At 40.8% G+C, this 115,843-nt stretch overlaps 1 protein-coding gene across 4 annotated transcripts; it reads left to right on the top strand.

Annotated features, from left to right (window-relative positions):
* Positions 1–40,612: 40,612 nt before the first annotated feature.
* On the top strand, positions 40,613–96,116 carry TUBGCP5 (tubulin gamma complex component 5). 4 transcript variants are annotated; one of them, XM_060302607.1, is made up of 23 exons: positions 40,613–40,792; positions 43,193–43,246; positions 43,365–43,473; positions 62,505–62,601; positions 63,054–63,133; positions 63,534–63,669; positions 67,316–67,430; positions 72,844–72,933; positions 73,696–73,789; positions 74,288–74,534; positions 76,263–76,465; positions 77,526–77,641; positions 79,140–79,408; positions 80,383–80,581; positions 82,066–82,254; positions 83,066–83,248; positions 88,879–88,963; positions 89,196–89,316; positions 89,792–89,880; positions 91,051–91,176; positions 92,173–92,261; positions 93,911–94,011; positions 95,568–96,116. In XM_060302607.1, exons 1-23 carry the CDS (start codon positions 40,647–40,649, stop codon positions 95,621–95,623), a joined length of 2,994 nt encoding a protein of 997 aa, XP_060158590.1. In that variant the 5' UTR covers positions 40,613–40,646; the 3' UTR covers positions 95,624–96,116. The 4 variants fall into 4 exon arrangements, 3 of the variants coding, with proteins under 3 accessions (XP_060158590.1, XP_030696304.1, XP_030696309.1); XM_030840444.2 differs by having other exon boundaries at positions 89,792–89,967; XM_030840449.2 differs by having other exon boundaries at positions 40,659–40,792; positions 43,210–43,246; positions 89,792–89,967.
* The last annotated feature ends 19,727 nt before the right edge of the window (positions 96,117–115,843 follow it).

Below are 115,843 nucleotides of genomic sequence, written 5' to 3'. Positions count from 1 at the left end.
TGGGCCCGTGAGCCATGGCCGCTGGGCCTGCGCATCCAGAGCCTGCGCTCCGCAACGGGAGAGGCCGCAGCGGTGAGAGGCCCGCGTACCGCAAAAAAAAAAAAAAAAAAAAAAAAAATTTACTGAAATATAGTTGATTTTAAATGTTGTGTTAATTTCTGGTGTACAGCAAAGTGATTCAGTTATACATATATAAAATATTTTTAAATATTTATATTTTATTTGGCCGTGTGAGGTTTTAGTTGTGGCATGCGGGATCTTCGTTGTGGCGTGCAGGATCTTTAGCTGCGGCATGCTAACTCGTAGTTGCGGCAGGTGGGATCTAGTTCCCTGATTAGGGATTGAACCTGGGCCCCCTGCATTGGGAGTGCAGAGTCTTAGACATTGGACCACCAGGGAAGTCCCTAGTTATACATATATATATTATAATAGTTTGCATCTGCTAATCCCAAACTCCCAATCCATCCCTCCCCCACCCCCCTTCTGCTTGGCAAACATAAGTCTGTTCTGAGTCTATTTCTGTTTTGTAGACAAGTTCATTTATGTCATATTTTAGATTCCATATATAAGTGATATCACATGGTATTTGTCTTTCTCTTTCTGACTTACCTCACTTAGTATGATAATCTCTGGGTCCATCCATGTTGCTGCAAATGGCCTTATTTCATTCTTTTTTATGGCTGAGTAGTATTCCATTGTGTGTGTGTGTGTGTGTGTGTGTGTGTGTGTGTGTGTGTATGCCACATCTTCTTTATCCATTCATCTGTCAATGAACGGTTAGGTTGTTTCCATGTCTTGGCTATTGTAAATAGTGCTGCTATGAACATAGGGGTGCATGTATCTTTTCAAATTAGAGTTTGGACTTGTCCAGATATATGCCCAAGAGTGGGATTGCTGGATCACATGGTAACTCTATTTTTAGTTTTTTGAGGAACCTCCATACTGTTTTCCATAGGGGCTGCACCAGTTTACATTCCCACCAACAGTGCAGGAGGGTTCACTTTTCTCCAACACCCTCTCCAGCATTTGTTATTTGTAGACTTTTTAATGATGGCCATGCTGACCAGTGTGAGGTGGTACCTCATGGTAGTTTTGATTTGCATGTCTCTAATAATTAGCGATGTTGAGCATCTTTTCATGTGCCTGTTGGCCATCTGTATGTCTTCTTTGGAGAAATGTCTAGTTAGGTCTTCTGCCCATTTTTTGATTGAGTTGTTTGGTTTTATGTTATTGAGTTGTATGAGCTGTTTGTATATTTTGGAAATTAAGCCCTTGTCAGTCACATTGTTTGCAAATATTTTTCTCCCAATCTGTAGGTTGTCTTTTCATTTTGTTTATGGTTTCCTTTGCTGTGCAAAAACTTATAAGTTTGATTAGGTCCCATTTGTTTATTTCTGCTTTTATTTCTACTGCCTTCATAGACTGACCTAAGAAAACATTGGTATGATTTATGTCAAAGAGTGTTTTGCCTGTGTTCAGTTCCCTCAGCTTGGGTCTTTGCTTGAGTGGCAAGGACAGATGCCAGGACCCTAATGATCTTTCTAGCCCTAACAGCCTGTAATTCCAGTTAAATAAAAAGGAAGGAAATAATTTTGGCCCCCCTCTCAATGTTAATTTTTTTTAATAATGAGCAGGAAATCTTCAGGACCAGTCCCCAGAACTGGTGGGCTTGTCTTCTGTGGAGGTTTGGCGCTGTTCTGGGTGGGCCAGAACTTTCAGCCCATCCTATGCTCCTAGAGAATGTATGCCGGGCTCAAGAGAATGAGATTAAGTGGGCAGTGAAGTTAGCTGGATCCTCTATAGAGGCATAGCAAACTCCTGGAGGGTGGCCCTTGGCACCTCAAAATCCTTACCAGACCTTGGTCCAGCATCTGGAAACTCTTGTTTCCAATTTTTTTCAAAATTCAAAACTTTTTCTCCCTGTTTTCTACTAGCCTCTGAAATTTCTAAAGTAGAATTTGGACCCAGCTGGGGGGAAAATTTTTTTTTTAAGGTACATCTACATCTTGCTTACCCAGAAATAACTTTTCACTTTCATTTCTACTCATCAGAAATATGGTTAAAAAAGAAAGTTCTGAATATGTTTGGAGAGGAGTGAGAAGTTTGGGGTGGAGGCATATTTTGGGTCAGCATGACCCAGGGGTCCCTGCATCTGAGAGTCCTACTTCATTACTGGAGAGACCAGCCAAATACTCATAGAACAATTAGAGAATGACCAAGTGCTAAACAGGCTTCCAGAGCAAGAGAAAGGCCTGGACTGGACAGAGTTCACAGAGCTCCTTAGGTTTCAATAAGCCTCAAAGGGGAGTGAGAGTTCAGGCAGAGAAGGTTCTTGAAGAACAGCCTCTCAGAACACTGTGCAAGGACAGGTCGACAAGATAACCCAGGTTATGTAAGGTCTGGGGTTGCTCATTCCTTCATCATTCAGTTCTGCCTGTTCTGGTGGAAAGAGAAGAAGGGAATGAAAAAGAAAAGTGGGGAAGGGCCCTAGAGCTGGGCAGTGCCCTCTGCGCCCTGCTGGCTCCAGGTGGGTTGGGGCAAGTGGCGCCCTGCAGTAGAGGCTGTCAGGGCTCTGGCTGGGCTGCATGATGGCCCGGCGGATGCTCATACGACCAAGGGCCCAAGGCCCTGAAGTCCCTACCCCCTCAGCCCCAGCAGCTGGACCTCGTGAGCTCTCGGAACCCAGCAGGGCTGGATCTGGAGTATCCCATGATGGGAGGGCACGGAGAACACCAGGACCTCGAAATGCTTGAGGCCCTGGTCTCAGGCACACAGCAGGCTGGCCTGCCTGCTAGTTTCCAGACGCAGCTAGTAGGAGGCATGGGCAGCAGAAGCGAGGCCTAGCGCCTGGGCCGGCTGGTGGTGCGCCCAGACCTGGCAAGCAGGGACCTCGCTGTGCCTGGTCCAGAGCCACGTGGGGAGCCAGAGTGGCCAGAGCAGGCCATGGGCTTCTGGGGCCCTGGCGTCAGAACATATCACCTGGAACCTGCCCAATCTCCCCTGACCTCAGGAGCAGGGTTACTGACCTGGTTATTACTTGGTTTGCAGACCTCCTGGGGACACCAGCTGCTGAAGGCTTTAGCCTTCCACCCCCTCCCTCTCCCGCAGCTCTTTCCAAAGACCCCCCCCCCGTCCGTCCTCCCTCCCCGCCCTCCAGCCACTGCCCTCCCCATCCTAAAATCCCACCTGCCCGCTACATCCCAGTGGCCTTCGGTGGCCCCCTACGGCAACACTGGCAGGAGGCAGCATTCCAGCCCCTCAACCTCACAGCCCCACCCAGACTCAGGGCAATGGGGTGGGCGGGGGCACTGACTGAGGGGACCCCTAACGTGCGGGCAGCAGGCTCCCTACGTCCTTGAGTTCTTCCTATACTGGGAGCTCCAAGAAATTCACAAGGCAGGGGCTGCAGGCCACAGCCGACTCCAACACAGTCATTCCCTTTCCCAAGGGAAAGACATTCCCTTGGCAAGACAGGGACAAGCCAAGAGAACGAATGTCCTTTTGCACCTGGACCCCATAGTACAAACTTTGTGTGCCCTTAGGTCCCAAGGACATAAGACCTATCTGAGGCCTCAGGCCCCGCTGGCGTGCTCATGGATATCGCTCTTACAGAGCAGCGGGTGGGGCTGGCAGGCACCCTGTGAGGGGCAGCCACAACACTTCCTGGCCCAGCTAGAGCAGACAGCCCTCCCTCGGGGAGCTGCCCTCTCCCCCACAGCCTGCCCTCTCTCCCTCTCTCTCTCTCCCCTCCTCTCTCCTCTTTTGGCCACCTGTGGGCAGGGTTCTGGTCTGGGTGGGTTGCATGGTGGGTTTGCAGGAAAGGCTGGGCTACTGCCCTCTGGACTTCCTGGCTGGCTTCCATTGGGTGGAGCAAGTCTGAGCTGAACTGGAACACAGTACTCAATGCTAGCAAACTGTATGCTCAAAATGAACCAATGGCTGACGTGAAATTTGGAATACTTCTTACAACTACCATTAAATATGTAGTTTCCATGTGCTGAAGGTGACCTCCATCCCACATCTTCAAATTAAGGGGAATAAAATGGTTCATATGTGACTCATATAATTGCAGTGATAAGTGCAGGCAATTTAGTCATGAAGGAGAATGACCCTGTGTGATTCTCTTTGTTTCAGTTCCATGAGTCTCTGAGGACTTTGTGAAGTGTCACACTTTAAGTATCATTACTGCAGTTCAAGAGATCATTTGAACTGCAATTTATAGATAAGTAAATGAAAGTGTGAGAGATGAGTCCAAGGTCAACAGATCCAGAATAAGAAACCAGCTAGTTATGGTTTTTTCAAAGGCATGCATCAGCCACTTGGATACTTGATATGCTAACACTGTCCACCTAGACTTTAAATCCAACCTCACTGACCCATATATGAGGTGGTCGAGAAACATTCGGGTGCTTACTTGAATTCTTATTTAAAAAGTACCCTAGGGCTTTCCAGGGATTCCCTGGTGGCGCAGTGGTTGAGAGTCCGCTTGCCGATGCAGGGGACACGGGTTCGTGCCCCGGTCGGGGAACATTCCGCGGCCTGCGTGCCGCGGAGCGGCTGGGCCCATGGGCCATGGCCGCTGGGCCTGCGCGTCCGGAGCCTGTGCTCTGCAGCGGGAGAGGCCGCGACATTGAGAGGCCTGCGTACCACAAAAAGTACCCTTTACTGCTGCAACAGTGAAGTACAGTTCCTTAGTACATAACACTCCTTTTTTTTCTGGTCTACATTCTGGTTCCTTGTCACTATCCTGGGTTCCAAGTGAATATGAAAACACAAGGGGAAATAGTTTCCTTAAAATCACTAGTTCAACTGGTTTAACCTATTTACAAAAACAGGAAGGTCTGTCAGAATGAGAAAGTTCTTAGAGACCAAGGAGTTGGTACATGGGCACTCCAGCAGGTGACCACTACACCAACCATTCTTTTTTCAGATCATTATTCCTAGGGGTTTATTGATTTTATAAATCAAGTTTGGGCTTTGTTAATTTTCTCTATGGTTATTCATTTTCTATTTAACTAATTTCTGCTCTTTTTATTTACTTCACTTACTTGGGTTTGATTTGCTCTTTTTTTTTTCTAGCTTCTTAAGAGGAAACTTGGATAACTGGTTTTAAACTGACCTTTTTTCTTTTTCTAATGTAAGTATTTAAAGCCACACATTTCCCTCTAAGCACCACTGTAGCTACATCTTACCAAATTTGATATGTTACCTTTTTATTATCATTATTTGAAATATTATATAATTTCTTTGTTATTTCTTCTCTAAAGCATGGAGTTTTATGAAGTGTATTGTTCAATTTCCAAACATTTAGGGCTTTTCTAGACATCTTATTATTACTGTTTTCTAATTTAATTCCAGTGTGGTCAGAGAACATAATTTGTAATATTTTAATATATTGGTATACATTGACCCAGAATATCTCAGTGAATTTTCCATGTTTACTATGAAAAAATGTTATTTTTTTCTACAGTAGTTAGGTGGAATAGCCGATAAAAGTCAATTGTGTCAAGATTAATAGTGTCATTCAGAAACCTTCTATGTACATATTGATTTTTTGTGTAGATGTTCTATCAGCAAACTTTAATTATATATTTTATTCTTCCAACTTCTTTTCCAATATACACTTTTATATTCCATGTTAGTAGTTCACTAAAATTATATAACTCATCTTTGGAATTTCATAAACAATTTTAAACTGTAAACAATACTTATTAAAATTCAATAAATACATATAGGTGGTAGCCAAACCAACTTAATTATTAATTAACTAATTCATAGTGATCATTAAATAGGTAATGTTTTAACATTACAATTCCCTTCTAAGTGTTTTTATTTCCAGGTAACCCAAGTCTTTATAATAAGTTTATGAAATTTCAGTTTCTCATTTGGTCAGTCAGTGTTTCTAACAGGGCATTTTTAATTACTATTAAGAAATAACAATAATAAAGTAATGAAGTTGCAAAGAAAAGAAATAACATAGCATAAATTGTTCACCAACTACTGTTTTACATCCAAAATATTGACCTTCCTTCAATCCAAAATATTGATAGCCTTTACTTTGTTTTTTCCCCTTTGCTTACTGATATATCTGAAAATTAGATTGAAGGATAGCTGAGTCCCTTACATTTGATCTCTTTTAGAACACTAAAGATAAAGCTTAAAAAGTGAACACTTAGGGCTTCCCTGGTGGCGCAGTGGTTGAGAGTCCACCTGCCGATGCAGTCGACACGGGTTCGTACCCCGGTCCAGGAAGACCCCACACGCCGCGGAGCAGCCGGGCCCGTGAGTCATGGCCACGGAGCCTGTGCTCCGCAACGGGAGAGGCCACAACAGTGAGAGGCCCGCGTACCGCAAAAAAAAAAAAAAGAAAAAAAAGAAAATCAACACTCACATTTTCACTGAGTTCAGGTTTTCCTCTATGTCTATAGGGACTAATTTTCCAACAGAATGTCCATGTCTTTTATCCATTCAACTAACATCAGTCGAGCACCTAAACTGTGTCAGGCACTGAGGTGGAGGGAGGACCTGCACAGCTACCAGCTAAAAGGTCAGAGGCCATCCTGACTTCTCCATTTAAATTAGCCTCCTTTCCACATAAGGGGTGTGTAGAAGTTCTCTTTGAGGGAATGATAACACCTGCGGGATGTGCAGGTGATGAGCAGGAAAAAGAGTATTCTAAGCAGAGAGGATAGTACCAGAGATAGGAAAGAACTTGGTGTGTTCAAGAAGCTGCAAGAAAGTTGGCATGATCAGAGGATAGTGAACAATGGAGAGAGGGTCAAAAGGTGAGATGCAGAGACAGGATACAAATCAGGCAGGGTATTGATCAAGGATTTGTGGATAATGCATTCTCTTATCCCATGATATTCTTCTCATGCATTGGTTTGAAAAGAGACATTTATTTTCTACTGCTGAAAGACAGAGAGAAAACATAAACAGGGAAGAGAATATATATCTGTATGTATGCAAGAGAGATCATAGCATCTCTGTGCCTGAAACTAAGGGATGTGTTAAGAGTGAACCAGAAAATGAGAACATATCTCTGCCATCCCATCACAGAGAAAAAACAACTAGCAAGACCCTGCAAATAGACAGTTCAATAATTCAGTGCAACAAATATTTATGATTTCGTCTGGGCAGGTCCCTTTGTTAGACACTGTGTGAAATCCTGAAAAGAGTGGCCACAGACCCTGTGCTCTGGTAAACATTTGTGAGGGGGATTCAGTGGGAAAAGTCTAACAAGAGATGGATGGGAGAGACAAGAGAGGAAAACCCATTAGAATCTAGCATTGCTGATTGGAATACAGCCATTCAAATATAATGAAGTCTAGAGGAAGGATTCTTGGTGAGGATAGGAGAGGTTTGTGTCTGTGTGTTTATGTTTTGGAGACAGAAGGGACAAAGTAGAGATAACAAACATAGTTTTAAAAGTTGAGATCAGCTACACTTTTCTTATCCTCTCGCTCCGAGTTTAGTGGTTCTCATCCCTGTCTTCCCATTAGAATCACCCAGGGGAAACTAACAAAAACAGACAAACAAACAAATAAAGCTTAATATAAGACTCCATCCCATCCCATCCCATCACATCCCATCAAATCACATCACATCACATTACAATTAGAGCAGTCTCCAGCAGTGTGGCTGGATAGCAGCATATTTAAATATTTACCCTGAGTATTTTAAATTGCAGCCAGAGTAGAGAACCACGAGCCTAGCCTCTACTTTGGAAGAAAGTCTAAAACGATGAAAGCCTCAATATTTGAATTACTTTCTGGATATTTTTTATTGTTTCTGGAATTTCAATAAATGGTCTCAAAATACACGATGTGACCAACTGAATGATTGCCTTAGAGACTAAAAGGCTTTCAATGCATATACACTTTACTAATGCTTTTCCGTTAATTTACAAAACTACTTTCTAATGGAAATAAAATCAATGTAGTTCAGATTAAAATAGACACAAATCTTTCAGTTATGGTATGTATAAAAGTTTTTTACAGTTAAAAAACCCTCCGGATTTTTTTTAAAAAACAGGATACTACAGAAGGAAATAAATTGCATAACACAACTTCATCAATTCTTTTCTTTTTCTCCCCTAAGAACTGGACAGTAATGGTAATAATCTGAAACCAGAAAGGGAAAGATAATTTACTTCTCTTAGACCTCTCAGAGCAAAACTCCATCCCATTAAGGTAATAAAACCAATTGAGATAATCACTAAAATAGTAATGATTATGATAATAGTTATGGATTGAACACTTTGGGCCTCAAATTTACTTTTTTAAGTTAGTTTATCCCTTCACAAAACTATTAGTAACCTCCAATGTACATGAGTGTATGTGTATGAGTTGGAAGGGGGCAGGATCAGAGCTGGAGGATGAATAATGTATGCACAACCACAGGGAGCCTTTTCACACATGTAGATCTAAACATTGGATTACCCAGGTTGGGTGGGGAGTGGGGTCTTCTGCACTTTAAAAAGTTAGCTTATTAATTCTGGTACATTTTCCTTCTGTACGGTTGAAAACTACCATTTAAAACTACGAGCCATTCAAGATGAATAAAAATCAAATAACATAAAAATATTTTAAAGTTTTCATTTTAATAGTAAAACTGGGAAAGTCCCAAGCAAAGTGGAATGATCAGTCACTCTAGTATAATCATCTATGGTACATTTTAACCCATATGCACCTTGAGAAATTTCTACTGTGGAGTGATGTCAGCATCATGGCAGAATAAAATGTCTCATTTTTGTGCCCCTCTCAACAAGAATTATTTGGCATCTGTCCATGGATGCAAGTGCCTTTGAGGGAGCTGTGGAATTCAGCACCATATATCAAGAGACCTGGGAAGAATCTCACCCACCCATGAATCGGGTAATAGGCATACAGACCTCGGTCCTAGCTGTGGTCCTAGCCCATGGATCAGCTCTAACCGCTCTTGGCCATGGTCCAGTACCCTCTGGAAAACAATATTTTAGACAATGACCCAAGAATGAGAGAGCTTTTGTGGAAATCCAGGTTTCCAGAAGAGAAGTTCCAGCACACCACTGGAACAAAAACAAAAACATATGAGTTTGGGTGCAATGGAGAGGAGTACTGAGTCATGAGCTGCAAGAATGGACGGTGGGAAAAGACTAGGAGAGTGGCAGATGGCACTCTCTGAGAGAATTAAAGGGCCACCGATCCTACTAACTGCATCACAAGTTCTATCAAGAAGCCTGCCCACAAGCTTCTGGGAGCACCTTACCTGAAGATACTCTGAATGGCCCACAGGCATCCCAGCACTCAGTATGCCTCACTTTTCCTCTACCTTCACCCCTCCGCCCCTGGGGCTAGCTCCCAACACAGGCACACTCCAGACAGCAGCAGCAAGAGTGAGATTTGGCAGACAGCTGGTGGGCATGCACAGATAATGGAACCAGATCAGGCCAGGAAGAGACCACAAACTTGAGTTTTAGTGCCACCTTATGGAAAACAAAGACTGTCAAAATCCAGGCTGGTGCATTGCAGGATTGAGGGCAGGCATACAATCTTAAGAATTTTACACTCCCTCTACCACCAAGAGGGAACAAGAGGGGTGGTGAAGATGTAACCACAAAAGGCTGGAGAAAGCCTCAGAATCACTAGCAGCACTGATAGAAGGTATTTCTCTCCTGAAGGCAGTAAAGACTGAAGGAGGTGACTGCTATTTCAAATGCAAAGACAGCAATGAAAAACTTCAAGGAACATGAAAAATCAAAGAAACATGACACCAGGACTTCCCTGGTGGCGCAGTGTTTAAGAATCCACCTGCCGCTGCAGGGGACACGGGTCAAGCCCTGGTCTGGGAAGATCCCACATGCCACAGAGCAACTAAGCCCATGTGCCACAACTACTGAGCCTGCACTCTAGAGCCTGCAAGCCACAATTACTGAGCCCATGTGCCACAACTACTGAAGACCGCGCGCGTAGAACCTGTGCACCACAACAAGAGAAACCACCACAATGAGAAGCCTGAGCACCACAACAAAGAGTAGCTCCTGCTCACCACAACTAGAGAAAGACTGCGTGCAGCAGCAAAGACCCAATGCAGCCATAAATAAATAAATAAATTTATTTTAAAAAACAAAGAAACATGACACCACCAAAGGAACACGATAATCTTCCAGTAACCAGCACCAAAGACATGGAGATCTGCAATTTACCAAATACAATTTCAAAATAGTTATTTTAAGGAAATTCAGTGAGCTACAAGAAAACACAGAAGACAATTCAACAAAAGAGGGAAAATAATACATTAACAAAATGAGAAGTTTAACAAAGAGATAGAAATCATAAAAAAACACAAATTCTGGACCTGAAGAATAAAATGAATGACATGAAAAATGCCATAGAGAACATTAACATCAGAATGGATCAAGCAGAAGATAGAATCTGTGAGATAGAAGACTAGAACTTTGGAATTATCCAGTCAGAGGAGAAATAAGAAAAAAAGACTGAAAACGAGTGAGGAAAGCCTATTTAATCTACGGAATGACATCAATAGAGCCAATTTGCAAATTATCAGAGTTCCAAGGGGAGAGGAGAGGGAAAAGGAGACAGAAAGTTTATTTAAAGAAATAATAGCTGAGAATGTCCCAAATCTGGGGAGAGATTTGGATAACCAAGCTTATGAAGCTCACAGGTCACCAAACAAAATCAACTTAAAGAGTTCCTCTCAGTGACACATTATAATATAACTCAAAAAACAAAGACAAAGAGAGAATCTTAAAGCAGCAAGACCAAAGAAATTGTAATTTATCAGAGATGAAGAGAACTTAAAGAGATGAAAAAAAGATATTCCATGCAAATGGTAAACAAAAGAGAGAAGCAGCAGCTACATGTAGACAAAAATAGATCTTAAACTAAAAACAGTAACAAGAGAAAGACAAATTCTTGATGAATTGACCTCTTTATCATTATATATATAAAACATTCGTAAATATATGTGCACCCAACATCAGAGCACCCAAATACATTAAACAAATACTAACAGAGCTGAAGGGAGAAATAGACAACAGTAGGGGATTTCAATTCCTCACTTTTAACAATGGATAGGTCATCCAGGCAGAAAATCAATAAGTAAACATTGAATGTGATCTATACTTTATACCAAATGGACCTAACAGACATGTACAGAACATTCCATCCAACAGCACCAGAATACACATTCTTCTTAATGCACATGGAGCCTTCTTTATGATAGGTCATGTGATAGGTCACAAAAGAAGTCTCAGAAAATTTAAGAAGATTGAAATCATACAATGTATCTTTTCCAACCACAATGGCATAAAACTAGAAATCAATAACAGAACAAAAGCTGGAAAGTTCTGAAATACTTGGAAATTAAACAACACACCCCTGAATGGGTCAAAGAACAAAACCAAGGGAAAAGTCAAATATCGTGAAAAAATGAAAAATAGAAACAAAAAATATCACAACCTATAGAATGCCACAAAAGCAGTTCTAAGAGGGAAGTTTAAAGTGATTAATACCTACATTAATGAAGCAACTGACAAAGATTAATCTCTAAAATTTACAACCAGCTCATGCAGCTCAATGTCAAAAAGCAAATAACCCAATCCAAAAATGGGCAGAAGGCCTAAATAGACATTTCTCCAAAGACGATATACAGATTGCCAACAAATACATGAAAGGGTCAACATCACTAATCATTAGAGAAATGCAAATCAAAACTACAATGCGGTATCACCTCACACCAGTCAGAATGGCCATCATCAAAAAATCTACAAACAATAAATGCTGGAGGGACTTCCCTGGTGGTGCAGTGGTTAAGAATCCACCTGCCAATGCAGGGGACACAGGTTCAAACCCTGGTTTGAGAAGATCCCACATGCCGTGGAGCAACTAAGCCCGTGTGCCACAACTACTGAGCTCATGTGCCACAACTACTGAAGCCCATGCACCTGGAGCCTGTGCTCCACAACAAGAGAAGCCACTGCAATGAGAAGCCCGTGCACCACAACAAAGAGTAGCCCCCGCTCGCCACAACTGGAGAAAGCCCGCGCGCGGCAACAAAGACCCAAATGCAGCCAAAAATAAATGAAATAAAATAATTTTAAAAAAATAAAAATAAAAAAATAAATGCTGGAGAGGGTGTGGAGAAAAGGGAACCGTCTTGCACTGTAGGTGGGAATGTAAATTGATACAGCCACTATGAAGAACAGTATGGAGGTTCCTTAAAAAACTAAAAATAGAACTACCATACAACGCAGCAATCCCACTATTGGGCATATACCCTGAAAAAACCATAATTCAAAAAGAGTCATGTACCACAATGTTCACTGCAGCACTATTTACAGTAGCTAGGACATGGAAGCAACCTAAGTGTCCATCGACAGATGAATGGATAAAGAAGATGTGGCACATATATACAATGAACTATTGCTCAGCCATAAAAAGAAATGAAATTGAGTTATTTGTAGTGAGGTAGATGGACCTAGAGTCTGTCATACAGAGTGAAGTAAGTCAGAAAGAGAAAAACAGATACCGGATGCTAACACATACATATGGAATTTAAAAATGGTTCTGACAAACCTAGGGGCAGGACAGGAATAAAGATGCAGATGTTGAGAATGGACTTGAGGGCACGGGGAGGGGGAAGGGTAAGCTGGGATGAAGTGAGAGAGTGGCATAGACATCTATACACTACCAAATGTAAAATAGCTAGTGGGAAGCAGCTGCATGCATCACACAGGGAGATCAGCTCGGTGCTTTGTGACCACATAGAGGGGTGGGATAGGGAGGGTGGGAGGGAGATGCAAAAGGGAGGAGATATGGGGATATATGTATATGTATAGCTGTTTCACTTTGTTATACAGCAAAAACTAACACACCATTGTAAAGCAATTATACTCCAATAAAGATGTTAAAAAAATAATGCTAGAGAAACAGAGGCCTGTTGCTCAGTGAAAAGGCTTGCTCTTATCTTGAAAGCTGGGGATTGTCACTGAAAGCTTTTAGCATGGGAGTGACATGATCTGTGTTGTAGAAAAATCACTTTTTCTAAATGTAAGACTGACTTGACAAGAGGAAGACTGGTTAGGAGATGGTTGCATCCAGGTGAGGATGGGAGTTAATGAAGTAAGTCAGGGCAGAGGTTTGAACAGGAGCTAATATGAGAGCCACTCAAATCTTCAGGTTCTGGCATTGGGTTGGGCAAAAGTGGTGAGAGGGAGGCACTGAGGACGACCCTGAGGTTTCTGGCATGGGCAAATGAGTAGTGTAGGATGGTGGGTGAGACCTCTAGCCTGGGAGTCAGAGACACTTGGTTCTGGATACAAAAATTAAAAAAAAAAAAAAGGATCCCTGTCCTGGTGGGGGATACAGACTAAAAAATACTCACTTTCAATACCAAGTAGTAACAGCAAAGATAAAGATAAGCACAGGACCCAGCCTGGGAGGGGGAGGCGTGGCAGGAGAGTGGTTTAAGGCATGCTTGCTAGAATTATACGGCATTGGAGTAAAGAAGGTGAGAAAGGTGCTCAGGATGGAGGGGGCTACATGCCTAAGACACAAAGGAACAAACAGGATGGTGGCCTGGGAGATGTCCCTGACTCTCTGGCTTGGGTTCCACTCACCTGCTAACAGCACCCAGATCCACATTTCAGGCAGACTGCTGCCTCTGTCCACTGGCCACCGCCACATCAAAGTTCCACCTCAAAGCAGTGCATCCGTGAGTCTTCCCTGCACATGCAGCGCCCCCTCCTGAAGTGCCCACTCAATCTGCTCCTCACCCGCCTGGCCCAATGCCACTCCCATCCACACAGGCTACCACTTCTGGGATCCTGAGAACCAGCCTCCACTCCTGTCTCTCCTGCCCCATACCCAACCTGTCACCACATTCTATTCCACTGTTCCAAAAGTTCTAGGACCTGCTCCATCACCATTACTACCTTTATTCCAGTTTCCAGCAGCCGTAGGAGCACCTCTCTCTTTTCACATTATTTTAATTGAAATATAGTCTACATACCACAATATATCCTTTTAAAGTGGCCGATTCAGTGGTTTTTTAGTATTTTCACCATGTTGTGCAACCATCACTCTTATCTAATTCCAGAGCGTTTTCATCACCGCAAAAGAGAAGCTCTGTACCCATCAGCAGTCCCCATTCCCCCCTCCCCCTTCCCTCTATCAACCACTAATCTACTTAATGGCTCTATAAAGTCCCCTGTTATGGACATTTCACAAAACGGAAATCATACAATATGTAGTCTTTTGTGTGTTTGCTCAAGAATCCATCTCAGGAATTCCTCGGATTTCTTCACTATTAACGGCAGTGATTTCAAAGCCTGCTTCACTGTGAATTTCATATCAAAATGAATTAAGCATAATGTTTTTAAGTTTCATCTATGTTGTAGCATGTATTAAACATGTTTTTTATTTTCTGTTTTCTGATGCTTTGACATCTGGGGCCTTGCTGACTCTGGAGGGATGGCCTCCTCTCTCAGGGCTTGCTAATTCCTAGAGATAGTAAATGACTTCTCTGCAAAGTGTAACTTTCATTTGCAAACCAACCAACTCACCACTGCCCATCTACTTTATCTGGGTCAATACCAATATCCACCTGTTCTAATCACCCCAGGTCCAGGTACCAGACAACTAGGGACAGCCTCTATGCCCCAGAGCCCACTGAAATTATTCAAAGTAGTCAATCTTAACCCTGCTTCCCCTGCCTTGCCCATTACTTGCCATGGAAACCACAATAAGTGTTTTCTCCTCACTCCCCCTGCCTCTTGAAGCTGGTGCTTCCCCGTGTGACTCCCTGTGGCAGGGTGTGCCCCCTCCTTTTGGGAACTGTGAGTAACAAGTATCTTTTCAATGCTAATTGTCTCCTGATCTGTTGCCCTTACTAAAACCCTCAAATTTTCTACTAATACACTGTATTTTTTAACAGTTGGAAAACCACTTATCTTTATTATCAGTGTCAGGGGTCCATCTTCAAGAAGGTGAGGCTCACCTGCATCACATCAGGATCCCCAAGTGCACCTAGGTACCTAGATCTGACCTTCATTTGTTGAACTTGTTCCAGGAAAATCCTGTGGTTTCTTCTTTTGCTTCCTCAGCCCTGATTAACCTGGACAAGAGCGAGATTTTAGCCACTCTGGCTTGTGATGGAATCCAAGATTGATTCAACATTCTTTGTTCTCACCTCTCCTGCACTGACTGACCCAATCAGTCACAATTTGTTTATTTTGTCTTCCAAGCTGGGCTCTAGCACCATCCTGGTGGAGGAAGCACCTTAGCAGACTGTCCAATCTGAGTACAAACATGGAGTAGTCTTTCCGTACTGTTGACACACAGCTTTCAATCCAGTATATAAATGCTGCTACTTTGCAGCCCACTTTACCCTCTCTCCAGGGCAGCCAGGGAAGTGAGGGGTTCCAAAGCAGAGGTCCTAGGGACACTAAGTCGGTACACAGTTTTCAGGCTGACCTCCATCCACTCACACAGAAACACATTTCTCTCCTTCAACAATCATCATCCTTGTACCATTTCAATGGTGTGATCGAATCATGACTCAGCATGCTGTTTGTCTATTGTTATGTAACAAACCACCTCCAAATTTGGTGGCTTGAATTGAAAATAGAGTGTCAAATACATATTTCTGTACCCATATTCATAGCTGCATGATTCACAATAGCCAAAAATTAGAAGCAACCCAAGTGTCCATCGGCAGATGGATGGATAAACAAAATGTGGTATATCCATAAAATGGAGCCTTTACAAGGAAGGAAATTCTACACATGCTACAACATGGATGAACCTTGAGGACATTATGCTAAGTGAAATAAGCCAGTCACAAAAGAACAAATACAGGGCTTCCCTGGTGGCACAGCGGTTGAGAGTCCGCCTGCCGATGCAGGGGACACGGGTTCGTGCCCCCGTCCGGGAGGATCCCATGTGCCGCGGAGCGGCTGGGCCCGTGAGCCACAGCCGCTGAGCCTGCGCGTCCAGAGCCTGTGCCCCGCAGCGGGAGAGGTCACAGCGGTGAGAGGCCCGCGTACCGCAAAAAAAAAAAGAAAAAAAAGGACAAATACAGTGATTCCAGAAGACCTAGAAGAGTCAAATTCATAGAAACAGAAAGGAGAACAGTGATTGCCAGAGCCTTGCGGGAGGGAGGATGGGAAATTATTGCTGAATGGGTCTAAAGTTTCAGTTTTGCAAGCTGAAAGAGTTCGGAGATGGATGGGTGATGGCTGCACAACATTATGAATGTACTTAATGCCACTGAACTGTACACTTTAAAATGGTTAGGATAGTACATTTTATGTTATGCATATTTTACCACAATTTTAAATTTTTACTGGCTTAAAATTATACTCTGTTATTATTTCTCAGAGTTGTGTGGACTGACCGGGCAGGGAGACATATTTGGAGACTAGCTACCACAATCCATCTCAGGGATTTCTCAAGTTTATTCTCTTTTTTTTTGGCTGCATCAGATCTTATTTGCATCACGCGGGCTCTTCCTTGTGGTGTGCGGGCTTCTCTCTAGTGTGGCGTGCAGGTTTTCTCTCTCTAGTTGTGGTGCACAGGCTCCAGGGTGCATGGGCTCTGTAGTTTGCGGCAGTCAGGCTCTCTAGTTGAGGCACAAGCTCAGTAGTTGTGGTGCATGGGCTTAGTTGCCCCGCGGCATGTGGAAACTTAGTTCCCTGACCAGGGATCGAACCCGTGTCCCCTGCATCGGAAGGTGGATTCTTTACCAATGTACCAATGGACCACCAGGGAAGTTCTTCAAGTTTATTCAGTATTACAGCAGTGACTTCAAAGCCTGCTTCATTGTGAATTTCATAGCAACAACCAAGTTCCCAGAGAGCTTGTTTCAACTTATAAAGCACTGGAAAAGTTGTGAGCTCTTCTTGTCATATCTGCTACCAACCTCCTTTCCCATTCTAGAAAAAAAAATCTTAATATCTTATGAAACTATGTGTCCTTTGAGATTAGGTTAGAAGTCAACTTCTAATCGGTAATTCATGAGGGCATATTTTAGATAGGGTAACCACTCATATTTCAGAGTATACTTTGTGTTTCTATTATCAATGCCTAGCCCTTTCTCAGTTAGCATCGAATTTCCTGCATCCCAGGAAACCCATCAGCCTTAGGCAAAGCAGGATGGGTGATCACTCTACTTTTAGACCTTCTCAATTTTATGAACTCACCTAATGTTACATAAGGCTCATATTCTCAAACCATGTATATGTCTTAAAATTGTGATTCCAATCTTGAGATCTGTACAAAATTCCTTTGTCTTTCTGGTGGTTGTCCCAATCCATGATGCTTTGTGTCTGGTGCACTTGACTCCAGAGCTCTATAAATCCAACAATCTGGCAATAAAGATGCATTTTTAGATTGGGCCTATGGTGATTATTTTAATCCAAGATACACTTGGACACCATATCTTAGATCCACATTCTCATATGATAAGCCAGTGTTAAAATGCAACACATATAAACCAGGGAGTTCACACAACCCAGACTTGATGGGGTTGTCATAGTCAAAGAACCAGCAGTTTGGCAGGAAAATATAACAAAAAGCAATTCAAATTTTATTTGGCTTGTGAATACTAATAAACTACTAGTTTTCTCCTTGTTATAATAGCATCAAACATCACAAAGTAGAAAGATTTCTGAGTAGACTAGAATCCTGCTGAGCGGCTCTGTGCCCTGGGTGCGGACAGTGAGGAAGGATACCCAGCTCTGCTCCCTGAGGTCCTCATTAGAATTAGAAGACCCCTCAGAAATCAGTCAGCGTCAGTCCCTTTAAGTAGTTTTCTACGATGTCTCTGTTCAATGAATTCTGGGTGATAATGTTCTTGGATAAATTTAATCTCTTAGCCTCAATGCCTAACATATTTCATATTTTGGTAAAGTTATGAGCATCTATATTCTAAGATTTAAAAAATATAGATAATATATTAAAATTTTAATGACAAATAATGATGATCCTATGGAAACTTTTCCATATGATCACTCTTTTTCATGACTACATAGGCTTCAGCAATATTATGTTTGGAGATAGGCTCTACTTTGACTCTTTGTGTTTCCATTATCAGTACATTGTCTTATCCATAACTGACCCCTACGTCGCCTCATCATTTTTGACTCAAGGAGGCAGACAGCAGCCCACAGGAGGGTAGGTAGAGCTGAATAGTATGAACCTCAAAGGAGGGAGGCTATTGCTTAATGCAAGGTAAATGATGGCTTGAAAGTAAAAAGTGGGAAGGAAAGAAAGACAACAGCCCTGCTGGGCTCACGGAACTTGGGAATACGCAGAAAAATTATCAGGACTTGTTCCAGAGGGCTTCAAGGGAACAATACCCTCAGGGAAAACCAGGAGGTAGAGCAGGACTTTAGGAAATTGGGAAGGAAGTTGAGGACGAGGAGAATTTCAATTGCAGGGAAAGAAAGATTTAAGAGGGCTCATTGGAGCATTGGGAAGAAGAGCATAGAGAGGTGGTGGTGATCCCACAGGCCTGATGTTCCCCAGGACTACAGGCTTTCTCCTCCCCCCATGGTCCAAGGATAGCTGCATCACTGGAGAAGCTGCTTCCTTCTCTTCAGAGACAACCTGAAGCTCCCACCAACCCCATGCTGAGACTGAGGCACTGCCAAGTGAAGACCCAGCCCCCAGGACCTTGAGCTTCCCACCTAGGTAGGCCATTGAATATGATGTGCTGTTCCAAGTCCTCTTTGCATCCTTCCACCCTCACAAAAACAGCCCCTGGCCACAGAGAACAGTAACTGAGATCAGAGGCTTTAGAATTAGTAAGACCTGACACATAGCAGCCACAGAACCTACAACAGGTGAGTTATTGGCCATTCTAACCCTCAGTTTCCTCATCTGAACCATAGGGATAATCATAACTCCTTATAATAGTACTGGCCTCTTTCACTGAGAACTTACTTTGGTTTGGGCAGTGACGCTCTTGTAGAAGGTTGAGGTTTGGGCCTTCTAGCACAGGTATGCAAACTCTGCATTCACAGCCCTGCACCCTCAGGAGCCTCTTCTCCTACCCATTCTTGCTGTCCATCATGCCTGCCCACTTCAGTTCTGAAGAGGCGAGCACTCGTTTTGGGACTTACTCCTGTTGGCTGCTTCCATTTTACTAATGCCTTTTTTTTTTCTCTTTCAGTCATTTCTTTTTTTTTGCGGTACGCGGGCCTCTCACTGTTGTGGCCTCTCCCGTTGCGGAGCACAGGCTCCGGACGCGCAGGCTCAGCAGCCATGGCTCACGGGCCCAGCCGCTCCGCGGCGTGTGGGATCTTCCCAGGCCAGGGCACGAACCCGTGTCCCCTGCATTGGCAGGCGGACTCTCAACCACTGCACCACCAGAGAAGCCTTCTTTCAGTCATTTCTAATGGAGAAACATATGCTACAGCTGCTGCCACTTGATGTTACAGAGCCAAAGGAACTGAAAACCACATTATGATTATGTGTGATATGAAGACAGGCAAGATATTTCTACTTATTTTGGTGCTTCCATAGTACTCACTGGTAGATATAAAATAGTTAAGCAGTAATCCTCTTGGAGCCCTTGCAGAGGACGGCGGGTGGGGATTTTTTAAATGGTACTAAACAGAAAATGTTGTGATGTCCTTCTTTTTGACGGGTTTTCACGTTCAGCTCCTACCCCGAATTGGGAAATTCTTTTTCCTACCAAAGAGTGAACCAGATAAATCCTTTCCTTCACCACAGTACAATAAGAGTTTCACAAAAAGCAGGAATGGCTGGCTATAGGGTCAAACCTCTGACTTCAGCCTCAGGGTCAACAATACAGGGGAGGTGGTGGACACAGAGAGATAGAGGAGGAGAGAGAGGAGGAGACATAGGAGAGAGAGAGAGACAGAGACAGAAAGCGACAGAGACAGAAAGAGAAAAAGAGAGGCCACTCCCTGGAGAATAAGTAGCAATAAACCTTTGAAAGAACTAGTAGAAGCAGATTTCTCTGTAACACCACAGGTTAGGACTCTGTTCTTAAATTTTGAGCAAACATATAAGCAGAGGCACAATACAGAAACATTCATTAGGAAATTGGAATTGAAACCAGAATCTCTGGGAAAATTGTTTATAGTATGTCTAATATCGTTTCCAAGTTAACTGTACGGACAGTTGCATGTAGCTCCTGTTCTGTTTGAAGACTCTCAGCCACTTTCAACTAATCCTTTTGTTGTCTCCATAAAATCCCAAGTTAAGTCCCCACTCCCTGAATATGCCTTAAGCAGACTAAATGTGGCCTCATTATCCCACCACAAATTCTGATAATAATCTCTGTGCTCTACTGACTTGTCACTAACAGAAAATTATTAAAGTGGCTATTCACATACGGCATGTATTCTGTTTTCTAGTCTAGTTAACTTCTTACCTTAACCCAGGAACTAAAGCCAGGATGGCTCTGACCTCACAGCTGTGGTTGGTCATCACTGAATCCCAGACTGAGTGTCTCTGCAGGAGAGAGGGAGGTGGTGGGAAAGGAGGGAAAATAATCAGTATTTACCACGTGACTGCCTTGTGCCTGGCCCTGTGCTACCATGGATGTTCTGATTAATTGTCCCAACCACTTTATATCTGCCTTCCAGATGGGGAAACAGGCTTAAAACGTTTGAGTAATTTGCTCAAGATCCCAGGTTAAGGACAGAGGAAAGCCAGAATTCCAACAGAACTCTGTCCTATTCCAGTGCCTATGGTCTCTTCACGGGAGGTTTGTGCAAATATCACCTAATCTCGAGCCTTTACTCTCAGTCTCAAATCACACAGAGCATTTCCAAATACACTTCTGATAATAGCATTATTCTAAGGCATGCTAAGGAGTCATGGGAATGATGTTTCATTATGGGAAGAGACATAGAGATGGAAAAAGAGTAGACAAAGGCAGACAAGAACTGAAGCGGTTTTACCGGGATAAAGCCAGTGTACCTAAGATTGCCTCAGACCTGTGTATCCTGTACTGCCTGGCCATCCCTCAAGCTTTGGCTCAAAGGCTGCCTGACCCCTGTGCTGTCCCCACTGCAAACTCCCCATCCCTGAATCCCTTTGGCTCAATTAAAAGGCATTCATGTACCTGACTGCCATCCCAGGGTGAATCTATTCCACCATGCCTTCCTTCGCCCCACCCCACAATGCCCCAGGCAGAAATAGCTTCTAAGTGGGTAGAAAGGATCCTGAGCTACTAGGCCTCTGTCCCCATGCCAAAATGAACTCAGAGGTTCAGCCTGTGGCTTCAGTTCAAGGGAGCAGGAAGGACAGGACCAAAGGGGACCTACTAAAATGTAACTTTGAAACAGGCAAAAACCGTGCGCATCTTGCCGGATAAACCTATCAGTGTTACTCCCAGACTGGTGGTTCTTAAACTCTTTGAACCTCTAGTAGTAATAGTAGTGGTAGTAAATACTCCAAAGAGGTTTATGTGAGTACAAGAGTTTAGCCAACTCTGAAATTAGAGGGAACACAGTACACAAGATTTCCCTTACTTCTGTCAACAACTGCAAGTTTAGGGGTCCCTAAGATCACCCTTGGGTGTGATATTTCCCTAGAAAGACTCACAGAATTCACTGAAAGCAGTTATACTCATGATTATAGCTTATTACAAGAATACAGATTGAAATCATCTTACTGAAGAGTGCAAAGAGCAGAGTCCAGGAAAAATACCACACCTGGAGCTTCTACAGTCTTCTCGCCATGGGGTCAGGATGCCTCACCCTCCTGGCATGTGTGACAGCATGCACAGAGTGCTACCTACCAGGTGGGCTCACTCAGGTGTCAGTGTTCAGCGTCTTTACTGGGGCTGTATTAAATAGGCATGGGTGATCTTAGGCTCCAGCCCCGCCGAGGGTGACACAAAGAAAGACCCCACTCACACATTGATAGTCTTTCTGGTGTAGCCAGCGCCCGGTCTAAATCATATTGTTAGACTATCCAGTGGGACCCAAGGTTTGCAAGCAAACAAAGGTTATCTCCCGGAAGCTAAGGGCAAAGGGCAGAACTCTCTTTGGGCAAAGTTAAATTTTTGACTATGCAGTGGGATATATCTATGGATGTTTACTAAATTAGAAATTAAAACAAAAGTTTTAAAATATTTACTGATTTGTGTAAAAATTATATATACCAATTACATGTTAACAAAAAATAGTAATTTAATGAAAAGCTATTTTCCCAAAACAAAAAAGAAATCAGTAAGAAGAGTTGCAATGTTTTAAATTTTTGCATATCTCTTTAATGATTGGCTTACTTTAACTTATCTTTTCAGGTAACTGTGGATACTCTTCTTTGATATGACACTAAAACAAAACTAGCTGTAGTTTCTTAAAGGTTAATTACAGTGTGGAATCTGAAGCCTTAACAATGAACTTTGTGGATTCTGTTATATTACGGTTTGGCTTATCTTGCACTTTAGATGGATTTTTTACCCATAAATGATTGTAAAACATCACTGTGATGGTTAATTTGGCCCAACTTGACTGGGCCACAGGGTGCCCAGATATAAGGTTAAACATTACTCTGGGTATGTCTGGATGAAACTAACATTTGAAGCAGTAGACTGAGTAAAGCAGATTGTCCTTACAATGTGGGCAGGCCTCATCCAATTCACTGAAGGTCTGAATAGAACAAAAATTTGAGCAACAGAGAATTGCTCTCTCTGCCTATAGTCTTTGAGCTGGGACAGTTCCTCTGGTCAGACTCGGACTCAGACTAGAATTTACACCATCCACTCTCCTGGTTTTCAGGTCTTTAGACTTAGACTAGAATGATACATAACTCTCCTGGGTCTCTCTAGCCTGCAGATTTTGGGACTTCTCAGCCTCCATAATCATGTGAGCCAATTTCTTCATAAACATTCTGTTTCTCTGGGGAACCCCAACTAATATAACCATGCATTGATCATTTGAAAAATATGGGTTCACTGAGTTATGCAGCTATTCCAAGTATTAATATACTTCCTTATCCAATATCAAAAATTACATTTGCTTCACTGTTGAATAGAAAAGCCTTTAAGGACTGGGAAGCCGTCAAGCTCATGGTGAATACAAGTATTTCAAAATTATAATTTTTCCTTCCAAGCCCAGATTTTAACACTGGCAACACATTCTTTCAGTTGTTTTCCTTGAAGTCAGAGACTCACTTTGATTATTTTTAAAAAATAACTACCAAACACCCAAGTTTGAATATTCATAGTGTTACTGAGTCTAAGCTTGTACTACTCACCGCACGACAGGCCAATAATCAAGAGACGAGTTTTTGGGACAAGGAATAAGACTTTATTTGGAAAGCCAGCAAACCGAGAAGATGGTGGGCCCGTGCCCCAAAGAACCATCTTGCCTGAGTTAGAATTGAGGCTCCTTTTATACTAGAAGGGGAGGAAATAAAGTGAAATACTTCTGGGGCTTCCCTGGTGGCGCAGTGGTTGGGAGTCCGCCTGCCGATGCCGCGGACGCGGGTTCGTGCCGCCATCCGGGAAGATCCCACATGCCGCGGAGCGGCTGGGCCCGTGAGCCATGGCCGCTGTGCCTGCGCGTCCGGAGCCTGTTCTCAGCAACGGGAGAGGACACAACAGTGAGAGGCCCGCGTACCGCAAAAAAAAAAAAAAAAAAGTCTAACACTTCCTGGTTCCCATCAGCCTCCAGAGGGAGAGTTTAATTTCTTCCTCTCTGCAGTCATTCACAGGTTGGCCTGGTCAGGATGTTTCCTGTAAGCTAAACAAAGGTATTTGAGCTTAATGCTCATTACATGGGAAGATTCCCAGAGATGGACCATTATGTATTATTTAAGCTTATAGGCAACATCCCTGTAGTGATTAGCTTGTAATAGAATACAAAATGTTCTTCCCTATTACAATACTTTATCATAGTCGTTCTTCTGAGTAAAAATGGTGTTTCATTAAAAAAAAAAAAAAAAAACAGTACAAATCACAACTCAACAATCACCCCAGTGTGTGCCTCAAGAGCCCATCTGGTCTGGGACAGAAGTAACAGGCACAAGGCTGGTAACATGGAGCCCGTGACCTCAACAGCACTGCACTGCCTAAGCACAGGTAACGTGAACTCACCTAGCAACTGGTACCTAAGCACTTAGGGATTAGGGGCCCATGATGAGCGCCCCATTCTCACAAGGGAGCAGAGTGGGGCTGCCCACTTCATGCCATTGAAGGGCTTGATCAGATCACTGAGCCACCAGCAAGCAGCTGGGCATATCTGAGTCAAATTCTAGCTCCCTGTTGCCTGTTCTGATAGAGCACTGGAAGACTGCCCACAGAGCATCTGGAAGCCCTGAGTGGTCCACAGGGGCACCTTTTCCTTGGGATTTGATACGGCACCTTGGGAAAGAAAACAATGTTGTTGAGGCCAGCAGTTCCTTTGCTGTGTTTACAACAGTGGAAACTCAGGGAAAACTCAGCTTACAAGTGCTACAGTTAGGGTGCAGGTCATGGCAAAACCTCAGACAAATAGCAAACTGTGGCAGTGGTCAAAGCACAAGCACTCCAGCGGGGAGTGATGCCTTCCAGGCTGCCTCCACCATTCAGCAAATCCTGTTAGTAAGGCAAGAGCAATCAGGTGTCATCTGTCTCTGGGGACAAACCACCCTGCTCACTGCAGATTGTTTTAACCATAAAGCCTTGGGTGAGGTGTGGTAAGGTCAAGGGCAGATCAAGGGAGGGAAAATGGGAAGAATTTTACAGTTTGTTATACTCAGAGTCCTCTGAGAGAACGTGCATGCCACACAGGCCCATTCAGGGGAAGTATCGGGTTCAGTCGGGAGGCAGAGGGAGATAGGGGAACTGTGGGCACTTTACTGTGGTTTCCACAGGAAGGAACAGGCAAGGCAGAATAAGCAGGCTCATTAGCTAGTTTGAATACTTTCACCAGCTCTGGGGCATAGGGGCTGTCCCCGGTTATCTGGTACCTCACCCTGGATGATTAGGGCATGTCGATAGTCAGAGTGTAAGAGTCAGATAAGGTAGGTAGTTGGGGGTGTGGAATTCATTGGCTGCTCAAGAAGGGAAACTGACCAGCCTCTAGCCAGGGTCTCAAAACTAGGTCAAGAAGGCATTTATAAAAACTTTATTACAAGTGGCATTGAGTATATTCACAATGTTGTGTAACCATCACCACCATCTTTTTCCAGGACATTTTAATCATCCTAAACAGTAACTCTGCACCCATTAAACAATAACCCTCCACTCTTCACTACACACACACACCCAGTTAACCCCTATTCTACAATACTTCTGGCTCTATGAATCCGCCTATCTTAGATGCCTCATATAAGTGGAATCATACAATATTTGTTCTTTTTAATGTTCGAGGTTCATCCATGTTGTAGCATTCTCTTCGGTTCCTTTATGATTTTTATCTCTTTACTGATATTCTCTATTTGGTGAGAAATGTTTCTCCTGGTTTCCTTCATTTCTTTGTGGATGGTTTCCTTTCATTCTTTGAGCATATATAAGACAGTTGGTTTAAAGTCTTTGTCTATTATGTCCAATGTTTGAGCTTCCTTGGGGACAGTTTCTGTTAATTTCTTTTTTCCTATTAACGGACCATACTTTCTTGTTTCTTTACATGCTTCACAATTTTTTTGTTAAAAACTGGACATTTTGAATATTATAATGTGGCAAATCTAGAAATCAGATATTCCCTCCTCTCCAGAGTTTCTTGCTGCTACTCACTGTAGAGTGTTTGCTTAGTGACTTTTCTAAACTATATTTGTAAAGACTATATTCTTTGTTATGTGAAATGCCTGAAAAGAAGAAAGAAAAAAGAAAAGCCTCTTTACAAACTTTTAAGATTCTGGCAGGCAGAGATCTACACTTGTCTTATGGGCTCCAAGACAAGCCTGGTATGTAAGTTCCCTTGCTTATGAAACCTGTCACTTACCAGTCTGGAGTGGTCTGCCTCTTGCTTCAGTTTCTCTCTGCCCTCCATCCAAGGGGGCAGGTTTCAGATTTTACTCAGGAAGCCCCTGAGTGTGTGAACCAACGAAATGCTAGCAAACATAATTTAACAGACTATTAAAAGGATTATATAATGGTGTTGGGAAAACTGGATATCCGCATGTAAAAGAATGAGGCTGAGGGCTTCCCTGGTGGCGCAGTGGTTGAGAGTCCGCTTGCCGATGCAGGGGACACGGGTTCGTGCCCCGGTCTGGGAAGATCCGACATGCCGCGGAGCGGCTGGGCCCGGGAGCCATGGCCGCTGAGCCTGTGCCTCTGGAGCCTGTGCTGCGCAACGGGAGAGGCCACAACAGTGAGAGGCCCACGTACCGCAAAAAAATAAAAATAAAAAAAAATAAAAAGAATGAGGCTGAAATCTTACCTTACACTACATACGAAAATCAACTCAAAATGGGTCAAAGAACTCAACATAGAGCTAAATGTATAAAACTCAGAAGAAAACACAGGGGAAAACCTCATGGCATTGAATATGACACCAAGAGCATAGGCAACAAAAGGAAAAAATAGACAAATTGGACCCCATAAAAATTAAAAACTTCAAAGTTTTTGTTTATCTTTTTATTTTTTAATAAATGTATTTATTTTATTTATTTATTTTTGGCTGAGTTGGATCTTCGTTGCTGTGCACAGGCTTTCTCTAGTTGGTGTGAGCAGGGGCTACTCTTCATTGTGGTGTGTGGGCTTCTCATTGCAGTGGCTTCTCTTGTTGCGGAGTACGGGCTCTAGGTGCGTGGGCTTCAGTAGTTGTGGCTCACGGGCTCAGTAGTTGTGGCGCACGGGTTTTGTTGCTCCGCGGCATGTGGGATCTTCCCAGACCAGGGATCAAACCCATGTCCCCTGCATTGACAGGCAGACTTTTAACCACTGTGCCACCAGGGAAGTCTCAAAGGAAAGTTCTTATGGGACACTGTTTCTTTGTGAGAGGCTCTACCTGGAAAAGCATTGTGCTAGGAGGTATTGCTCTATGGGGATGTATTGTGTTTCTGCCCCCTTCCAGAGCTGAGACCTCTCTGGAGGCCTAAGGGGTACTCTCTCCTTTGGTTGTGTCTGCCCCAGTGCCCAACACATACCTTCCAGAGTCACAGATACATCTAATTCAAGTGGTACCCCTGACTGGGAGGTGCTTAGAGCTTTAATCTGCTTCACTAACATCTTTCCCTTGTCAAAGGTGGCTTGTTGCCCTGATACCCAGTCCTATATGTGCCTTTCTTTACCAGATGGTGAGAGATGGAGGCATTGTGCCAGATGGGGAATGAAAGTCCTCCAAACCCCAAAATTCCTACAAAAGCTTGCACCTCTTTTACATTCTTAGGGATTGGATAGGTTTGTACCTTACCAATCACAGCTTCTGAGACAATGTACATCTTATCCAACAAAACAACTCCCCAAAACTTTATCATGTTGCCTGGGCCTTGAATTTTCTGTGGGCTCACCACCCATCTTCTCCCTTGCCGATGTTAGCAAAGTCTGCAGAGTGTCCTGCAGCACAGGCAAGTCTTTACATTCAACATAATATCATCAATGTAAGGGGCCTGTTTTACTGATGTGCGAAGGAGAACAGGGGCAGGTCTCAGGCTACTATCCATGACATATGGTGGGGCTGTGCAGGCAGCCTTGGGGAACCACTTGAAAGGCCCACTATTGTCCCTCTCACATGAAGGCAAATTGATCTTAGTTACAGAAACCTGTATTTGTCAGTCTTTTCCATGAATCTCCTTGAAGATGAAGCACTTTTGCAGGAACTTTTGCAAACAGCAAAATAAACAATAACTGTATATAAATGAGAAAAGACTTTAAAAATAGCTATGGTTAAAGATCTGATGAGAGTTTATTATAATGCAATTGACAAGGAAACTTCGTTATCTCTGTGACATACAATTAAAAATTATGAATGATAACATCATACCAGGATATATCAGATTTTTAGGAATTTCATACAAATATACCCTAAAGAAAGTTTAGCATCTGCTTTCCAGGTAATTTAACATATAAAATAAGCCCAATTAGTTTAATATCTCTCTTTTATAAGGAAAAAGAACATATCTTTTGAGATAGTTCAGGGACCCTCTGGAAAATCCCAAAGTTAGTTCAAGGTCAACAAGACCTCATTTAGAATTTGATTTTGGGGAAGCTTGTCAAAAATATCAAAAGGTTTTAAAACACTTGATTAAATAGGATCATCGTTCACTGTGAAACAATACTTAGTTATCCATTTAACTAGGCAAATATAGAAATTTACATAGTTGTAAAAAAAAGTAACTCATTTAACAGTTTTCTTAAGTAATCAAAAACCTGATAAAGACAACATTAAGCACAGGAAATTATTTTACTAGAACACAGAATCTTTGTTTTTAGGCAAATTACTTAAAAGGTAAAAAAAAAAAAGCCACTCCAAATCCCATCAAGAACAGACCAATAGTCCAATAAAAGTTTGTGCTTCTAGCAGATGAAAGAAAATTAACTTCTTAGTTTTACATAAGAGCACTATTGATATCAAAGCTTATTTTTCCTTTAAACCAATTAGAGACCTTTTACAAATTAATTTTGGCAATACCCTCTGAAGGTTAAAAAAAATCACATATACATAACATATATCCATAGATATACATAAACGTAGAGACAGACACAGAGACCCCATAGCATTCGTTCCAAAACCTTAGCCATACATCAGGTATAACAATACAAAACTCATTAGTTTATAAATAACGGTTGAATCCAAATTGTGTCCCTAGCAGGCAGAATGAGTTAAGGTTACCCATTCATACAGCTAAAGATTTTACGAATATTTATAGAGAAGACTTAATATTTGTATTTGCTCATGACAAATAACCTTGTGGAGGCTGTGGACTAAATCTGGGATGAGAAAGCTTCTGTATTTTAAAAAGTCTCTTTACCCCCTTTTTCCCTGAGAATCTGTGAGCAGTGTTTGAGTTATCTCCTGGCATGTTTACATTTCACGACATGATAAGATTTACAACTGCAAAGGACAGAGAAACAATGAAGTTTTCTCCCAAGAATTTTGGGGTATATTCCTCTACTATCAGAAGTCTAGGGAAATTACTATTTAAATTTTTCCTTTGTATTAGGGCACAGGGCGCTCCAACCATTTCACTGTTAATATAACAATTCACCCTCCTCACTTTCCCAGGGATTTCACTTCTTAGTGTCCCAATCAGGATTTATCACAAATGCTTGGATTTTCATCCATAGCAACTTGCACCCTCCTAGCTTTGCAAAACAACACATTAAGGTCTGCAACTTATTATCCTGCTTTCCCACCTAGTCTGCTAACCCTGAAGCCAGCAGAGCAGTGGACACCACAAGTCATTCTCTAACCTCAGCTCTTCTTCCAACATTCTAACTTGACCTTCAGGTTCTAGCTGGGCATTGGTGGCCAGCCCACTGTGCAGCCATGCATTCCACTTCTCTGCCACAGTGAGCTCTGCACAGTTCCTCAAACAAGTGAATTAGACCAGTCAGCATTTGGTGCATCCCCATGTTCACGTGGCAGTTCACAAGCACCTAACATACGGATCACCCTCCCCACATAGAGACTGATGGCCAACTCAGGATTTCCCCTGAGTATGCCTCTTTCCCAAGGCCCATTTCTTTGGTCGCCTGGCTGGCTCACCAATTGTTCGTTCACACACTCAGGAGTTTCCTGGGTGAAATTTGAAATGGGCCCCCATACACAGATGGTACGGAGAGACTAAAGAAAGAGGCAGACACTCTAAATTGGTAGGTAGCAGGTTTAATAAGGAAGGGAACTTGCATACAAGGCTTGTCTTGGGCAGCCACAAGTAGACCTCCATACTCACCCACTAGAATCTTAAAAGTTTATATAGATGTCTTAACTGAGTTCCGTCAGACGTATGCCATCCAGATGGTCTCAACAGCACTTTATTATCTGAAAGTTGTGTCCCTGTGGCAACTTCTAGTATGGGGAAGGCAAGTGAATAAACAATCCAAGGACTGGGTAGAAGATGAGGAGCCTCAGATTGCCTGGGTCTAGCTCATGGGTCAATCAGCAGTGACGTCTTCTCAATGACTTCCTCCAGCACATTTTGTGGAGAGTCTTTGCATCAATAGTCATAAGGAATATTGGTCTGTAGTTTTCTTTTCTTATGGTTTCTTTGTCCAGTGTTAGTATAAAAGAAATTCTGGCTTCAGAATAAGTTTGGAAGTATCCCCACTTCTTCAATTTTTTAAAGAATTTGAGAAGGATTAGTGTTTATTCTTCTTTACAAGTTGGGTAGAATTCTGCCAGTGAAGTTATCTGGTCCAGGCCTTTTCTTTGTTGGGAGGTTTTGTGATTGTTTAAAAAAATGTGGTAAAATACATTCTTTGTTGGGAAGTTTTTGATTACTGTTTCAATCTCCTTCCTAGTAATAGGTCTATTTAGATTTTCCATTTCTTCGTGATTCAGTTTGGGTAGACTGTTTTTCTAGAAATTTGTCCATTTCGTCTAGGTTATCTAATTTTTGGCATACAACTGTCCATGGTACAGTTGTATACCTCTCTAATAACCCTTTTCATTTCTGTAAAATCCATATTAATATCCCCACTTTCATTTTAGTTATTTGAATTTTTGTTATCTGAGTCTTCTTTTTTCATAATCTAGCTAAAAAATGTTTATCACTTTTGTTGATCTGTTCAAATAACTAAACTTTGGTTGTATTGATCTCTCTACTGTTTTCCTATTTTCTATTTCATTTATCTCTGCACTAATTTTTATTATTTCCTTCCCTCTACTATCTTTGAGTTTAGTTTGTTCTTCTTTTTCTAGTTCCTTAATGTGTGAAATTAAGTTGTTGATTTGAGATCTTCCTTCTTTTTTAATGTAAGCATTTACAGCTATGAATTTCCCACTGAGCACTGTTTTTGCTGCATTCCATAAGGTTTTTTTTAATATAAAATTTATTTATTTATTTTTGGCTGCGTTGGGTCTTCGTTGCTGCGTGCAGGCTTTTCTCTAGTAGCAGTGAGGAGGGGCTACTCTTTGTTGTGGTGCACGGGTTTCTCATTGCAGTGGCTTCTCTTGTTGTAGAGCATGGGCTCTAGGCACGTGGGCTTCAGTAGTTGTAGCACATGGGTTTAGTTGCTCCGTGCCATGTGGGATCTTCCCGGACCAGGGCTCGAACCCGTGTCCCCTGCATTGGCAGGCGGATTCTTATCCACTGTGCCACCAGGAAAGCCCCTTCCATAAGGTTTTGTATGCGCTGTTTTTGTTTTATCTTGTCTCAAGATATTTTCTAATTTCCCTTGTGATTTTTTCTTTGACTCATGGGTTATTTGGAGTATGTTGTTCAATTTCCACATATTGTGAAATCTTCAGTTGTCCTTTTGCTATTGATTTCTAGTTTCATTCCACTGCAATCAGAAAATATACTTTGTATGGTTTCAATTTTTTTAATTTTTAAGATTTGTGTATCCTAACATATGGTCTATCCTGGAGAGTGTTTCATGTGCACCTGAGAAGAATGTGTATTCTGCTTTTCTTGGGCAGAGTGTTCTGTATATACCTGTTATGTTCTAACTATTATTGAAAGTAGGGTATTGCAGTATCCAACTACTGTTGTAGAACTATTTCTCCTTTCAATTCTGTTAATGTTTGCTTCACATATTTAGGAGCTCTGATGTTTGGTGCACATATATTTATAATTGTTAATATCTTCTTGGTGATTTGACCCTTTTATCAATATATTATGTCCTTTTTTGTCTCAAATAACAGTTTTTGACTTAAAGTCTATTTTGTCTGATATTAGATAGCCACCTCTGCTCTCTTTTGATTACTGTTTGTGCAGAGTACCTTTTCTATCCTTTCACTTTCTACCTATACATGTCTTTTAAACACAGGTATGCAGGTCTAATTCAACAAGTAATTGATATTTGAAATATCAATGTAATTCATCACATCAACAGGCAAAAGATAAAATCATATGATTATATCAATAGATGCAGAAAAAACATTTGACAAAATCCAACACCAATTCTTTTTTTTTTTTTTTTTTTTTGGCCATGCTGCGTGGCTTGTGGGATCTTAGTTCCATGACCAGGGATTGAACCCAGGCTCTCGGCAGTGAAAGTGCAGAGTCTTAACCACTGGACCGCCAGGGAATTCCCTAACACCAATTCATATTAAAAACTCTCAGTAAAATAAGAATAGAGGGGAATTCCTTAACTTGATAATAAACATCTACAAAAAAACCTACAGCTAACATTATACTTAATGGTGAGAAACCAGATACAAAGAACTCTTAAAACTCAACAATAAGAAAACAAAAACTCAATAAAAATGGGCAAAAGATCTGAACAGAACCTCACCAAAGAAAATATATAGATGGCAAATAAGCACGTGAAAAGATGCTCAACATGATAACTGCCAAAAATGGAAACAGGTGAATGTCCTAGGTGAATGGATTAAAAAAACTATGATACATATATACAATGGGATATTATTCAGCAATAAAAAGAAATGAACTATTAAGCCATGAAAAGACATGGGGGAAACTTGAATGCATATTACTAAGTGAAAGGAACCAATCTGAAAAGGCTACATACTGTGTGATTCCAACTATATGATATTCATGAAGACACAAAACTATAAAGATAGTAAAAGTACCAGTGCTTGCCAAAGGTTTCCAGGAAGGGAGGGGTGAATAGTTGGAGCACAGGGGATTTTTAGGGCAGTGAAACTATTCTGTAAGATACTATAATGGTGGACAAGTGACATACACATTTGTCAGAATCCATAAACTATTTAATGCAAAGAACGAACCCTAATGTAAATGATGGACTTTAGTTAATAATAATGTATAAATATCATTTCTTCAATTGTAACAACTGTGCCACACTAATACAAAATGTCAATAAGAGGGAAACTGTACAGGGGTGAGGAGAGATGGGGTACACTTTCTGTACTTTCCCTCAATAATCCAGAAATTCCACTCCTAGGCATATACCCAAGAGAAATAAAAACATATAGCCACACAAAAACTTGTACACAATTATGCATAGCAAGATTATTCATAAGAGCCAGTAAGTGGAAACAACTCAAATGTTTATCAACTGATGAATGGGTAAATAAAAAGTGGTATCATAGGGCTTCCCTGGTGGCTCAGTGGTTGAGAGTCCGCCTGCCGATGCAGGGGACGCGGGTTTGTGCTCTGGTCCGGGAGGATCCCACATGCCACGGAGCGGCTGGGCCTGTGAGCCATGGCCGCTGGGCCTGTGCGTCCGGAGCCTGTGCTCCGCAATGGGAGAGGCCACAACAGTGAGAGACCCGCGTACTGTGAAAAAAAAAAAAAAAGTGGTATCATAAAATTATTTGGAAAAAAAGAAATTAAGTATTGATAGTTAATATATGCTACGTGGATAAACCTAAAAACATTATGCCAAGTGAAAAAAGCCAGTCATCAAGGACAATTTATTGCACGAATCCATTTATATGAAGTGTCCAGAATAAGCAAACAAAAAAGTAGATTGGTGGCTGCCTAAAGCTGGAGGGAATGGAGGTTGCGAGATAAAAGCTAAGAGATCCAGGATTTCCTTTAGAAAATTAAATTTTCTAAAACTGTTTATGGTGAGGATGCACAACTCTATATTAAAATAGCCATTGAATCATATGGTTTAAATGGGTGAAGTATATGTAGATGAGTTAATATCTTACTATAACTGTTTAAAAAACCAGAATGGCAGATGAACTTATGAATACAAAAATAGGTTTAAAACTGACAGATGAACAGAAATATAGTTGAAACATGGACAGACAGTCAGATAAACAAATAGTGTAAAGGTAGACAAAGACAGATGGACAAGTGGCCACATAGAAACACATATAGAAAGAGAGTATGTAGATACTCCCTACATACTTGCATAGGGAGTTAGATAGATAGAGAGACAGGCAGATGGCTAGATAGAGGGATAGATAGATGGACATACAAGCATTCACACAGACAGACAGGTAGGTAAATAGGAAGAAAGAAACAAAAACAGAGATGATAGAAAGTAGGCATAAATATAGACAAAAAGATAGGTAGGAAGCCAAAATGACAGACATACAGAGACCTGCAGATAGACAGTTACTAGGATTGACAGACAGAAAGACAGATCTAGACAAACAGAATGACAGAGATACAGACACACAGAAAGATACAGAAACAGAAAAAAAATCAGGAAAAAAAGAGACAGAAGGACAGATCAATATTATGATACAGTGATAGACGATGAAATGGATAAATAGACGTATTGACAGATGGACAGAGAGACATATTGACAGCTATATAGATAGAGAGGGAGCAGAGAGAGACTTAGAAATAGAGAAACAGAAAAATAGGCAGAGAATCAGACAGAAAACCAACAGAGTAAACAGACGGTCAGATAGGTGAACAGAGATTAAGACATCTAGACAGACAGAAGACAGACACATTGAAGGGATATAGACAAATAGATGTATAAATGGATGGACAGAGAAACAGAATACAGACGCAGATAAATAGAAAATAACTAAGCATTCAGACACACAGACAAGTAGATAAATCAGAAAGAAAGATGAACAAGGGTTCCACGTATGTGATGCTGGCATGAGAGGCTCTGTGGGCCATCAAAACAAGCGGAGCTGTGAAAACATTTAAAATATCTGAAAATAGTCCTAAGGACATACTGTACAGGAAATGAAGAAACTTTTGTTTTTTTAATTTTTGGCTGTGCCGTGTGGCTTGCAGGATCTTAGTTCCCTGACCAGGGATCGAACCTATGCCCTTGGCAGTAAAAGCTCAGAGTCCTAACCACCACCAGGAAATTCCCAACATTTATTTTTTAAATCAATTAACACTCAATAAAAACAGCAACAGTCTACAGCATTTGAGGCACAACCAGCTCTCTTCCTCCCCAAGCTTCTCAGTGTGCTGAAAGCTCCTCTCCAGGTGGTGGCCAAGAAGGCAGGGCTCCTCTCCCCTCAGCCCCCCACTGACCAGCATTTCACTGGGAGAATCAGCATTTCTTATCCCCTGCAACTCCAAGTAAAGAAGCTAACTTCCTGGTTTGTGCAGCTGAGCAGTTGGGGGATCCCTTTGTCCACCCATCACCCAGAGAAGTGACCAAGGATACTTGAAAACAATCACCCTCTTAATTAAGAGCAAGGAGCAAACTATGGCCAGCTGGCTCACCACCCAAAGCAGGGTGGAGACAGCTAAAAGAGCCCTCCTGGGGTCAAAACACAGTGATCACAAATACACAAACCACTCAACACAGTGTCTCTCTCTTTCTCACACCCCCCCCCCACTCCAATAAGCTTCGAGCCCTCAAATACTCAGTGTCTCACACACAAAGCCCACCCAACACAGTGTCTGCCACAAACACACAACACTAAATACAGTTTCATATACATGTGTTTCTAAACAGTGAGTTGGAAACATCTTCTGAAGGTGGTTCAATAAAAAGGGCCACGTGGACACTTCTCGGCCCGTCTTGGCTGGCTTCATCTCCCCTCTGAAGCAACACAGAAAACCTTCTGGAGGTGCATCCTGCAACAGGGTCCCATATCCTCCTACACCCGACACAAGCTGACTTTGGTGGAGTCCCTACCACCCTCCCCAGGACTTCCTGGCCCCCCTCCAGAGAGAGACAGAGACATCTTCATGGTGTGCAACCACCTGCACCCTGTGAAGGGTTGTGGTGGGACTGGGGCACCTCCTTGGCCCAGTCCTGGCCCTCTCTGAACAGTCCTGGTCCTCCCCCCCCCCCCCGCCATTTGGACATTTTTTGGTGGAGGCTGCTCATTACTGAGACCCCACAGGACTGAGGCATGATCAGGTGTGCAACCTCTAGGACCCCTGGCCAACCCAGACCGCTGTCCCCACTCCAGGGGGTGGCCTGGAAATGGTAAGGGAGAGTCATACGCTCACCAGGGCCCAGGTGGAACCGTGCCCAGCCCCTCACCTCACCTTGGTGCCCCCAGGGCCTGCCTGTCCATCCTGGGTTGTCCCCACCACCAGAGGGGGACAGAAAACATTGGGAAACGCACTGACCAAGCAGAGTCAGCCAGGCCCGGGTGCCCCCTGTCAAAGATAAACACAGCGAGACATTAGGTAAAGCCAGAAAACAGGTTTTACTCAGTAACTTCTGACAGTAGGGGATAGAGCTGAACTCTGTTCCAATAAGTGCAGAGCTGATTTGGGCATTTTAGGGGAGAATGATGGAGGGGCGTGTGACGGCTGGGCACAGTCAGAGAGCTGAAGAAGTACACAGGGTTGCTCAGTGCAGATGCAACGTGTTCATCTGTGTTTGTTCACTGGCAGTTTTGGAAGTTAGGACAGAGACTGGGAGACAGAGGCCTTATCTTAGTGATTACATTTCCAAGGAATGGCTCTCAGGTCCTTGAGAGAGATGCTTCTGAGTTGCAAGAGATAGATACAATTACAGACTCCTTTCAGTAAGTCCTCTAAGAAAGGGAGGGAAGGGGCCAATCGTCAGGTGTCGGCTGGAACACTTCATGTCAGCACTGGGCGTTCCCAAGCAGGTATTTTGTTTGGGGTGGGCGGTGGGTGGGACCTGGGGTCATCCTAGAGACACATGCTGCCAAAAGACAAGCCACAATTTGCTCAAGTCTTTTAGTGGAAGGGTTTGGATGGAGTTGTTCTGTGCCATGAGTTCTTGCAGTTCTTACTCTCTGGGCCTCAGAGGGTGGGCCCTGTGCAGTGGTGTGGTGTGTGCATGGACAGCTTCCACAGTCGCCCCTCTCTGCCTCAATCATTCCAGGACTGTACAAAACATTGTGTGAGGTGCTCCCAATGCTGGTGAAGCCAGTCCCAGACTTCCTCTCCAAGCCTCCCTAGGTCCAGAAGTGGACATGGAAACATTTTCTAAAGGGGCGTGTGATGACAGGGGCCCATGCGGGACTGTGGCTAGACCATCTGCCCCTCCACAGGCATCTCTGGCTGGCCACTCCAGAGACACACATCTCTGTGTGTCTCTGGAGGCACATCTGACCACTGAGCCACACCTAGGACTGTGGTCAGGACGGTGCTATCACTGGGCCTCCCTGTCCAACCCAGATCAGTCTCTGACTCCAAAAGGGACTTGGTAAAAATTTCAACAGACACATGTGGTAACCAGGCCCCACGCAGGACTGTGTCTAGGCCCCAGTACCATCCCATGGCATCCCTACCCAGTGCTACACACAGAGAAGACTTGGAGACATTTTCCACTGTTGACCAGGGCCCATGCCTGACCATGCTCAGGACACTCCGTGGGGCTCCCTGGCCATCCCAGGCCAGTCTCCACCACTGATGAGAGATTAGGAAAGTGGTTGGGTGCCGCCTCCAGTGACCTGCCCTACAGAGGACCTCATGGAGTCTCGGTGGGATCTCAGGGTGCATCTGACCTGCCTGCAGTGCCCCCTTCTCTGGTCGGGACATGAAAACATTTGGGGGGCTGCATGAAACGACCAGGCCCACACGGGATACCACCAGGCCTGGGCACGTCCTTCTTGATTCTCACTGGCTCCCCATCACTGGAATGGGTCTTAGGAATGTTTTAGGAGTGCCTTCTACGACTGGGCCCCATAAGGCACCCTTCCAGGGGCCTCTCTGGCCAGCTCAGACCAATCCCCATTTGTAAGGGGGATACAGAAACAACAGCTGAGATGAAGACTCCCTCTTGGAGCCTCCATGTCGGTCACAGGCTGGTGTTCGCCACCAAAGTGGGACATAAAATTTTCTGGGGGCATATCAAAAACTGGACCTCACACATTACTCTCCCTGGGCAGCCCTTGCTGACCTGGGCCAGTGCCCACGTCCTTCAGAGGTGAACATCCAGAGGCCATCCAATGACCAGACCCACACAGGACCAGGGCCTGACCCTTAGTGCCCTCTCAGACCTCCCTGGCAGGCTCATGGTGGCACACACCCACCCTTTGAGGGGAACTTGGAAATGTTTTTGGAGGCACACCAATGACTTGGGCCCATGCAGGACCAGAGCTGTGTCCACGCTGCCCTCCCCTGCTTCCCATCTGGCTCGGGCCAGTCTCGGCCAGAGCGGGGCTAGGAACACTCAGGTGCGTGCTGCTGACAGCCGGGCCTTTGTGGGACTGTGGCAGAGCCCAGAGCCCTCCCCAGGCCTCCCTGGCAGGCCGTTCACATCTCAGCCACTGGAGGGGGATTGAGAAACGTTTTGGGGAGGCACCCTTTTCATTCAGAGTCAGGTACCAGCCCAGGTCAACAGGGAGGCCACAGGGGGCACCCCAGTTCTGGCCATGGTCCCACTTGGAGACTAAAAGGTGGGTGCACATTCTGAAGATATTGATGTCTCCCTCTTGAGGGGGGTCATCACCAAGACAAGCCTGGAGGCTGCAGAGGCACCTTGGCCCTGGCTGTGCTCCTGCCTGGTGACTGGTCCTTGGAGATACCTCAAAACATTTCTAAGCCTCTCTCTGGTGTGGAAAGGCCTGGGCAGGCCAGGGAGGCCTGAAGAAGGAGCCTGGATAGGTCCTGGTATTGGGATTCCCACCCCCAAAGTTTCTAATTGCCCTTCCAAGGCCAGGACCAGCCCCATTAGTACAGACAGGCCTGGGGAGGGCACTCTGACCACAATCCTGCATCAGTCCTGGTCACTGGCTATATCTCCCCCAAACATTTCCAATTTCACCTACAGAGGTGGGCATCACCTCAGGCTGGCCATGGTTGAAGGGAAGGGCATTGGACCTCCCCCAAATTTTTGTAAGTTCCCTCTAAAAGCCAGTCCAACTTGGCTGGGCATGTAGATCTGTGGTAGGCATCCCTAGACTGGCACAGTCCCATATATGGCACATTCGACAGAAACACCCCTTAAATATCTCTAAGTCCCTCCAAAGGGGACATTGGGACAGGCTGGACAGGAGGATGGGGATGGCACCCTTAGCCAGGCTGCAGTGGTGCCTGGGGCCTATTCTTTGAATGCACTTCCAGAAAATTTATCCAAGGGCCATTCTGGAGGGCTGCACTGGCCTGGGCCAGCAAGGGACACATGGCAGTGCACCCAGCCTGTTTGCTATCCTGTCTTTGTATGTTCTTTCCAAAAATGTTTCCACATCCCCTGCAGAGTGGGTGACCAGCCTTTGAGGCCCACAGAGGATATCTGGGGGCCAACTGTATTTTGAATGGGGCTCAGTCATCAGAGGCACCTCTAGAAAAAATTTCCAATTCCCCTTCCAGAATGGGAACATTGGCCCAGGCCAGCCAGGGAGGCCTGGGAGAGTAGCTCAGTCCCTACTGGGTCCAAGTCATTGGGAGCGCCGTGTGGAAAGTTTTCTAAGTATCCCTCCAGAGGTCAAGACCAACCAGCTACATAGGGAGGCAGGAAAGACACATGTAAGTGTGTATGTATACTTTGATTTTGGAGATGTACAATAAGCAATTATAGATTTGGAGTGCTAAGGAAAATGTGAGCTGCATACACAAATTTGAGAGTTATAAACACACAGATGATAGTTGAGACTGGAGTAGAAAAGACTGCCTAGGGAGAGAGTATAAATTCCGTTTCACAGAATCATTTCTACTGCTATGATTTTCGCCTTCTTGTGGGATTTGTGCAGTTGTGTGCAGCCTATGTTTTAGGTAGTTGTTTGTGTCCCCTCAAAATTCATAATTTGAAATCCTAATGCCCAATATGCTGGTATTCGGGAGGTGATTAGAAAAGGAGGGTGGAGCCCTCAAGAATGGAATTAGTGCCCTTATAAAAGAGGCCCCAGTGAGCTCCCTTACCCCTTTCACCATGTGAGGACACAACCAGAAGTCAGCTTACAGCAAGCGGGCCCTCACCCAATCATGCTGGCACCCTGATCTCAAAATCCAGGCTCCAGAACTATGAGAAATAAGTTTCTGTTGTTTATAAGCCACCCAGTATGTGGTACTTTGTTACAGCAGCCCAAACAGACTGAGACAGTGGTGTATCAGCTATCTTTTACTACATTGCATTACTAATGCAATGTAATAAACCACATGAAAACCCAATAGATCCCTAAAAGAAAAAATTAAAGAGTTGTATGTAACAAGTCTTGGAATGGTTACGAGCAATTCTTAACGGAAACAGTTTTAAAGTACAGTTTTAATTACGAACAACAGCAAAGACATTACCTCTGGCCAACGAGGTTTACCAAATTCTCCTTTGGCCACTGGGAGTCACTGGCAAGAGCAGGAGGTGTAGCACTCGGCCTGTGTGGGGGACAACGCACTTTCCTTACACCTGCCGGAGCGTGGGCCATGTACTGTGGCCCTTGTAGGCAGAGAGGGACCGAAAGATCACTGGAGATCACCTCTAGGAGAAACTGAAGCTTAGAGAAGAATGGGCAACTAACGGATCATGGTACCTGAAAGTCCAGGTGCAAACAGATACACCGAATGAGAAGTGGCTGCTCTCAAAACATTAGGAGTTAAACCATCAACCAAGGTTAGCCAGAGACTATTATTAATAAAACTACTAATAACGTCTACCCCTTTTAAAACGTTCCTAAACTTAACCACGTGAGACACAAGCCACCAACAAATATCAGAGCCAGGGCTCAACGCGATTGCAGCGCGAACTCTCGCGAGACAGGCCGCAGCCTCGCTCAACTAGGCGGTCGCTCGAACACTCGCGAGAGCGGGCGCGACCGGGCGAAGGACTGCGGGAGCGCCGGAGGTATGGCGTCTCCGGCGCCGTCTTGGAGCCGGCTGGACCGACGGCAAGAACGCGACGTGCGCGAGCTCGTCCGCCTTGTGGCGGGCGTCCAAGACGAGGCGGACCCCAACTTCCAGCTCGCCTTGCACTTCGCTTGGTCCAACTTCAGGTGCGGGCGCGGCACCGGAGCCGGGGACGGAAGGGGTCTGGCGAGGTGTGCGGCGCGTGGCGCGACCGGCAGAGCCCCAGCGCGCCTTGCCGCTCCAGCTGCTTGGTGACCTCGCGCCTTCTGGGTCCCTGACGCAGTGACACACGCAAGCTCGAACAGTGGGTTGTGGGTTGGTGGGGGTCGTCCTCCAGTCTTAGAAGTGCGCCCCTAGGGAAGGGTTCTTCTGTCTATCCAGTTCCTTGCCCCGCCCACTGCGCTTAGCGCGGGCCACTCCCCATCAAACAATTTTTTGAATGGATAGGTGAGTAAAGTTTTAGAGCAAAATAATGGCCATACCCAATTTAAAACTGTATTCTCGCTGACTCTCCCTCCCTGCTTGGGCCACTCCAGATCTCTTTTACCCTGCTCTTTTTCTTTTTCCAAAACGCGTAGCATGACACATGGGATAACTTACCTGTTGTTACTGTTTGTCGTCTCCTCCCCCACCTTCATGCAGAATACAGCTTCCACCAGGGTAGGGATCTTCGTCTGTTTTGTTCAGTTCTTATTCCAGCACCTAGAACAGTTCTTGGCATAGAGTACACCAGGCCACCTAATGCAACTTCTAATACAGTTTTTCATGTAATTAATTTTTAAAGATTTATTCAGTTTAGGTACTTAGGTGAAGTCAGAGGTCCCATTTTTCTTTATGGAACATGTAAATTAGACGATACTGTTTTGATCATTACCTGTAATTAAATTATTATTTTTAAAAAATTATCAGAAGAATGTTAGTCATTGTTAATATTCTACCTGTTTAATTTCAGTAGAAATCTTCTTGAATAGTAAACAGTTTTGCAAAATCTGTAATCTTGATTATCAACCTTAATGATCATAAAGTGCCTACCTGGTTTATAATAAGAATAGATGAGTCTAACAGCCCCCCCAAGTTTCTGAAATAAAATACTCAGTTCTTAAATGTAACTTATAAATATAACAATGCCTGAATAGGTGATATAAATAGAGAAATTTAAATGCTGTATCTCAAATAATTTTTTATATTATTATTTCTAAATGACAGTAGGTAAGTAGACATTATTTTAGAGTTGAGAGAGACATTAGCAGTTATTACCTACTTTTGCACACTGAGAAACTAAATTATTATAAGTAAAGTGGTATTCCAGTCAGCCATTTACTGGGTTAGAATTTGATATGTTATTTAGTAGTATAATTTACTTCAAGTACAGATTATGTGGCTTTGATACTAAAAGATGAAAAACAAGAGTTGAGTGAGCTATACTATAATTTCATGATGCTTTAATCCATCAGAAAAATGAACAATTCATGTTTGTTTTTTAAAAAACGGACCACATTCTAGGCCTTAGAAATTCATAGATAGGCAAAATAAAGCTTCTGTCCTTCGGTAAGACAGACAAAAATTAATTACATATGATGTAGAATAGGACTTCTTAACCTGAGGGCCTGAAGATAGAATTCAGATGTTATGGATTTGGACAAGAAAAAAATTACACTAATCTCTAACTAAAAAGTAGCATTTCCTTCAACTATGAATGAAAGCAACAGGCCGTTACTTATTATATGACTGTATCACCAACAGAAATCACATATTTCACTGCCATATTGTAGTTATTGCAGATATTTTTAAATGTCATTTACTGTTACATAGTTATGAACCCACTGCTAGATTTTGTTATTTAATGCTGTAACAAAGATATATGTCTCTTACTGCATCACAAACTTTAAAAAAATATTTCACAAATAAATAAATAAAAATAAAAATATAGGGCTTCCCTGGGGGTTCGTGCCCCAGTCCGGGAAGATCCCACATGCCGCGGAGCGACTGGGCCCGTGAGCCATGGCTGCTGAGCCTGCACGTCCGGAGCCTGTGCTCCGCAGTGGGAGAGGCCACAACAGTGAGAGGCCCGCATACCGCAAAAAAAATAAAAGTAAAAAAAATATTTCACAACTGTATTTCACTATGCTTGGCTTCTTTTGTATTTCATTTTATGATTAAAAGCATTAATCATACCCCATAATTAATTAACCCCTGAGAAGGGGTCCCTAGGATTCACTGGGCTTCGCTGGCATAAAAAGGTTAGGAACCCCTGCTATAGAATGTATTGTGCTGGACTTAGACACATGGCATTATGAAAAGACAGAGGAGCCAGAGGACAGGGTTGGGTAGCTCAGGACAGCCTGTGTCCTATGGAATGAATGCTTGAGCAGTCTCTCAGATTCAGTGGTGGTTTGCATGAATGATAGAGGTGATACAGGGAGAGAGGTGCACTCACTGGAAACATATAGCTGAGGATAGGGTGTTGGAGAGATGTGCATGGTTGTGAGACTAATCTGCATAGCTATATGACAAGATTGTTATAAGAATTACATTTTCTCATTTAGATTTCATCGTTTCTTAGATGTCAACAGCCACAAAGTAGAAAAGACAATAGAAGGGTAAGTTTATATGTGTGTATATATATATGTGCATGTTCAGATATATATGAATTTTCATATAGACCTTTTTGTTAATATAGTTTTACAGTTACCGGTTGATATTTTTTTAACGTTTTAGGATTTATGAAAAATTCATCATTCATTCTGATCTCAGCAAAGCTGCTAGTTGGAAGAGATTAACTGAGGAATTTCTAAATGCATCACTTCCAAGCATAAAGGAAATCAAGGTATGCTATATTGTGAGATCTCTGTTGTATTTTACTGTTTCTAATCTGATTATTGTCAGCCTGTTTCTATTAACATTTAAACATTCATTCTGTTTTAGTATTGTCTACTAACTAGAACCAGAATCTCCTGGAAATTGACTTAAGTGTTGCCATCAAATCCAGTGTGTCTCAAGCTTGTGATGAAAGAAGTATGTTCTTGTATAATCATCTTAGCCCCAACCTACTATGGAAATTGAGATCAGAGATTGGCAGAAATAATAGCACTCTCTGGCTATCCTTAAACTTTTAAATGACTTCTCTGCACTTGGCAATAATAATTATCCATATATTGCTCACTAGATGCCAGGTGCTTTTCTAAGGACTTCCATATTCTGTCATGGGTCCCCAAGACCACCTTTAGGCTCAATGATTCACTGGAAGCATTCGCAGAGCTCCCCCCCAAAAAATTGCTCTCCTTTTTGTTATGGTTTATTACAGTGAAAGGATACAGATTTAAAATGAGCAAAGGGAAAAGGCATGGGGTGAGGTCCGGGAGAAACCAGGCACAAGCTTCCAGGTGTCCCTTCCCAGTGAACTTGCATGGGGATGCACTTAACTCTCCCAGTGACAAAATGTTGCAAACTAGGGAAACTCTCCTGAGTCTTGGTGTCCAGGATTTTCTTGGTGTCCAGGATTTTCTTGCCCATGTGGCTGACCTTAGCTACTCAATCTACAGCACTCCCAGAGGTCAAACCAAGGACTTCAGGCCTACAAAATCGTTCACCATAAGTCACATTGTTATCATAAACTGTCTGGTCAGGCTGATAACAGTGTGGCCCAAAGAATGGCATACAAATATACTGTACTAGCAGGGTATTCCAAGGGCTCAGAGGATATCTCAGGAGCCGGTCAAGGGCCAGTCCTGAAGATCTTTGAGATGTTCAGGGTTTGGGCAACCCAGGGCTCCTGAGTTAACCCTTTAGTGCGTACATATATTAACTCAATCTTCACAATAACCTCTGTGGAGTATTCTGTTATTGATAGACTTTCCCTTTGTCTGCACTGAGTTTGTGGCCTAAGAAAGAAAGCTTGAGATAATTTTTAAAACTGTCCATAAATTTAAGGAAGGGCTATAAAGGTATTTCTGGAGGAGAGAACTGCAGTGCTATGAACCCATGCCCTAAGGATTAGAAATACACTTCTGTGTACTGTTCCTGCAAGGATCATTTTGAAAGAGAAGGAGGCAAATCTTTTTTTATATCTCTTCTTGATTCATTTTGTATAGCTTTCTGGATAGACTATAGAACTTAATAATTTAAGCACTATGACACCATAATATTAATAATAAACATAAAGGCAAGCATTTTTAGGGCATTTACTATGTGCCAAGCACTGTTAGTCCAATAAAGACCATCTTCAGTGCATACTGTTACTATCATTTTGCCAGGCAAATGCCCTAATCTCAGTTTCATCTGTACCAATGAAAATACCTATGTGGTGCAGAATAATTAAATGAAACATTGAGTGTCACTTCTGATTCCTACTTTGACCTTTTTGTTGCCATCTTTGGTTATTTTTCTGTACACCCCCAGTCACAGGGCTCACTGAACACAGTGAAACCACATACCCTAGTTCTTCTGTGGCACATCCTATGTCCTGTACCTGCCCTTCCCCTTGTGCCTGAGGAATCTCATCATTTAATGTTAAATTCAAATATTGTCTATACGTACTTTTACCTTGTTTATCATGTTTGTTATTGTTTATTTCCTATCTTCCCATTAACATAGGAGTTTTACAGGTGTAGACTTTGCTTCTGATGTGTTCTCAGGCACCTAGAACAGAGTAGACAATAGATATTTGTTGAGGAAATAAATCTGTGTATTCCTTTCTGCCTTGCTGTCCCTCTCTGTCCTTGGCTTCTTCCCCACTTACACAGGCAAAGTTGGTTGGTTGCCCTTTTCTCCTTTGCTGTGGTATCTTTGACACATCTCTTGTAGTGCAGCAATAACGTCACATTTTTTCAGCTTTATTGATATATAACTTACTATAAAATTCCTCCATTTTGAATGTACAGTTCACTGATTTTTAGTAGATACGTAGTTATGCAACCACAGTCCAGTTTTAAAACATTTCCGTCACCCCAGAAGCTCTCCTCAAGCCCAGTTTTTTTTGCAGTCAATGCCTGCTCTCACCCCAACCCCACACAACTACTGATCTACTTACTGTATGTATAAATTTGCCCTTCTGGATATTTCATATAAATGAGATTGTACAATATCCAGTTTTTGTGTCTGCTTTACTTTCATGATGTTTTTGAGGTTCATCCATGTGTAGCATGTGGCCATATTCTATTCCTTTTAATTACTAAATGGTATTCCATTGTATGGATATGGCCACATTTTGCTTAATCACCAGTGGATGACATTTGGATTGTTGCCAGTTTTTGGTTAGTATGAGTAATGAACTGCTGTGTATATTCTCATATGAGCTTTCTTCACGCTTCTTGGTAGATTTCTAGGAGTGGAAGGGCTGGTTTAAATGGTAAGCTTAGGTTTAACCTTTAAAAAAACTGCAAAATTATTTCCCAAAGTGGCTGTATCATTTTATATTCCTACTAACAGTGTTTAAGTGTTCCAGTTTCTCCACATCCTTTCCAACACTTGTTATAGTTTGTCTTTTTGATTGTAGACATCCTAGAGAGTAGGTAGTAATGTCTCCTATGGTTTGATTTACATTTCCTGAGTGACTAACGATGTTGAGCATTTTTTCATGTGCTTTTTAGCCATTTGTATGCCTCTGTGATATTCATTCGAGTCTTTTAACCATTTTTAAATTGGATTGTCGAAGGAGGATGTTCCTTTGTATTCCTAGTTTGGTGAAAGTTTTTACCATGAATGAGTGTTGGATTTTGTCAAATTTTTTTCTGTGTCTTTGAGATATCATATCTTTTTTTGCCTTGAATCCTATTCATGTGTCTTAGTCAGCTCAGGTTGCCGTAACAAAATACCACACGCTGGTATTTTGGTGACTTAAAAAACAAATTTATTTTCTCACACTTCTGGAGACTGGGAGTCTAGGTCAAGGTGCTGGCCAATTCGGTTCCTGGTAAGGACTGTTCCTGGCTTGTAGGTGGCTGCCTTCTCACATGGTGGAGAGAGAGAGAGCTCTCTGGTCTTATCCCATTGGACCAGTTGCTCCACCCTCGTGACCTGATTACCTCCCAAAGGCCCCATCTCCAAATACCATCACAATAGGAGTTCGATTTTCAACATATAAATTTGAGGGGGACATAGTTCAGTTCATAAGATATAGTGTATTACATTAAATGATTTTTGGTTGTTAATCTGATTTACTTGTGTGTGGACTGAGAAGTACATTCCTACTTAAGCTCTTTTCAAGACTGTCCTGGCTTATACTTTGTGTGGGCTCTCTCATCTCTGCACATGAACTCAGTCTCCATCAGCCAAAGATGTGGGTGGCTTGGGTCCACTCCAGTCTCTGCTGTGCACATCACAGCTTCTAGTCAACCCAAGACATGTGGAGAGCTTAGCAAGCCCCCTTTCATTGTCTTGCATCCAAGAGCTCCCTGATAAACCCTCAACTGTTCTGCTGGTCCACTGCTTGCCCGACACTCAGGTCTGCAACTGCTGGTTTCCCCACTCACTTGCCACTGCGATCACCACTAAGACAATGGCAGCAAAGCTGCTAGTGTTCACTTGCTGTCCAGCCCTGGCTGAAGTACCACTCTGATGGAGCTGGTGGGAGAAGGGAGATAGCTTTAGGCATACATGCCTCAAACTCACACTGTTCTTACCTGAGGTTATTTTCATGGATAAACACTGCATTTGTATACCTGTGCTTGATCCAGAGCGCTGAAATGGTTGTCTTTGGCAATCTTGTCCAGACTTACAGTTACTTTTTGGGGAGAAGATCTGAAGGCCATCTTCCTCCATCATGCCAGAAGCGAATCTCTAACCCCACTTTACTTAGATTTACAAATAGATAGACATAGTTTCCATAGGAGTTACTCAGTAAAGGACACCTTACCTCCAGGCTTGAAACGATGTTTGGCAAAGGAGAATTTAGGGTTATTTGTTATTCCAGAAGAAATAAGCAAAGACTTTGGCATATCTGTAAAACGCCACTGGAACTAGGAATTCTGGCTCTTTGTAGCTTTGGACTTCAGAGGATGTGGAAGTAGAAAATTATTTCTAACTTTGAGATTCAAGGCCACCTCTGATATAATGAATGTATAGCACATGGAATTACTCTTTCAATATATATGTACATGTATTTCTTGACTTTCCATAAAGTAGCAGGGATTGTGCAGGTCTTCATAAGACAGACTATGAAGGGACACGTGACTGATTTAGAGATGAAGCTCTAACTCTTTACTTTCATCTCTTTGCGAACAGGTAGCATAAAAGAGCAAATTAACCCGTGTTTTAAAGGTTAATTGAAGTATAATTGACCTACAACACTATGTTAGTTCCATGTGCACAGTACAGTGGTTTGATATTTCTAGTTACCGTATGTCACCATACAAATTTATTACAATATTATTCCTATGTTCCCAATAGGGTACATTTCTTCCCCATGACTCATTTATTTTGTAACTGGAAGTTTGTACCTCTTGATCTCCCTCACCTATGTCACTTATTCCCCATCCCTCTTCCCTCCGGTGACCACCTGTTGTTCTCTGTATCTGTGACTCAGTTTCTGTTTTGTATGTTTGTTTTGGTTTTCATTTGTTTTGCTTTTTGATTCCACATGTAAGTGAAATCATACAGTCTTTGTCTTTCTCTGTCTGACTTACTTCACTTAAGCGTAGTATCCTCTGGATCCATCCCTGTTGTCGAAAAAGGCAAGATTTCATTCTTTTTAATGGCTGAGTAATAGTCCATTAATACCACCACCACATCTTTTTTATCCATTCATCTGTCAATGAACACTTAAATTTCTTCCATATCTTGGCTATTGTAAATAATGCTGCAATAAACACAGGGGTGCATATATTCTTTGAATTTAGTGTTTCTGTTTAGTGGAATTGCTGGATCTTATGGTAGTTTTTGTTTTGTTTTTTCTTTTTTGGTTGTGCTGCACAGCTTGCAGGATCTCAGTTCCCCGACCAGGGATTGAACCTGGGCCATGGCAGTGAAAACCCAGAATCCTAACCACTAGGCCACCAGGGAACTCCCTATTTTTTATTTTTTGAGGAAGCTTCATACTGTTTTCCATAGTGACTATACCAATTTACATTCCCACCACCAGTATACAAGAATTCGTTTTTCCACATCCTCGCCAACACGTCTTATTTGTTTTCTTTTTCATAATAGCCAGTCTGACAAGTGTGAGGTGATATCTTGTGGTTTTAATTTGTATTTCCCTGATGATGACTGACGTTGGGCATGTTTTCCTGTGTCTGGCCATTTCTTTGTCTTCTTTGGAAAAATGTGTATTCAGATCCTCTGCCCAGTTTTTAATCTGATTTTTTTTTTTTAATATTGGCTGTATGAGTTCTTTGTGTATTTTGGATATAAACCCATATTGGATATATGGTTTGTAAATATCTTCTCCCATTCAGTAGGTGGCGTTTTCATTTTGTTGATATTATCTTTCATTGTATAAAAGCTTTTTATTTTCTGCAGTCCCATTTGTTTATTTTTGCTTTTGTTTCCCTTGCCTGAGGAAACATATCCAAAAAATATTGCTAAGACTGATGTCAAAGAGTGTACTACCTATTTTTTTCTAGGGATTTTATGGTTTCAGGTCTTATATTTAGTCTTTAATCCATTTTGAATTTATTTTTGTTCATGATGTAAGAAAGTTGTCCACTTTGATTCTTTTGCATGTAGCTGTCCAGTTTTCCCAACACCATTTATTGAAGAGACTGTCTTTCCCCATTGTATATTCTTGCTTTCTTTGTCATAGAATAATAGCCCATATAAATGTGGGTTTATTTCTGGGCTGTCTGTTCTGTAACACTGATCTGTGTGTCTGTTTTTGTGCCAGTACCATACTGTTTTGATTACTATCGCTTTGTAATATAGTTTGAAATCAGGGCATGTGATACCTCAAGCTTTGTTTTTCTTTTTCAAGATTCTTTTGGCTATTTAGAGTCTGTTGTGTTGCTGTACAAATTTCAGAATTATTTGTGCTAGTTCTGTGAAAAATGCCTTGGTATTTTCATAGGGATTACATTGAATCTGCAGATTGCTGGGTAGTGTGGTCATTTTAACAGTATTAATTCTTCTAGTACATGACCACTGTAGATCTTTGCATTTCTTTGTGTCATCTTCAATTTCGTTCACCAGTGTGTTATAGTTTTCCAAGTATAGGTCTTTTACCTTCTTAGTTAGATTCATTCCTAAGTATTTTATTCTCCTTGATGCAACTGTAAATGGGATTGAGTTCCTAATTTTTCCTTCATTAGTTCATTGTTAGTGTATAGAAATGCAACAGATTTCTGTATATTAATTTTGTATCCTGCAACTTTAGTGATTTCATGAAATAGTTTTAACAGTGTTTTGGTGGCATCTTTAGGATTTTCTTATATATATTACCATGTCATCTGCAAACAGTGACAGTTTTATTTCTTCCTTTCCAATTTGGATTCCTTTTATTTCTTTTCCTTCTCTGATTGCTGTGGCTAGGACTACATTGTATGAAAGTGACAAAAGTGGGCATCCTTGTCTTGTGTCTGATGTTAGAGGAAATGCTTTTGCCTTTTTTTTTTAACTTTTTTTTTTAATTCAAACGAAGTCACAAAAATTATAATCATCCTCATCAGTTCACTCAGTCCCATTAATTAATTTTTTTTCATCTTGATCTTTTGTTAGCACTTTTATGAATTCATCAGTTTTCCATTAGAGTTCTGAAAATGCTTATTCATTCAGCAGTATATTTCAGCAGTATAGTCAGTTGCCAGAAACCTGTACTTGTCAGAGTCTTTTCCATGAATTCCTTGAAGATGAAACCCTTTTACAGGAACATTTTTGCAAAAGCATCAGAGTATACCCAGAACTGTCTGTAAATGACAAAACACTTAAAAATGACCACGGTTAAAGATTTGATGAAAGTTCATAATAATACAGTTGACAAGGAAATTTAGTTATTTCTGAGATATACATTTTAAAGTAATAACTAGAATTATGATTTATAACATTATACCAGAATATATAAGATTTTTAGGAATTTCATGTAACGGCTGAAACATTTATATTGATATATTTCCATACAAATAACCCAAAGAAAGTTTAGTATTAGTTTTTTTGTTTTTTTGTTTGTTTTATACAGCAGGTTCTTATTAGTCATCAGTTTTATACACATCAGTGTATACATGTCAATCCCAATCGCCCAATTCACACCACCATCAACACCCCCCAACAGTTTCCCCCCCTTGGTGTCCATACGTTTGTTCTCTCCATCTCTGTCTCAACTTCTGCCCTGCAACCCGGCTCATCTGTACCATTTTTCTAGATTCCACATACACGCGTTAATATACGATATTTGTTTTTCTCTTTTTGACTTACTTCATTATGTATGACAGTCTCTAGATCCATTGACATCTCAACAAATGACTCAATTTCGTTCCTTTTTATGGCTGAGTAATATTCCATTGTATATATGTACCACAACTTCTTTATCCATTCGTCTGTCGATGGGCATTTAGGTTGCTTCCATGACCTGGCTATTGTAAATAGTGCTGCAGTGAACATTGCGGTGCATGTGTCTTTTTGAATTATGGTTTTCTCTGGGTATATGCCCAGTAGTGGGATTGCTGGATCATATGGTAATTCTATTTTTAGTTTTTTAAGGAACCTCCATTCTGTTCTCCATAGTGGCTGTATCAGTTTACATTCCCACCAACAGTGCAAGAGGGTTCCCTTTTCTCCACACCCTCTCCAGCATTTGTTGTTTGTAGATTTTCTGATGATGCCCATTCTAACTGGTGTGAGATGATACCTCATTGTAATTTTGGTTTGCATTTCTCTGATAATTAGTGATGTTGAGCAGCTTTCCATATGCTTCTTGGCCATCTGTATGTCTTCTTTGGAGAAATGTCTATTTAGGTCCTCTGCCCATTTTTGGATTGGGTTGTTTGTTTCTTTAATATTGACCTGCATGAGCTGTTTATATATTTTGCAGATTAATCCTTTGTCCGTTGATTCGTTTGCAAATATTTTCTCCCATTCTGAGGATTGCCTTTTGGTCTTTTTTATGGTGTCCTTTGCTGTGCAAAAGCTTTGACATTTCATTAGGTCCCATTTGTTTATTTTTGTTTTTATTTCCATTACTCTAGGAGATGGATCAAAAAAGATCTTGCTATGATTTATGTCAAAGATTGTTCTTCCTATGTTTTCCTCTAAGAGTTTTATAGTGTCCGGTCTTACATTTAGGTCTCGAGTCCATTTTGAGCTTATTTTTGTGTATGGTGTTAGGGAGTGTTCTAATTTCATTCTTTTACATGTAACTGTCCAGTTTTCCCAGCACCACTTATTGAAGAGACTGTCTTTTCTCCATTATATATCTTTGCCTCCTTTGTCATAGATTAGTTGACCATAGGTGCGTGGGTTTACCTCTGGGCTTTCTATCTTGTTCCATTGATCTATGTTTCTGTTTTTGTGTCAATACCATATTCTCTTGATTACTGTAGCTTTGTAGTATAGTCTGAAGTCATGGAGTCTGATTCCTCTAGCTCTGTTTTTTTCCCTCAAGACTGCTTTGGCTATTCGGGGTCTTTTGTATCTCCATACAAATTTTAAGATAATTTGTTCTAGTTCCATAAAAAATGCCATTGGTAATGTCATAGGAATTGCATTGAATCTGTAGATTTCTTTGGGTAGTATAGTCATTTTCACATTATTGATTCTTCCAATCCAAGAACATGGTATATCTCTCCATCTGTTGGTATCATCTTTAATTTCTTTAATCAGTGTCGTATAGTTTTCTGCATACAGGTCTTTTGTCTCCCTAGGTAGGTTTATTCCTAGATATTTTATTCTTTTTGTTGCAATGGTAAATGGGAGTGTTTCCTTAATTTCTCTTTCAGATTTTTCATCATTAGTGTATAGGAATGCCAGAAATTTCTGTGCATTAATTTTGTATCCTGCAACTTTACCAAATTCATTGATTAGCTCTAGTAGTTTTCTGGTGGCATTTTTGGGATTCTCTATGTATATTATCATGTCATCTGCAAACAGTGACAGTTTTACTTCTTTTCCAATTTGGATTCCTTTTATTTCTTTTTCTTCTCTGATTGCCGTGGCTAGGACTTCCAAAACTGTGTTGAATAATAGTGGTGAGAGTGGACATCCTTGTCTTGTTCCTGATCTTAGAGGAAATGCTTTCAGTTTTTCACCATTGAGAATGATGTTTTCTGTGGGTTTGTCGTGTATGGCCTTTATTATGTTGAGGTAGGTTCCCTCTATGCCCACTTTCTGGAGAGTTTTTATCGTAAAAGTGTGTGGAATTTTGTCAAAAGCTTTTTCTGCCTCTATTGAGATGATCATATGGTTTTTTTCTTCAATTTGTTAATATGGTGTATCACATTGATTGATTTGCGTATATTGAAGAATCCTTGCATGCCTGGGATAAATCCCACCTGATCATGGTGTAGGATCCTTTTAATGTGTTGTTGGATTCTGTTTGCTAGTATTTTGCTGGGGATTTTTGCATCTATATTCATCAGTGATATAAGTCTGTAATTTTCCTTTTTTGTAGTATCTTTGTCTGGTTTTAGTTTCAGGGTGATGGTGGCCTCATAGAATGAGTTTGGGAGTGTTCCTTCCTCTGCAGTTTTTTGGAAGAGTTTGAAAAGGATGGGTGTTAGCTCTTCTCTAAATGTTTGATAGAATTCACCTGTGAAGCCATCTGGTCCTGGACTTCTGTTTGTTGGAAGATTTTTAATCACAGTTTCAATTTCATTACTTATGATTGGTCTGTGCATATTTTCTATTTCTTCCTGGTTCAGTCTTGGAAGGTTATACCTTTCTAAGAATTTGTCCATTTCTTCCACATTGTCCATTTCATTGGCATAGAGTTGCTTGTAGTAGTCTCTTAGGATGCTTTGTATTTCTGCAGTGTCTGTTGTAACTTCTCCTTTTTCATTTCTAATTTTATTGATTTGAGTCCTCTCCCTCTTTTTCTTGATGAGTCTGGCTAATGGTTTATCAATTTTGTTTATCTTCTCAAAGAACCAGCTTTTAGTTTTATTGATCTTTGCTTTTGTTTTCTTTGTTTCTGTTTCGTTTATTTCTGCTCTGATCTTTATGATTTCTTTCCTTCTTCTAACTTTGGGTTTTGTTTGTTCTTCTTTCTCTAGTTCCTTTAGGTTTAAGGTTAGATTGTTTGTTTGCAGTTTTTCTTATTTCTTGAGGGTGGCTTGTATAGATATAAACTTCCCTCTTAGAACTGCTTTTGCTGCATCCCATAGGTTTTGGATCGTTGTGTTTTCATTGTCATTTGTCTCTAGGTTTTTTTTTTTTTTTTTCTGGGTTTAAACTGTCTTTTTTTTTTTTTTTAACATCTTTATTTGGGTATAATTGCTTTACAATGGTGTGTTAGTTTCTGCTTTATAACAAAGTGAATCAGTTATACATATACATATGTTCCCATATCTCTTCCCTCTTGCGTCTCCCTCCCTCCCACCCTCCCTAGCCCACCCCTCCAGGCGGTCACAAAGCACCGAGCCGTTATCCCTGTGCCATGCGGCTGCTTCCCACTAGCTATCTACCTTACGTTTGTTAGTGTGTATATGTCCATGACTCTCTCTCGCCCTGTCACAGCTCACCCTTCCCCCTCCCCATATCCTCAAGTCCGTTCTCCAGTAGGTCTGTGTCTTTATTCCTGTCTTACCCCTACGTTCTTCATGACATTTTTTTTTCCACATATATGTGTTGGCATATGGTATTTGTCTTTTTCTTTCTGACTTACTTCACTCTGCATGACAGACTCTAGGTCTATCCACCTCATTACAAACAGCTCAATTTCGTTTCTTTTTATGGCTGAGTAATATTCCATTGTATATATGTGCCACATCTTCTTTATCCATTCATCCGATGATGGGCACTTAGGTTGTTTCCATCTCTGGGCTATTGTAAATAGAGCTGCAGTGAACATTTTGGTACATGACTCTTTTTGAATTTTGGTTTTCTCAGGGTATATGCCCAGTAGTGGGATTGCAGGGTCATATGGTAGTTCTATTTGTAGTTTTTTAAGGAACCTCCATACTGTTCTCCATAGTGGCTGAACCAATTCACATTCCCACCAGCAGTGCAAGAGTGTTCCCTTTTCTCCACACCCTCTCCAGCATTTATTGTTTCCAGATTTTTTGATGATGGCCATTCTGACTGGTGTGAGATGATATCTCATTATAGTTTGGATTTGCATTTCTCTAATGATTAATGTTGTTGAGCATTCTTTCATGTGTTTGTTGGCAGTCTGTATATCTTCTTTGGAGAAATGTCTATTTAGGTCTTCTGCCCATTTTTGGATTGGGTTGTTTGTTTTTTTGTTATTGAGCTGCATGAGCTGCTTGTAAATTTTGGAGATTAATCCTTTGTCAGTTGCTTCATTTGCAAATATTTTCTCCCATTCTGAGGGTTGTCTTTTGGTCTTGTTTATGGTTTCCTTTGCTGTGCAAAAGCTTTGAAGTTTCATTAGGTCCCATTTGTTTATTTTTGTTTTTATTTCCATTACTCTAGGAGGTGGGTCAGAAAGGATCTTGCTGTGATTTATGTCATAGAGTGTTCTGCCTATGTTTTCCTCTAAGAGTTTGATAGTTTCTGGCCTTACATTTAGGTCTTTAATCCATTTTGAGCTTATTTTTGTGTATGGTGTTAGGGAGTGATCTAATCTCATACTTTTACATGTAACTGTCCAGTTTTCCCAGCACCACTTATTGAAGAGGCTGTCCTTTCTCCACTGTACATTCCTGCCACCTTTATCAAAGATGAGGTGACCATATGTGCGTGGTTTTATCTCTGGGCTTTCTATCCTGTTCCATTGATCTGTCTTTCTGTTTTTGTGCCAGTACCATACTGTCTTGATTACTGTAGCTTTGTAGTATAGTCTGAAGTCAGGGAGCCTGATTCCTCCAGCTCCTTTTTTTCGTTCTCAAGATTGCTTTGGCTATTCGGGGTCTTTTGTGTTTCCATACAAATTGTGAAATTTTTTGTTCTAGTTCTGTGAAAAATGCCAGTGGTAGTTTGATAGGGATTGCATTGAATCTATAGATTGCTTTGGGTAGTAGAGTCATTTTCACAATGTTGATTCTTGCAATCCAAGAACATGGTACAACTCTCCATTTATTTGTATCATCTTTAATTTCTTTCATCAGTATAATTTTCTGCATACAGGTCTTTTGTCTCCTTAGGTAGATTTATTTCTAGATATTTATTCTTTTTGTTGCAATGGTAAATGGGAGTGTTTCTTGATTTCAATTTCAGATTTTTCATCATTAGTATACGGGAATGCCAGAGATTTCTGTGCATTAATTTTGTATCCTGCTACTTTACCAAATTCATTGATTAGCTCTAGTAGTTTTCTGGTAGCATCTTTAGGATTCTCTATGTATAGTATCATGTCATCTGCAAACAGTGACAGCTTTACTTCTTCTTTTCCGATTTGGATTCCTTTTATTTCCTTTTCTTCTCTGATTGCTGTGGCTAAAACTTCCAAAACTATGTTGAATAAGTGTGGTGAGAGTGAGCAACCTTGTGTTGTTCCTGATCTTAGTGGAAATGCTTTCAGTTTTTCACCATTGAGGATGATGTTGGCTGTGGGCTTGTCATATATGGCCTTTATTATGTTGAGGAAAGTTCCCTCTATGCCTACTTTCTGCAGGGTTTTCATCATAAATGGGTGTTGAATTTTGTCAAAAGCTTTCTCTGCATCTATTGAGATGATCATGTAATTTTTATTCTTCAATTTGTTAATATGGTTTAATCACATTGATAGATTTGCATATATTGAAGAATCCTTGCATTCCTGGAATAAACCCCACTTGATCATGGTATATGATCCTTTTAATGTATTGTTCAAGTCAGTTTGCTAGTATTTTGCTGAGGACTTTTGCATCTGTGTTCATCAGTGATACTGGCCTGTAATTTTCTTTTTTTGTGTGATATCTTTGTCTGGTTTTGGTGTCGGGGTCATGGTGGCCTCGTAGAATGAGGTCAGAAGTGTTCCTTCCTCTCCAATTTTTTGGAATAGTTTCAGAAGGATACGTGTTAACTCTTGTCTAAATGTTTGGTAGACTTCACCTGTGAAGCCGTCTGGTCCTGGACTTTTGTTCATTGGGGCTTTTTTTGATTACTGATCCAATTTAATTATTGGAAATTGATCTGTTCATATTTTCTATTTCTTCCTGATTCAGTCTTGGGAGATTGTACATTCCCAGGAATTTGTCCATTTCTTCTAGGTTGTTCATTTTATTAGGCGTACAGTTGCTCACAGTAGTCTCTTGTGACCCTTTGTATTTCTGTGGTGTCAGTTGTAACTTCTTATTCATTTCTGATTTTATTCATTTGGGCCTTCTCTCTTTTTTCATTTTTTTTTTTGATGCGTCTGATAAATTACCAAATTTGTTTATCTTTTCAAGGAACCAGCTCTTAGTTTCATTGATCTTTTCTATTATGTTTTTGTCTTTATTTCATTTACTTCTGCTGTAGAGCTTTATGATTTTCCCTTTTATTAACTTTGGGTTTTATTTGTTCTTCTTTTTCTAGTTCCTTTAGGTGTGAGGTTAGGTTGTTTATTTGAGATTTTTCTTTTTTCCTGAGTTAGGTTTGTATTACTATAAACATCCCTCTTAGAACTGCTTTTGCCATGTCCAGTAGATTTGTATCATTGTGTTTCCACTTTCATTTGTCGCCAAGTACTCTTTTATTTCCTCTTTGATTTCATCAGTGAGCCATTGGTTCTTTAGTGGCATGTTGTTTAGCCTTCATGTGGTTGTGGTTTTTGCAAATTTTTTTCTTGTAGTTGATTTCTAGTCTCTTAGCAGCATGGTCGGAAAAGATATTTGATATGATTTTAGTCCTCTTAATTTTACTGAGACTTGTTTTGTGGCCTAGTGTGTGATGTATCCTGCAGAATGTTCTATGTGCACTTGAAAGAATGTGTATTCTGCTTTTTTGGATGGAATGTCCTACATATATCTATTTAGTCCATCTGGTCTAATGTATCATTTATGCTACTGTTTCCTGATTGATTGCTGTCTGGATGATCTGTCCATTTATGTAAGTGGGCTGTTAATGTCCCCTACAATTATCATGTTATTGTCAGTTTTTCCTCTATGTTTGTTATTATTTGCTTTCTGTATTTAGGTGCTCCTATGTTGGGTGCATATATATTTACAGGTATTGTATATTCTTCTTGGGTTGATCCCTTGATCATTATGTAATGTACGTTGTCTCCTTTTACAGTCTTCGTTTTAAAGTCTGTTTTTGTCTGATTTAAGTATTGCTACCCCAGCTTTCATTTCCATTTGCATGGAAAACCTTTTTCCATTTCCTCACTTTCAGTCTGCCTGTGTCTTTGGATCTGAAGTGAGACTCTTAGGAGTGGCATATATATGGGTATTTTTGTATCCCTTCAGCCACTCTGTATTCTTAGATTGGAGCATTTAGTCCACTTAAATTTAAAGTAATTATTGATAGGTAAATTCTCATTGCCATTTTGTTAATTGTTTTGGGATTGTTTTTTTATTTCTTTTTTGTTCCTTCTTTTGTTCTCTTCTCTTGTGATTTGATGACTATCTTTAGTGTTATGTTTGGATTCCTTTCTCTTTTTGTGTGTGTGTATCTATTATAGGTTTTTGGTGTGTGATTACCATGAGGTTTGTATATAGCAAGCTAATATATACACGTGATTATTTTAAGTTGCTGATTTCTTAAGTTTGAACACATTTTCACAACCCTGCATTTTTCCTCTCCCCATAACATTTAATGTTTTTGACATCATGATATATCTTTTTGTTTTGTGTATCCCTTAATTTACTTATTGTGGATATAGATCATTTTACTACTTTTATCTTTTAACCTTCCTGCTAGCTTTATAAGTGGTTGATCTACTACCTTTACTGTATATTTGCCTTTACCACTGAGGCTTTTACTTTTGTAATTTTCTTATTTCTCGTTGTGACCTTTTCTTTTCCAGTTAAAGAAGTCCCTTTAACAATTCTTTTTTTTTTTTTTTTTTTTTGCGGTACGCGGGCCTCTCACTGTTATGGCCTCTCCCGTTGCGGAGCACAGGCTCCGGAAGCGCAGGCTCAGCAGCCATGGCTCACGGGCCCAGCCGCTCCGTGGCATGTGGGATCTTCCCAGAATGGGGCATGAACCCGTGTCCCCTGCATCGGCAGGCGGACTCTCAACCACTGTGCCACCAGGGAAGCCCCCTTTAACAATTCTTGAAAAGCTGGTTTGGTGGTACTGAACTCTTTAAGCTTTTGCTTGTCTGTAAAACTTTTGCTCTCTCCTTCAAATCTGAATGATAGCCTTGCTGGGTAGAGTATTGGTTGTAGGTTTGTTTCCTTTCATCACTTTAAATGCATCATGCCACTCCCTTCTGGCCTGCAAAGTTTCTGCAGAAAAGTCAAATGATAGCCTTATGGGAATTCCTTTGTAAGTAACTTGTTTTTCCCTTGCTGCCTTTAAGATTCTCTTTTTAACTTTTTTTTTTAAATTTTGTTTATTTTTGGCTGCATTGGGTCTTCATTGCTGTGCACAGGCTTTCTCTAGTTGTGGTGAGTCGGGGCTACTCTTCATTGCAGTGCACAGGCTTCTCATTGCGGTGGCTTCTCTTGTTGTGACGCACAGGCTCTAGGCACGTGGGCCTCAGTAGTTGTGGCTTGCGGGCTCTAGAGCGCAGGCTCAGTAGTTGTGGCGAACAGGCTTAGTTGCTCCGCGGCATGTGGGATCTTCCCAGACCAGGGATTGAACCCATGTCCGCTGCATTGGCAGGCAGTTTCTTAACCACTGCGCCACCAGGGAAGTCCATCTGTCTTTAACTTTAATTTTTGCATTTTAATTACAATGTGTCTTGGTGTGGATCTCTTCGGGTTGATCTTGTTTAGAACTCTCTGTGCTTTCTGGACCTGGATGTCTGTTTCCTTTCTCCCAGGTTAAAGAATTTTGCAGCTATTATCCTTCAAATAAGTTCTCTGCCCCTTTCTCCTTCTTCTAGGGCCCCTATAATGTGAATATTAGTACTCTTGATATTGTCCCAGAAGTCTCTTAAACAGTCCTTATTTTTAATTTTTTTTGTTCAGTTTACATGATTTCCACTACAGTCAGTTCACTGATCCATTCCTCTGTATCATCTAATCTACTGTGAATTCCTTCTAGTATATTTTTTATTTCAGTTATTGTATTCTTCACCTATGTTTGGTTTTTCTTTGTATTTTTTAACTTTTTGTTATGCTTCTCATTGTGTTCAATCTTCTCCCAAGTTTGTTGAGCATCTTTACAGTCATTGCCTTGGAAACTTTACCAGGTAGATTACTTATCTCCACTTTGCTTCTTTCTTCTGGCCTTTTATTGTGTTCTATCATTTGGAACATGTTTCTCTGTCACCTCATTTTGCCTAATTCTCTGTTTTCACTTCTGTTCATTAGGTGGAATGCTTACGTTTCCCAAACTTGAACAAGTGGCCTTATATAAGAGATGCCCTATGGGGCCCAGCAGACCACTCCCCTCTGGTCACCAGAGCTATTTGTTCTGTGGGTGCCTCCTCTATGGGCTGCATGGACCCTTCTGTTGTGGTGGGCTGACTACTGTGGGTGCAGTGGTACACAGGACGGTCCTCAGCACAGTTGGCTGCCAGACTCAGCCTCAGTTAGGTCTGCCCGGATGCTGGTGGGCAATGCCGGGTCCTGGCACAGCTGGCTGCAGGACCCAGGAGGTCCTGGGGCTGGGTCTGGCCCACTGGTGGGTGGGGTTGGGTCGTGGGCACACTGGTAGACAAGGCTGGGTCTCCACATGGCTGGCAGCTGGCCTGGGGGCCCTGGAATTGTTACAGACTGGCTGGTGGACAGGTAAGCGCCCTGTGCTAATAAGCTAGAGGAGGACTCCAAAATGGTGCTTGCCCACACTAATGTCCTTGTGGTAGAACAAGCTCCCCACGATGGCTGCCAGCAGCATCTGTGTCCCCAGGATGAGACCCAGTTACCTCCTGCCTCTCTGGGAGGTTCTCCAAGATCAGCAGGTCGGTTTGACCCAGGCTTCCTTCAAATTAGTGCTTCTGCCCTGGGTCCCAGAGCATGTGAGATTTTGTGTGTGCCATTTAAGAGTGGAGTCTATATTTCCCACAGCCTTCTGGGTCACCTGAATATAAGCCCTACTAGCCTTCAAAGCCAAACATTCTGGGGGCTTGTCTTCCCAATGCAGGACCCCCAGGCAGGGGAGCTCAGTAGGGGGCTCAGACCCCACACTCCTTGGGAAGAACTTTTGCAGTCATAATTATCCTCCTATTTGTGGGTCACTGACCTGGGATGGGAGCATGGGTCTTGACTATACCATGTCTCCACCCCTCTTAACCATCTCATTGTGGTTCCTTCTTTGTATCTTTAGCTTCAGAAAATCTGTTCTGCTAGTCTGCAGAGCATTCTCACTGATAGTTGCTCTGTAAATAGTTGTAATTTTGGTGTGCCCGTAGGAGGAGGTGAGTGCAGGTCTTCCCAATCTGCCATCTTGGACGGTCTCCTGTATCATCTAAATGTTAAGTTCCAGGGCCCTAACTTTTAGCAGCAGTCTTCTTTGTTCTTTAATGCTATTAGTGACTTCAGTTAAAACGTGATATTAGCTGATTGATAGGTTATGTTTTAGCCATTAATGCTAATTTTTAGTTCAGTGATTACCTCAATTAATCAGTCTTCTAGGTGTCAAGCTCCCTTACAGATGTTAGCAAAAAAATGAACAAGGGGTAGGGGAATGGCCTCATCCAGGTCCTCTTCCCAGGACCATGTGCTGCTTTTGTGCATCACCATGCAGCTACAGGGCGGTAGTTCTGGTCCTTGGCAAAGTAGGGAGGTCTGCAAGGGCACTGTGTGTGCTCTTGCTTTTACTGTACATAGTTCTCTCCTCTTTCACTGGTAACATTCACCTGTTTCAGGTGTACAGAATTCTTCCAAAATAAGCAATCTGATGTTAGCAATTATTACTAAATAATAGATTTATATATTGGGAGTTATTTTCTTCAAGTATTTACATTTTAGACTACTCTTCTCTATGGAATGAAAATTATTTTTTTTTGTTAAAGGAATTTAACGCATTTCTAAGCAGAGAATTTGTGATATATTGCCTTATCATTCCCAGGAAAGTTTACCAAGTGTCTACTGTGTCCCTGTCATCACTGGGTGGTAGGAATACGGAATAAACAAGACATGATCATCACTACCCAAGTAGTTGTGAATAGCTATTTAATTATAATTACGATAAACACTATGAAGCTGTACATAAAGTACTATAGAACATATAATAGGGAGAGGTAACCTGAGACTTCCTTACCTTCCTTGATTTTAATTCACCTCCTCTCTCCTTTCCATGCATAGTTTATGACTGTTTGCATATTTGGAGTATTTTTCATTTTTGGCAGCTTTTTTAAATGTGATTTTTAAAATACAATTTAAGTTTTAAAAAAACTTAGAAGTTGAAGAATACTAAAAGGAACTCCTGTGTACTTTTTGCTTGGGTTCACCAGTTGGTGTCCTTTGATCCGGAACATTCCTCACCCTTTCTTTTTTTGACCGTGACATTATTGAAGAGAGCAGGCTAATTATTTGGTAGCTTGTCCCTCAGTTTAGGTTTGTCTGAGATTCCTCATTATGATTCAGGTAGTGCATTATTTGACAGGTTCCTTGTCTGTACATGTTTGAACTATAAAAACAAGTTTAGAGTTTGAGATTTATTTAGGTATGATTTGTGTTTTCTTAAACCAGGAAAAAAAATTGAGGACATAACTGTCATGGGGTTATCTTTTCTTTACTCAAACTAGTTTAGAAAGCTCTTACCAACCTCAGTGATTCATATTTTTCATTTCTTGTTTTAAAGACAGATGCACATTATTCCATACTGTCACTTCTTCTATGTCTGTCTGATTCTCCTTCAAACAGCAATTATGTGGAAACACCAAGAGATAAAGAAGTGGGTATGTTACCAAATGCTTTTCATATATATAACAAATAAAAGAGAAATTGGTTTTATGACTTAATTACCAGACTTTGAGATTTTATAAAAAGTTGTAAAAAAAATCTGAAACTAAAATATTTCTGTTGTCTTAAGTGCAATTATAGTTGTAAATTTTCTTTTAAAATATGAGTTCTGACTTTGTAAGTTAAACTTTCAGTTATATAAAGAGAAAAATCACTTTTGAAGATAAAGAAATTAAATTTTTTAATGTATTAGAATGTCAACTTATTGAGTGTTTCAATATTTTTGAACTTTCATTTCCCAAGTGTATTTTATTATGAGTTTTGTTAGACTTTTTACTGTAATTTGGGTTTTTTTTCCCACATATTTTTTTTTAACATCTTTATTGGGGTATAATTGCTTCCCACATATTTTTGATCAAGCTGATGAAATTCTTCTGCTGTATTTTAGAAAAGAAAGACGATTTCGACTGGGGAAAATACTTGATGGAAGGTGAAGAAATTGACCTTGGCCCAAATGTAGACACACCAGTAAGTAGCAGTGGTTTTGCTACTGAAAATATAAATACATGCCAAGTTATTTACATGATTTTTATGGGTCCTTCTGCCCTACAGCAACTTATCTAAAACAGGAACACTCTTCACTAAATTAGAGTGGTTTATTATGGAAGTTTTATTAAGATTTTGCACCCAAACATCGGTACTAGGAAGTTGATCAGAAAATATATGTATCCCTTAAGGAGCTGTAAATCTTGGGATTTTGCCACCAAAACTAATTCCATCCTATAATAGTAACTTTCAAGATATGTAGAAAAAGGTTTTATTTGATAAAGTTTTTGCTTTTCTTCTGAAATTTTCTTGATCTTTTGGTCTAAATAGCTCCAGTTGTTAGGTGCTCTAAGGGTAAGGTGTATTGCCTTCTTTTAATCAGAATTGGTCTGAAGAAAGTGAAGATGAAGATGATCAACAGCCTTTAAGCAGAGAGGACTCTGGGATTCAGGTGGACAGGACACCATTAGAAGAACAAGATCAAAACAAAAAGCTGGGACTTCAAGTCAGCTGGAAAGGTAGTGTGTGTTCTTAGATACTGGCATCATTTTCTGATAGAAGAATTCTCTAGAAGGAAAGGCAAGCTTTGAGAATCAGTTCCATGTGGTTTAAAATATTGGTAAACTCTGCCGTCCTTAAAAACAAACATTTTTAAATCATTAGCAGATCTTTCTTCTGTAGTGCCTAAGAAGTAGCTCTATAGAATTAATGTTGAAAGGGCATTTACAGTGCTATTTTGGTCTTTTTTTAATATAGTTCTGAGAACTTTGTTAGTCCTAAATGGTTGTTTCTTTTCTTTTCTTTTTCTTTTTTTTTTTTTTGAGAAGGATTGGCTTTGCTAAAGTTAGTGACTAAATAAAAGGAAAAGATCCATACAATTTAATTTTAAATTTGAATGTCTGCTTTATCAGTTTTTAGTAAAAAAAAATATGAATTGGTAGAATCCAGAAAGAGCTGGAAACAACCTTAGAGATTAGAACATCTAATCCTACTTCTCATTTTGTAGATAAAAAACAGAGGCGTGGTTACAGTGTTTTTCCCACGGTCACAGCCGGGAAGCTAACCCCAGAAGCTGGGGTCTGTGACCTAGCCCTGTTCATTGTACCTGAACCTTGCCAAATGCACATAAAGTAGTTAAAGCTGATTTAGTATGCTAACGATTTTCTGCTTTCTTTTCTCTTCCCTTTCTTTTTCATTCTTGAATTGGACCTTTAGGGTAGAGTGTGGGTTAATCAGCTCAGAGCATGTGAGCAGCAGCAGCAGCCCGTGCAGGGCCTTTTGGTTTAGTTTATTTTTTCTCTTCTGCCCTTTCTGATTCTCACTCCCCTTTCCTTTTCTCTGCCAGCCCAGTGACAGGCTCCTGTTCTAATGTATTTGATATCTGTTCTCAAACATGTTGAGTTCTTGTAAAGTACATTGTTTTGGTTGGTTGTATTCCTTTTTTAAAATTGCATACTGGTATTATGCTTTGTGTAAACTCTGTTCTGTTCTTCTTTTCATTTAACTCTGTTTTAATCTGTCCATGTCACTCTGTGCATATCTCTTCTGTTGCTCCTAATGGCTGAGTAGGATGCTGCAGTTTGCAGTACCTCATTTCTGTAATAGCTTCTCTTGTGGATAGGCCTGAACTGCCTTCAGCCGTTCTCCCTAATGCCATGCCCAATTATGGACCTGGTCCACAATCTCATACCTACTTGATTAGGACCCCGCCTCTGATTTGGTCTGCTGTTTTCATTTGCATTTGTCTGACTACACAGGATAAGTACTTGGGATCAGTCTTGCCCCTTCTACGATGTATCCATTGATATCCTTTGCTTGCTTTTCTTTGGAGTTTCATGTCATTCTCGCCCATCCCTATACTTCAGAGTTCTTTGTATATCTAGATAGTAATTCCTAGGTTTTAGACATTGCAATTTTCTTCCTCTAGTTAGTCACCTGTATGTTCATGGTATCCTTCAAACAGAATCTGTGATTTTTAAAAATTCCTTATTGTACTCAAATCTGAATTTTTCATGGTATGGTTAGAATTTGGGCCTTGATATTTTTCTCTAAAAGAACATTCCCCTGTATTTTCCTTCTGTTTGCTTTTTTAGAGCTTGTGTTTAGCTCTTTAGTGACCACCAGATCCTCTTTTATGTATGAAGTGAGGTTAAAAGGTCCAGCTTATTTTTCTCCCATGTCATGAGCAGATTTCCCAACAGTCCATTCTTTCCACATTGCTTTGTGGTTCTAACATTATTATGTATCTATACACTTATTTATTTCTGAACATTCAGTTCTCTTCCCTGAGTGTGAGTTGTGGAGGAACAGACTTTTTATTTATATGGCTTTGTACTGTGTTTCAACACATAGAAGGCAAGTTTCCCCCTCACCTCCTTTACTCTTTTTCAAAATAGGCTTAGCTATTTGTGGGCTTTTATTCTTCTAAAGACATTTTAAAAGTTCCTTTTTAAAAATCCAGCTGGAATTTTTATTGGGATTGCATTGAATTTATAGATTTAGCTTGGGGAGATCTGACATCTTTACTATGAAAATATCTGCATTTATTCTAATTTTTTAATGTCTTACCAGATTTTGGAAATTTTCTTTGTAAAGACCTTAAGTCTTTGTTAATTTCTATGTATGTTAATAGTTCTTATTGTGAATAGTGTCTTTTTTTGTTTTATTTATTGCTGGAGTAGGGGGACACTTGTTTTTTGTAAATTGTTCTTATATCCAGCATTCTTGCTGAACTCTCATACTGCTTATATATTGTTGATTCCATTAGGTTTTTTGCGTAGACAATCAGTATTGTTTGCAAATATTGACAGTTTTATCTCCTGCCAGTTCTTCTTTTTTTTAATAAATTTATTTATTTTATTTATTTATTTTTGGCTGTGTTGGGTCTTCGTTGCTTTGTGGGCTTTCTCTAGTTGCGACAAGCGGGGGCTACTCTTTGTTGTGGTGCTCAGGCTTCTCATTGCAGTGGCTTCTCTTGTTGCAGAGCACGGGCTGTAGGCTTGTGGCCTTCAGTAGTTGTGGCGCGTGGGCTCAGTAGTTGTGGAGCACAGGCTCAGTAGTTGTGGTACACGGGCTTAGTTGCTCTGTGGCAGGTAGGATCTTCCCACACCGGGGCTCAAACCCGTGTCCCCTGCATTGGCAGGCAGATTCTTAACTACTGTGCCACTAGGGAAGCCCCTCCTGCCAGTTCTTATACCTTATATCTTCTTAATGACATGTTAACCGTGTCTCTTTCCTGGCCAGCCCTCTAGTCTGCAGAGGAAGCAGTGGCAATGAGCATGGGTTTCCTGGAGTAGTTTTTAATCCCAAGAGGGTTGCCCCTGAAATTCCTTAATTAAGTGTGATAGTTTTTGGCATAGGTTCTGGATATGTGTCCTTTGTAAAATTAAGACTTTTCTTCCTGTTTTTCTAGGAGTCTTTAATTATAAATAAGTATTGAACTTTATCAAGTGCTGTTCTTTATCTGTGAGATAATTCTATAATTCATCACTTTTACTCTAGTACTTTACTGATAGATTTTTTTGATAGTGAATCATCCTTGAATTCCTGAGCTAAACTTCCTTGATCATTCTGTTATTTTTTTACTATAGTATTGGATTGGGTTAGCCTTTTTTAATTGAGAATTTTTAATCTTTATTCTTCGATGAATTACTTTTTCTATCATGTCTTTATCTGGTTTGGGAAGCAGGGTTATATTGGCCTCATAAAATGTTAGACAGCTCTCCCTTTTTCTGTTTTCTACTACAATCTGTATAAGATAGCTAATCCTTCAAACCCTGCTACTAGTCCTGAGGCTTTGGGGGTACTTGGGAACATCTTAAGTTACCATTTCAATTTCTTTTATGATTATTGAATTATTCAAGTATACTGATTGTGTCTTTTTATTCATGGGTCATTTTAAAATCGAGTAATTTTTTTTTTTTTTTTTTTTTTTACTTTCTAGCAGTGACAATTAAATTTTGTATGTCTGTGTGTGTGTGTGTGTGTGTGTATGGTTTTAAGTAAATGATTATATATATAAATGTTGGGTAGCTGTTATTTTAAAGACCCTTTGTCAATTGAATATTTGAATGGAATCATAAGTCCAGATTTTGTAGCAAAGCTGATCAAGTATTTTGTTGTTAACTCTTATAACTTAAATGTAAATAAATTCCCTTCCACTAGATGAGTCAGATGCCCGAAGCTGGCTGGAACAACATGTGGTCCGTCAGTACTGGACAGTCAGGTCCTCGAGGTTTCCTCATAGTTTACATTTGCACTCCAATCTAGCTGCTGTCTGGTAAGAAGCTATTTTCCATTTCATGTGTTGATAGAGGAAACTTGGATGTTTTAATATTTGGTTTTGAATTGTGACTTAAATCAAATGCTTTCTTGAACTTTTTTTTAACAGTTTTCAAAATTGAAGTATTGAATTTAACAGTGTTGTGTTAGTTTCAGGTATACAGCAAAGTGATTGTTATACATACATACATTTATATATGTGTGTGTGTGTGTGTATATAATCCTTTTTCAGATTGTTTTCCATTATGAGTTATTACAAGATGTTTAATATAGTTGCTTATCCTATACAGTAGGTCCTTGTTGTTTACCTGTTTTATATGTAGTAGGGTGTATATGTTAATCCCAAACTCCTAATTTATCTCTCCCCCCGTCTGCTATCCCCTTTGGTAGCAGTTTCTATTCTGTGCCTATGAGTGCAATTATGTCTTATAAATAAGTTCATTTCTATCATTTTTTTAGATTCCACATATAAGTGATATTATGTGATATTTGCCTTTCACTGTCTGACTTATTTCACTTAGTATGATAATCTCTAGGTCCATCCATGTTGCTGCAAATGGCAGTGTTTCATTCTTTTTGTGGCTGAGTAATATTCCATTGTGTGTATATGTGTGTGTGTGTGTACCACATCTTCTTTATCCATTCATCTGTCCATCTTTTGATGTACATGTAGGTTGATTCCATGTCTTATCTATTGTAAATAGTGCTGCTATGAACATTGGGGCTCTGTTTTTAGTTTTTTAAGGAACCTCTGCATTGTTCTCCATAGTGGCTGCACCAATTTACATTCCCACCAGCAGGGGAGGAGGGTTCCTTTTTCTCCAAATCCTCTCCAGCATTTATTATTTGTAGACTTTTTTTTTTTTTTTTTTTGTAGGATGCGGGCCTCTCACTGTTGTGGCCTCTCCCGTTGCGGAGCACAGGCTCCGGACGCACAGGCTCAGCAGCCATGGCTCACGGGCCCAGCCGCTCCGCGGCATGTGGGATCTTCCCGGACCAGGGCACGAACCCATGTCCCCTACATTGGCAGGCGGACTCTCAACCACTGCGCCACCAGGGAAGCCCTATTTGTAGACTTTTTAATGATGGCTATTCTGACTGGTATGAGGTGATACCTCATTGTAGTTTTGATTTGCATTTCTCTAATAATTAGTGTACTGAGCATTTTTTCATGTGCCTGTTGGCCACTTGTATGTCTTTGGAGAAGTGTCTTTAGGTTTTCTACCCATTTTTTGATTGGGTTGTTTGTTTTTTTCCAAATTAAGCTGTATGAGCTGTTTATGTATTTTGGAAATTAATCCCTTGTCATTTGCATCATTTGCAAATATTTTCTCCTTGTCAGTAGGTTATCTTTTTGATTTGCTTATGGTTTCCTTTACTGTACAAAAACTTTTGAATTTAATTAGGTCCCATTTGTTTATGTTTCTCTTTATTTCCATTACTCTAGGAGACGGATCCAAAAAAATATTGCTGCGATTTATGTCAAAGAGTTTTCTGCCTATATTTACCTCTAGGAGTTTTATAGTGTCCAGTTTTATATTTAGGTCTTTAATCCATTTTGAGTTTATTTGTGTATATGGTGTTAGAGTCTGTTCTAATTTCATTCTTTTACATGTAGCTGTCCAGTTTTCCCAGCACCAGTTATTGAAGCGACTGTTTTTCTCCATTGCATATTCTTGCCTCCTTTGTTGTAGATTAATTAACCATGAGTGTGTGGGTTTATTTCTGGGCTTTCTATCCTGTTCCATTGATCTATGTGTCTGTTTTTGTGCCAGTACCATACTGTATTAATTATTGTAATTTTGTAATATAGTCTGAAGTCAGGGAGCCTGATTCCTCCACCTTCATTTTTCTTTCTCAAGATTGTTTTGGCTATTCAAGGTCTTTTGTGTCTCCATACACATTTAAAATTTTCTTGTTCTGGTTCTGTGAAAAATGCCATTGGTAATTCGATAGGGATTGCATTCTGTAGATTGCCTTAGGTAGTATGGTCATTTTAACAGTATTGATTCTTCCAATCCAAGAATACGGTATATCTTTCCAGCTGTTTGTATCCTCTTCAGTTTGTATCCTCTTCAGTTTCATCCTCTTCAGTTTCTTTCATACGGTATATCTTTCCAGCTGTTTGTATCCTCTTCAGTTTGTATCCTTCTTCAGTTTCTTTCATCTTACAGGTCTTTGCCTCCTTAGGTAGGTTTATTCCGAGGTATTTTATTCTTTTTGATGCAATGGTAAATGGGATTGTTTCTTTAATTTCTCTTTCTGATATTTCATTGTTAGTGTATAGAAATACAACAGATTTCTATATATTAATTTTGTATCCAGCAACTTTACTGAATTCATTGATAAGCTCTAGTTGTTTTCTGGTAGCGTCTTTAGGATTTTCTTATATATATTATCATGTCATCTGCAAACAGTGACAGTTTTACTTCTTTTCCAATTTGGATTCCTTTTATTTCTTTTTCTTCTCTGATGCTGTGGCTAGGACTTTCAAAATTATGTTGAATAAATGTGGCAAGAGTGGGCATCCTTGTCTTGTGTCTAATGTTAGAGGAAGTGCTTTTGCCTTTGAGTATGATGTTAGCTGGGCTTATCGTATATGGCCTTTATTATGTTGAGGTATGTTCCCTCCACACCCATTTTTTTTTAGAGTTTTTATCATAAATGGATGTTGAATTTTGTCAAAAGCTTTTTCTGCATCTATTGAGATGGTCATGTAATTTTTATTCTTCAATTTATTAATGTGATGTATCACATTGATTTGCAAATGTTGAATCATCCTTGCATCCCTGGGATAAACCCCACTTGATCATGGTATATGATCCTTTTAATGTATTGTTCAAGTCAGTTTGCTAGTATTTTGCTGAGGACTTTTGCATCTGTGTTCATCAGTGATATTGGCCTGTAATTTTCTTTTTTTGTGATATCTTTGTCTGGTTTTGGTATCAGGGTGATGGTGGCCTCGTAGAATGAGGTCAGAAGTGTTCCTTCCTCTGCAATTTTTTGGAATAGTTTCAGAAGGATACGTGTTAACTCTTGTCTAAACGTTTGGTAGACTTCACCTGTGAAGCCGTCTGGTCCTGGACTTTTGTTCGTTGGAATTTTTTTTGATTACTGATCCAATTTAATTACTGGAAATTGATCTGTTCATATTTTCTATTTCTTCCTGATTCAGTCTTGGGAGATTGTACATTCCCAGGAATTTGTCCATTTCTTCTAGGTTGTTCATTTTATTAGGCGTACAGTTGCTCGTGGTAGTCTCTTGTGACCCTTTGTATTTCTGTGGTGTCAGTTGTAACTTCTTATTCATTTCTGATTTTATTGATTTGGGCCTTCTCTCTCTTTTTTTCTTTTTTTTTTTTTGATGAGTCTGATAAGCAAATTACCAAATTTGTTTATCTTTTCAAGGAACCAGTTCTTAGTTTCATTGATCTTTTCTATTATGTTTTTGTCTCTATTTCATTTACTTCCACTGTGGAGCTTTATGATTTTTCCTTTTACTAATTTTGGGTTTTATTTGTTCTTCTTTGAGTTAGGTTTGTATCACTATAAACATCCCTCTTAGAACTGCTTTTGCTGTGTCCAGTAGATTTGGATCGTTGTGTTTCCACTTTCATTTGTCTCCAGGTATTTTTTTATTTCCTCTTTGATTTCATCAGTGAGCTGTTGCAGACTGTGGTTTTCTTGCTTCTGGTGTCTGCCCCCTGGTGGGTAAGACTGGTCCAGGGGCTTCTTCAGGCTTCCTGCAGGAGGTACTGGTGCCTGCCCACTGATGTGTGAAGCTGGGTCTTGTCCCTCTTGTGTGCAGGGTTGTATCTGTGGGCATGTGTAGGGGTGGCTGTGGGCTCAGGAAGTCTAGGCAGCCTGTCTGCTGAGGTGAGGGGCTGTGTCCCTGCCCAGTTTGTTTCACCTGTGGCATCCCCACACTGGAACCTAGAGCCTACTGGGTGGGACCAGGTCTTGGTGCCAAGAGGTCAGCCTCCATGAGAGCTCACACAGGTGAATGCTCCCTGATATAGCCACCACCAGTGTCTTTGTCCCCAGGATGAGTCACCAGCCATCCCCCACCTCCCCAGGAAACCCTCCAAGACCAGCAGGTAGGTCTGGCCCGGGCTTCTATCATATTGCTGCCTTTGCCCTCAGTCTCGGTGCTCATGAGATTTTGTTTGTGCCCTTAAGAGTGGAGTCTCTATTTCCTTCCATCCTGTGGAGCTCCTGCAGTCAAGCCCCACTGGCCTTCAGAGCCAAATGCTCTGGGGGCTCCTCTTCCCGGTGCCAGACCCCCCAGACTAGGGCATGCCTCACGTGTGGGAGAACCTCTGTAATATAATTATTCTCCGGTTTGTGGGTCACCCACCTGGGGAGTATCAGATTTGATTATATCACGAGTCTGCCTCTCCTACCTGTCTTGTTGTGGTTCCTTCTTTAATATTTTCTGGTATGTTTCAGTGTTTTTTATCAGTTTTTCTTTCCACAGTTAGTTGTAATTTTTCTGTGCTCATGAGAGGATGTGAGCTTAGGGTCCTTCTACTCTGCCATCTTGGCCACTCTCCTCAGTCACTTATTCTTCATAACACTTTGCACTTGCCACTTAACCTGTGATCAGTTCCTCATCGAACTAGCTCCGTTTGCCTGATGAGCAGCAAGCCAAATGCTGAAACTCCAAGGTTTGCAGCAGAAAGGGTTTATTCACAAGGCAGCCAAGTGAGAAGGGAAAACAAATCTCAAATCTGCTTTTCCTTGAAATTTTTAACAATTCCAATTAAGCAGGGTTTTTTTTGTTGTTTGTTTGTTTGTTTGTTTGCGCTACGCGGGCCTCTCACCGTTGTGGCCTCTCCCATTGCGGAGCACAGGCTCCGGACGCGCAGGCTCAGCGGCCGTGGCTCACGGGCCCAGCCGCTCCGCGGCATGTGGGATCTTCCTGGACCGGGGCATGAACCCGTGTCCCCTGCATCGGCAGGCGGACTCTCAACCACTGCGCCACCAGGGAAGCCCTAAGCAGTTTTGTTATTTAATTATTATTTTTAAAGTGAAATTATTTAACTATAATCTGTCTTTTGATTTGTTATTTTCAAAGTGAATGGATTGGTTTATATTAGGCCATTTATTTGATTTCTGTTTTAGTGTACTTACTGCAAAAATAGTTACTATTTTTCCAAAACAACAATACATAGTTTTAAATATTTGCCTAAGTCGGCAGTAAACTTAAAATTGCTCTGAAAGTGCTTCTCTGAGAGTATTTCAGTTGACTTGTGAAAATGAATATGGGAGGAAATTTAAAGTATGTATTATGTTTATTTGCTTATCAATTACTGGTTTAATTACCACTAAATTACACATATTCTTTGAGACTTCTACTTTTACTTAATGAGAAATCTTTTCATTGACATTTGATGTTTGTTATCTAATAGGGACCAACACTTGTATACCAGTGACCCATTATATGTTCCAGATGACAGAGTTTTTGTTACTGAAACGCAGGTTATTCGGGAAACCCTGTGGTAAGACCTGTTAACCTAATTCATAGTCTAAAGACTTTATTAATGAGAAGCAGAATTTTGGTTTTCTGAAGAAAGGTGTTTGAGGGTTTTTCACATGCATATTAGAAATAGACCATTAGGTATGAACCCAAATCAGGTCCCTGTCGACACCTAAATTTGGATTGGGAGACTCAGTAAGCCCAAACTTTAGAGTCGACCATGGAGATTTTGGTATATTTACCTCTTTTCCATTTAAATACTGTCATATATGATTTAACCAAGATTAGACTATCACTTTTTAAATATCTGAATTCAAGTTAAGGTTTCTAATTTTCTGCTTACTGCTTTTTAGGCAGAGCACATCAGTGAGAGTTACCTGTGCCCTGTACCTAGGAACCAGGAATCTCAGAATTTAGACTGTGTTCATACAAAAATGAAGATGAAGAATGTAACATGTAGTGCTGTTACTACTGAGATTTCCAGTTTCTGGTTCTCTCTGCCATAAAATATAATACTGACATGCTTAAAAGTGGGAAGATCTGTTTGGACCATCATGTATGTGAGGAAATGTTTTGACAATACTGTTTTGTACTTTCTTAAAGATGGTATTGAAATAATCAGTCTTAAAGTAATCAGATAAAAAGACTGATGTCTTGTTTTCTAATTATCTGACCTCTTTGTCCTCCCTTACCCTCCCCTTCTGAATCTTTTATTCAAATTTCTTAGGCATTACTGTAGTGTATATTTTTCTAAACTTAAAGTACATTCATCTTTTTATTTCAGGTTACTTTCAGGGGTAAAAAAGCTCTTTATATTTCAGCTGATAGATGGAAAGGTAACTGTGAGGAACAACATTATAGTAACTCATTTGACAAATGTAAGTTATTTGTATTTATTGTAATTAAAATTAAATAATAAGATTTATGTACATCATGGTTATGTAACTTTAGAACATTTTGCAAAATTAAAATTAACTATTAAATATATTTAAGTTCCAAAAGGCAAAATTAAGTGTGTATTTTTATAGTGCTTAGAGAATTCTTTTATATTGTTTGTGGTGTTCATATTTAGTTCTGATTTGTATTTTCTGTCATTCTTTATTGGGAAAGCTGTCTACTGTAATTTTTTTGCCTACAGTACATTTACCTTATATTTATGTGTTTTTAAAAAGTGTAAGCCACAGTTCTATATTTTATAAAAATTAATGCTTACACTGTTTCCTCTGAATGTAAAACTAAATACTCGTTTTACTTTGTCTTTTACTAAGCATACTGTTTAAAAAAGTCACAAAAGAAACATTTTACAGTGAGGGGATATTAATTAGAATGCCTACAGAAGACTGACTTTAAATCATTCTGGTTTGCTTCTGTTGTAGAGCTGTTTACGATCAGTGCTAGAACAAATAGCAGCATATGGCCAGGTTGTGTTTCGACTCCAGGAGTTTATTGATGAAATCATGGGGCACAGCTCTGAAAGCATGTTACCTGGAAATGGTTCCGTTCCTAAGAAGTCGACAGAAGCACCTTTTAGAACATACCAGGCTTTCATGTGGGCCCTGTACAAATACTTCATTAGTTTCAAAGAGGAACTTACAGAAATTGAGAAGTGCATCATCAATAATGGTATTTAAATATTCTTCCCTTTTATGCATAACACATGTAACTCATATTTTGAATGCCATTTAGGTTAATAATTAATATAAGATTTGAAAATTACATGGCAAATAAGTAATTCTCCTGGATACACTCATTTTTTTAAATTATTTTTAAGCCATTCATATCTCTAAAAATCCAAGCAGTATAGAAAGATTTACAGTGAAATTTTTTCCTGCTGCGTTAGTTCCCCAGCCCAGAGACAACCAACTGATCTATTTCTTGTACATCCTTCCAGAAATAATTTAGACATGTGCAAGCAACATGTATTCATATACACATGCCTAGTAGTCTTTTAACTGCTCTCTTCAAATTGCTTTCTAATTTAAATTTTGAGGAATATACCATACAAGTATTTAAAGAGCCTCCTCGTTCTTTTTTACATATTGAGCATCTTATTGTATGGATGTATCATAGACCAGTCCCCTTTTGATGGACATTTGGGCTGTACCTGATCTTTTCCTGTTGGCAACAGTGCTGCAGTGATAACCACTTACATATAAGTAATTGTACACATGTGCACCAAGTTAGCTATAGCACAAATTCTTAAGAGTGGAATTGCTAAGTCAAAGAGTATGTGATGGCATATGTGATTTTAGTAGATATTGCCACATTGTTCTCTATGGAGGTACAGATAAATAACTTTACACCCTTGCCAGCAATATATATGAGTACCTGTTTGTTCCCAGTCTTGCTAGCAGTGTGTTATCAAACTTTTGGGTCTTCATCAATATGACAGGTGAAAATGGTAACCCAGTGCATGCAGGTTTTCCCCCTTAACTTTTATTTACAACTAATGCAAAAAATAGTGCATTGAAGTCCCATGTTCCCATCACCCAGCATCCTCCAGTGTTGACGCCTATAGGACGTTATCAAAACTAGAAAATTGACATTGGCATAGTACATTAACTAATCTGCAGGTCTGACATGGGTTTCACCAGTTTTGCAGGGCCTTGTTTTTTTGCAAGGAGGTAAGCAGTATCTTTCTGCCGTTCTTTTACCTTTTATCACATGTGTAGATCTCTATGACCACCTCCATATTTAGGGTTCAGAGCTGTGCCATCCTGACGAAGGGACTTGCTCTTGTTACCTTTAGTAGTCACCCTCTCCGCCTCCCCTCACTAAAACAGGAGCCCATTGTAGTCTGTTTTGTATTTGCCCAGAGTAGTTTTATTCTGCATTCATTTTTCATAAGTTTGGTTGAGTATCTTTCTGTATGTTTAAGAATTGCTTGAATTTCCTTTTCCATGAATTGTCACTTCCTTTATTCATTATTTTTCTGCTGAGTTGTCTTTTCCTTCTTTAGGGGGTTCTTTTTTGGGGGAAATCAGTTCCTTGTAACATGAGATTAAAACCTGCCATCCTGGGCTTCCCTGGTGGCACAGTGGTTGAGAGTCCACCTGCCGATGCAGGGGACACAGGTTCGTGCCCCGGTCCGGGAAGATCCCACATGCCGCAGAGCGGCTGGGCCCGTGAGCCATGGCCACTGAGCCTGCGCATCCGGAGCCTGTCCTCCGCAACGGGGGAGGCCACAACAGTGAGGGGCCCACGTACTGAAAAAAAAAAAAAAAAAAACCAATAAAAAACCTGCCACCCTCCGGCTTGCCATGCCTTTCCATAAGTAGGTTAGCATTTATATCACATTTTGAATGCAGATATTTTTCCTTGCTAATAAGTTTGATTTCTTGATATTTGCAGATACTACAATAACTCTTGCAATAGTGGTGGACAAGTTGTCACCTCGATTGGCTCAGCTCAAGGTTCTGCACAAAGTGTTTAGTACTGGAGTAGCAGAAGTTCCACCTGACACTCGAAATGTTGTTCGAGCATCTCACCTGCTCAACACCCTGTACAAAGCCATCCTTGAATATGACAATGTTGGAGAAGCCTCTGAGCAAACTGTATGTGGGGATCCTTGTCTAGTCCACCGTGTGTGACTAATTCTGCTCAGCCATAGGAGTGGTCAATAGCCTGTCATAGATATTTGTAAAAATAGTATGTCAGACAGTTGTTGTGAGTTTTCAAATTAGATTCTAAATTTGAGGCTGCAGGAAACTAGCTTTTCATCTATAATTGCCAAGATCACCAGATGGATGAGGCAAGAATAAAACAAAACATAAAAGCAAGATGTGAAAAATACCTAGCTGATTTTTATAGATATTTGTAATAACTCTTTCTTAAATAAAAATACAGATCTATTATATGAGGTATCTAGAGTAGTCAAATTCATAGAAACAGAGAAGAGAATGGTGGTTACCAGGGACCGGGGGAGAGGAGAAAATGGGATAGGTAATGGGTACAGAGTTTCAGTTTTGTAGCCTGAAAAAGGTTTAGGAGGTCTGTTTTCATAACAATATGAATACATTTAACACTACCAAACTGTACACTTTAAAATGGTTAAGACAGTGTAGTTTATATTATGTATTTTTTTACCACAATTTTAAAAAATACAAATCTAGACTTTAATCTAGAAAACCGCATGTTTCTTTGGGCACATAATTTAGGTGTTTTGCCTAGTTTGTTGGTGTGACTCTTTTTCCTCACCATTTTGATACTGCATTTCAATAAAAAGTTGATTTCTTTCAGCTCTGTAATTTCTTTTTATTAGGAACTATAGTAGAACAGAATCACTTCCTTGTTAATGGACATTTTGCTAATAGCACTATTTGGATAGGATAACCATATACCAGTTTGGACTGTCCAGTTTAGACCTGTTGTCCCTGGGTAACTTTCACTCCTAAGAGGGTCCTGCTATGGACAATATGGTCTTCTCATATTTAGGTGAGGTTTTTCATAAGGATTTTATAGCATATGGTTAGGATTTTTAATTTCTTACTTTGTTTCAAAAAACATAGAAATTGGATCACTTTTTAAAAGGTGCTTCAGAAACGCTCGAACCTCATTTAATCCAGAGACGAGGGAGTTCTGAGAATGGATGTGCGTGCTGCACTGTCTCCTCAGGTCTCCTTGCTGTTCTCGCTCTGGGTGGAGACCGTGCGGCCCTACCTGCAGACTGTAGATGAGTGGATCGTGCATGGGCACCTGTGCGACTGTGCCCGGGAGTTCATCATCCAGAGGTGAGGGAGGCACAGCAGGAGCTGGCTTTACCTCTCTTCTCCCATGTGGAGATCGTACAGTTCTGTTAGCTTCACCTGATCCATAGGCAGGTTCTTTTGCATTTTTATAGAAGACATCAGGTACCAGTGCAAAAATATTTTTCCAAGTTTTATGTCAATCACAGCTTTGCTTATTAGGAAATTATATTTTTGAGTGATAGTGTGTTTTGGGCTGGCTGGTATGGTGAAAGGCACACTGAGTCCCTTAAAATGAATTAGGTGATGTCAGATGGCTTCATTAAAGGGAACCAATGGGAATAAATTATCTATGAGACAAAAGGTGTGAAAATATTACAGAATATGCCTCTAATATATTTATTTCTCCTAATTGGCTGCTCTTTTTACCTTTTTAGTATAATATTTAATAAAACAATTAAGGAAAATCTTGATCATCATAAAATCTATGATGATTCCCCTTCACTTAATTGATTTTTCTGAACAGAATCATGGAAACTGCAATGTAGAACTATTTGCACTCTCTTAACTCAGTCTTAAGTTCTGCACTCTGTACAGATACATGTTTTTTGTTTTGTTTTGTTTTAATTTATTTATTTATTTTATTTTTGGCTGCGTTGCTGCATGAGAGCTTTCTCTAGTTGTGACGAGTGGGGCCTACTCTTCGTTGCAGTGCATGGGCTTCTCATTGCGGCGGCTTCTCTTGTTGCAGAGCACGGGCTCTAGGCATGCGAGCTTCAGTAGTTGTGGCTCACGGGCTCTAGAGCACAGGCTCAGTAGTTGTGGTGCATGGGCTTAGTTGCTCCACAGCATGTGGGATCTTCCCAGACCAGGGCTCGAACCCGTGTACCCTGCATTGGCAGGCAGATTCTTAACCACTGCACCACCAGGGAAGTCCCTGGATACATGTTTTTATTGATAGCTATCCATTTAACTCATCAGGGAGAGTAACTTAGAGCTACAGAAAGGTAACCCTGTTTACACAGTGCTCATATAAAAGAACTGGCCTTTCTTTAGCTGAATCTTGGGTCTCATTATGTCTTGTTTCTTCTGTTGCACATGAGGATTTTTGTAAAAACAGGATTCTGACTATCCTTAGGGGGTGATGAGTACACCTTGTTTCATTGTTAAAATAGTCCAGTGGAAATAGTTGTGGAAAAAAAGATGTGGAATTCTGGAGTTTACTTTCAGAGGAGATGGGTAAACTTTTATTCTACCTTTAAAGAGAACCAAATTAATCATATTTTGTTTAATTCCAATTCAGGAAACTTTCTGCATAGTTAGATTTTACCTATGCCATTCAGAGTATTTGTCCACTTTTCTGTGTTAAGCTGAAGTCAGGTAAAAACATCTGTCCCATTTTACCTAAAGATTGCATTGTTTTACTAATAATTGATATTACTGTGTTTTGGAATGTTTGGACAACATGCCTAAGCTAGAATAGATATACTGTTGTTTTTAAGGAAGAGAAGTTAAAGTTTAAAATTCTTTTGAATCCCTATAGAAACAAGAATGTTCCGGTAAATCACAGAGACTTTTGGTATGCAACTTACACGCTATACAGTGTATCGGAAAAGACAGAAAACGAAGAAAAAATGAGTGATAACGCTAGTGCGAGTTCTGGCAGTGATCAAGGGCCCTCCAGCAGGCAGCACACCATGGTGTCCTTCCTGAAACCCGTCCTTAAGCAGATCATAATGGCTGGCAAGTCAATGCAGCTGCTGAAGAACCTGCAATGCATGGAGAGCACCACGTGCCAAGCCACAGCCAGAGGTAACCCCTTAGTGGTGGAGCAGCTGCTCCAATCTTCACGCTTGCCATTCTGAGATATGACATTATTTTGCAGTTTGAAAATTATCAAAGCCTTTTATTTTCATGGAACTTATCACCATGATCAAATTGATAGATCATGCTGCTCTGACTGAAAAAAGATTGTCCTCGTTGGAAACTTTTATCACGGTGTTTGAAAGGCAGTGATAATACGTTCCACATGCATTTTACTTACTCTTGATGCCTTAGAACTGGTCCTTTAACAACAATTCTCTGGTATTTCTTAATGCAGAGCAGCATTTGGCACCTGAGGACATGAACTCTGGCAGATAGGAATTTGTTGGTGAGCGGTTCAGACTTGATCATAGGTTTTGAGAAAATCTTGATATAATTTCTGGTCTTTTTGGATGTAATTTAAGCAATATACTTAAGGTTTTATCAACTGTCTAAAAAGGCTTTGAGAGGTATAGATGTGACCTTAGTTGTTTTGTTTGTAAATCATCTTAATGTTACGTTAATTAGTTTAAATTATTATATCTACTTTAAGTAATATTTTCACTTTGTGGAATGTTTCCTTTTTAACTGAATAATAAAACGTAAAGAACTTTCCAGGGCCACTGTTCAAAGTGTTTTTCCCAATGTAATTATGACTCCTATTAGTGTTATCATAGTGCTATCTAGTATAATGGTAACTTTACTTTCAGGCTTCCTGCTTAAGCTGTTACTCTGTTCAGAAAAAAACTAGCTTATACTTTGAATGTTTAACCATGAACTTTGCAATTGTCTAACAGAGGTTATAAAAATGTTTAGTTGTACTAAGGGTACTATACTGTAAGGGTAACAAAACAGGGATAGACCTTCATAGGCCAAAGGAAAAATACCAGGCTATAATATATTTAGATAAGTTTACTTAATATTTCTTAATGTTAGTTATTTATTAGAACATAATGCACCTTACACATTTCTTTATGTTTCAGATGCAGAAAGAAAAAGTCTGTATACCCTGTTTCTGGAGTCTGTGCAGTCTCGTCTTCGACACGGAGAGGACTCCACTGCACAGGCCCTCACTGAGCAGCAGGCCACCAGAGAGACCCTCATTAAGATGCAGTCCATTGCCGAGAGGCATCTTGAACTGGATGATGTTCATGATCCGCTGCTGGCGATTAATTTTGCAAGGTGATACGCACCTGCAGGATTTTCAATGATTGAAATGGCAGAATCTGTGCTGCAATATTTAGTAACTGTTTATCTCTGCCAGGTAGGGCTTTCCAGCCTTAAAAATAGAAACCTTTGTAGCCTCTCCTTTCTAATGAATGAAATACAAGAATATATTGCATTCACTTATTTCAGATACATAACTTAGCCTCTTTATTATTTGTGAAAGTCCACAGATTATCATGAGCCCTAGGCCCATTGGCAGCGCTGTCACTCATACAGAAGACGCTCATGGAAGTTAGGGGTCCTGGGACATGTTGAGTCAGACCCTCCCGATGTATCTTGGCCCTTAGGGGCTTTTAGATAATTGCCCCAATGAAATAAATTATTAATACCCACACAATACCCTGTTTATTGTCTAATGGCCGTCATTCACTACTTTCAACCCTAAGGGCTAGAAAGACCTACTCAGTACTTGATCTTTTAGGCAGAAGCAACTCTGTGAAGGTCTGCTTCACACAAAGAATACTTTGAGGAAAAAGATTTTTATTTCTGTAATAGTTGGTAATTTTACGACTAAAGGTAAATATGGGACTCCAGAGTTTTGATTTAAGAGAATTCTGTTGAGATGAATGAATAAAGAACATGTGGTGTATATGTATACAGTGGAATACTACTCAGTCATTAAAAAGAATGAAATTCTGCCATTTGCAGCAATATGGATGGACTTAGAGGGTATTATGCTTAGTGAAGTAAGTCAGATGGAGAAAAACAAATAATGTATGATATCACTTATATGGGAAATCTAAAAAATACAGGGCTTCCCTGGTGGGTCAGTGGTTAAGAATCCGCCTGCCAATGCAGGGGACACGGGTTCAATCCCTGGTCCAGGAAGATCCCACATGCTGCGGAGCAGCTAAGCCCATGAGCCACAACTACTGAGCACGTGTGCCACAGCTTCTGAAGCCCACGTGCCTAGAGCCCACGCTCCGCAACAAGAGAAGCCACCGCAATGAGAAGCCTGTGCACCGCAATGAAGAGTAGCACCTGCTTGCCACAACTAGAGAAAGCCCACGCGCAGCAACGAAGACCCAACGCAGCCAAAAAATAAATTTTAAAAATAAAAAATACAAGAAACTGGTGAATATGACAAAAAAGAAACAGACTGACAGATACAAAGAACAAAATATTGGTTTACCAGTAGGGAGAGGGAAGGGGGAGGGGCGAGATAGGGGTGAGGAATTAAGAGATAACAAATTACTATGTATAAAATAAATAAGCTACAAGGATATATTGTACAGCACAGGGAATATGCCAATATTTTATAATAACTATATAACCTTTAAAAATTGTGAATCACTATGTTGTACACCTGAAACTTATATAATATTGTAAATCAGCTGTACCTCCATTAAAAGACAAAAAAAGAATTGATGTCTTTTTTTAAAAAGAGAATTCTGTTGACAGCAACTCTTACAAAGAAGACTCATATTTTTATATTAAAGGTTGTATTTGGAACAGAGTGACTTTCACGAGAAGTTTGCTGGTGGAGACATATGTGTGGATAGATCATCAGAATCTGTGACTTGCCAGACTTTTGAATTAACGCTGAGATCTTGCCTCTATCCTCATATTGACAAACAGTATCTAGATTGCTGTGGAAACCTCATGCGAACTCTAAAAAAAGATTACAGGTATGAGGAGTGGTTTCATTTGGGAGGTAGTTGGTAGTTTATTGTACTTTAAGAATAGCTGAAGTTATTTTTAAACCTAGATTTCAAGCTAATTTTTATTAGAGTAGGGAATGGTTAGGCAATAAACAATTTTCTTTTGAGAAGATCAGTAGACCATCAGTGTTTTCCTAACTTTATTGTGAAATTTGTTTCTGAGAATTTATCCCAAATGAAATACAGAAAAAGCTTGTTACACAAAAATGCTTGTCACGAAGTTTGCTATCAGAGAAAAAACATGAAATTACTTAGTAATGGATGACTAGTTCTTTAAATTGTGGCATATCCATAAATATGCACATCCATATTAAAATATGGCATATTCATTTACATGTATGAACTTCGTAAAGTTCATACAAATTATGTTTATACAGAGTTTTAAATAATGTAAAGTTTCTTAAATCTTAAAAAATAGGATATATATTATAGTAGGAACTATTTTTTTAATGCATGGAAAAAAGACTGGGAAGAAATACCCTAAATATTAACAGTGGAAATTCATCATGAATAGATTTGGATTAACTTTTTTTATTACACTTTTGTGACTTCGCCAAATTTTCTTCAATGTTACAGAAAAATAACTTCTTTCTGATTATTAAAAGTAAACCATATGCTGTTTTTATTATTTTTGAAAATCTTTAAGATGTATTAGTATTTCTAATTTTAGTAAATGCACAGTGTAAACGCATTTCACTAAAAATGATACCTGATCCTGATCTAGAATCCTATCTTATGAGCCTAAGATTTTTCTGTCACTTATTTTCTCTTCATTCAGGTTGGTTGAGTACTTACAGGCCATGAGGAATTTCTTCTTAATGGAAGGGGGGGATACCATGTATGACTTCTACACGTCAATTTTTGATAAAATAAGAGAAAAGGAAACCTGGCAGAATGTGTCTTTTCTTAATGTCCAGCTTCAAGAAGCAGTAGGACAGCGTTATCCTGAAGACAGTTCACGGTAAAATATGGGAGGACCTTTTATTTTAAAAATTATAAGATCATCCATGTGTCACGAACTCTTCTCTTTTATATGTTATCTTATTTAATCCTCACACCAACCCCTATGAGTTTTACTAATGTTATTTTACACATTAGAAAACTGAGGCAGGGACTTCCCTGGTGATCCAGTGGGTAAGACTCCAGGCTCCCAGTTCAGGGAGCCCAGGTTCGATCCCTGGTCAGGGAACTAGATCCCACATACCGCAACTAATAGTTCATATGCCGTAACGAAAAAGATCCCTCATGCCACAGCAAAGATCCCACGTGCTACGACTAAGACCTGACACAGCCAAATAAATAAATATTTTGAGAAAAAAAAAAAGCTGAGACAGCAGCGACTTGCCCACTGAATGAGAGGAGATGTGAGATGGCACCGTGTGGTCTCTCAGGGTCTGATGGCCTTGCTCACATGGCTGGAGTCCATACTGGCCGCCTTCCTGACCCACCCTTGCCCTCCAGCCGGCTGCACCAGCCTTCATTGTGATGTCACAGGCGGTGTTCTGAGAGAGTGAGAGCAGAGCCCTTGGCACTGGTCAAGGCCTGAGCTGCAGGCCTCACCTCACAGACCCTTACTTCCACCACAGACCAAGTCAGAGGCCAGCCCAGTTAGAGGGGAAATAGATTCCACCACTTTTCACAGACAGCGTTGCCTGTTTTCAAGCTGTTGTACTGGTTTATCCCCGGCTCGGGAACTCACCTTCCCTCCTCCCTGTCAGTCGGCCTGCTGAGCACCTGGGCCAGGTCTGTGGGTTGATGCCATTAAATCTTTGTATAACAGAGGCTCATTTTCCACCCTGCTTGTTCGTCCTTTTTCCTGTTCCGTGTCCTTGCTTGGCTACCTTTCTTGGCTCCCTCAGTGGCCCTTGAAAAGTAATAATGATAATAATTAACATTTATTACATGCCACTTAGGACATTATTTTCCTCACAGCCATGCCAGGTTACTGACCGTCTACTACTTAGTAGTAGATAAAATAATTCCTTTTATTTATGTCATGTGTTACCTTTGATGATTCCATAGAAGTAGAATTTTCATCAATTATATGATTAGTAAAAGCAGGGTAACCGCTAGATTCTTTCCATAGTAAGGAATTAGTGCCTAGTAATCCCCAGGGGGGGCCAGGGAAGGCTAAAGTTATATTTTTCACTATCAATAGAAACTCATGAATTTTGTTATTTTTAGTATGTTTCAATCTATTACAGTTATTCTTTTTTTCTTGCTCAGACTGTCCCATCTTTACCCAGACGGAACTCCTTCACTTGACTCTAGTAATCTTGGAGAGCATCTTTGCTTTCAGGACTGGATGTCTGGACTCATCTTGTGCACTTCCTGCCCCAGGCTCTGCACCTCTTCCAGGATCACTGGTCCTGTCTGTTCTGTGGCTTTAAAAGCCCTTGGTCTGTGTCCCAGAGTGTTCGTCTATACTGGATTATCAGTACTTCTGGGCTCACTCAGTGGATGGAGCTAGGAAATATGTAGAAAGAGGAAGATGAATCATAAGCTCATATTGATATTTCCAGTATGTATTAAAGATTATAGGATTTCACTTTTTTGATTTTCTTTTGTATCTTCCCTTGAGTGCTTACTAACTCATGAACATAAATATTTATTATATTTATTCTATAATAAATCATAATAGTTCCAAAGTAACAATAACAGCAACAAGCCCACTGAGAGTTTAAAACATGCTTGTGACTATATTCTCTTCCTTTACTTTCAAGTCATCAGAATCCTGTATTTCAGGGTCACCTGGAACAATTCTCAATGTGATTATACCACAAATATAGGGCTGGGTTCATTTGTTTTATTTTCTACTTTTAGGAATCACTTCATTTTTATTTTTCTTGATTCCATTTTGTTTTTTAATTGTATAAAACAGCTATATATTTCTTAAGTTAAAATCATTGATACAAAATTACTTTTAGGGAGCTCTGGCTTCTGTTCCTATTCCTGTCCATTTTCTCCCTTTCCTCATAACCTTTTTTATTAGATTTTATTTTATCCTTCCAGTGTTATTTTTTGGAACCAAAACCGTATGTGTACATATTCCTTTTTCTCCTCACATGTTACAGAAAAGGAAGCACACAGTGTGCACTCTGTAACACCTGCTTAACTTTTCTTTAGTAGATAATACATCCCAGACCCACTGCATTGCAGGCTAGAGAGCTTGTCCTCACTACTTTACAGCTGATTGTGTTCATTCAACCAGGTGTCCTGTTGGTGGACACGTGGATTCTGTTCTTCTGCGATGTATGTATGCAGTGACTGGTCTTGTGCATTTCACTTCTTATTTTTGCCTGTGTAACTTTGGAGTATTTTTCTAGAATGGGATTGCCAGGTAAAAGGGTAAACACCTGTGTAACTCTGCTAGCTGTTACCAAATTCCTCTTCATAAAGGCCGTATTTTTTCTAATTCCCACCAGCAATGAGGCTTTCTCCACAGCCTCACCAACAGAGTATGTTGTCAGACTTTCGGATTTCTGCCAGTCTGATGATGAAAAATGATGTCTCAGTGTAGTTTTAATTTACATTTTTCCATGTGAGCATAGTTATCTTTTCATACGCTTATTTTTGCATTTGTTTAAAAGTGAACTCTCCATATCTTTTGCCACTACTTCTGTCAGTATCAAGTTGTTGGTCTTCATCCTCTCCATTTTTAGAAGCTCTTTTTTTCTTTTGGCTGTGCCACGTGGCTTGTGGGATCTTAGTTCCCCAACCAGGGGTCAAACCCACGCCCCCTGCAGTGGAAGTGCGGAGTCCTGACCACTGGACTGCCAGGAAGTTCCCTAGAAGCTCTTTTTATAGGTTTCCCAGTTTGGCATTTGTCTTTTTGTTCTGCTTATGGTATAACAATTTCTTGTTTTGTCATGAAGATAGTTTTTAGTTTTATAATGTATCTTTTTTATTACTTCTGAATTTTAAGTGATAGTTAAGAAAGTTTTACTGTATCCAAGTGTATAAAGAAATTCACCCATGTTTTCTTTTAATGCTTGAATGGATTTTTTTACATTTAGGTGTTGATCCATTTGGAATTTATTCAGCTAAAAAACATGAGAAATAGATCCAGTTTTATCTTTTTTCCAAATGACTGGTTGGTTGCCATCACTTATTTCTTTAAAAAAAAAATCCACCTTTCCCCATTTATTTGATACCCCTTCATCATTAAATTTTCATATGCACTTGAGTTATATGCATTGGGTCTCTCTCTGAATTTTCCATCCTATTTCACTGTTCTGTTTATTCACATGCCAATAGCTTTCTGTTTTATTAATAGGGTTTTCCTGGCTATTCTTGCTTATTTATTTTAAAAAATGTACTTTATTTATCATCTTGTCTAGCTCCATCCACCAAAACAAAAACATTCGTGGTATTTTTATTGAGATTCCCACTCATAGATTAACTCAGGACAAATGGGCCACCCCATTGGGACCCCTTCTCCTATGGCTTCCATGTGTTCTAGGTGCCTGTCTGTGCCCTCAGGCTCCCTGAGTCTGCACCCAGAGGTCTCCTTCCCGGTTCCAAGCTCCCCTGCCCTGCCCATACCCCTCCCTTGTCACTGGTGCTCCTTCTGCATCCTCCCTGTGAGCCCCTTGCCCTCCGCCCCACCCTTAGCATAGCTTCTCGCTCTCCTGCCTGGGGCACCTTCGTTCCATGTCGATGGCTTCAGCGACCGCTAGTGACCTGCAGGTCAGTACCTTTAGCCCAGGTGTCTGCACAACCAGCCTCATGACTTTCCTCAGATGCCATGTGTCCAAAACTGAGCTTCATCGTTTTCTCAGCCCTTTGTTTCTTCTGGATGGGACCACTGTTCATCCCAGTGCCCAGTGTAGCTCACCTTAGATTCCTTCCTCTCTGCCGGCCCCCACATACCCTGGTCCCTCGGTTCTGCCTCCTGGATGACATTCCCCATGCCCTTTAGCGCTCACTGGAGAGCACCTCCCTGCCGCCTGCTAACCAGCTGTCTCGGCATCTCTCCCTTCCACTTGGCCCTCCAGGGCCACACGGGACACTAGCCGCCCCACCCCCACGCATGCTTGGGCTGCTTGGCGCCTTGGAGCAGATGGGCCGAGCTTCTCCTGAGAGAGAGAGCTTTTCACTGTCGGGCTCCCCACCTCGCTTCTTGTGCACACAGAGACAGACACATCACCTTCTCTCTCCACCATACTTCCCACTTCAGGGATTTGGGACATTTCTGTTTTCCCCGAGAGCTGTACTCTCTCCCCCAGGAGCCTTCACGTGTCTGCACCCTCCAGTTACCTGAGTTAGCTGCTCTCCCATGGGCATGGCCAGCAGTTGTCTGCACTCCTGCAAAGCTCTGCCCCCCTGGCTTGGTGACTGGAGGGTGACTGCACGTTTTGTATGCTCTGGGCTATAAGCCCCTGGAGGGGGGCAGGGATTGGCTTTTTATCACCTGCTTAGTGCAGCACTTGACAAGGTATTCAGTAGCTGCCTACTAAGTACTTGGTAGATGCACGTGTAACAGACTTACAAGCTAAAAAAATTCTGACTAGTCTGTGACATGGAATGAATTGGCTAAACTCGTAAATCACACACCGGCCCTTACATCTCTGGTTGTAAGGCTAACTCCTGCCTTGGCCTTCAAGTTAACCTTCCGTGGGCTGCATCCAGGCATCGTCACAGGTGCCTCTGTATCCTGGGAGAGTCACGTCCTTTCTCAGCACAGTGACAGAACTGCTCTGAGGAGTGAAGGAAATAAGTGCCTGGCTCAGGAACATTTCCATGCCCTGTGGTAGCTGCATTCTATTGAGAGTCACACTCAGACTAGTTGGGCAGGAGTGGATGAAGCCATGTGTGACCCTTTGCTTTAGAAGCAGACCCCATTCTTTGTTTGTTTGTTTGTTTTTTTAACATCTTTATTGGAGTATAATCGCTTTACAATGGTGTGTTAGTTTCTGCCCCATAACAAAGCGAATCAGCCATACACATACATATGTCCCCATATCTCTTCCCTCCTACGCCTCCCTCCCTCCCACCCTCCCTATCTCACCCCTCCAGGCGGTCACAAAGCACTGAGCTGATCTCCCTGTGCTATGCGGCTGCCTCCCACCAGCTATTGGTTTCACACTTGGTAGTGTATATATGTACATGCCACTCTCTCACTTTCAGACCCCATTCTTGCCCACACACTTGCATATGCCTGCTCTCCAGGGTGAGAACAGCCTCTCCCGCCACCAGACACACACACACTCCCTCTCCCTCTCTCTCCCTCTCTCTCTCTGTCTCTCTGTCTCTTCCCACCCTCTCTCCTGCCACCCCCAACAGAGTGTCCGTCTCCTGAGCCTCTCGCTGAACTCTACCAGGACTAGGCACCTGCCAAATACAGTTAACCTTCCCTGACTTTGTCTTTTTTCCTAAGTAATTTACTATAAGTATCTTCTTTTTTATAGCTAAACCCATTATTTAAAAATTTTGCCCCCTTCTTTATTTCTAAAACCTGATTTCTATTCTGGAATATATGCTTAGAAAAATATGGAATATCTGCATTCCTTTTATGAAATGTCTTTTTGGAATATATAAATTAAATAACTCAAAGTGCTAAATAACTAAAACTTATATTTCTTTATCTAGTCTATCTATATCTTTTGAAAATGTTGACACAGCTAAGAAGAAACTCCCTGTTCATATCTTAGATGGCCTGACCCTGAGCTATAAGGTATGTACTGATACTCTAAGAACATTTTCTATTAAAATTAAGGCATACAAGGGACTTCCCTGGCGGTCCAGTGGTTAAGACTCCACACTTCCAATGTAGGGGGCGCGGGTTCGATCCCTGGTCGGGGAACTAAGATCCCACATACTGTGCAGCACAGCCAAAAAAAAAAAAATTTGAGACATATGAGTAATAGGTTACTTTCTATTCTAATTTTCTCTTTTTGTTTTCATAGGTCCCATGGCCTGTGGACATTGTTATAAGTTTGGAATGTCAAAAAATTTATAATCAGGTGTTTCTTCTCTTACTGCAAATAAAATGGGCAAAATATAGTCTGGATGTTTTACTATTTGGTGGTAAGATTTGTTTTCAACAGATAAATTATAATTTAATTTTAGCACTGAAAAAAAGGTTGGCAGTCTTAGGTCATTTTTTATATATACACAAGTGCCAAAATGATGTGTATTTATGGCCATAGCTTTACAGACATCAGAATTAACTTCCCTGAATGAGTACAGTTAATCTGAAATACAATAACTAAATTAGGAATTTAGCCAGAATAAAAATTCTTAGGTTATGTGAAAAAGTTTTAATGACAAGTTAATAGGACTTGGTTTTTATATTTTTGATGACAGTGATAATCAGGGTGATATGGCAGCTTTAACTGCTTCACCTTCCAGATAGGGAGGATGGGGTCCCTGCTGTGCATCCAGCCGAGTGCCCTTTACAGGGCAGACGACCACACCATTGCAAGTCCTGCTCTGTGCAGTGGTGCCGGTGGGGTCTGAGTGGATGCTCTTCCCACCCCCTCTCCTCTTCGTTCCTTTACAGAACTAGCTAGTCCTGCTGAAAAACCACAACTTGAAGGACTCTTAGGTGGACAAGACACAGCTGCTAATTTTGGACCACAGAAGGAGCCAGTAAGACAGCAGATTCATCGTATGTTCCTCTTAAGAGTAAAGCTCATGCACTTTGTGAACAGCTTACACAACTACATCATGACCAGGGTTCGTGTCTGTCCATCCACTCAGTTCTGTCACCGTGTATACATCTGTTCGTGGAGAATTACTTGTAATATATTTATAAATACAAACAAGCACACAAGATACTTAATAGACTGTAAATGTGAAGGTAGCACATACTAAAAACTTGATCATAAAATAACATGGCAGCAGGGGGAAGTGTTTTTTAAAACATGCCAGAGCACGTGTTTCCAGACACTGTGTCTCTCCTGTCTAGTGACCCCTTGGGATGACACACCCAGAGCGCTTCTTTTGGACTTGCCATCAGAACTTGCCACATAGTCCTTTAAATGTCAGCAGTGGGAACAGGGCTGTCCCTGGAAAATGGCTTCAGTTTTTTGTAATGGAAGCCTAAAAACAAATCTGTCAGGCTAGTATGGGGTGTAAGGAGGAAAATGCAGCCAGATTATATACTTTTTTTCTTAAATATAAGAAGTAACTCGTACAGTAAATAAAACTGCTTTTCTTACACATATTAAAACCAGTTCTAGAGGAACTTCTGAAGAGGAGTTCAGATGTTTGAACAGTAGCAGTGTTATTCGAGGACAGTACTCATTGGTATTATAATGGTTGCTAAAGAAGAATTTGTAGTCATTCTGGTAGATAGGTTCTAAGAACCCACTTTTGTTTGGTTGAAGTGAGCCTTTGAAGCCTGTGTTTTATACATGATACACATGGCAGAGGTGCTCTCTTTCCCGTGCACTAGTGGCCTTCAGAGGACCAACCTTAAGCCCTTAATTGTTGAGAGTAAATGGTTAAGTTTTTGTTTAATTTGTTTTCTACTTGAAGTACAGTTATATTCCTTTTAAAGAAAGACCATTATGTAAGCAGTGGAATTTATTAAAACATATAAATTCAATTTATCTGGTGACTTTTTTTGAAAAAATCAATGCATATCCTATACAGTTCATATACTTGCCCCTCCACACAGGAGCAGTCTGTTAGTCCAGAGTGAGGCATTCCCTCCCTGTGCAAGTGAATGTAGAAGAGGTTGGTAAAAAAAGTTTTGTGTGTGGCACATTAGTTCTCAAAGAAAAAATCTATTGATTAAATTTGTCATCTTTCAAGATTCTTCACAGTACAGGGCTGGAGTTTCAACATCAAGTCGAAGAAGCCAAGGATTTAGATCAATTGATTAAAATTCACTATAGATACTTGTCAACCATCCATGATCGATGTCTGCTGAGAGAAAAGGTATGTGAGGTGTCACCTGTGAACTTGGCCACTGAGGCAGGAGTGAAGCCAGCCAAGGGAAGTTGTCTCTCTACTTTGGAATTTTATACTTATTAAGCTTCTGATCTGCAAAATATTTTTTGACATCTTTATTGGGGTATAATTGCTTTACAATGGTGTGTTAGTTTCTGCTTTATAACAAAGTGAATCAGTTATACATATACATATGTTCCCAAATCTCTTCCCTCTTGCATCTCCCTCCCTCCCACCCTCCCTATCCCACCCCTCTAGGTGGTCACAAAGCACCGAGCTGATCTCCCTGTGCTATGCGGCTGCTTCCCACTAGCTATCTACCTTACGTTTGGTAGTGTATATATGTCCATGCCTCTCTCTCGCTTTGTCACAGCTCACCCTTCCCCCTCCCCATATCCTCAAGTCCGTTCTCTAGTAGGTCTGTGTCTTTATTCCTGTCTTACCCCTAGGTTCTTCATGACATTGCAAAATATTCTTTAAGGAAGGACCAGATCAAATAGGTTACAAATTTGTGCCATATGACTGGAAATTACATATAAGAGAAACAGCTGACAACTTTATTGTGACGGTCTGCACTCAGCACTGTGTTTGGATTCAATAAGAAAATTTTATCTGCAGTTATGGAATAATAGTGCTTTGGTCAGGAAATGTGTCCAGCTTGATGTGAATATATTAAGTCATCTTACAGCCATTGGAATAACTTGCCCCATTTCACTGGTGAATTCAAATGGCTGTCCCAGGAAAAGGTAGCTTGCTGGCTCTGTTGGTCAGACTCTGCTGCTGATATACCTGTACTGTGGGTGCAGTAGGCGTGTGGTCCAATTCCAAGTGCATTTTGTTCAGAGCCTAGTACCCTTCCTTATACCTAGAAGGCAATGATTGCACTGAGCTTTTTCTGTGACTCATTTAAATTAGGTGAAAGTGTTGGTGTCAGTGTCCAAACATGGTCACAGAGCCTATGTTCTTCCATGGCTTTCTCTCCAGGTCAGTTTTGTGAAGGAAGCCATCATGAAGGTGTTGAACTTGGCCCTCATGTTTGCAGATGGTTGGCAGGCTGGCCTGGGGGCATGGCAGTAAGTACGCAGCTTGTGGGGCCTCTGTGCTGTGACCATTTCAGTTTCACTTTTAGCTGGCTTCATTCTGGGAGCCTTGTTTTTCTTCTTGGCAACACATCACATACACTTATAATTATGGAAAGAATTGAATTTGTTCATCTAAACTAGGCAACATCAAGAATTATGCAATTCTTTTCTGAGCGGTAAAACAAGAAAAATCTGAAGTCTTTTGATTAGAACAAGCAAATATCCTTAAATTACATTCCTGTTGTATAGGTTTGCTAAATTTTTGTTAATGGATGCCTTCGAGCATACACAGAAGCGGGCGGGGAACATAACAGACCCTGGGGTCCATCACTCCACTTCAGCAGATGCCAGTGACAATCAGTTCTGTTTTGTGTTTACTGCCCACTCCCACTCCCATTCACTCAATTATTTTAAACCAAATTCTGGACATCATGCTAGATCCTAGTCCAAAATTGTATTTTAGAGAGCTCTAAAAGAATGATTGTATATTTTACTTTTAGGGTGTTTATTATCTACACCTATCACATAGAAAGAGGACCCAGGAGCTCTTTCTTCCTATCCAGAGTACCATCCTCTACTGTTACCTTGAATGTGCAGCTCAATAGTTTGTCCCTGTCTTGTTTATAAAATTAATGTAATCTTGCTATTATTACTTCCTTGAAATATATTTAAAAGAGCAAGTCTGGTTGACTGGGCTGTTGGGATAATAGCTTGTACTTAATTGTTATTAGTAAGGAGCCGAAAGTTCGTTATAGCACTAATCTAAAATCTTAACATATGGCTGTGTCAGAATACTCTGAATGGTAGATAAAATTCCTCATTGCAGGGGTGAAAACAGAAGTCTTACTTTATTATTGCTGTCTCAAGTGTGTGCAGCAGACTTCCCCCTCCATGTCACTGTCAGGTGGAGGAGAAGGTAATAACACTGCTGCATATTGTTGGCTAAAATTGAACTGTTTCTTCAACAAGGGGGTGAGGAGGACTTAAGAGGCATATTAACCATCACAGTTTATGGAAATTAACTGATCTTGATTCACATTTAAAGCAGAAAGTGAAAAATTTTTAAAGCAAGGTGAAATTTTTAAGCAAATGTTATAGTGGCTATGATTTTAAAGGAGTATTTATCTTTAGTGTGTACACACTGAAATATTTATGACTGAAATGCTATGATGTCTCAACTTTGCTTCTAAAGATATGGGGCTAAGGGTATAATTGGGACTGCCTGCAGGGGGGTGACTACTGAAGCTGGGTATGGGTGTTTGCTATTTCCCATAATAACAGTTTTCTAGTAAGTTTAAAATGTAAAGTTTTATATCTTTAATGTGCTGTTTATTTGAAAGAAGGTATGCTTTTGAAAAGTAAAAGTATAGAACTGTACAATAGAAAAGGGAATATCCTCAGTTATCCTCACTCTAGAACTCACTACCATCCTGAAGCAGTAGTTTTGTATCCTAATGACACTTTCCTTCAGACTCTTTGAAAGTTTGGCAGGAAATTTTATATTTTATTTTAGAATCTTTAGAGTTAGGATTCTACATAATTAAACTGAAGCACATTTGAAATTACTCCAAAGGTATTTTATAGCCTACCTAATAACTCCTTATGCATTTACCTAAATTGAAATTTACTTTCTTTCCTAGAATGGAATCTATAGAGAAAATGGAGTCTGATTTTAAAAACTGCCATATGTTTCTTGTAACCGTTTTAAACAAAGCTGTCTGTAGAGGATCCTTTCCCCATCGTGAGTATTATGTTAAAATATTACTGCTTTTATATTTTCTGGTAACTAAGTCTACCCGTTATTGTTTTGGTACTGATCTCATGAAGAATTAGAATTTTTCACCACTTCGAACCTGGAAAGTCCCTCAGCAGTTGAATTGTTTTTCCCAAATTACAGTGGGGTGAGTGAATCAGTTGTAAAACATTGAGACTGAAGATTTTGCTTTCTAGTATATCATGTGTTACACCAATTGATTTCTAAAACCATTGTTAATTAAAGCAGATGGCAGAATAGGTTTCAGTACACTTCACTGTCATGTGTAGCCTTTGTAACTATTCCTTTTCAAAAGATAGGGTTTGCGGGGGTGGGGGGGGGGGGTGTTTGTTTTTTGTTTTTTTAGCAATTTTAAAATTCCCAAGGCTGCCTCTTACACAAGGAAATGCAGGCCTGACGGTTCAGTACACAGACAGTGTGTGAAGCAGACAGAGGTCTGTGGGGTGAGTCATGGGGAGAAGACAGTCATTTAATCTACAGACACAAAGGACTAAGTAATATCTCTTGCAGAGCTTTTTTGGGAAAAGTATGCAGGACTAATTTGTTCCCTATTTCTGTATGTTCAAATTGTGATATGCTCATTAAAAGTAGCTGAACATTTTTTAAAATACTGTTAGAGTAACGAGTGAACATAGAATAAACAAACAAAAACATATCATCAGAAAGTTGTGAATGCAAAGAAATCTAAATAAATTCTGGGATGAGATGAGCCCTTCAGTGCTGACCTGCTGCACCCACAGTTCAGGTAGGCGGGGCAGTGACCGGCCAGAGGCACATAATCTTTGCCAGGATAGTTTGCCAGGGTAGAGAAACTCGTTGTTGGCGTGGCAGACTGGAATCCTAGAGGAGCGCACGCAGAGCCAGTCCTCCTGACCCCCAGCCCTCCCCGAATGCTCTGCGTAAGTGGTGAAGAAGCTGGGGGCCGGCCAGGCAGGAAAACAGAGAAAGTTCTGATCTCACAGTGCTTACTTAGATCCCTATATTCCTGTGTCGTGTGACTTCTACAACGAAGAGGCATTTGTTTATTACGCAAGTATTTAAAAACAAATTACTGTTGTAAGCCCCTACTGCCACCTCTCAGCCTCCCCCATTTTTACCCCTGGCCAAAAAAAAAAAAACCATACTGTGTTAGAAATGTGTTAGAGGAAACGTTGATACATTTGTCCATTTTTGCACTGGGTGACTGTTAGGCAAGGAGATTCCACTCATAGCTCAAAACATGGCGTTTTTGTTATGAATTGAGGCCAGATTTTATGACATTTTGAAAAATGTGATTTGCTCAGTGTAATGCCCAGATTTTTTTTGTTTTCAAAACTAAAATGATCTGAAATAGAAATAAATCATACTTTCTCAATTGTATTTAATAAATGATTATCATCTTTATTGTATGTTAGAAGTAATGAGTGTTTTAATTAAAAATAGAAAGTGTCTCTAAATACTTTTCAAGACATTTATTAGAGCCTATTTAGCCATTTTCGAACATTTAAACCTATTTTATTAACCTATTTTTATTCTTCCCACAGTGGAGTCTCTAGCACTGTCACTCATGGCTGGCATGGAGCAAATATCTTCAGTGTAGTAAATGCCTCAGATTTAATCTTCATACATGTACATTTCCACCACATGCAGCTGCGAAACGGGAGTCTATTTTGGTTTGTTTTTAAAACTGTTGTCTACTGTCTAGACAAGTGGGTTTTATGTGTTTTCTCTGGAGATTATTGGTTAGTATATTGGGTTATGCATATAAAACTGTGTCAATAATGCAGAATGTGTATAGGCTGTTTACACTTATATTTCCTACTATAAGCTATAGATTTATGGTATTGATACCTTTAAATATAAAATAATTGTTTTTGAAAATGTAATTATTAATATTAAAAATAAATTAAAGCACTTTATTCCCCTTTTGCTTAGTCACAGAAGTTTTGTTTTTTTTTTGTATGCCTGGGAAGTTCCAAAATGGAAAATAGCTTCCACCAATGTCAATAAATGTAAAAGCCCGCTGTTGATACATCCTACTGTATGGCTTTTGTGAGCTAACCACAATTAATTAAAACTATATTTACTGTTCAGTTTTCCTACATTTTCTTTATATACTTCTTGGCATGTCTCTAGCATTTATGACTCAGCCTATATTTACTACTTATTTTTTTAAAAACAACTACTGAAATCCACATAGCCTCAGAGCTGAGCACCAGGGGCCTCTGCCCAGTCTCAGTCGTTTTACAGCATCAGCATTTCCTGCATGCAGATGGCAAAGTCGGCTAATAAGCCCTCCTGGGAACGAGCCCAGGTCTCAGGCTTTACTTTGAAGTCTTGGAGGAAATTCACTGAGGAGGCCTTCAAATGCCAGGGATGAATAGTTGCTTCCAGGTCTCAAGAAAACACTGCAGTATAACCTAACAGCTGTAAGATATGAGAAGTATTTCTTGATCTGGTGCTTTAAGTCAAAACCCTGTAGAAACTGATGGAAGCATAGGCTCGCATAAAGCAGTCATGATGGAGTCAAGGTTCGAACAGTGATGGCCTGGCTCTTTTGGTAAAGTTCTTTATGCATAGCAAAAATCATCACATCAAACATACCAAAACATAATTCTTTCATAAACTGAATTATGTTTATTATCAGTGTTTCTAAACCTGGGATAGAAGATACATTTATTTATAGGATATTTAGGAAAGTAAATATTTTCATTTTAAAAAATGAGTATTTGGAATTTGTTGTTATCTTAGACTGATTTTATACTGTATTTGTTCTTTTCTCATGACTTTAAGAGTTTCCAAGGGAAGATTAGCAAAGTTTAAATTGGGGGAAGAATAGACTTCACAAAGTGTTACCAGTTGGTTTCTTTGGGAAGGAGCCTTCAAGATGCAGAGTGCCCAGTGGGAGGAAGGGAAAGGGCGATGAACTGGCTGGAGAGAAAAGCCAGCCCTGCAGGGCTGAGACAATAGGCTTCTATCCCCCACCTTCATCAGTCCTTGGTTGTGGGTCCCTAGGGCAAGCATGACCTCTCCAGCTGAGGCCACCCCAGGAGCAGCGACACTGCAGCTGTGTGCTGGCAGTGCACCAGCACATCAGCTACACTCATCAGGTGATTCTTGAGTCATCTAAATAAAGGACTTTTACACTAACTCTAAGTAAGAACTGCTCCTTAACTAGTTTGTGTAGGAAAGTTAATGCTGTGATGTACATTAAATCGCCTTCTCCTCTGTGTGGAATAGATGGGATCTCTTTTACTTAATTTTTCTTCTGGTTCTGTTTGGACCTTTAATCTTATGGTTTTCCAGTTGGGCATGTTAGGAGCTTGGAAGTCATCATTCCCATCCTTGGAACAAGAAAAAAAACTAAACAAAATGAAGATCAAGGGCTTCCCTGGCGGCGCAGTGGTTGAGAGTCTGCCTGCCGATGCAGGGTACACGGGTTCGTGCCCTGGGCCGGGAGGATCCCACATGCCGCGGAGCGGCTGGGCCCGTGGGCCGTGGCCGCTGGGCCTGCATGTCCGGAGCCTGTGCTCCTCAACAGGAGAGGCCACAACAGTGAGAGGCCCACGTACCGCAAAAAAATAAATAAATAAAATTTAAGAAAGGTCCTCTCCACTCCAAGATTTTATAAAATTTCACATTATTTCCCTTAGGAACTTTTAAGTTTTCATTTTTATATTTAACTGTTTGTTCCATCTAGAATTTATCTTGATGTAAAATATAATGTGTAACATCAACTTGGGAATGATTTTCCATGTGAACAGATCCAGGAAAGCCTCCTTGAGAGGTGACATTTGAAAGTCATGTCTTATCAGTCATGTAAAAGGTGGGGATGGGAAGAATGAGCCTGGGGTGTCCATGACAAAGCAAGACCTGTGTGGCTAGTGCACAGAGAGCAAGGGGCATGTCAGGAGACAGGCTTGGAGAGGTAGTTGGGTGGAGAGGGGAGTCCAGGAGGAGCCCCTGTGGACAGGAGCTGGTGCCACTGACAGGGCTAAAACTGTGTGTGCTACTCTACTCGGCAGTGGCCTTCCAATTGGAGTTGTTGTACCCTGGGGTACGTGAAGACTCTCCAGGTATTTTATGGGCATGAAAAATTTAAGGGAATCTACCAATCCTAGAATTAGGATTCAGAAGTGACATGGTTGGCCTGGGCTAACACCTATGAAATTTAAAAATGAAGTTAGACATTTTCTGATAGGAAGTAATCTGACTTAGCTCATTACTTCAGTCAGAGAATGGTTTTGCCAATGAGGACTGGTTTTGCAATTACGTTAAACTTGGGGATATTTGGCATAAATTGCATAGGTAATGTGTAGCTTTAAAAATTTAATGAAGACGTATTGAAAGCATTTGTGATAAACCAATAGAGCAGAACCTATAGCCTTTGCAAAGTTAAGAGAAAATGTTTGAAGACCACTGAGTTAGAACATAGGCTCAACTTCTGTAACAAAGAGACCAGAACACATTTCCATGAGGAAAGAGAAGTTCATTTCTCTCCCGTGATAGTGCAGAGGTCCAAGTGGGGTTCAAGGTGGCCGAGTGGTTCTACACCATGAGGTTGAGGACAGAGGTCCCTTCTGGCTTCTTATTGCCAATGATGTTGCCCTTGTTTGAATAGTCAAGGACAGCTGGCAGCCCTCTGTCTACTTTTCAGCCCACAGAGGAAGAGAGGAAGCAGAGGGCAAGCATCTGTCCTACATGTCACACGTAGTTGCAAGAAGACTGAGAATTTAGTTAAGGTACCTAGAGTTCCGGCCTTTTTCAAATACTGAGATATAATTTACCTATGCTTATTCACTTTTATCAGAGATTGATCTGAGACCTGATCCAAATTCTCTATCTCAGAAAATGCCCTACATACTTCCACCGGTGCAGGTGTGAGTTTGCAGTAGGATTTCATGTGCCGTAGATGGAGAGAATATACAGTTGAGAAGAAACCAGTTGAGTCTTTGACAAGCAATGTGGTCTGGTAGGATGGATTGGAATGTGAAAGCTGCGAATGAAAGATCAGTCACTTACCCCAACAATTTTTTCCCCCAGTCCTGCTCAGATTTTGCTGAGAAGGTGGCAGTAGATAAAAAGCTGGGAGTGTAGTAGTCCTGTGCCTTCTCGGAGTGATCGTATTCTGGAGCCCTGTCAAAGCCAAATCCAAATGTGAACCAAAAGTATCTGAAACTGCAGCCCAACCCCTCCTAGTTCAGATATTCACAAGATTAAAGAGGCGGTGGTATTAGAGGCTAGAGATTGGGAACCACAGGTTCAATATGATTAGTGCAGCTCAGCTGCAATTCAGTTCAAACCTAGGAGGAATCTGTAGAATCCTTCCCTGTCACCAAATATAGGACTCAAGATTCTGACACTCCCATTCTGATGTGTGTGTTTTTCCCCACACTACAATTCTGACACCAACTCGCTGTCATAATTCAACTCAGTTCTGACATTATCCACCTGCAGATAGTGTCAGATCAGGTTAAGGGCTCAGTCCTACCGTACTGCTGTGTACCCCACTTCAGATGCCAATCACAAGTCCGGGTTGTCGCCTGCTCTTCTGACTGATCGGCTGTAAATCGGAGGTGCCCACGACCCCCTCCTTGGGTTTGATTTGCTAGGATGGCTCACAGAACTCAGAGAAACATTTTACGTACTAGATTACCAGTTTATTATGAACTAATATAATTTAGCAGCAGCCAGATGGAAGAGGTGCATAGGGCAATGAATGGGGAAAGGGTGCGGAGCTTCCATGCTCTCTGAGCGCAACACTCTCCCTGCATCTCCATGTGTTCACTAACCCGGAAGCACTCTGAAGGCCATCCTTTTTAGGTTTTTATGGAGGCTTCATTACATAGACGTGATTGATTAAATTATTGGCCATTGGTGATGAACTCAAGTCTCCAGCCGCTCTCCCCTCTAATCACATGGTTGGTTCCTCTGGTGACAAACTGTCATCCTTAGGTTACCTAGGCTAGGGGCTTTCAAAAAGTCACCTCATTAACGAAAGGAAACTGGAAAAATGTCTTTAAAGTGTTGAGAAAGACTGCAGGTTCTACTGATGGCAGAGTAGTGCATATCGGACTAATATTTTTACCAGTAGTGATAAAGTCCAGACAAAATGTTTACAGTGGTACTAAAAAATAAGACCCCTTTGTTGCTCTCATCACAGGAAATCCTAAGGATTTTAGGAGCTCTTTGTCAGGAGCAGGGATAAAGACCAAATATATATTTCTTATTATAAAACACAGTATCACAAGGACAGAGTTGCATTCTCTAGGAAATTAAATAAAGCAATATTATACTACAGTGTCCAATGTTCTTTTTATAGACAATATCTAGATTACCATTTTAAAACTTAGAAGATGTGTAACTATCACCATATATAACAAAATGGGACCCATAATCAAGGAAAAACATAGTCAATAGAAGCACACCCACAGTTAATTCAGTTATTAAAATTACCAGGCAAGTACTTTGAAATAATTTCATGATTGTGTTGAAGAATTTGCAGGAACAGATGACATACATGGTGAAGAAGACAGGTATTTCAAGTAGAGAAATGGGAAGTCTAAAAAAAAAAACTAAAATATACCTCCCGAAATTTTTAAATTTATTAGATGGGTTTATCAGCAAATCTGCTGAGACTGAAGACAAAAAGGTTAATAAACTTGAAGACATTACTAAAAATTACAGGAAGAAAGAGAAAAATTGGGAATGAAAAAGTATCACTAATTTTGTGTGATAATATTATATAATCTAACATATGTGTAATTGATGACCCAGAAGGAAAAGACAGAATGTGCCAGAAAAATATTTTAAGAAATAATGGCTGAGGGACTTCCCTGGTGGTCCAGTTGTTAAGACACCGTGCTCCCAATGCAGGGGGCCTGGGTTCCATCCCTGGTCAGGGAACTAGATCCTGCATGCTGCAAATAAAAGATCCCGTGTGCCGCAACTAAGGCCGTGCACGGCCAAATAAATATTAAAAACAAAAAAGGAATAATGGCCAAGCCCTGGTTGGTTTGGTACCCGGGGACATGGATCTAGGGTGCAGTTGCAGGGTCACCTGCCTGTTACCACACCCCACCCACCCCGGGAGTGTGACACAAGCAAGCCTGCGTGTGGGGTGCCTGTCTGTCTCTATCTGGGTGTCTGAGTTCCAAAAATGTGTGTCGTTTGTTCCTCCTCATCCTTTTCTAGGACTGTTGTTTTTTCAGAGCTTGATTGTGAGAGAAAAGCTTGTATGAAATCCCCCCTTTGCCTCCCCCCAAATAAAAGGGGGAATAAACATTGGTCCCCTGAAGAAGCCCTGCCTGGGGGAGGGTGGAGCCAGCCTGCTGAGAGGGCAGTGCCCTTGGGGCTGGGGCTGGACTAGGGCTCACACTGGAGCACCTACTTCCTTTGCACACAAAGAGCACCCCATTTCCAACAGCAGAGGGGAGTCCCTGCAAGGTGCCCACACCGCCACAGCTCCAAGCCAAAGAGGTTCACGATTGCCTCGTGTTTGTTGGGCCCAGACTGCTGCCCTGGAACCCATACATGCCAAGCTGTTCTCCTCACTTGATAGCCCTCAAAGCATCACATCTTCACACTGGGTGCCGCTTCCCCTTGCCCGTTATTCAGCAGTGGCTCCGTGGTCACCGTCAGTGGCTCTGGCCCTGCCACAAGGACCCTGCTCCTCCTCTTGCTTTTAGGCAATCTTACCCAGCAAGGTAATTGTCCCAAGCATGTTGGCTTCCCTCTCAAGAGCAAACCCTTTCTGTACACATCTTTGGAGAGGTGAGCTCCTTGCAGAGGCCAGAGCAAGTGCAAGCCATGGAGTAGGGCTGGAAAGAGTCTGTGGTCCTCCCAGGGCCTGGAGGCTCTTAGTACCATTCATCCTGCCTCTTCTTGCTGGTTTGGGTTCTGAGCAAGTCCTAGAACCCCTCTTCTCCCCTGCCTAGTGGGGCGGCAGAGGCTACCCTCTCAACCACGGTAGTCTCATTTCCTCGGACTCTTTCCCAAATGGCAGGCTGCCTCTGGGCAGGACCATCAGTGTTTGGCACACACGAGGTGAGGCAGGCACCACCCTTAAGGACCTGAGCCCAGTGGGGGAGGCAGAGGGGCTCAGGCTTGAGAAGAGCCTATCTGTGTGCACAGAGTGAGGTGTGTGTGGATGTGTGTGCACGCGTGCATGATTTTATTCTGTTCTCCATGGGGACAGTTGAATTCAGGACATTTTTCTACAAGAAACAGCCTTCTCTTCCCCCAGCAAGGACTGGCTGTAACCTTATGTCCATCAAAGACCCTTCCAGCCAAAAGAGAACCTCACCATGACAGCTGGTGTGGCCTGAGGGTGGCCAAGGTGGGAAGTGGGCATAAGAATAAATGCCTCCCCAAATTCAATGTGAGCCCCAGCAGGAGAGGGTGTCAGGGTTGCCAGGGCCCAGAAATGCAAGCTGACTCCCTGCCTGGCCTTATCTTTGCTTCCTTGAGTAAACCTGGAGCAGCAGTAGCTGCCTCCTCCACCTGGGTGGACGGTGGCTGGGTGTCTGTGGTGGGGCCTCATGGTGCCTGGGAGGAGATGAAGGTGAAGAGGTTTTTCCTTACTGTATAAATGAATATTTGTATGGTTAAATGAGTGCGCGCGCGCACACACACACACACACACACACACACACACCAAAAAAAAAAAGAATGGCCTAAAATTTTCCAGATTTGATGAAAAACATGAACCCGTAGATCCAAGAAGGTGAATGAATCTCAAGTTAGATAAAGACAAACAAAACCATACCTGGGTCCATCATAGTCAAACTGCTAAAAACAAAAGATAAAATCCTAAAAGGCAGCCTGAGGAAAAGAAATACATTACATACAGGGTAACAATGATAAGAGTGATACTGACATATATGAATCAAGGCAACTAAGAGAAACTGGAACAACATCTTTAAAGTATTGAGTAAGATTGCTGGTTCCAGTGACGGCAGAGTAGAGCATTATTAGACTAAAATTTATGCCAATAATAAACGCTGGACAAAATGTTTTTTAAAAAGGTACTAGAGAATGAACAAAAGCAGAAAATTCGGGGTATTTAGAGAAGGAAACCACATTATTTGAAACCCACATTTACAAGGGTTTCTCTAAGAGCACCCCAGGATACACAGCACTCCAGGATGAACAGACAGAGCTCAGCTGGAAAGCTGAAGTCTCACTGGCTTGGACTCCAGGACTGCTGGGAAGGCTCAAACCCTGAAGGGGAGTCCTATAATCTGTATTAAACTCCTCTCACATACTTGATTGACTCCTAAGCATGCATGTGTATGACAAGACCTCAAAGAGTGAAGAAGCAAATCAACAGCTGACAGTCAAAAGCACTGAACAAGGACTTTGAAAGATACTTCCAGAAGAAAAGGTGGTAAGTTCAAGACCCATTTGGTTAGACTCAAAAAAGCTGGAGAGGGCTTCCCTGGTGGCGCGGTGGTTGAGAGTCCGCCTGCCAATGCAGGGGACACGGGTTCGTGCCCTGGTCCGGGAGGATCCCACATGCCGCGGAGCGGCTGGGCCCGTGAACCATGGCCGCTGAGCCTGCGCATCCGGAGCCTGTGCTCCGCAATGGGAGAGGCCACAGCAGTGAGAGGCCCGCGTAACACACACACACACACACACAAAAGCTGGAGAGAAAAGAAAGCAAATTAAGCCAAAAGAAATTTGAAGCTAGATAATGAGTAGGATAAAGGCATAAGGGAATAAATAAGAAAAAACATTTTATGAGTTCAACAAAACGCTGATAAAAATTTACAAAGATTGCAAGAAAATAAAATTACAGAAAAATATCCCTCATGAAATTTAGACCCAAAATTCCCTAATGAAATCAAGTCCTTAAGCAAATCAAGTTCACCACCAGAGTTGGTTCAACATTTGAAAATCAAACAATGTAATTCACCATATTAACAACATGAAGGGCAAAAATCACCTTATCACCTCAATAGATGTAGAAATGTATTTGAAAAAAGCCATGACCATTCATGATAAAAGCTCTCAATAAACTAGGAATAAAAGAGTATTCCTCCACCTAATGAGGAGCATCTTTAAAAAAAAAAAAAAAAAAAAAAAACCATGATTAATGGGGAAAGACTAGGTGCTTTACCCCTAAGGTTGGGAACAAGGCAAATATGTATGCTTTCAACACTTCTGTACAATATCATGCTAAAGGTCCTAGCCAGTGCAAGAATTAGGAAAAAGAAATAAAAGTCACAAAGATTGGAAAGTAAGACGTAAAAATTGTCTTTATTCACAAATGACATGATTGTGTATGTAGAAAATGTAAAGGAATTTCAAACTACTGGAACTATAAAGTGAATTTAATAAGTTCAAAGGATTCAAGGTCAATATAAAAATATTTCTATCTAATAATTGTAAAGTGAAATTTTAAAATATGAATAAGCAAATATAGTAAAGTGTTTATAGGGTCTAGGTGGTAGGTATAATGAGTGCTCACTGTAAAATTCTTTCAACTGTCTTGTATGTTTGAAATTTTTATAATGATGTAGTGGAAGAAACAATATTATGAAATAAAACATTGGAAACATAAACTTTCTAGGAATGCATTTGACACAAGATATATAAGACCTCTAAATTGAAAACTATAGCATTACTCAGAGAGATTAAAGACCAAAATGAAAAGATATACCACATTTATTAATTAAAATATTCTATATGATTAAGATGTCAGTTCTTCCCAACTGATCCATGGAATCAGCACAATCCACATTAATTCCAGCAGGCATTTTGTAGATGATAGGCTGACTGTAAAATTTAGATGAATATGCAAATGACCTAGAATAACCAAAGCAATTTTGAAGGACAGGAACAGCGTTAGAGGACTTTACCTGATTTCAAGACTTTCTCTAGAGCTGCAGTAATCAAGACTAGTGTGGTACTGGGACTTCCCTGGCAGTCCAGTGTTTAGGACTCTGCGCTTCCACTGCAGGGGGCACGGGTTCAATCCCTGGTCAGGGAACCAAGGTCCCGCATGCTGTGTGGCCAAAAAAAAAAAAAGATTAATGTGGTACTGGCAAAAGGATAGATAGATTAATGGAGAGAATAGAGTCCAGAAATACTTATACCTATATAGTCTACTGATTTTTTTTTTTTTACTAAGATGCCAAAAAATTTAATGGAAAAAGGAAACTTTTAAACAAATGGTGCAAGAGCAACTGGATGATTCCAACTACATTTCACCCCTGAACAGCACAGGGGTTAAGGGTGCCAACCACCCCCCACCCTTTCCCCGGGCTGTTGAAAATCCATGCTTAACTTCACAGTCAGCCCTCCATATCCAAAGTTCCACATCCATGAATTCAATCAATATATGCAGTAGTACATGCACTACTGTATTTATTGAAAAAATTCTGCGTATAAGTGGACCTATGCAGTTCAAACCCATGTTGTTCAAGGGTCAACTGTATACGATATTCTGGAAAAGGCAAAACTATGGAGACAGTAAAAAGATCAGGGGTTGGGGGGGATATAAATGAATAGGCAGAGAACAGACAATTTTTAGAGTAGTGAAACGATTCTGCATGTTACTACAGTGATGAATACATTTGCCCAAACGCATAGAATGTAAAACACAACTAGAACAGCCTGATTTATGACCTGTCAAACATACATTGTATATCTGCTTTAACCATTAAAGAAAAGAATGCATGATCCAGATTGTTTAGAATGTCCTCTTTAACGATGGGGAGAAACGCCTTCTTTCCTGTGACACCAATGCTAGTACTCCTTTGGAAATATTTCCCTTCTCAGATACCAGGCTCACGCTGGCTCTCTGTGTACATGCTAATCTGTAACTATACATCTCTCCTGGAGCCTTGAAGGAATGTACCCCTGTCAGGTTTATGTGATCTGGGAAATATTCCGTATAAAATTAATATTTGGTAATTAAAATTAGTTTGTTGATTTAATTAATACAGACATGTCTTTAGAGTCATCAATATTAAATATAATACTTCTAGTGTACCTAGGTTTACTAGAAGTCAAATAAGATCCTGTTATTTCTGTTACTAAAATTTGTCAGCAAGAAAAAACCTTAGTATGATGATATTTTTATAAGTAAATTAAATGTAAATGAGATAAGAGCTTTTAGGTGAACTCTAGGAACAATCATGTTATAAGAATGTCTACTTAAAAATAGCCACTCCAGATATTTGGTAACTTAAAACTTTAGAGTTTTGCTAAATAAAGTTAAATGGCTAAGATTAAAATGAATGTAACTGAGTGAATGAATTTTAATATTAAAAGTAAGCTGGTGCAAAATTCGAATTTGGTTTTCTCTCTCTGTTGAGAGGACAAAGTTTCCTTGGAATATTAATCTGCTTTTGATAACAGATTGTAAATTTTCTTTACCTTTTAAGTAATCTGTTGTAACTCTCTGTATTTTCTTTTGAAACCTTTTTTTGTCACTTGTTTAAGTGCATAAGTATTGATTCACATTGACCTATGATCCTATTTGACCAAGTGTTTTAAAAGCTTTTTGATATTTCTGACAAACTTCCCAAAGATCAAATTCTAAATGAAGTTCATGTGACCTCTAGCTAACTTTGAAGTTTTCCAGAGGGCCTCTGGAACACCACAAGAGATTTGTTTTCTCTCTTTATCAAGAGAGATGTTAGGGGCTTCCCTGGTGGCGCAGTGGTTGAGAGTCCGCCTGCCGATGCAGGGGACACGGATTCGTGCCCTGGGCCGGGAAGATCCCACATGCCGCGGAGCGGCTGGGCCCGTGAGCCATGGTCGCTGAGCCTGCGCGTCCGGAGCCTGTGCTCTGCAACGGGAGAGGCCACAACAGTGAGAGGACCGCATAACGCAAGAGAGATGTTAAACTAATTAGGTTTATTTGGTTTGTTAAATTACATGGGAAGCATTGTCAAATGAGTGGTGATAAACCTTCTTAGGTTATTTTGTATGCATAAATGTCATTAATATAAATGTTCTAGAAATTATGTGAAATTTACAAGATTTGAATATGTCCTCATATAATGTTACATTATTTTAATATTGTATGTCACAAAAATAACCAAATTTCCTTGTCAGTTGCATTGTAATCAGGTATTTAACCATGCTTTTTTAAAATCTTTTGTCATCCATAGACAGTTATTGTTTCATTCTGATGCTTTTGCAAAAAAAAATGCCTCAGCTATAGGAAGACCATAGAAAGGACTTTTTTGACAAGTACAGGTTTCTGATAACTTTCAGGTCATACTCCTGAACTGGATAAGAAATTTAAACATTCTAATGGAAATCCTGATGCTTCATAAAACTGTTAATAAATGCTCAAGATCAAGGATTAGTTACATAGGACTGAGTGAACTGATGAATATGGCTATAATTCTTATGAGGGGTTTCGGTCTGAAATATTACTAGCTTTTTTTAATCGGTTTGCCAAATATAAGTAAACTTTCCCCTTACACTAGGTATGACTTATAGCAACCTGGTAAATTATACCTGCGTGAGCACAACTAAAACATTTATCTTTTCTCTCTAGATGATTCCTCCAGAAATTGGAAACTCTTAGGTTCCCAGCAGCCTTATCAGGTGAATAAGGAAAGCCACCTCCTGAGAGGTGCGAGAATCTCAAGATCTTTGGCGGACCTTGAGAAGAGAGGAATTCACACAAATCTATAGCTATGCAAGCAGAATCTGATAGCAAGCCCTTGGTATCACTTTCCTGGCCCTGAGAGGCCTTTCAAAAGTTCAATTTGAGGGAACCCTCCTACACTGTTGGTGGAAATGTAAATTGGTACAACCATTATGGAGAACAGTATGCAGGTTCCTTAAAAAACTAAAAATAGAGCTACCATATGATCTGGCAATCCCACTCCTGGGCATATACCCTGAGAAAACCATAATTCAAAAAGATATATGTGGGCTTCCCTGGTGGTGCAGTGGTTAAGAATCTGCCTGCCAGTGTAGGGGACATGGGTTCAAGCCCTGGTCCAGGAAGATCCCACATGCTGTGGAGCAACTAAGCCTGTGCACCACAACTACTGAGCCCGCGCTCTAGAGCCCGCAAGCCACAACTACTGAGCCCGCGTACCACAACTTCTGAAGCCTGCGCACCTAAAGCCAGAGCTCTGCAACAAGAGAAGCCACTGCAATGAGAAGCCTACGCACCACATCGAAGAGTAGCACCTGCTCACCGCAACTAGAGAAAGCCCGCGCGCAGCAATGAAGACCCAACCACGAAGACCCAATGCAGCCAAAAATAAAATAAATAAATAAAGTTATTTTTAAAAAAGATATATGCACTCCAGTGTTCATAGCAGCACTATTTACAATAGCCAGGGCATGGAAGCAACCTAAATGTCCATCAACAGAGGAATGGATAAAGAATATATGGTACATATATGCAATGGAATATCACTTAGCCATAAAAAGAATGAAATAATGTCATTTGCAGCAACATGGATGGACCTAGAGATTGTCATACTGAGTGAAGTAAGTCAGACAAAGATAAACATATGATATTGTTTATATGTGGAATCTAAAAGAATGGTAAAAATGAACTTATTTACAAAACAGAAATAGAGTCACAGACATAGAAAACAAACTTTTGGTTACCAAGGGGGAAAGCGGGGAGGGAGGGATAAATTCGGAGACTGGGATTGACATATACACACTACGATATATAAAATAGATAACTAATAAGGACCTACTGTATAGCACAGGGAACTCTTCTCAATACTCTGTAATGACCTATATGGGAAAAGATTTTTTAAAAAATATTTATTTAGGGCTTCCCTGGTGGCGCAGTGGTTGAGAGTCCGCCTGCCGATGCAGCGGACACGGGTTCGTGCCCCGGTCTGGGAAGATCCCACATGCCGCGGAGCGGCTGGGCCGGTGAGCCATGGCCGCTGAGCCTGTGCGGCCGGAGCCTGCGCTCCGCAACAGAAGAGGCCCCAACAGTGAGAGGCCCGCGTACCGCAAAAAAAAAAAAAAAAAAAAAAATTATTTATTTATTTGGCTGCTCCCAGGTCTTAGTTTCGGCACGTGGGATCTTCTTTGTGGCATGCGGGATCTTAATTGCAGCATGCGGGATCTTAATTGCAGCATGCGGGATCTAGTTCCCTGATCAGGGATCGAACCCGGGTCCCCTGCATTGGGAGCATGGAGTCTTAACCACCAGGGAGGTCCCTTGGAAAAGAATTTTTAAAAGAGTGAATATGTGTATATGTATAACTGATTCACTTTGCAGAAATTAACACATTTTAAATCAACTATACTCCAATAAAAAAATTTTTTTAAGTTCAGTTTGAGATTTCTTATGAAAAGTTCCAGCAAAGCCAATTCAAAAGAGCCTATATGATAAATTACACTTATGTAAATAATCAGGACAAGCTTATTGAAATCAGAATTATTTTACAAACAAATTAGCCTCAATTTGGCTATATCTGGTAAGAAATTAGGGTAATTTTAGAGAGAAAAGTTTATGGTTTCAATAGATATTAAGTTCTGGTGCTGTTAATGGTCTTTGAGGTTCAGTATATACTGCCTAAGACTCACTTCCTAGATGGTTCCTTGATGGTATGTTACATCATGGTAAAGTTTAATTGAATTATTAAAAGGACATTCGAAGTTTGTTTCTGAAGCTTATCATATCAATCTATATTTGAATGAAGGTCAGATACCCCATGACCTACAACCACGAGATTATGCATACTGGAAAAGACACCACTTAAAGGACTGTCTCCAACTTAGATGGAAGGACCTTTATCAGGTATCTCATGCACAGCGAAACTGAAGGGAAATAACTCTTGAATTCAAATTTCCCACTTAAAAAGGGCCTCTGGGGACTTCCCTGGTGGTCCAGTGGTAAAGAATCTGCCTTCCAAGGCAGGAGACGCAGGTTCGATACCTGGTTGGGGAGCTAAGATCCCACATGCTGCGGGGCAACTAAGTCTGCACGCCACAACTACAGAGCCCACACACTCTGGAACCCACGCACCACAACTAGAGAGAGAAAATCCCCATGCCACAGCTAGAGAGAAGCTCACGTGCCACAATGATGAGCCCGTGCCTCAATGAAAGATCCCGCATTCCTCAATGAAGACCCCACGTGCCGCAAATAAGACCCGACGCAGCCAAAAAAATAATAAAAGAAAATAAAGTAAATAAATATATATTTTAATAAATAAAAGTAATGTAGTGAATGCATGGTGTTTATTTAAAAAAAAAAAAAGGGCCTCTGCCCCAGACTGATGAATAGAGAGGACTACTGACCTCAAACTCACCTTAAAACAATGCTCAAACAGAGGAGAAATGACACCCACACCAGGATGAGAAGAAGACAACAGCATTGGTAGACAGTTGACCCAAGAATGCAGACCAGGCCTGTAAGACCCATCCTACCAGTTCAATTGAACTGTTTACCAAATGTTTGTCTCCCTATCAAAATTGAAATTTATTATTCTAAGTATACTTTTGCCCCAGTGTTCAGGATGGAAACAAAATTCTTTAGTGAAGTTGTCACAGAGTATAACTACTCATGACATGTATTGCCACTTGTTTTATGCCTACTGCTAAAAGTACATGTACAATGTTTGTGTGACAATTAGATATAATTGAGAAAATATATAATGTTTCCCTATTAGTATAAACCTCTGTGCTTGTTCACTATGTCCAATTAGTTTCCCCCAATTAGTTTTCTAGCTATCTATCTATAAATAAAAAAGAGGCCTAGCACTGAGGGACATTATGGACTCAGGGCAGGCAGCAAGCACCCTCGAGTCAACGGACAAATATTTTGATCATGAGTGCTTTCTATCAAAAGATTTGTGATCAAATGGGAGAAACAATGGAAGAAGTTTTCACCATGTTGAAATGGGGAAATCATTCTGACTTATACATGGTTTAATTTGAATTTTATGCTAACTAGAACAGCCTGGTTGGTGACGTATCAAACACCCATTGCACATCTGTTTTAATCATTAAAGAAAAGGGTGGGCTGTCCAGAGTAAAGAATGACTGTTTTGAAGATAGAGATAAATGCCTCCCTTCCTGGGATGCCAATGCTAGTACTCCAATGATAAGCCTCCCTTGCCAGGTTCCAAGGCCATACTGACTGTACATGCTGATTTGTCTTTTTGAAACCTTGAAAAAGTGTACCCCTGCCATGTTTGATATTCTTTGTTCTGATGAGATATAAAACTGTGCGGAAAACTATGAAACCATTTTGGACCCTAACCAATCCTTGCTTAACAAGCCTTACTCCTTGCCAACTCCAATCCTAATTCTTGGTAAACAACTTATGAAATTTTTTAGGTTTTGTCTTTGTAAACCTTCCAGCAAAGGGCTCTAGATTCTTTAGTCAGAACAGTACTAGACAATAGAATTGTTTTGGATTATATTTTAGCAGAACAAGGAAGCATATGTGTAGTGGTCAATAGCTCCTGTTGTGTATATATTAATACCTCAAAAGTTAAAACCCACTCAGGTAAAATTAGACAACAGGCAACTAGGCTCCAACAAATGTCATCACAAGAACCTGGATCTGACCTCTTAGGAAATATCTTTTTGTGGGTCCCATCAGAAATAAGGTCTATATTTAAGGGATTATTTAAACTAGGTGTCATTGTTTTGTGCTTACTAGGATGTATATTCCTTCTTGTCAAACTCTGTATCTGATGTGTGCCTCCTATCCTTAGACCCCCTACCCCAACCCATATGATGATCATTCAACATACAGGCCCAAACCCAAAGCATTGGCCTCATCCTGGAACTCATGAATATTTATAATTAAATGCAAAACAATTTCATTCTTCAAACCCAAACCTGTACCCCTTACCAGAAGGAAGCAACTAGAGCTGTCATCACACTCTATCCTTCAAGACTGAAGAATGAACAACAAAAAGGTGGGATATATAACTGCAGAACCAGCTCAAACTGACCCTATCCTTTACCTAATAAGATACTGAGTTGTTTTCTGGAGACAACAGGACAAAACTGCCATCATGCAGCTGAAGCATTTGCAGAGGAGAAATTTTGACTTCAAATAACACCCAGAACCAAAGTTTACCCTTCACCCCCATGGAACCAAAAAACAGGGACACGACCAGAACCTCAACACTGGAGCCCTTTCAGAAGTGAAGGGTCTGTTATCCAGGAAGATCCAGTGCTGAAACCCCTTTACCACACTTTACCATAAATGTTCCAAAGCTCCAAAGCCCTCCAATGGAATCCTGCCCCACCAGTATTTCCACATACCAACCCTCTTCCCCTAACTCATAAAAGTTTAATTGAACCCCAGAACAGGGAGACAGATTTGAGCCATGACTCCTGTCTCCTTGCTGGTGGACCTCACAGAAAAGCTCTTTATTTTCTTAGAAGCCAGTGCCATAGTGGTGGTTTCTATGCTCAGTAACAACACTACAGTACTACTATGTGATCCAAAGTTGGTTGAATCTGTGGATGTGGAACCATGGATACAGAGAGCTGACTCTAAGTTATACTTGGATTTTCAACTGTGTGGAGGGGCAGTGCCCTAACCCCTGCATTGTTCAAGGGTCAACTGTAAACCCTTATCTTCCTTGGATTCCTCCTGAGGAGTAGCCTCCTTAAACTTACTAGAGACCCTATGGTCTGAAAGTGTCTATGAGGCACACCCTTGATCTAGTCCTCTATGTGACTGAGGATAAGCTGGGGCACAACTTTTGAGTTTTCTGAAGTCTTAAGACAGTATTTTATAGTCGCACCCTCCCCCTTATCTTCAGACCACGTTGTCTTGGCAGTGAATTATATTTGATATTGGCACAGCAGCCATTTTTTAATTTTAGCATCATTTGCCACATGGAGAAACTGAACATCTTCAAAGCATTAATTCAGGCTCCTTTTTTTTTTAAGTCTTTTTCTGCTACTTTTTTTTGGCCCCGTGGCATGTGGGATCTTAGTTCCCCAACCAGGGAGCGGACCCGCGTCTCCTGCATTGGAAGGCGGATTCTTTACCAGTGGACCACCAGGGAAGTCCCCAGGCTCCTTTTTATTTAAAAATCTTTTCTAAGTTTTCACTCTCCTCTCACATTTTACTAAAACTGTCAAGAAGAAACCAGGCAGCATCTGCAATACTTTGCTTGAAAACCTCATTAGCTAAATTACTCACTTCATTAGATATATTTTCTTCTCTCCATAAAACTGCAGGCAACAGCATTGTTAAATTTTCTCCTCCAGTTTTCAATGATATTTTTCTCCCTTTACTCTAAGCCCTCTCCAGCAACTTCCTTAAAGTCCTTGTCTGCAAAAACACTGTGTTTCAGGCACTTGAAGCTATCATTAACACACAGCTGAAACCCTGGTTTTAAAGTCACACCCACGTTTTAGGGTTTTGTTACAGCAGCATTCCTCCCTAAGTAACAAATCCCGTAACAGTCAAGATTCAATCCAAGAAGCAGAACCACTAATATACATATTATTTGTGTAAATATGGATAATCACATATGGACTTGTCACAGGGATTTTTCTGTAAAGATTTGACCTTACACAGTTGTGGGAGCTGGCTTCTCAGTCTCCATAAGGCTGGGTCTGCATCTGATGCTGGAGTGTGTTGTCCACAGGGCCAGTGGGCAGGAGAAGATGGATATGAAGTGAGGGAAAGAACAAGCTGGAGAACTTGTGTTTCCACAAGCATATGCCAGAAACCCCATTTTGGATAGACTAAAAGCCATGTCTATTTCTGTTGCCTCTGACTTGGCAGTGTGGTTGTCCTGCAAACCTAGGGCCCTCCTTCAGGAAGCTAAACATATGAATTGCTGTATGCGTCAGAGGATCCAGGGAAAGGCAGTGATTGGAGGCCTTGCCACTGCTTCGAGTTAACTGTCCGACATATGACACGTGTAAACTACAAATAACTGCTGCCTCACCCACCAAGTCTCCCTTAAGAACCTCTGTTGTCATCCCTCAGGAACACACAGGAAAGAGAACACAACTTGGGTCAGGTGTCCACCCAGGTTTAATAAATGTGAGATAAGGTGGCGAGAAATATGAGGTCAGAGTGTACAAATACAGCTACTGAGATCCTGTCATTGTGAAATGGTGGGATCAGCTAAGAAATTATTAAGGTTCTGCTTAATGAAATAAGAAAAAAAGAATTAATATTGGAAATGAGACAAAATTATCATCATCTGAAGATAATCGAATTGTCTTTCTAGAACCCTCTCCCCTCAAAATGAGAGAACAATGCTCTGAAACTAGTAAGAATGCTTTCCTATATACCAATAATAAGTTAGAAAATATACTGGAGTAAAATAATCCATAACCCTGAAGATTTCTGCCACATTCAGACTAAGTTGTGTGGACTTTCTCCTGTGTAGAATGAGGAATGTATCAGGATTAGATTCAACAGAAATGATAGAAACCTCAAAATACCAAGGACATATAGAAATTAGAAGTTTGAAATATCGTATATTAACGCATGTATGTGGAACCTAGAAAAATGGTACAGATGAACCGGTTTGCGGGGCAGAAGTTGAGACACAGATGTAGAGAACAAACGTATGGAAACCAAGGGGGGAAAGTGGTGGTGGTGGGGGTGGTGGTGGTGGGATGAATTGATTAGGATTGACATGTATACACTGATGTGTATAAAATTCACGACTAATAAGAACCTGCTGTATAAAAAAATAAATAAAATTCAAAAAAAAAGAAATTAGAAGTTTGTTTCTCCCTCTTGCAAAAATGAAAAACAAAAGACCACTGAAATTAGTGCAGCTCAGGTATGGAACATCTTGGTGACAAAGTTGTGGACAAAGAGTGTCGCCTGCCATTTCAGTAAATGAAGTATGTTTTGGGCCATCAGCCACTGCAGCTGCTTCCAACGGCACATCCTGAGGGATTTCAGGATGGGAAAGAAGAAGATAATAGATAGTTAAGGTGCATATAAAAGGGATGATTTCAGTGAGCTCAGACTCTTGCATCTTCCCATACATAGAAAAGTGCTAAATTCATCAACTTGATGATGTCTGGTTTTCTTTAATAATTAGCAGTAATCTTGTTTTGTTGTTGTTGTTGTTGGTTGCACCGTGGCATGGGGAACTTCCCCAACCAGGGATCGAACCCATGTCCCCTGCAGTGGAAGCACAGAGACTTAACCACTGGGCCATTAGGGAAGTCCCAGTAATCTTTTTTATTATTATTATTAATTTATTTATTTATGTTTGGCTGTGTTGGGTCTTTGTTGCGGTGCACGGGCCTCTCATTGCGGTGGCTTCTCTTATTGCGGAGCATGGGCTTTAGGCGTGCGGGCTTCAGTAGTTGCGGCTCACAGGCTTAGTTGCTCCGCGGCATGTGGGATCTTCCCGGACCAGGGCTCGAACCCGTGTCCTCTGGATTGGCAAGCGGATTCTTAACCACTGCGCCACCAGGGAAGTCCCCAGCAGTAATCTTTTGATGTTCAACTACTTGTTTTTGTTTTTGTAAAAACTCCTATATATCCTGGCTCCTCTCTTACCTCTTCAGAACAGTCCCTCAGAGCATCTGAGAGGCTGTGTCCCAAGTGTAAGTCCTCAGTAATGCCCCAAATAAAACATGATTCTCAACTTTTAGGTTGTGCTTTTTTTTTCAGTCAACAAAGTTGTAGGATTCTTTCTATCTTTTTGGCCCTTTACCCCCAGGTTTCATTTCATATTTCATGAGGGTTATTTTATCAGTCAGCAGGAGAAAGAAAGTGCTGGAGGCTGGCATATCAAGCCCTTTAAAGACACCTTCCAGAAGCTGCACACCCACTTCTGCTTAAGTCACATTGGCCAGAACTTTGTATCTAACTACACCTAACTATAAGCAGGCCAGGGACACATGC

This window comes from Globicephala melas, chromosome 7, assembly GCF_963455315.2.
Source record: "Globicephala melas chromosome 7, mGloMel1.2, whole genome shotgun sequence".
In the NCBI taxonomy this organism is placed as follows: domain Eukaryota; kingdom Metazoa; phylum Chordata; class Mammalia; order Artiodactyla; family Delphinidae; genus Globicephala; species Globicephala melas.
The sequence above is the reverse complement of the archived record's forward strand: the minus strand, read 5'-3'. Positions and strand labels throughout refer to the sequence as shown.

What these genes read in the sequence shown, in the direction of transcription:
- TUBGCP5 (XM_030840444.2), top strand. Translation starts at nt 40,647, where the DNA reads ATGGCGTCTCCGGCGCCGTCTTGGAGCCGGCTGGACCGACGGCAAGAA. An exon ending in CAAGCATAAAGGAAATCAAG is followed by an intron (nt 43,474 to 62,504) that starts GTATGCTATATT and finishes CTTGTTTTAAAG; the next exon opens with ACAGATGCACATTATTCCAT. An exon ending in ACCAAGAGATAAAGAAGTGG is followed by an intron (nt 62,602 to 63,053) that starts GTATGTTACCAA and finishes GCTGTATTTTAG; the next exon opens with AAAAGAAAGACGATTTCGAC.